At 36.7% G+C, this 144,179-nt stretch overlaps 5 protein-coding genes and 1 long non-coding RNA gene across 12 annotated transcripts in view; 3 read left to right on the top strand and 3 right to left on the bottom strand.

The window, feature by feature from the left end:
* Positions 1–33,489, bottom strand: part of LOC110460799 (ATP-binding cassette sub-family A member 2-like) — a 92,132-nt gene extending 58,643 nt beyond the window's left edge. For 4 of the 5 annotated variants that reach the window (XR_002464061.1, XR_002464060.1, XR_002464062.1 and 1 more), the window contains exons 1-2: positions 32,969–33,489; positions 31,017–31,112 (exon numbers count right to left, since the gene is read on the bottom strand). Coding sequence is in view for 2 of the 5 variants with exons in the window: in XM_021513954.1 (XP_021369629.1) it covers positions 31,017–31,112; positions 32,969–32,977 (105 nt within the window). In the remaining 3 variants the exon portion in view is untranslated. Of the gene's footprint in view, positions 1–31,016; positions 31,113–31,408; positions 31,471–32,968 lie in introns of those variants that run through there. The other variant, XM_021513955.1, reaches the window with a different exon arrangement.
* Positions 33,490–55,625: 22,136 nt separating this feature from the next.
* On the bottom strand, positions 55,626–114,102 carry LOC110460814 (valine--tRNA ligase-like). Its single transcript, XM_021513973.1, has 27 exons — positions 113,768–114,102; positions 93,121–93,193; positions 92,508–92,608; positions 91,814–91,941; positions 91,034–91,198; positions 90,494–90,575; positions 89,534–89,653; positions 87,507–87,615; positions 86,521–86,700; positions 86,045–86,169; positions 85,586–85,689; positions 84,668–84,749; positions 84,160–84,236; positions 83,797–83,887; positions 83,439–83,544; positions 82,890–82,960; positions 81,984–82,109; positions 80,641–80,745; positions 79,786–79,854; positions 79,359–79,437; positions 78,313–78,440; positions 77,864–78,019; positions 77,109–77,315; positions 76,565–76,679; positions 64,647–64,819; positions 63,791–63,940; positions 55,626–57,495 (listed from the first exon to the last, which is right to left on the bottom strand). Exons 1-27 carry the CDS (start codon positions 113,954–113,956, stop codon positions 57,430–57,432), a joined length of 3,177 nt encoding a protein of 1,058 aa, XP_021369648.1. The 5' UTR covers positions 113,957–114,102; the 3' UTR covers positions 55,626–57,429.
* Positions 98,549–109,590, top strand: LOC110460813. Its single transcript, XM_021513972.1, has 2 exons — positions 98,549–98,594; positions 105,135–109,590. The coding sequence occupies exon 2, from the start codon at positions 105,138–105,140 to the stop codon at positions 108,648–108,650; it is 3,513 nt and encodes a 1,170-aa protein (XP_021369647.1). The 5' UTR covers positions 98,549–98,594; positions 105,135–105,137; the 3' UTR covers positions 108,651–109,590.
* A 669-nt stretch (positions 114,103–114,771) lies between the features above and the next one.
* Positions 114,772–118,360, top strand: LOC110460786 (probable palmitoyltransferase ZDHHC24). Its single transcript, XM_021513934.1, has 2 exons — positions 114,772–115,108; positions 116,006–118,360. Exons 1-2 carry the CDS (start codon positions 114,835–114,837, stop codon positions 116,587–116,589), a joined length of 858 nt encoding a protein of 285 aa, XP_021369609.1. The 5' UTR covers positions 114,772–114,834; the 3' UTR covers positions 116,590–118,360.
* A 6,866-nt stretch (positions 118,361–125,226) lies between these two features.
* LOC110460782 lies at positions 125,227–126,925 on the top strand. Its single transcript, XR_002464059.1, has 2 exons — positions 125,227–125,334; positions 125,391–126,925. It is a non-coding gene; the product is annotated as an uncharacterized LOC110460782 (long non-coding RNA).
* Positions 126,926–133,075: 6,150 nt separating this feature from the next.
* LOC110460808 (aspartate, glycine, lysine and serine-rich protein-like) overlaps positions 133,076–144,179 on the bottom strand; it is a 26,996-nt gene continuing 15,892 nt past the window's right edge. For 2 of the 3 annotated variants that reach the window (XM_021513967.1, XM_021513965.1), the window contains exons 4-13: positions 142,471–142,547; positions 141,553–141,759; positions 141,230–141,307; positions 140,644–140,783; positions 139,888–139,957; positions 138,833–138,949; positions 136,262–136,381; positions 135,391–135,508; positions 135,020–135,141; positions 133,076–133,657 (exon numbers count right to left, since the gene is read on the bottom strand). In XM_021513967.1, coding sequence (XP_021369642.1) covers positions 133,154–133,657; positions 135,020–135,141; positions 135,391–135,508; positions 136,262–136,381; positions 138,833–138,949; positions 139,888–139,957; positions 140,644–140,783; positions 141,230–141,307; positions 141,553–141,759; positions 142,471–142,547 — 1,553 coding nt within the window. In that variant the 3' untranslated portion in view covers positions 133,076–133,153. The remainder of the gene's footprint in view (positions 133,658–135,019; positions 135,142–135,390; positions 135,509–136,261; positions 136,382–138,832; positions 138,950–139,887; positions 139,958–140,643; positions 140,784–141,229; positions 141,308–141,552; positions 141,760–142,470; positions 142,548–144,179) is intronic. The other variant, XM_021513966.1, reaches the window with a different exon arrangement.

Below are 144,179 nucleotides of genomic sequence, written 5' to 3'. Positions count from 1 at the left end.
GTGGAGTTTTTTTCAAAGTTTTCCTCCTTTTGCTAAAATAGATACTCGCCAATAAACCAAAAATCTTTTCTCTTTGGATTGCCATCTTTTAATCATCCTCCTGTCAACAGGGTTGATAATGAAATCATCAAGCAGTACACATACAGAATGAGGTGTTTACACAATTCTTTACATATAAATTCATTAATTAACACAATTAAAGACAATTAGAGAGTTCAAAAATATATTGAAACTGATAATGGTGACTCTGCGAAGGAAAAATTTGATATAGAATGGCAAAAATGGAAAAAGCTAATTGATTTATAATATAGAGTACTCTTGTTGGTTTTTACTTGTAAATTACTATTATTAGTACCAGTGTTACTGTTATGTATATATCAAGTAGGCTTCTCCCGGCCCTTGGCAAAGCTGAAAATATTATGCCAACTTCTTCTATTTTGTTTCTATTTTGTTTTCTATTTTTTTTTTCTTTTCTTTAAACATCTATAATTCTTTCTACATTTTCTTGTCTGTCCAGCCAATCAAGTGCAATATACATTCATGTTAATCTGACCTTATTCATCACTGCAGGTATACAATAGACATGTAAATCTGACCCTACTTATCACTACAGGTATACACTAGACATGTACATCTGACCTTACTTATCACGACAGGTATACAATAGACATGTAAACCTGACCTTACTTATCACTGCAGGAATACAATAGACATGTAAATCTGACATTTCTTATCACTGCAGGTATATACAATAGACATGTAAATCTGACCTTATTTATCACTGCAGGAATACAATAGACATGTTAATCTGACCTTATTCATCACTGCATGTATACAATAGACATGTACATCCGACCTTACTTATCACTGCAGGAATACAATAGACATGTTAATCTGTCCTTATTCATCACTGCAGGTATACAATAGACATATAAATCTGACCTTACTTATCACGGCAGGGATACAAAAGACATGGAAATCTGACCTTACTTATCACTAGAGGTATACAATAGACAATTAATTGTTTATTTGTTTTGTTACTGCTCTCTCAACTTTATGTGTATGATGTCAGGACGTGGACGTCATGTGACATGTGAAAGGTGATCAAAATGTAATGTGTAGGAATGATGAGATATAGGGTATGGAATATGACATGCAGTAATGAATGATGCTGATGAGGATGTAATGAAATACTTCCTTGTATGCTTTTTTGTTCTTGTTTGATGAGAATGATGATGAGGACCTTATTTATCACTGCAGGTATAAAATAGACATGTAAATCTGACCTTATTTATTACTGCAGGTATACAATAGACATGTTAATCTGACCTTATTCATCACTGCAGGTATACAATAGACATGAAAATCTGACCTTATTTATCACCGCAGGTATACAATAGACATGTAAACCTGACCTTACTTATCACTGCAGGGATACAATAGACATGAACATCTGACTTTATTTATCACTGCAGGTATACAATAGACATGTAAGTCTGACCTTACTTATCACTACAGGGATACAATAGACATGTAAATCTGACCTTATTTATCATTGCAGGTATACAATAGACATGAAAATCTGACCTTACTTATCACGGCAGGGATACAAAAGACATGGAAATCTGACCTTACTTATCACGGCAGGGATACAAAAGACATGGAAATCTGACCTTACTTATCACGGCAGGTATACAATATACATGTTAATCTGACCTTACTTATCACTGAAGGTATACAATAGACATGTAAGTCTGACCTTACTTATCACTACAGGAATACAATAGACATGTAAATCTGACCCTACTTATCACTACAGGTATACATTAGACATGTACATCTGACCTTACTTATCACTACAGGAATACAATAGACATGTAAATCTGACCTTGCTTATCACGGCAGGTATACAATAGACATGTAAACCTGACCTTACTTATCACTGCAGGGATACAATAGACATGAACATCTGACTTTATTTATCACTGCAGGTATACAGTAGACATGTACATCTGACCTTACTTATGTCTACATGTATTCAATAGACATGTACATCTGACCTTATTCATCACTGCATGTATACAATAGACATGTACATCCGACCTTACTTATCACTGCAGGTATACAATAGACATGAACATCTGACCTTACTTATCACTACAGGTATACAATAGACAATTAATTGTTTATTTGTTTTGTTACTGCTCTCTCAACTTTATGTGTATGATGTCAGGACGTGGACGTCATGTGACATGTGAAAGGTGATCAAAATGTAATGTGTAGGAATGATGAGATATAGGGTATGGAATATGACATGCAGTAATGAATGATGCTGATGAGGATGTAATGAAATACTGCCTTGTATACTTTTTTGTTCTTGTTTGATGAGAATGATGATGAGGATGATGCGTGTCTGTGAGATGTGTTGGTAATGAGGCTATTGTTTATGATGATTGAGGTTGAGGATTGATGAATGATGATTATGATATCTGCTAATTTGATGACGATGTATATTGTACATGAAAATGGAAATTACAAAAAAGAAACACAAAACCTGACTAGGGTAATTTAATTCAGAGCAAATCTTCTGCTATTTTAATGCCATTACAGACCAAGGAATAATTTGTGGCTTGTGCTGGTGGTAGTCTGGTGTACACAGACTAATTCAAACTGGCTAGTAAATTTTCCATCTGGCTTCAAAATTGAAAAGTCTGTTCCTGCATACCATAAACATTTTCTTCCCTCAATACGGCCTATAATTACATCAATTCTGAGGGACAATAATCTAGTTTCTGGGCTCTAGCTGATCACCGACACTTGGCCAAACCACTGATCAGTACAGCCAAATCAATTATGCCCGAGAGGTATATGAATTATAGGGACAGTGTACATACAATGCTGTGGCTACATCCTCAGTCGGGTTACTACATATATAGTTCTGGTTGATAAGATAATAAAAAATGCACATATTAATGATAAAACTCTTATCAGTGCCGAGTGGAGTGAGGTAACTAACCGATAAGAAGTGAAAAGCAAACAAGATTGTTGGGCTGAATAACAAGATAAACCTAAAATGATGATTTAGTTCATAGATTAGGAGTCAGTATGCCTGCCTTACATAGCAACAAAAGTCATCCTAACGTCAATGATACTGACATAGCAACAAAAGTCATCCTAACATCAGTGATACTTACATAGCAACAAAAGTCACATAGCAACAAAAGTCATCCTAACGTCAGTGATACTTACATAGCAACAAAAGTCATCCTAACGTCAGTGATACTTACATAGCAACAAAAGTCATCCTAACGTCAGTGATACTTACATAGCAACAAAAGTCATCCTAACGTCAGTGATACTTACATAGCAACAAAAGTCATCCTAACGTCAGTGATACTTACATAGCAACAAAAGTCATCCTAACGTCAGTGATACTTACATAGCAACAAAAGTCATCCTAACGTCAGTGATACTTACATAGCAACAAAAGTCATCCTAACGTCAGTGATACTTACATAGCAACAAAAGTCATCCTAACGTCAGTGATACTTACATAGCAACAAAAGTCATCCTAACGTCAGTGATACTTACATAGCAACAAAAGTCATCCTAACGTCAGTGATACTTACATAGCAACAAAAGTCATCCTAACGTCAGTGATACTTACATAGCAACAAAAGTCATCCTAACGTCAGTGATACTTACATAGCAACAAAAGTCATCCTAACGTCAGTGATACTTACATAGCAACAAAAGTCATCCTAACGTCAGTGATACTTACATAGCAACAAAAGTCATCCTAACGTCAGTGATACTTACATAGCAACAAAAGTCATCCTAACGTCAGTGATACTTACATAGCAACAAAAGTCATCCTAACGTCAGTGATACTTACATAGCAACAAAAGTCATCCTAACGTCAGTGATACTTACATAGCAACAAAAGTCATCCTAACGTCAGTGATACTTACATAGCAACAAAAGTCATCCTAACGTCAGTGATACTTACATAGCAACAAAAGTCATCCTAACGTCAGTGATACTTACATAGCAACAAAAGTCATCCTAACGTCAGTGATACTTACATAGCAACAAAAGTCATCCTAACGTCAGTGATACTTACATAGCAACAAAAGTCATCCTAACGTCAGTGATACTTACATAGCAACAAAAGTCATCCTAACGTCAGTGATACTTACATAGCAACAAAAGTCATCCTAACGTCAGTGATACTTACATAGCAACAAAAGTCATCCTAACGTCAGTGATACTTACATAGCAACAAAAGTCATCCTAACGTCAGTGATACTTACATAGCAACAAAAGTCATCCTAACGTCAGTGATACTTACATAGCAACAAAAGTCATCCTAACGTCAGTGATACTTACATAGCAACAAAAGTCATCCTAACGTCAGTGATACTTACATAGCAACAAAAGTCATCCTAACGTCAGTGATACTTACATAGCAACAAAAGTCATCCTAACGTCAGTGATACTTACATAGCAACAAAAGTCATCCTAACGTCAGTGATACTTACATAGCAACAAAAGTCATCCTAACGTCAGTGATACTTACATAGCAACAAAAGTCATCCTAACGTCAGTGATACTTACATAGCAACAAAAGTCATCCTAACGTCAGTGATACTTACATAGCAACAAAAGTCATCCTAACGTCAGTGATACTTACATAGCAACAAAAGTCATCCTAACGTCAGTGATACTTACATAGCAACAAAAGTCATCCTAACGTCAGTGATACTTACATAGCAACAAAAGTCATCCTAACGTCAGTGATACTTACATAGCAACAAAAGTCATCCTAACGTCAGTGATACTTACATAGCAACAAAAGTCATCCTAACGTCAGTGATACTTACATAGCAACAAAAGTCATCCTAACGTCAGTGATACTTACATAGCAACAAAAGTCATCCTAACGTCAGTGATACTTACATAGCAACAAAAGTCATCCTAACGTCAGTGATACTTACATAGCAACAAAAGTCATCCTAACGTCAGTGATACTTACATAGCAACAAAAGTCATCCTAACGTCAGTGATACTTACATAGCAACAAAAGTCATCCTAACGTCAGTGATACTTACATAGCAACAAAAGTCATCCTAACGTCAGTGATACTTACATAGCAACAAAAGTCATCCTAACGTCAGTGATACTTACATAGCAACAAAAGTCATCCTAACGTCAGTGATACTTACATAGCAACAAAAGTCATCCTAACGTCAGTGATACTTACATAGCAACAAAAGTCATCCTAACGTCAGTGATACTTACATAGCAACAAAAGTCATCCTAACGTCAGTGATACTTACATAGCAACAAAAGTCATCCTAACGTCAGTGATACTTACATAGCAACAAAAGTCATCCTAACGTCAGTGATACTTACATAGCAACAAAAGTCATCCTAACGTCAGTGATACTTACATAGCAACAAAAGTCATCCTAACGTCAGTGATACTTACATAGCAACAAAAGTCATCCTAACGTCAGTGATACTTACATAGCAACAAAAGTCATCCTAACGTCAGTGATACTGACATAGCAACAAAAGTCATCCTAACGTCAGTGATAACCTTAAAACTTATTCTTTAAAATGTGACACGTTAGCATATAACAGCAGTCACTGTTCTACCAATCAACATCACCTGTTTTATCGCAAACTGTATTGTACAACAGAACCTTGTTAATCTAGACACATTGGTTTGAGTATAGCAGAAAATCAGTAGTCTGGACACTTTTGTTTGAGTATAGCAGAAAATCAGTAGTCTGGACACTTTGGTTTGAGTATAGTAGAACCTTGTTAGTCTGGACACTTTGGTTTGAATACAGCAGAAAATCAGCAGTCTGGACACTTTGGTTTGAATATTAAGCAGAACCTTCTTAGTCTGGACATTTTGGTTTGAATACAGCAGAAAACCAGTAGTCTGGACACTTTGGTTTTAATACAGCAGAAAATCAGCAGTCTGGACACTTTGGTTTGAACATTAAGCAGAACCTTCTTCGTCTGGACACTTTGGTTTGAACATTAAGCAGAACCTTCTTCGTCTGGACACTTTGGTTTGAATATTAAGCAGAACCTTCTTAGTCTGGACACTTTGGTTTGAGTATAGCAAAACCTTGTTAATCTAGACACATTGGTTTGAGAAAAGCAGATCCTTGTTAGTCTGGACACCTTGGTTTGAGTATAGTAGAACTTTGTTAGTCTGGAAATTTTGGTTTGTGTATAGTAGAACCTTGTTAGTCTGGACACTTTGGTTTGAATACAGCAGAAAATCAGTAGTCTGGACACTTTGGTTTGAGTATAGCAGAACCTTGTTAGTCTGGACACTTTGGTTTGAGTACAGTAGAACCTTGTTAGTCTGGACACTTTGGTTTGAGAATAGCAGAACCGTGTTAGTCTCGACACCGCGGTTTGAGTATAGTAGAACTTTGTTAGACTGGGCACTTAAGTTTGAGTATAGCAGAACCTTGTTCGTCTGGACAATTCGGTTTGAACAAGTAGAACCTTGTTAGTCTGGACACTTTAGTTTGTATATAGTAGAACCTTGTTAGTCTGGACACTTTGGTTTGAGTATAGCAGAACCTTGTAACAATTAAATATTTGTCAAGGTCATTAATTTGATCACACTTGGTAGTCCTTCATCCTAGCATGCAACAGGCCCAATATCAGTGCCCTGGGCCTTTTGATTATTGAGAAGAAGTCGTTTGAAGATTTTAAGACATCTGACCCCTGTGACCTTGAAAGTGGGTCAAGTTCTTTCATTTGAACAAACTTGGTAGCCCTTCATCTAAACATGTTACAGGCCCAATATCAGTACCATAGGCCTTTTGGTTATTGAGAAGAAGTTGATTGAATGGAAAAGTTGATGCCGGACAGACACCGGATGCCACGCCACGTGCACAGCATAAGCTCACATTCACTTCGGTAGGTACGGTGAGCTAACAAACTTGGTAGCCCTTCATCCCAGCATGCTACAGGCCCAATGTCAGTGCCCTGGGCCTTTTGATTATTGAGAAGAAGTCGTTTGGAGATTTTAAGACATCTGACCCCAGTGACTTTGAAAGTGGGTCAAGGTCATTCATTTGAACAACTTGGTAGCCCTTTATCCCATCATGCTACAGGCCCAATATCAGTACCCTGGGCCTTTTGTTTGTTGAGGAGAAGTAGTTTTAATGGAAAAGTTGAAGCCAGAAGGACGGACGCTGGCCGGATGACGGACGCCGCACCACGGCAAAAGCTGACTTGCCCGTTGGGCAGGTGAGCTAATACATATTGTATGACTCTTGCTCAGGAGACAGCATGGTTCTGTTGACAAAATCATTTATAGATTTTAACACATTTGAGCTTGTTTCAGGCAATTCTTTTTACTAATAGCTCTCCATGATTACACCAACAAACTACAAACTAGTATCAAGTTTCTAGTGCCACAGAAGACGTTTTTTAACCCTGTTATCACATAATATTGGATCTTGGAAAAGAGTCCAGGTCCGATGATCCATAGCATTTGAACAAAAATCATATCCCTTTATCCTGGAAATGCACCTGCCATGAGTAATGACTTTAAGGTCTACAATTCTCAAGAAGAAGTTTCTGACAAAGTCATTTGGTACTCAACTTCAGGTGAAATTTCATGAATTAACACATTTGCCGACACATGAAGACTAGTCCAAGAAACCCCCGGAAGTATTGAGGAACTTCTTGTAAAGTGAACTAAACACGGAGCAGATCAGGAGATGACATAGATTACTGTAAATGTGGTTATTTACGCTGGGTGAAAATTAGGCGATTTGAAGGTCAAAACTATACGCGCAGGGGTAATTTACAGGGTCGCGGTAGACCGACGTTTACTCTGCATAGTTATCTCCCTTACTTTACAAAATATGTACAGGTAAAAATACTAGTAGCTACTGAGTACATGTTATGTATGCGTACCGACTGGTCATTGGATAGATAAAAATAAAGGTGAACTGTATTAATGTGTATGTGTGTCTTATACCAGCTGATCTTGTAATCAGTTAATGTCGCTAGCATGATGACAGGGGTATTTACCTGTGTAGGGATCGTTGCACACAACTGCTTGCTGTTTGTGTCCCGTAGACACGATGTGTACCGGACATCGATGCACCCGGATTTATTCACGACTTTCTCTGTGCCTTTAATATATATTTTCAAATTTGTTGTTCATCAAAAACTTCAATTAATCAAGTAGTTTATTTCAGTTGTTATTGTTTTTATTTTATAACATTACAAGACAATGTACATTAATTAGTAATACGTTAACAAAGCAATATTATTTAAGATTGTGGTGACCATAACGTTCAGAATTTGATTTACCAAACCTGTTAGTTTTCACCTTAAACTTAACTCCATTGATCTATTTTGATAAAAAAAAATACTGCTGAGAGCAAATTTGTGTTTCCTCCTTGTTGAAATATGACAAAACAAGAGATTTACTGTGTCTAGAAAATGCACAATATTTGTCAAAGCAGCTATGACACATGAAATATTGATTGTTTTAACACCCATTACTGCCTGCGGAAATTGAATTATTTTATAACACACTGCTTAATGGATATTTATGAGCTAGACATATGGCACCAACAACCACTCACAACACATAACGACCTTGACCATGACCTTGAAAGTTACCTTAGCAAAGAATCTTCATAAATTGACCCAGATCAATAAAGAAAGAATCATGGCTTCCTCTTATAGCATTTGACTGACCACTCACTCCGGTCCTACTGGTCAGAAATAACCTGGAATTTGTCCCTAGAAAATGGATGACCATCGCCAACTGACCTTTGGACTGTCCAAAACAAAGAGCCTTTTGCGAATGTTCACCTGACCAGGGTACCACTTAACTGAGTGAAACGGTCTATTATCTTGATCTATAACCCAGAGTTAGGGTTAACAGATGATCACCCTCGCGTGTACATATATCAACTTGTGATGTCACAACCAAGAATCTACACTCACACTGACGTCAGAAACTTGAAGACCATTTGTTAGATGAAAAACTCAAGGATTCAAAGATTTTATATGAAATTGGACAAGTTCAACTGAATTAAATGGAAATACCGAAAAATTCAATAACTTCACATCAGGAAATATCTGCATTTTAATTATCACTCTTGGTAATACTGTTGAACCCATCATGCTAGCCAGTACCGCATGTACACAGCTTATTAATTCTACAAATTTCCAATCAAGGCAAGATGTGAAGAAAAAATTAAAACCGGTTGAATATGGATTTTACTAGTGAATGGGAATATTTCACAGCCAAGATATTTGTACAGTACATCAGTTGATTAACAGAAGGAATACCATGGTAATGAAAAACATCTAAAAACTGACCCCCTCAAAATTCTGATTACCAAACCGATATTCCGGACCAAAATGTGTTCAGTTTTAATTCCGAATACCAGCCTTACATCTATGGCAAGTACAGCGAGCTCTGATCACCAGACCGTACCAACAGCATATCTGCAGACGCGTGACAACAGCCTGGTGTAAATTACACTACAATGCCAGTACAAAGAGAAGCGAAATACTCTACCTACCCATTTTATAAGGAACAAGTCATTTAAAACCGAGACATATTCTGTAATTTGTTGCTTGAAAATAAGTACAGACAATGTTTTTCAAACTTGTTTTCCTCAAATGAAGAAAAGAATCTTCCTTAGTTGATTGTTGTCACTGTAGACATATATTATGAATATCAAAGTCTTATATTTTAAATGATTACAAATAGCTATAGGTGTATGACGTGTTGTCAGACAGTAGAATACTTACAGTAAAAGGGGATTCACTTAGCATTTTCCTATAGAAACTTATACATTTCTTAAGCTTCAAACAAGGCTTCTGTGATTCACTGTTTGTTTTCAGGAGTTATTCAATGCAATACACATAATTAAAGGCACAAAACACCTGGTGAAGCAAAACATGGTTCTTTCTACATACAATACAGGGTAACATGACGAGAACTAATTTGGACGCATTGATCTGGATTGACCAACAAAGTTAGTCATCGATTTCTGAAAACTAGCCCCTTGGAAACCCAGCTAAAACATTTTGTCGCATGGTGTTGGAAAGTTCCACTGTATACATTGATCCTTGTTTCACCTTTCCTGGTACAATGTCAGCACTAAATACTTGTCAATTCAGTTTTCAATATTGATTTCTTTTTATTGTCTACGAAAGTAATAAAACAGTGATTAAGGATAGACATTGCCATTTCTTAGGCAGAGTCTGACAAATTAACACCTACTTTGTGCTTCTTCTCATCAATATTTATACTTATATCAATAGGGACACACAGATGACACGCTCTACCACAAAGCTTGCAGGCCCTAGGCACTTCATGCTACAGGAGGTAAAACACTATTTCTATAGAACAATGTTGCAGATCCAGGTATAGTTTGGATAACTAACACAGGTCCTGGTCATGTTATACCTAGGTATAGTTAATTGGATCACTAACACGGGGTCCTGGTCATGCTATACCCAGGTATAGTTAATTGGATCACTAACACAGGGTCCTGGTCATGTTATACCGAGGTATAGTTAATTGGATAACTAACACAGGGTCCTGGTCATGCTATACCTATGTATAGTTAATTGGATAACTAACACAGGGTTCTGGTCATGTTATACCTAGGTATAGTTAATTGGATAACTAACACGAGGTCCTTGTCATGTTATACTTTGATATAACTGCCTCTCAATCACTTTATTTGCCATATTTTTTTATTTTTCTTTAAAATTCCTTTACTTTTCTCCCTAAATCATATAGGTGTCAATCTCTGAAACCTCCAATGAAGAAGATCTCCCTCATTTCACATTTCTAATGATGGAGAAAGTGTGTGAAATGCAACTGAAACTGCTTTGCTCAATTTATCTCTCCCTCATTCACTTGATTCAGACACACCTGTTATGATCATTACACACACCCTTCAAAAACTAGGAGATCATTTGACCACAGGAATTGAGTTTGTGTGAGTTTGGACTTGAACGAGGGAGTCCGAGGGAGTCCGAGGGAGTCCGAGGTTAATAGTGAGTTAACTGTGATAGGTTTGACGTATGTCATATATATATACAATATTTAAGAGATTAAAAGGATTTCATTTCATATTGAACTACATGTATCCTGAAATTCTATTATAAAAAATAAATAAAAAAAATTTATACCAATTTTGTATAATTGACCGAAAACTACTTTTTTTCTTACATATTATACCCAATAAGGCAATTTTCCCCGAGGTCTGCCATAGAATGGTAAAAGTTGTAGTTAACATAATAAATTTTCCATTACATTTAATCAATAGACATCAAAGACCTCACATGCAAATAAACCTGGAAATGGCTTTTAAAACACACAATTTACCCACTGCATTCATGTCTGGTTTACGACATGCTGTATTACGGTAATGTTCTGATAATATTATTGGCTGGTGGTGACCAGTTAAGTGGCAGAATGACCTAATGATCACCTTAAATGACAACCAATCACTCATTTCAAGCAGATTATAACTACCAAATGGTTTTTAATGGTCATTTTGTACAAAAGATCAATACAAATGTCGGTGAATTACTGCTATTTGAAATAATATTACATATATTTTATGTTTCTATAATAAAGAGTTTATTTAGATTCAGTTTAAAAGCCGTTTCTCATAGACTTTTATCCTCAAGAACATGAATGTGAATTGAAGGCCAGATGAGCTATTTTAATTAATATATTGAAATATTTTAGCTGACCTATGATTGTAGCTCCATATATATTTATGGACTGATCGATATTGCGGTTCAGAGAAAATGTGCATGATCAGATATCCAGTTGTAAAAGGTAGGACAAAAACACCCACATCAGCAATGGACAGGTAAACCTCCGGTGGAAATTAAATGTTATACAAGCTAGGAATGAGAAACAATATACCATATATACCCTCAAATAAGCCCAGGGGGCCAACACATTATCTCAGACTCAAAGTGGGTGGGGGCTTATTATAGGGCAATGAAAAAGCATTTGTTGGCAATTATACAAACTACAATTATTCAACATGGGCTTATTATAATTACCAGGCACGGGTTTAGGGTTATTAACAAATAATGAAATATTGTTTCTTCGCAAAACAGCTGAAATTTGATAATTAGAAATGGGCTTATTATAATCACCAGACATGGACTTAGCAGGGTGTACTTATTACAGAATAATAAAATAGCATTTGTTGGCAATGCAACTGAGCTGCCATAATTAGGAGTGGGCTTATCACCAGGCATGGGCTTATATTGCCAGGCATGGGCTTATTGCCAGGCATGGGCTTATCACCGGGTATGGTCTTATCACAAGGCATGGGCTTATATTGCCAGGCATGGGCTTATTGCCAGGCATGGGCTTATCACCGGGCATGGACTTATTGTCAGGCATGGGCTTATCACCAGGCATGGTCTTAGTGCCAGGCATGGGCTTATCACCGGGCATGGTCTTATTGCCAGGCATGGTCTTATTGCCAGGCATGAGCTTATCACCGGGCATGGTCTTATTGCCAGGCATGGGCTTATCACCAGGCATGGGCTTATCACCAGGCATGGGCTTATTGCCAGGCATGGGCTTATCACCGGGCATGGTCTTATCGCCAGACATGGGCTGATCACCAGGCATGGGCTTATTGCCAGGCATGGGCTTATCACCGGGCATGGTCTTATCACCAGGCATGGGCTTATCACCAGGCATGGTCTTATTGCCAGGCATGGGCTTATCACCGGGCATGGTCTTATTGCCAGGCATGGGCTTATCACCGGGCATGGTCTTATTGCCAGGCATGGGATTATCACCGGGCATGGGATTATCACCGGGCATGGGATTATCACCAGGCATGGGCTTATTACCAGGCATGGGATTATCACCAGGCATGGGATTATCACCAGATAACTATGGTGTATACATGTACGGTACTCTATGTCCAGACAGGTAATAATGTACACAGGAATTGAAAACCAGAAGCTTTGTCCAAGCGTGTGAATCCTGCATGTTGTCTATATCTTAGGTGCATCAGTCACCTCAGTACATGTACTATATAGTACAATGTATATTGTTTATCAGTAAACAAAGTATATAAAAATTGCCAGTATAAAGTATTCACCTGAGCTTCTGAACTGTCCTGATCAGTATCTATGATACAGAAATATTACATGTACTATAGTACAATGTATATTGTTTATCAGTAAACAAAGTATATAAAAATCTCCAGTATAAAGTATTCACCCGAGCTTCTGAACTGTCCTGATCAGTATCTATGATACAGAAATATTACATGTACTATAGTACAATGTATATTGTTTATCAGTAAACAAAGTATATAAAAATCGCCAGTATAAAGTATTCACCCGAGCTTCTGAACTGTCCTGATCAGTATCTATGATACAAAAATTTTACATGTACTATATAGTACAATGTATATTGTTTATCAGTAAACAATATACATTGTACTATATAGTACAATGTATATTGTTTATTAGTAAACAAAGTATATAAAAATAGCCAGTATAAAGTATCTATGATATAGAAATATTACATGTACTATATAGTAAAATGTATATTGTTTATCAGTAAACAAAGTAAATAAAAATCGCCAGTATAAAGTATTCACCCTAGCTTCTGAACTGTCCTGATAAGTATCTATGATACAAAAATTTTACATGTACTATAGTACAATGTATATGGTTTATCAGTAAACAAAGTATATAAAAATCGCCAGTATAAAGTATCTATGATATAGAAATATTACATGTACTCTACAAGAATAAAGATGGGGTACCCTTAGGGGCAAAATCACTCCACATGAATTAAGATGGGATATATCTTTGGGGTGAAATCCGTCTACTCAAGTTAAGATGGGATACTCTTAGGTGCCAAATCACACTAGTTAGGATAACCCTTGGAGATTTTAAGGGCCATAACCATTTCTAATACAAACAATTTAATATTATAGACATAAATACATGAAATAAGCACATACCTACATGAAAAGTAATTATAAATGAAAAGTCTATTTATGATCAAAACCATAAAAAAAAATGCTAATTAAAGCAATTAAAAAAAGCATAAAGTAATCTTAAGAAAACTGATCTTACGTTTTAAGGTGTATGTGTTTGATGTTGAATTCTACCAAAACTGTTTGTAACTTAACTTGCAACCTTGCAATATCATCAATTATACAATACTTTTTCTCCTCAATTGAACATAATATTTTTTCCTGGTCTTGGTTACATCCTGGAGGGTGTCCGTGTACCCATCGATTCATATTCCTCTGGTGATGCGTCTGTGCTGATATAATTAGCGATGGGTGCTCAGCTGACTTTACCTCGCTTAATTGTTCGATGGCCCTCATGGCGAAATAAATGAAGAGACAGTGGGCAGACAATAGAACTGCCGACACAGAAATACCTCAGAGCTGACAATTGAGCGAGGTGAAAGCAGCAAAAAGCATTCACAGAGATAAAATAATTTCTTGCAAAGCTGTGTTCAGTCAATATCATTGCTATATTTGATGCCACACACAATGCAGCTGTTTACGGAATAACAACATCCGGCAACGTCTTTTGAATGGAAAATTATACGTCTTCACCAGACAGACGATCTAATTATAAGTGCCCGTCAATTCCGTTCTCACATTTGACACCTGACCATCAACAGGAGAGCAATAGGCAAAAAAGCAAGAGACAAGTTTTCTTCCGAGTGTTGTTTCTTTTAGCAAGGGATTTCTTCCTACGCTATGTAAATCAAACAATTATGTCCAGTAAAGCAATTACTTTTTTTGTCTTTATTTCTGCAAAAAATCAATTTGTTGAATCACTTTCCATAATTCATGACAGAAGTATATTTCTGCATCAAAATTTAAAACAAGAAAAGCATTTATCAGCTTCAATTTCAATCATTTGTAAAAAAAAACAAAAAAAACTCAGCAGTTTTGAGGTAAACAGTACTACCCTTTTGTAATCTCCTTAAAAACAATCAGTAGATCTACTTGAACTTTTGATTAAACTTCACCCTTTCATTTTCAATGGAAATTGATTGGGCTATCCCTGAACAAAGTTTCAATTTGAAATTTTCCCAAACTTGTTATTCTTTTTCATACCTCAAAACATCAATAGACTCGTCCAAGACAAGAGAAAACTGAGTCAAGTGTGTAATTTTGGGGAGTAAGTTACACTTACAGGTATACAATGGTTAACCAGTGTTGACCTTTCATCCCTCACAATGACAGTTAGGACGGTCCAGATCAATAGGAAAGGCAACTTTACTGTTGGAATCCAGGGGTGTGACAATTGGTTAACCAAATGCTTCTTGACATTTTACTGTCCCAGATCAATACGATACCATCCCCAGTACTATCAGCCCAGGTCCCCTATAACAATAGGTCTCTGACGCATAATTAACACCGAGTTTCAAACAATCTTTTTAATTTTACAAATAAAAAGTTTTACCACAGCACAGCCATGTTTCAGAGACTTTGAATCTTGTGGAGTGATATTCAATATATTACCACAATGGTTTTATCCTTTTAACTCATCTCCCTTGTTTTTCAGTAAAATTGTGGTGAAAGCTATCAACTGAAAGAACACTACCTCCAATGCAGGACTTTCTGAAATGCTTCAATGATCTACAATCCACTGAAAATGGCAAGTATCCTATGCCAATGCAAAAATTTGTATTGACAAATTTGGAAATTCTAATTCATAACAACTGTTGTCGAGACGAAATACTTTCAATTTAGGAATCTTTAGGAATCTCTTGAAATCAAAAAGTATCATCAATGCCAATTCAAAGAATGCAAAAAATTTACACCAATAAATTTCAAAATTCCAATTCATAACAACTGTTGTCGAGACAGGATACTTTCAATTTAGGAATTTCTATTCCACCGACTTTAACAAAAATTCAAAAGTTTTGAAATGCTACAATATGGTCTACAATCTCTTGAAAATCAAAAGTCTCATAAATGCCAATTCAAAGAATGTGCCAAAAAATTTATGTCGACAAATTTCAAAATTCCACTTCATAACAATTATTGTCAGGAACACGAATCAGACATTTGAGATCCTCCTCTGCTGCTGATGATGCTGAGAACCTGTCACATGCATGCTTTCAATGAATCTTGACACAAGTGTTGTAAACAAAACCTTCATGTCATATTTTCAAACTGATAAACTAGCAAACCACATGCAAAGGCATATATCCCAAAGCTGTGGGATATATAAATTGCCGGCTGTATCCCATGTCATACTGATAACACACCAAATCAATGGTGTCTATACGCTAACCAAGTTGCCATTTTGCCCTCCAGTAGTGATGCATGTGTTGTTTTGTGCTACGCTGAATTACGAGTTTTAAATTATTTATCCCCGCAAATTCTGTCTGAGAACTAGGTACATGTGTTACGTTCTGTCCATTGTCTCACTACTGCAACAAACAGGCTTCCTTATCAATTACACTTCCTAGTATGAATTTATGCACCCACTTGGGTTACTCACTGGAGTTGCTAAGTGAATGCTGACGTTGTTCTAAGTGAAGATATTTCTAACTTATTATGGCATATTTTGGCTGCACTTTAAAAATCTTCTTCACAAAATTTTAAAACTAACTTTCCTACCAAGCTGCAAAATGATGGCAAGGAAGAGCTGTAGCGCTGCAAACAGTATGCAATTTGTATGTGTAATGAACTAGTAACACAGAGTACAGTCGCTGACACTGCAGTGATCGGGATTGTAGGTATCTATGAATTCAGTTGCCTTAATAAATTACTCAGGAATGACTCAATTCAGGTATGACTTCATCCTTTAAACATTTTCTACAATATCCATTCAACCAGAGATTTTTTGTTTATATGAAACATTGAATCGCTGAGCAAGGCAATTTACCTTTACAATACAGTATATATATATATATTGTCCAGCCATCTTTTTACTTAATATTACTATATATATGTATATGTACACAATATATATAACGGTATATATATAGCAGATCCTGTGCCCATGTTGGATTACACTGTTGCTATTACTTACGAGACCTATATATAGCTTATATACAATTAGCACAAACATCTAAGGCATGTAGAACATTACAACATTCTACTTAAAAATTAATTGATTCTAATGCAGAACTACTTAAAAATTAATTGATTCTAATGCAGAACACAAAGGAAATAATACAAGAATGTTTGGAATTTGAGCATGCAAGAAAGAAGACTGAATATCTTAATGGATTGAAAAGATGAAAATAACACAGGTATTTTGTATGAAGGTGTGAAGAGCTCCATCTATTATTTAAGACCCTGTAGGTCACTCGGAGATCAATCATACATCCGATACACTGTCTCTGTCCTTACATTAGACGCCTAATGGCGAGTTTTGTGTCGCAAATCAAATCTAGTGAATTATTTACAATGCCACAACACTAGATTAAAAGTGCTTCTAGCTATATTTAGCCTGTCTTTGTCGGTGGGCATGATTCAGGGTACTGTTACACACAGTATCCACAACCATACAGGAGCCAAAGTGTCGCATATCAAAATGCAACAGAATTTCTATATATACAGATCACACTGCAGAGCTTACTGTAATAGCTTTATTCAGGGTGGGACTTTACTGGTCCTGCTTGTTTATAAAGTCCCATTCTACAAATGGAAGCTGAATTGCTGCTTTAGAAACTGGATGTAACAAAAATATTCTAGTACATATTACCAGATCCATGAACAACTCTACCCAAAGCTCCTTCCATATTTGCGAAGTATATTTTTGTCTTTAGAATTCACTCTACCCAAACAACTCCTGCCATACCTATGAACTATGTCTTTAGAATCCACTCTACCCATACAGCTCTGGCCATATCTATGAACTGTGTCTTAGAATCCACTCTACCCAAACAACTCCAGCCATTCCTATTAATTACTCTTCGAATACAGCTCCAGCAATACCTATAGACTATGCCTTCAGAATTCACTCTACCCATACAGCTCCGCCCTTATCTATGAACTGTGTCTTAGAATCCCCTCTCCCCAAACAACTCCAGACATACCTATTAATTACTCTTCGAATACAGCACCAGCAATACCTATAGACTATGTCTTCAGAATTCTCTCTACCCATACAGCTCTGACCTTATCTATGAACTGTGTCTTAGAAGCCACTCTACCCAAACAACTCCAGCCATTCCTATTAATTACTCTTCGAATACAGCTCCGGCAATACCTATAGACTATGTCTTCAGAATTCACTCTACCCATACAGCTCTGACCATATCTTTGAACTTTGTCTTTAGAATCCACTCTACCAACACACCTCTCGCCTTTTATGAACTACGTCTTTAAAATTACCTCTTCAATGTTCAAAGATAAATTTAGCTGTGTACATAAACTACCTCTTCAGAACCCCACACTATGAACACAGCCCTAGCTATACCTATGAACTACCTGCAGATGATACCCTGACTGTTATGCAATAAGAACAGGTCCCTTTATAGGCAATTCTGTCACTTTGATGCCAATAGGGTACGGAGGACCAATAGGTCTTTAGAATCAACTCTACCAATAGTGAATACAGCTCTGGCCCTAATTACCATGATGTCAAAAGAACAAGATTCACAGATGTTTAGAAACATCTGGTGCAGCATTGTGAATTGGTCCTTAAATGGCAACATCATACTGGATAATTAAAGCTTACAATGGTCAGCTGATCAGAGCACGGCTTCTTTTGACTTTCAGGCCTCCTTCTGTTTGTTAGGATTACCTAGAAACAAAGCTTTAGCTATGGTTATCTGCAGACAGCTTACTGATTGTAGAATTAAGTTAGCCGTCAACCTCCTGGCCGGATGTCAAGTGTATGACAGCTGTACCCTAGCTGTTCTGGATGAGAGACAACCACAATTGTTCAACTTTAAGAAAATGATTCAATCAAGGGAAAAATTTGTTGTTAAAGACCTAACATTTTCACAAATGTCAACCTATTGATGACCCAAGGAGATTATTCTTTTATCACTAGAATATGCAATTTAGTATTTACTATTATTGTATACTGGTTATTTAAGTTATTATAAAGTTATTCATTTTAAAACGATGATCCTATGGTAAGATTATTACGATCTTCAACATTTTTTAATTTCGTACAAGATGTTTAGAAAGGAAAACAAATCCTTCTGACGTAAGAGAGATTAATGCATGTCACTGTATGATTATACCTAGAGGAATAACACAAGAGGCCCAATGGGCCTGCATCGCTCACCTGGTATTAATCTCACACTTGTAATCTTAAAAGTGGACTAAAATACAGCTACAGGCAGAATATCAGTGTTTGATTCATAAGAACCTATTAAAAGATTTAAAGATATGACGCCTGTGACCTTGAATGTCGAACAAGGACATCAGGTTGAAAGTGGATCAAGGTCATTCATTTGAACAAACTTGGTAGTCCTTCATCCCAGCATACTACAGGCCTAATTTCAGTACCCTGGGCATTTTGGTTATTGAGAAGTTGTTTGAAGATTTTAAAACATTTGACCCCAGTGACCTTGAAAGTTGGTCAAGGTCAAACATTTTAACAAACTTGGTAGCCCTTCCTCCCAGCATGCTACAGGCCCAATATCAGTACCCTAGACCATTAGGTTATTGAGAAGAAGTTGTTTGAAGATTTTAAGACATTTGACCCCTTGGCCTTGAAAGTTGGTCAAGATCGTTCATTTTAACAAACTTGGTAACCCTTCATCCCAGCATGCTACAGGTTCAATATCAGTACCATGGGCCTTTTGGTTATTGAGAAGTTGTTTGAAGATTTTAAGGCATCTGACCCCAATGACCTTGAAAGTGGGTCAAGGTCATTCATTTATTTGAACCAACTTGGTAGCCCTTGATCCCAGCATGCTACTGGCCAAATATCATCATCCTAGGCCTTTTGGTTACTAAAAAGAAGTTGTTCAAAGTAAAAAGTTGACGCCAGACAGACGGACGACGGACGACGGACGAGGTTCTTTTATACCTCTTTATCATAACCTAGTTTGTAGGTCGTCTCAAAGCGGTTCACAAATTATTATCCATGGTTATAGGGCCTTTGCAATGCAACCAGCCAATACCTTTCTCAACTCCCTGGGGAGCACACGGCCGGAGCTGCTATTTCGGCGCTAACAGCTAGCATTCAACAATTCTAGCACTCCCAACCATGTACTCATTTACAGCTGAGTAGACTGGAACAAGTGGAGTAAATAAAGTATCTTGCTCAAACATACAACAAAGTGCCGTGCCGTGACTCGAACCCGCAACCCTTCGGTCACGAGCCCGGCATCCTACCACTAGACTACCATGCCTCCAACGTCACATGTATCATATACTGTCATCACCAGAGATTATCAATGTAATACTATACATTGTCATCTCGACATAATGTAATATATTATACATAATAACATCACTGTCGTCCACAGCAGAAGTTTTTATCATTATTATTATTTTGTACACTGCCTGCATTGGAGATTGAAACACAATATATTTTGACGAGTAGCATGGCAACATCTGTGGGACAGCTTACCTGTAATCAATACTCGACTACATGTCTGCACATGGCTTACCTGATGTAAGCAGTTGTTGTTACTTTTATTTAGAATCAGGTGGGAAATCTAGTGCATTGTATTCACTGTCGCGTCACATCAAATATCTGCTGTACTCTGATATTCTGAATCAAACATTACCATATTAAACTTTAAATAGAAAAATAATCGATCTGACTTGCTAAATAATGTTCAAAAATGTTCAAACATGTCAAGAAGCTCTATACAAGATATTGAAAAAAAATGGAAAATTTTCTTGACATTTCTACGACGAGCACTGAAGCTCATCTGAAATACCACGACAGTAGTATATTCTCAGCCGTGTAATTATAAATTGCTTTACATACACAATTACAAGGTAATTCATTTAAATTTAATCCTACAAAAAAAGGTTTTTTGGATAGCTTCATTATTAATGAAATTGTACTGATGTTTTATTAGAAGCATGCCATTAAACCTACAGCATTGATATTACATGTACATAATTTTTTTTGGATAACGTATTACAGTGCTTGGGGCTATTTAAAATACAACTCACTTTTCAGAGATACATATAATCACTTCAGACCAGCCAGATTGTCAGTATATATATACATATATACCGCTAGATTGGGAGTAACTCATTCTTTACACCGTGACGGATTGACGACCTTTTGGAATTACAAATATAGCAAGATTCTGACTGTGAGATTCAATATAATTTCCTCTACCACGAATTATATCATATTGATCAAATGAATTTTGTATGATATCCAGACAAATGCTCAGCAGGAAGAAAACTTGAGGTAAATCATTCCTTAATGCTATTCTATGACAATGTAATCAAAACTAAAAATAACACAGTATCATATTTTAATCGTAAACGTTGACAGTGATATACTGTCAAAAAAACCTTGAAGACATGCAGGCTCAGCGGAAAGGTGTGTTGCTAACTTATCATTAGTGCATGTTATATATATTGTTGAGACAGACACAAATACATACTTTATGATTGAGACAGATACAAAATGTCAAGACAGACACAAGTCATAAATTGTATTCTCCATTTTGATTTTTCATTTTAGATGAAATGGTCGCTATACGTATAATAACAGCATCAGCAGGACACGGCTCACCTGAATCTGATGTATACGATGTATCAAGTGGATTGATAAATACAGCTAAAACTAAGGATGTATAATAACAGCATCAGCAGGACACGGCTCACCTGAATCTGATATATACGATGTATCAAGTGGATTGATAAATACAGCTAGAACTAAGGACGTATAATAACAGCATCGGCAGGACACGGCTCACCTGAATCTGATATATACGATGTATCAAGTGGATTGATAAATACAGCTAGAACTAAGGATGTATAATAACAGCATCGGCAGGACACACCTCACCTGAATCTGATATATATGATGTATCAAGTGGATTGATAAATACAGCTAGAACTAAGGACGTATAATAACAGCATCGGCAGGACACAGCTCACCTGAACCTGATATATACGATGTATCAAGTGGATTGATAAATACAGCTAGAACTAAGGACATATAATAACAGCATCGGCAGGACACGGCTCACCTGAATCTGATATGTAAGATTTATCAATACAGCTAGAACTAAGGCAGAACACAAAATCAATGACCAAGACATGTACAATAACTGTAATAAACTTAAACTCCCAATTAACCTTATATTTGTTTGTTTACAACCCAACATCAACAATACAGTCATATATCAGGCCACTCAATCAACCTGAGCCTCTTTTAGGAAACGGTGCGGAATAAAATCTGTCCTCAAAATAAAGGTACTCTACGCCTACTTAATTTACAAAAGTCAGAGCCTCCACAAATAGTCACCCCTGGCTATCTAAGTAAACACCTCTGATTACCTATATGTGGGCTACAACTGTACACAATTGTAAATTAAACATAACAGGAGATAATAACCTCTTATTTTCAATACCCCAAAACTATAGCAAGGTTGAGGGGTCACTCTATATCTGGCAAAGTGTACAACATACATGTACACTGTTATAACACAGGAAATATCTACATTGTATATCATAGCATAGGGTTACATGACCTTCAAATTCAAAATATGCAATATACATGTACTAGCATCAATTGCACTCACTGGAACAAATTTGTTTTGAGCAAATCAGAAAATAAACAAAAAAGTAGAATAATAAACACTAAAGGGAAGTAACTATGGCATGCAGCAATTAATGAGACAAACCCATACTCTGATTACTTTTAACTCTAAAACATAAGGCTGAAAAGTCTATATATATTGCTCACCTTGATTATAAGCAATTCATGTAATGGCAAAATATTTTCCTTAAAGGTAATATTTCAAACATTTCCCCATTTTGGGATCTGCTTCTCAGTATCAAGGATGACAAAAACCCTTTTTTATATAACATTTCATTTCCTGTTTCAAAAGATAGTTCAAAAACAATTTAGTCGAAATGCAATCAGCTCCTCAAGAAGAATAGACTTGTAAATATTTTAACATCTAATTCCCCCTTAAAGGAATTACACAGCAACCCCTAGAACAGCTACTCTTAATGAATACTAAATTATTTCAAGATCCTAAGAACCAAGTATCCTTCAAGAGCAAGTTTGTTTTAGATGTATAATGTGCATTTGATCCAGGGTTATGACACTAGGACAAAGTACCCAGGACCCTTGGACCAATCCTGATAGCATGACTATATTTGCTTTTTTTATGACTAGTAATTGTATACGGTGATTGGTGTTGTGGGGAAGTCAACTGTTTCCATGTCATTACTTAGGGACTAAGTCAGCAGAGGCGGGGCTGGACCTTATACCAATCCCAGTAGCATGATTGTGTTAATCTCTTAATGCAAAACAAATTTACATATGGTTACAGATTGGAGATCTCAGTCCTCAAGTTGGGGCTGGAAGCTATGATTAGCATGAATGTTTCTTTATGCCTATTGTGTATAGCTATATAGGTTATCAGATTGGGATCTGGATTGTTTTTATGTACAAGAGTTACACAATCTCCTATTACACTTCACTGTTTCTATGGTAAAGGATGCTCCAGACCAAATCTAGTCAAATTCCACGGTGTTAGGTGTTTTATATACATATTGTTCAGAAGTGTTTGAAAATTGTATGCAAATTGGTTGTGTTTGTGTGTGAATCAATAAGGTGTTTGGCAAAATGTGTGTAAAATGTTAGGAGTGATCTCAGAGAGGTTGCAATTGGGTGATTAACGTTTTCACACAATGGTGTGTTGTTAAGTTTTGTAAAAGATTTTGTGTAAGATGTAGATAAAGTTAGGTATGAGAATGTACATCCAAGATCAATGGTGTGTTGTCAACTTGTTGGTGAAAATTGGTGTTCACGATGTTGTGAACATTGTCCATGTGCTGTTTGTTAAGTGTCACTGGAAGTGTGTCAGAAGTCATGTGTGAAATAAAAACATGTGAAATTGATCAAGATGTCATGAGCATCATATTCGATCCATGTGCGACATGTGTTTGAAAGTGACGATTTGTTTCTAAAATATCAGTTTGAAGTGCGCTTCGGGCGCGGGTCGCATATTTCCCGCATATTAAAGAGGGCCGGAGTTCCGACGTTAATCGATGACAGACCGATATGAAAAAAGTCGATAAAACGTCAGAATAATTCGGATTACATATTGGGAAGCAGTGGTGAAGACACTGCCCTTGAAAATGTATGCCTGGTCAAATATTCAGCATGCATTTCTGACATCACTTAGTAGATTGAATTTCATTGATCACCATTGCAAATCAATATGCATGTATGCTTAAATAAAAGGTATCGCAAATATATCAAGGGAACGTAGCCCTGTCAGTCATGCCAAATGCTTCCCAAGATATCAGGACCCAGCAAGGCATTGGCAGATGACGCAGAACCTTGGTATAGATTTTGTATGGCATGGTTTTAAACCTGTAAACAGGAGACTGGCACTGTTCAGAAGCATGGTGCATGGATATGTTCTGTATTCCAGAGCTAACTGCAGAACCAATCCTTTGTACTTTGTTAATAAAACTAACACAAAGGAGAACAAAAAGTATGTCCTGCTGCAACAAAACTGTAAACATTTCATTTACTCGGTCAGTATTCAAGCATCAGAGACTTTATATTCAAGCATCAGAGACTTTTGATAAGTCCCATAAATTTTTCTCAGAGTAAATTCATGCAAGTCCATCAACATTTTCAATGCAATTACAGAAGGTGATAAAAAAATCATAAGTGGTGTTTCTACTCTTGTTGCCAACTGTTGATACCTGTACGACTAAAGCTTCTAAACGAATCTTTGGAATTAAAACTTCAGAATATACCTTGGACTGCAGCCAAATGTTACACTCTTAGTCTGAGCCAACCCCAGACAACCGCATCTTACACAACTAAAACTTCTAAATCATCCTGTATGGTCAACTGCTAATACAGCAGGTCTAAAACCTCTGAACAACCCCAGACAACCGCATCTTACACAACTAAAACTTCTAAATCATCTTGTATGATCAACTGTTAACAACCCCAGACAACCGAATCTTACACAACGAAAACTTCTAAGTCATCCTGTATGATCAACTGCTAATACAACAGGTCTAAAACCTCTGAACAACCCCAGACAACCGAATCTCACACAACTAAAACTTCTAAATCATCCTGTATGATCAACTGCTAATACAGCAGGTCTAAAACCCCTAATCAACTGTTAACAACCCCAGACAACCAAATCTTACACAACTAAAACTTCTAAATCATCTTGTATGATCAACTGTTAACAACCCCAGACAACCGAATCTCACACAACTAGAACTTCTAAATAATCCTGTATGATCAACTGCTAATACAACAGGTCTAAAACCTCTGAACAACCCCAGACAACTGAATCTCACACAACTAAAACTTCTAAATCATTCTGTATGATCAACTGCTAATACAGCAGGTCTAAAACCCCTGATCAACTGTTAACAACCCAGACATCCAAATCTTACACAACTTAATTAATTTAAAAAGCTTCTAAATCATACCTTAATGACAACCTGTTCATACAACTGAATTGTATAAACTATCCTAGAATGACCAACTGTTGATACATGTACAAATGAAGCCTCCAAACTAAATATCTAAGCACTATTAGAACTGGTAATACAACTTATAGTTTATATGAGTTGATAGACATGACATAATGAGGGATCACCATTTTACTTTCTAGGGGTCATTGACAACTAGCTATATCACTAAAAATTTACCTACAAGACAGTTACCCTCCAATTTCATCTTGTCTCTTATATATGTCTTATACAAATATAGCTAGCTACATGACATTCAACTTTACGCCCTGTCAGGTTCCTCGTTTACTAGCTACAACAAGGCAGTTATCAGATCCTTCAACAGCAACATATAGCTACAACATTCATCGTTCCCCCCTGTCAGGTTCCTCGTTTACTAGCTACAACAAGGCAGTTATCCGATCCTTTAACAGCAACATACAGCTACAAGATTCATCATTCCGTCCTGTCAAGTTCCTCATTTACTAACTACAACAAGCCAGGTATCAGATCCTTCAACAGCAACATATAGCTACAAGACTCATCATTCCACCCTGTCAGGTTCCTTGTTAACTAGCTACAACAAGCCAGTTATCCAATCCTTCAACAGCAACATATAGCTACAAGACATTCATCATTCCAACCTGTCAGGTTCCTTGTTTACTAGCTACAACAAGCCAGTTTTCCCATCCTTCAACAGCAACATATAGCTACAAGACATTCATCATTCCACCCTGTCAGGTTCCTTGCTTACTAGCTACAACAAGCCAGTTATCCCATCCTTCAACAGCAACATTTAGCTACAAGATTTATCATTCCGCCCTGTCAGGTTCCTCGTTTACTAGCTACAATAAGGCAGTTATCAGATCCTTCAACAGCAACATAAAGCTACAAGACATTCATCATTCCGCCCTGTCAGGTCCCTCGTTTACTAGCTACAACAAGGCAGTTATCAGATCATTCAACAGCAACATATAGCTACAAGATTCATCGTTCCGCCCTGTCAGGTTCCTCGTTTACTAGCTACAACAAGGCAGTTATCCGATCCTTTAACAGCAACATATAGCTACAAGATTCATCATTCCGTCCTGTCAAGTTCCTCATTTACTAACTACAACAAGCCAGTTATCAGATCCTTCAACAGCAACATATAGCTACACGATTCATCATTCCGCCCTGTCAGGTTCCTCGTTTACTAGCTACAACAAGCCAGTTATCAGATCCTTCAACAGCAACATATAGCTACAAGATTCATCATTCCAACCTGTCACGTTCCTCATTGACTAGCTACAACAAGGCAGTTATCAGATCATTCAACAGCAACATATAGCTACAAGATTCATCATTCCGCCCACCCTGTCAGGTTCCTCGTTTACTAGCTACAACAAGCCAGTTATCAGATCCTTCAACAGCGACATATAGCTACAAGACATTTATCGTTCCACCCTGTCAGGTTCCTTGTTTACTAGCTACAACAAGCCAGTTATCACATCCTTCAACAGCAACATTTAGCTACAAGATTCATCATTCCGCCCTGTCAGGTTCCTTGTTTACTAGCTACAACAAGGCAGTTATCAGATCCTTCAACAGCAACATATAGCTACAAGATTCATCATTCTGTCCTGTCAGGTTCCTCATTTACTAGCTACAACAAGCCAGTTGTCAGATCCTTCAACAGCAATGTATAGCTACAAGACATTTATATTTCCACCCTGTAAGTTTTCTCATTTCAATTAATAGCTACAAAAACACAGTTGCCAGATCCTTTAACACCTAACTACAAGCTAAAGGGAATCACCCCATCCTATCAGTTCCTTAACTCATTCACCCCTGAAATTTCATAATGAACTATTCCAACCTTTGAATGGGAAAAGTTCAATTGTGTTTTCAAGGTTGAATGAGTTAAACTTCTAGCTACAAGACAGTTGATATTCATCCGTATTACCTTTAAAGGACTTGCTGATCATAAGGTTGTTTTTATCCTGATTTGCTATTAATGGCTATATAATTAAATGACAATTGTCTTACTATCCTTTGTTGACAATCCTTTCATTAATATTTACAAGTCATAAATGGTGATTCATTATATTTATAATTATTGAAACATTGTAATACAATCCCAGATCTAGAGTTCTGTAGATTAATTGTTTGCTTTAATTTTCTTATATTTGTTTACAGGGAATGACCTCTGTTTGACCTTGCATTAAAAATGTAGATAAACAACTTCCCTTCTAGTCTACCACAGGTCGATGTCTACAGAGATAATTTCACTTGTTTTTTTCACTTTTAGAATGAAGACTCTGGTACAATTTGTCAATGATTGAAAGACATTCACAGTCTATACTTGATATGCCTTATGTATATGTTGGATGCAACCAAGGAAACATCACCTTGAATAAACAACGTACTTCATATAATCCAGTAAAAATACATACATAAATATGTAATAAAATGTCATTGAACCAAAAGGGGACTTAGAAATAAAAGTGGGCTTTTCAGGACGAGACATGTCAGAATTTGCATAAGCTCAAAGGCACTCTTTGTGCTAGGTGAGATGAAAATAAGATATAAGGTATTTAAACTGGTTATGATGTACCAGGTATACAAAACTTAAATGTATAGAAGCATTAGTAAACAAAGTATCTCCAGTATTTCAGTTTATATTTAGACAAAAAAAACAAGGGGCCTGATGAGCCAGTATCATTTATGCTATTTTAGCTTGAATGCTGTTTGCAAAAATATCTCACATCTGTGACCTTCAACATGGGTCAAGGTCAAATGTATTTAAAGAACATTAATAACAAGCAAAGTAACACTACAGGCTAAATATATCATTACTTATAGCTATACCTTTGTCTAAGGAAGATTTAAACTTATTTTACTCAAAGATGGTCAAGGTTGTATATTTGCACAAACTTGATAGTGTGAAATCCAATTATTTAAACAAACTTGACAGTGTGCTTTCCTTAAGCAAGCTAGCTGCAGGATAAATATCTTTACATTTCACCGTCTCCTTCTGCAGAAAAAAACTTGTTAAATAATTCCAACACAAGTGACATCTATGATATAGAAAGTGGGCCAAGGTCATTTTTTTGAATACAAGCAGGAATAGCCCTTTATCCCAGCATACCACTTACAAAATACCATCGTCCAAGGCTTCTTGGTTGCATTCAGAAAAGGTTGCTGAAAGATTCTAACACATTTGATCCCTCCTGTGACCTTGACAATAAGTCAAGGTTATTCATTTGTAAAAAAAAAAAAATCTTTGCCAGCCAATATATAATCAACCTTTATTGGTCTATTGGTTATTCAGAAGAAATGTTTGACCCCAGGTGAAAGTATGAGATTTTCCTTAAGTTGGTCAATGTCATTTAATTGAAAAAAAAACTTGATAGCCCTACACCTAATCATACAACATGCCAAATGTCAAGACCCTTAGTCTTCCAAATGATTTAGAAGCGGTGGTTTAAATTTTTCAGCACATCTAACCTCTGTGACCTTGAGAGTGGCTGGTCTTAAAGTAGGCTAAGGTCATTCATATGAAGATGATTGAATGCCCTTCATCCCAGTATATTAATGGCCAAATATTATAACTTTAAGGTCTTCATTTTGGATATTTAATAAAGGTTGTTCAAAGAAAGGGGTTGACACCTTAACGGTCACATGGACAATTAACTGATATCGCAACACTGCATGAGCTCACTTGCAGGAACTTTGTATCAGGTGAGCTCTTAAGTTAACTGATTTTCATGAACAAATGAACATCTATTTTCACTTTTATTACGGATATATTTGTACCAGAACTTAAATGTGTACATTTCCAGCAAGCTCAAATGGTGAGAGCAAGTGTCTGTCTAGAGTTTGTAGGTCCTGGGTTCAAGTCCTTGTCTGGTTAGCATTTCGCCTCTCCTGTTGCAGTGATGCCTGGTGAATACTTGTGTAGCGGAACTAGACTGGGTCGGTCGTCCGCGACCAGATAGCTCAATTGGTAGAGCGATTGTCTAGAGTTCGGAGGGTCCCAGGTTCGATCAACCCCGGTCTGGCTGTGCATTTTTCTTCTCCTCCTGTTACAGTGGTGCCTTTGACCAACCCTTGTTTCAAGCATTTGGTGTATGCATGCTTGGCAAGGGGACACCCGAACCTGTGTAGTAAATAGTTGTATCTTCGGGGGCGAAGACTTAGAAAAAGAATGGAGGAATGTAGCGGAACTGGACTGGGTTGATTGTCAACTTGACCCAGATAGCTCAATTGGTAGAGCGTCCATCTAGAGTTAAGTGGGTCCCGGGTTCAAACCCCCGTCTGGCTGTGCATTTTTTCTCTCCTGTTATACTTGGAAAGGGAATACCCAAACCAAGGTATGTAAACAGCATTGTCTTTAGTGGCATAAACTTAGAAAAAGAGGGAGGATATTGTAAGGGACTAGACTGGGTTATTCGCCGACATAAACCAGCTAGGGAATCTCATTTGGATAGAGCATCCATCTAGAGTTTGGAGGTCCTGGATTCAAACCCCGATCAAGCCACACTGCATTTTTCTTCTCATTTTACATGATTATTATGTAAATTATGAGGTATTTTTATAAAAATAAGAAGAGTTAAAAAAATGTTTTGGTTCCTGTAAATTGTTTGAATACATTTTGTGTGACGAAATTAATAAGCTAATTATTAAGCTAGCTAGAAGTATTAAGGTAGGGAGACATATTTTGTGTCAATCAATGCTTATCAATACTAAGTGTAGCCTCATTTTGAAGAAAATTAAAGAACAGAGAAATATCAATAAAATGTACTGGTTGGCTAGAGATTATCTAATAAAAAGCATTGTGACTGAAATGTTGATTATTTTTTGCATTATTGTCGTCACTAAAACGTGTATACATAATATGTGTGTGTGTGCATATTTTAGCACAATAAATGTAATTCCTTCACATTATTCTCTTGCCAACCAATTATAATATCATACTGCGATACAATACGCATATTTTGAATGTTTTATATTTAGCTGACAATCTCTGTCTTTTATAACGGCAAGTTAGTCTATATAAACAGTATATTGATACTTTTTCTTTGAATGAAAGCGCATGGCAACTGTTTATTAGACAATAATGGTGACAATAACAAAGGCATGGCACCCATGCAGTACACAAAATGTCATCATACACACGAAATGAAAAATATCTATCAATATTTGTGTAAGAAATATACACACATATACATGCTACAACAACTAATGCCAAGTTACCACGTTTTGACGTGGCTATTGAGAATTCAGTGCAGTATGTACGAGTGTGCGTATATGTAGCAAGACACATGCTACAAATGAGAATAAAGAACTTACAGGTGTCCGTTTTTTGAGCGTAAAATTCTTCCACAACAGCAGACGAAACTGGTGAAAAAATCCCATACTGTCTCGGTCATTGGCGAGGTAGGGTACCTGTCGAATCAAAGGGGAAAACAAGCATGATTTTAGACAAGTTTATTATTCAAAATTCACCATATTGCCTGCTATGTTGTTATCACGGATGTTGCGCCGATAGCACGTAGTATACGTACTTCTTGTCAAGGTCCTTTATATACGTGTGCTACTGATAAGAATATTTCAGACAAATTTGCCAGTGACATTGAGATACACGCGCTTAGTTTAAGTTATGTTATCATCTTTGAGTCCCTATGTGCAATTTCTCCGTCTTTGTCGAATGCTAATATCTCGATAAGCCATTATTTACTTACAATTTATGCTCGCTTCATCCTCCGAGCACCATGATGAATATTTTACCACGTGATTAGCAATAGAGTTATTGATTGGTAGTGACGTCACTTTTCGGCTAAATATAGACCTCACACAACGTGAGTTTGTTTACATCTGTCAGCTGATCGTCAGAAAAGATCCTTTGTTCAGGAGTGAAGTATAACAGTACTGCACTCGCTGACGGACCAGACAAAGGGGAATCAATCACGCAAAGAATATTTACGAATGAAAATGAAATCCTGGTGACAGCTGCAAGTTACATATGTCATGTGTGTTTATTATTGTTTGTGTAACAAAGAAGTTATATACGTCTCTGTTTTTACCAGTGACCACTGACTTATATTTTCCCATTCGTGAGCTGCCAATCTAGATATTTGGCTTTACAGTACACATCCATGTGTACACAAACTCTTAAAATATATGTCTTTTAAATACATTATTCGTGTTTTTAATGCATTCAGATTTTTGTATGCGTTTCGGGAGGGGACAATCGTACGAAATTGTGCATACACTGATGGCATGAGCATATACATCATTTATGTATCAAAACCATATCTACTTTTATCTATCTATCTATCTATATGTTATACTCCACAGAGATCAAATGGCTTTAATGTGCACTTGTTAAAGTGCATATCCGCACTGAGCTCAAGACCGATTGTATATATATATATATATGACAAAGTAGAAATATCATCAATTTGTATTGTATATATATCTGGATTATAATATAAATATTAGACCATGCATTTAAAGTAATTATTTCTCGGTCTAAATTATTATGGACTAAAACAATAATGTTTTAAAAAAAAGTATTTTCAACCAAAATACCCCTTTGATTCAAGACATTTGTTCAAAAAGAGATGTAAATATGTGTCTGTGGTTCACAGTATTTTTTTGCTTGTAAAAGTCCTTAATATGTTTTTGTTTGTTGAATTGTTTGGTTATTTTAAAGTGGTTGTACGTCGGCTTCTCAACCGCGTATAAGTATAGTATACCAAGTCATACGTGGTCATACACATATAGGCTTATTGACACAAAGAACTTCGAACTGATTGACGTGACCAACTTTGATAGTCATTTAAGTTGACACATCAAGTGAGGATCAAGAGGTCTAGGTATATATCTACATGTATTGGGGTCGAGTAGAAATGGTACTTATGGATGAGGGGACAGGAATTGGAGAAACATCTCCTATGAGAGTAGGGGTTGATGTTAAAGTCCAGAAAATTCCTATATAAATCTGCCAATGCATATTGAAAATAACATTAAATTGTCAATGCACGTTTGTTTATACAAAGGTATCAAAATACTACGATGACTTGACCTCCATCCTTATTTTATCTCTAGTTTATATACTCCCAAAGTACGTACAAGTATATTAAATTTCATAATGTCTAAATAAGATATAACACTTGTTTTAAGCTTCCAAATAATCATCGCTTAAGTTTCACCATTTGATCATCGAGCACAAAGCAGTTTCGTGTATGCTATAAAGATAAAACAAAATGAAATGAAATAAAACATACATTTTGACTTACCCCCATCATTGTGTGTGGCGAGTACGGTACCTTATCCTTGGTTTTTATACTCCGGAAATTTCATACTGTCTACATACGATAACACTTGTGTAAGTTTTCAAATTATCTCCTTATAGTTTCATCATTTGCTCAATCGAGCACAAAGCAGTTTCGTTTATGCTGACGATGTCTCATAGCTGAGAGCACAGTTAAACTGTCGACGGATCATATAGTTTCGATAGATTGACAAAAAAGTCCTTTGTTAGTACTCCGAACTTTAAACAATCGACTCGAGTTTGCATCAGCTGATCGCAGACTGCTGGTAACACAGAGAATAATAAACTTTCTCTGTACTTATAGCGACAGCGAGCATCACCACGCGATAACAACACTGAATCAATGATAGCGTACTAATTGTTCCACGTACCAGTGTATTACTTATAAACAAATCTGGCTTGTTATCTAATAACATACTTATTATTACTGCGAACTATACATTGCCACGTTTTCCCATGTCTGTCCCGTCACAGCGCGTGAGTAAATGCCAGCCTCCACAGCTATTGGCGGGTTTCTGTGTTGATAGTTTTTTAGTCGGAGAGGTAATACACACGCGCATTGGCGATGAAACTATAAGTCGACAACCACACACGCGCGCACGTTTTCACTGTAATTATAGCTACACACACAAGGCATACTGTACTGGTAAACCTAAACAAGTCTCTGATCGCTATACCATCATTCAAAGTCCGTATACTTTACATAATTAACCAGGTTTTATTCTATTATACTTGTTTTTATGTTATATATTATATATTAATATTTTATTCCATAATAACGCAATAATACGTTTGAAGTATACCACGAGATTGCTGATATGCATATTCAATCAGTACCCTCATCAACGCTGATTGAAAAAATAATCTTTTGCATCTTCATTCATATAGTTTACTATAACCGCGCGCGTTCGTACACATATATCAATAGAAAATGCAGACACGTGACTAACTAACAAAAAGCGAGTTACGGTGATGTCTGACCCTTGTGGTTCGGTAAGTGGTACGAATCTGGCGTAACGCTGACTAGATGATTAATTGGATGTCTGCCAAAATAGTATATATTCCCCGGTTTATATGGTATCAAATAATGAACAGTTTCATGGATTTATCCTTTTAAATAGCCAATTCATGTGTTCATTAACGGCAATTAGCTTGCATGGCCCCATACACAGGGGTCAAACGCGACGTCACTGGGCCGATAGACTTCACTGAATATAGAAACATTTATAGGACAGCTATGTCACTTTGTATTCCATAAAAGATGCTTTGTTTCATCAGTGAACATATTGCTCTTGGTCATTTCATTTGACCAATGATTGCAATATCTTGACCAATGAGCGCAATACCATGAAAAAGAGATAATCAAAATTTCTAAATATGAACTTAATTGGTATATATGGCAATACTTCGTACACATATTGGATCGCGAGGTGGCGGTATCAGTCGTGCTACTAGTCTTGTGATCGCAGATACTGGTCGCATGTTTAGACCAACGACTTGCCCTGCGGTCACTTAAAACTAACCATATGACTGCTAAGAGTTGTGGGTCGTAACTGTTGAAGGACGACTAATCTCAATACTAATCTTACGATCTCTCACGACTTGCCTCATTTTCTGGTCGTATGTGGGTCTTGCATCGGTCGGAGCGGTAGTGTATTGGGGTCCATGGACCCATTGTATGATCACACGGGACAACTCTGTGTGGGAGATATTGAAGAAACCTAAGTCGAGCCGCTGCCTCTATTGCAAAGTGTGTGATCTTGGATTTTATGAGTGCTTATTCGTACCTATATACTCTTTGTGTTTAGCATGGTCTTCCTAGACAACCCTTGTAAGTCCACTGTCAAAGCAATGTGATCGGGTGGGTGGAGAGTCAGACTACTTTATCCTGGTTAGGACATTTCAGTATGATCCATGAGCTGCTGCCGGCGTCTGTGGATACCATTTTCATATGACCTATTGCAAAATCCTGAACAAATAAACAGATTTACCGTTAAGGGCCTTCAAAACCTTCACAAGAATGTTTTAAATGTAAGGACCCCAGGATGGATGAAGTGTGTACGCATGAAAAAGGCAGGAATCTTGACGTTTCAAAAGAGTACCAGCGATTCACTACCATAGTGCATTTCCATATTCTAGTCTAGATGCCACCAAAGCACTTACCAATGCCTTACAGGAGTGCCAGAAACTGACGGACGCAGCCAAAATTCCTGACTTGGAAGACTTTGTTGCTGATATCACTTGTTTTTCAATAGTCAGAGAACCATCGAAGATGACACCCAAGTTCGCCAAATACAGCAGGACCTATATAACACCAGTTCCAACTCCACGCTGGAATAGAGGCAAACCATTTTCTGGTGTTTGGGAGTAAACACAATGAGTGCTGTCTGTATTGTCTCGTTTCAATTTTTACATCTTGGAGCTCATTCAGACTCATTTCCTGGTCCAAAAATAGATCAATGTGGAAATCTAAAGCCATCTTTAGTAAGAGTTCTGTTTTCGGATATAGCGTTGTCTACTACCATTCGTTTCTTCCTGTCTATCAAATACGACTAGACCCACCAGGAAAGTGCCATATATGATATATGGAATACATACTGCAGAGCCTTCAACAATATGTCATGAATGACAACCGATACCGTAGGTATATGTCAATGTGTACCCTTAGAAGAACAGTTTCTATTAAGTAGCAAGAACGGTAAGCAGAATGAAGATTGACGTCGATAACATTTTCATCGAGATGTTTCTCAAATCGCATGGCAATAACCTTTTTCCAGTATTTTGACAAAAAGATAAGGTCGTTCGAGGTCGTCAGGCGAACTATGGCTGTTTGAATACAAGGCGAAGCACTGAACGCAACTAGAGATTTGTAAGTGGCGGAGGTTTTCAGAGGTAGCAGAAATTGTACACACTGTTTCAAAAGATACGCTAGGATAGGATATAGTTCACAAGATTGCCTTTGAATGTTGAACGTTCGCCAAGATGAGGAAAGCAACGGACTCTGTCCCCAGGCCGGGACATACCAAAGCCCTTGAAAATGGTAGTTGTTATTCCGGGCTTAACACTTAGCTTTTAGGGTAATGGCAACAACTGGTTCACTCGTTGTGGGTATATTGTGACCGGAATGCTGTGCTGGGTGCCTTCGGCATGGTATTTCATTGAGGTAGCACTATAAAATCGGCATCAGATCCACGTTATCACAAGGAGGCAAGCACACCAACATTCTCTGCCTCCAGCACACAACCACACGTGCACGCATTTAGAAAACACATGGAGGCACACATTTAAATTACCTTAGCTGTTGATATGACGTCACACCCTATTACAACCAACCAATCAACTAATCGTGTTGGAACCTTGGCAATGTTACTGAATGACTCTAAATTATATTTTTGTCAAGTTGTGTCAGGTGCTCAATTTCAGTCAGTTTTCTGATTGCCCCTAACCCACTTTTCATTTGAATAAAACAAATAAGTACTATGATAAGTAGGAAGTATAATGAGCTACCATTGTAATTAAAATACAATGAATAGGTACAAATCATCCTTGATACCCTGGGTTACACTGAGAGCGAAAGTGAGCGTTACCCCTGGATATCGAGGATGGGTACAATTAAACGTCAGTTGAAATCTTTAAGTTACAGAAGAATAAACGTTGACGAGTAAATAAATCATTAATAACATCATTGAAATACGTGAAGGGATATCTAAGAATAAGATACAATATCGACCGATCTCTGGAAAATTGACGAGGAATTGTTTGCATCGCACTAGACGTGTCACGGCCACCATCTGTTCGTGAATTTACCTACAGACTTTATTATTTATGGACCACGGAACGTGTACTATTTGATGCCAGTATACGTAATGTTTTAGATAAGCATCTCAACACATACTAATTCTGATTCCGAGAAAACTAACGTCTGTTGCAATATCCGGATTTTTTTAGTCATATTTCAATTCGATTCCCTTTGGTACTCGTCCTCTTGTAAATTTCATTTGATGCTTAGAAATCTTTTGCCGTGTAAAAGGTCAAATTACTTGTATCTTTTGTTTAGCGTTCAGAAAGGCAAAGATGGCGTGCGGTTGCAAATTTTTCTGTTCCCCTATGAAACAGGGGTCAGCTATATATCACGTGGTTTAGACTTGACCAATGAAATTGTATTCCAAAATTTAACACCGGGAAATTCAAATAGTATATTGCACATGAATATATACGTTTGTGAAAAAAGATGTCTATTGCTAGACTTTTATTTTTGTTATTTACAATAGGTTCAGTATATCTCAATGGCATATTTAAATAGTTGACAAATTTTTCGTTCTCTATTACCTCGAATCTTTTCGCATATCGTTTCAAAAGTGCAATAGGCACAATGCAACCCAAAACAACACAGGAAATTACTAATTACTGGAAAACGACAACTGGTTACTTTTGTTGGTGTACTTTCAAGTCACATCGAAGTGACTGTCGCTCACGTCGACCATAAGTTTGGATTGGTTTGGTTGTACCTTACGTCTTATAAACTTCTATAGTCATTAAATGGACGAGCCAGGTTTTGTTGTTGGAGGAGGAAAACCGGAGTACCCACCAAAAAATCACCGACCTGCGGGAGGGTACCAATCGACTGCCCCGCATAGGCCTGGAACCCACGACCCAGTGGTGGAGGGCTATTGTGATCATCATAGATGGATCAGACGCCTTAAACCTATCCACCACCGCGGCCCGGACTTGACCACCAGAGACAGACGCATTCTTACATAAAACTGACTTTATCTATATTACCCTGACGTTTGAATTGGGACATTATCGAATTTAAATATCGGTAAAAATACGTAAACTTATATATATGTTAATAGTGCACGTGATATGAATATGGAAGACTAGTTTCCTTTTTTACTGAAATGTCCAATTTTTTTTTATTGTATTAGGTGTGATATTTTACGAACTGAAGTATTTTTTAAAACACGTACATATATATATAAGATAAAATTCAAGTGAAAGGCACAATTTACTGAAAACTAATATTCAGGTAAAAGACACCATTTAATTAAAAAGGTAATAGGATTGTGTCACCATTTCTCAGTAGAATTTCTTCAAATTTTGTAGTTATATTGCTTTGAAGTAAATGTCAATAAAAATGATACTGCCATAGATTAGCATTGCATTAATGTATATCAATTTAAAATATGCTGAAATTATGTCAAATAATTTATCTGTAAAGGATTAAAAATTGACATTTTATAATAAAACCATATACACAACATAATTGCAGGTAAGAGTTATCTTTCTTGAAAAACTTCACAGTAATGAAATAGGTAGCCGGTTTCCTGAAGTACAGAAAAAGGGACACATGTGGCTCATTGATTAAAACAACCTGAATTAATGCCTGGATCGCTTTGAAATACTTATTATTGAGAGAACACACTGTTCTGTCAATAATAAACATACAATATTCATCAGTTTAATATTAAACATTAGAATATGCGGAAATTGTGATACTGTTTCCCTACATTGGATTTTCAACTAGGGATGTACTTCCTATTTCCGTTTATCAATACTATGACTTTAAAGTAAATCCTCTCCTGTGTGACGTCACTAACCGCATATTAGTTTATATGGACAGGTATCATTTTTCGCTTGTTATTTCATTTATTGTTCATTAATGTATAAATGTACTTTGCAAATAATCAAGCTTGTATACATATCATTATAATATATTTTTTTTTTTAATTTGACTCATAATATTTAAAGATTAATAACAGGGTTTATTGTCTGGAAAATCTTCAATAAACACAAATAACATGATATTTTTTTCAATGAATCTAATTATATCATATCTAACTGAAATATGAATAATGTATGTCATCTCTTCAAAATTATCGTAATGCAACGTTTGATGAAGTTGATTTTTTTAATACGTTCGTATTTCAGGGTTACTATCTTTTGAAAATGTCAAACAATGAAGCCTATTTTACATAACCGACCGATAAGCACTCACAGCTTATAGGAAATTTCTAATTATCTTAACTGTTAGGCAAGGCTTTCAGGATGAACACGCAGTATTGATCTGATGCTGCATATATGCAGAGCAGGGTGTTTTTTCAGACCGTACAGACTGGTTTTCTGGATAACTTTGCTAACAATTCAATCACCAGCTAACAATTAATTAAAGAGGACGTCAATCTATTCACTGTAACATATATATTTGACAAACTTAAGTTTCCTCTGAGAGGGTTTTCTGTTGACCCCTAGTTTTTGTGACTGCTCGTACTAACAAAACGGCTGCTGGGCGGGTCGTTTTTGACCTTTTGATTGAAACATCTACCTTGATACCGCTGTAGTTATCGCTGCTCTACTGTCGGTATCATCAGCCAGGTCCATGGTCACAGAGGGTTTCTACCGCTATCCTGCACCTCTCTCGGAAAGGTAAGTTAGAAGGGTTGATCAATCACCGAAACTCCGACGGTTGGTTTCTAGCTACTCTCCCCAAGCCGCATCCGAAATCATCAGAATGCCCTATCTGCGTCATTCTAAAACTCCTACACAGCTTATTTCCTAGGCCATTCCACGATTCGCTTCCCATGGTTCCAAACGTTATTCAATAGGAGTGCACCGGAAATCCCTCTAAAGACCATTTCTACTGGAACTTTCCGTGCCTGCAACGCTTCCCTTCAATCGTATTTCTCACCCTTGTTAACATTTGCTCACTTCACACCTTGTCTCCCAGGGCACAATCAGATCCCGAATCGTTATTTTCTTCATGTTGCTTGACCACTTCCCTAGATCAGACCTTGGTGTCCACAACATCTACAATCAAATACCATTAACCGGTACATCTAAGAATATATAGATTGCCAGCCTTTATTTTCCCCACTTACGCCTGCTCCTTATTCAGAAACGGAATGAACTCTTAGTGTGCTTTCAAATTTTCCAAGGCGCGTGTATTTTGCTTGGTACCTGGCCGTGTTTCCATGTCCCCGTGTCTGCGCTACTTGACATAAAGACAGGATCTCCTACTGTGTAAATTTGCTGGTCTCAAATGCAGCTGCCACGGTACATGTGTGTGCTTCCATATCTCTGAACATGTAAGAATTGTACCTGCTGCTCCCATTGCATTGTCAAAAGAGGCGACTAAATTTGGGATCTTATTTTTTCTCTTCTTTCTAAACAATTTTCTTCTTCCTAATGTCTCCATTGACAATGCCTCACTTTTGGCCTTTAGTTGAACGTTCACCCCTGTGAGGAAGGCTTTGGGTTCATACATGCCAGAGACATACCAGAGTCTGTAAAAATGGTAGTTTCTACTCCTGCTTAACGCTCAGCAATTCAGGAGTTGGACGACTGGTTCGCCCGTTGTCAGTATAATGTGACCGGATGGGGTGTCCTGCTGGGTGTTTTCGACAGTATGTTTCAGTGAAGTAGCACTATGAAGTCGCCATCAGTTCCGCGCTATCACAAGGAGACAAACACGAACATATCGCAGCCTCTCAAAACACACACGCATACATTTCACGCAAGCATCTTGCACATAGGGGAGGCCGTCCTTGAATGACCATAGCTGTTGATAGGACGTTAAACAATAATAAACCAAACCAAACTGAACATGTAATGTTCCTTAGCTTTGTTGCCCCTTCTAGTTCGCATCTCTTGACGTCCAATCTCTACTGCATTTACCTTCATAGCTCCTCTAGAACATTCCTTTTCTCTGTTGCATCAGCCGTTATATGTGTTCTCACCGTTCACAATTCCAAATCTTCAAATTCACCCCGTCCCAACTACATCCTTATGTCTCAGTCGACTTTTTGCGTCAGGTATTGTCTAACTCGCCGATCAATTCCTTCCTGATTTGACTCTTACTAATTATGCATGCCATACTCAATCATCTCTGGGGTATTTTAATACCAGGATTAGCATTGCCTTTACAGCCTTAATCTCTTCAACATTTTATACCAATGGACCAACAGACGAAACTGTCCTGCTGCATGACCTTTCCCCAGACATTTGGATTTCACTGTCTTGAACTTCCCTCTTGCATATAGGTTATTTTATCGTCCAATGTCGACACTATCCATCTTGCTTGGACATTCGTTATTTTGATGTATTATTGGCGAATCCTGTGATTGGTGGCTGCCTGATGCTGGTTCCAGATGGGGGCCCCTCGTCTCCATTTCCCTTGTCTCAATGATCACATGTTCGTCCTCATCATGAAAACAGCACAACTGAAATTGTACTATTCCCTGTCACAATTACTTTCTCAAGTTTCTAACCACGTGGTCATATAATCGGTACCACGAATCGCCTTCCAAAGTTGTCTTTTGGTTATGGACTAAAAGTGCTGTGTGTAAAGAAATAAAAGCATATATTTCCTTTCTGATTTATCTGTAGAGCATCCATTTTCATTTTTTTTCAAACATTATAATTATTTCTAAGGAACATAAAAAGTCAATAAAATTCATGTCCACTCAAGATAATTTTCAACCTCCAAGATATCTATAACATACATGTATAGACCCTCAGAATCAACATTTTAGAAGATATTATCATCAGCTTAGATGAATATGATACATTCGTCATTAATTATTCGAAAGTTCTTTCAGGATAGAAAGGGCACTCACAATAAATGTTCAGTGGAATTTAAACAATACTTACCTTAACCTTAATTCTCTCCGCGCCAGAAGGCGAACAAGGCCTCGACGGAGTTTAAGCAATTAAGGTGAAACAATTTAACCTGTGTGCATTGACGATTTCCAGGACAAAATTAAAATATTATTTTTTCTTTCTGTATACCCCAATGGTATGCGTGACACGTTCATTGTTAAAATACTGTACAATGAATATGCAATGTATAGAAATGGCTTTCCGGGCTACTTTTCGAAATATGGAATGAAGAACAAAATGAACATCAAGGGCTAAATTACATGTGAGCAGAAATGACGTTGCCCTTTATGCCTGATACAAAGCCTTCTCTGAAAATGTATTATAAAAGCATTTTAGCACACAAAAGGCAATCGCCATTCACACCTTACTTTAAAATATGTTTGAATTAAGATGTCTTTGTATAGCAGTATAATTTGCGTAATTTTTTCCGGGAATGAACATTTCTTTAACTGATCACGAGTTTTGATTATTTGCAGATTTTATATTATTCATTGCATAATGAACTATAAAACACGAAAATGATAACTATGCACGGTTGTATAAAAAAAAAAAGATACGGTAAGATATTTACATGGCGGCCATCTTGGAAATCCAAGATGGCCATCAATCAATACAATGACAGAATAAAATGGCTCCTTTATAAACTATATGATCTATATTAAGAAGATGAGTTACATGTGAACAAAATTAAGTGTACTGTCGGGAATGTCTACATCATTTTGCTAAGCTATTTTGCTTTATAATTAGCAAACAGTGTTAATTAAGAGCTTGCTCGTTACTGCTGCAAGCTGCTGTATTGTACCTTAACGTATCAGTACTGGATTGATTTAGCAGAGGAGTCAAAATACTCAAGGTAATAAACAACTGGCAATTATGTTGACATTCGTTGCTAATTGTAACTGCCAAACGCATTATTACTGCCAAAAGGAACTTACCCGTGACCCGGGAGCCATAATGAATGGTTGCTGCTCTCGTGCTAAACCTTGCACTGTTATGAAGGGGTCGTCAATCCTTATGCATCCAAGACGTTAATAAGGAAACTGGTCGCCTTTCCTGCATAAATATCATAACCATTACAGCTATATTGAATTGGAAAAGAGGTGTTCGAAGTCAGGTAAAGCTTAAAAGAGTGATACCAAGGTATGACGACAGTTGTCTCTGACTACGTATGTGTTTCTCACCTACCATATCTGCGGTTTCAAGAGCGATAATTTGTCTTTCTATTATCGAGACAGCACAGAAGAGTGACAAACAAAGTGTGTGGGGAACGGGAGCTAAACATGTTAACCATAATAAGAAAGATTCAGTGAAAATGTTTAAAAAATTAACACCTTTAAATACACAGAAAGGGTGTTTTCAAACGCGTTTTAGCAACACACTTCCTTATTGACGTAATATTTACATTTAGAATAAAATTTGGTCTCGTAGATGCTTTTTGTGATATAGAACCAACAAAATAAATGTTCTGCGTGCATTCTATTAATATCTTCATTTAAAACGGGAAAATATTGACCTGTATGATTTGGTCGTAGTCTCTATTTTTCAAACCGATATCTATACGTACACATATTGAGCTTGACATAACACTTGCATGTCCTGTTGTTGTCGAATAATATTCGTGGACACATTGGTGCCAGGCTTGAGTCATAATCAATTGAATTTTGATTATGAAAAAATTGTATTCTTAGGATAAGCCGTGTACGATGTGAATAAAGAACTTAATTTTTCTGTCGGTTCGCAATTTACTCGTGGTGTACGCCAAATAAAGGTGAACTGGTGATGTACGCCAGAGAAAGGTGAACTGGTGAGGTACGCCAGAGAAAGGTGAACTCGTGGTGTTCGCCAGAGAAAGGTGAACTGGTGAGGTACGCCGGAGAAAGGTGAACTGGTGAGGTACGCCAAAGAATTGTGAACTGGTAAGTTACGCCAGAGAAAGGTGGTGGTGATGTACGCCAAAGAATTGTGAACTTGTGAGGTACGCCAGAGAAAGGTGAACTGGTGATGTACGCCGGAGAAAGGTGAACTCGTGGTGTACGTCAGATAAAGATGAACTGGTGAGATACGCGAGAGAAAGGTGAACTGGTGAGGTACGCCAAAGAATTGTGAACTGGTTAGTTACGCCAGAGAAAGGTGAACTGGTGATGTACGCCAAAGAATTGTGAACTTGTGAGGTACACCAGAGAAAGGTGAACTGGTGATGTACGCCGGAGAAAGGTGAACTCGTAATGTACACCAGAGAAAGGTGAACTGGTGAGGTACGCCAGAGAAATGTGAACCCGTAATATACGCCAGAGAAAGGTAAACTTACACCAGAGAATGATGTACGCTACCGAATGGTACTTCAATAGAATGTTGAGTTCGTGTGTACTTCTTAAGAATGGTGATATTGTCTTATACTTCAAATAAAAGGGTGAGACTGAAGGATTTTTCTGAAGAGTTTGTAGTGTAATTCCCTAGAATAGTTGGTTTATTATATGCTTCTGTAAAAAGAGTTCGTCATGTACTTAACTTCAAGGTTAAATCTGTCAACGATATTTAAATGTCATAAGGATGTTATACGTTTCTTAACTTATGCCTTATCATTGTTTGTACATATAAAAATACACATGTACGATTGGTACGAAACATCACTAGTAATTGACAGAGTACATGGATTCGTGGATTTACCAGCTCTAGGAACAATGACCAAAATCGGAATCACGAGCATTACCTCGCTGAAGTATGGATGGATAAAATGAATAATATCAATACGGATCACCTTTACAGCATTGATAACGGTTTTCTGTATATTTGAGCGACGTAAATGTTTTGTAAATCAGATATTCGGAGTCCCATGTCAAGGCACGATAAGGCGCCCTTCAGTTTTAGAGATATTTCGTCTAACATTTTCTAGACATGTTTATCGACAGCATATTGCGCCTTGTGTGTGGTAATCCAAACCGTGAGCGCAAACAAATCATTACGTGTCATAGGCATCAGCAAATATCAGGATCGTCATATCGGATAATTTCCAAACAGTTCTCTTTTTTATCTGCCATTTTTATAAAAAAAATAATTGCGGCATAGTAATATATCTTGCGGATTAGTAACATATCTTGCGGTATAGTAATATATCTTGCGCATTAGTAACATATCTTGCGGAGTAGTGTAATATATCTTGCGGAGTAGTAATATATCTTGCGGAGTAGTACTATATCTTGCGGTATAGTAATATATCTTGCGCAGTAGTAATATATCTTGCGGAGTAGTAACATTTTTTGCGGAGTAGTAATATATCTTGCGGTATAGTAATATATCTTGCGCATTAGTAACATATCTTGCGGAGTAGTGTAATATATCTTGCGGAGTAGTAATATATCTCGCGGAGTAGTAACATATCTTGCGGAGTAGTAATATATCTTGCGGAGTAATAACATATTTTGCGGAGTAGTAATATATCTTGCGGAGTAGTAACATATCTTGCGGAGTAGTAATATATCTTGCGGAGTAGTAACATATTTTGCGGAGTAGTAATATATCTTGCGGAGTAGTAATATATCTTGCGGAATAGTAATATATCTTGCGGAGTAGTACTATATCTTGCGGTATAGTAATATATCTTGCGGAGTAGTAATATATCTTGCGGAGTAGTAACATATCTTGTGGAGTAGTATTATATCTTGCGGAGTAGTAACATATTTTGCGGAGTAGAAATATATCTTGCGGAGTAGTAATATATCTTGCGGAGTAGTAATATATGTTGCGGAGTAGTAATATATCTTGTGGAGTAGTAATATATCTTGCGGTGTAGTAATATATCTTGCGGAGTAGTAATATATGTTGCGGAGTAGTAATATATCTTGCGGTATAGCAACCATGTGTTGCAGCTAAAACACCACGTCAGCAGGTGAGCGTACATGCTATTGTTAGCCCCTATTTTTTGCATACTTTAAGATAAAACACTCTTAAGATATATTGTGAAAATCAAAGTCGTTCGGCTAATATTAAATATACAACAAGGGAACGTGTATGTTTGCTATACATTGTTGACGTTTTGCTGGTTTTTTCTTCTATTTAAAAAAGTTAAACGAAGCAGAGAAAACAATGATGATATCCTTCAAACTATAGATTGCTGTACAAAAAAAGAAATATATATCTAAAGTGGCATATAACTACCATATTGACAGTCGTTTAGTATGTATTAGAGATCTACAGTAATATTAAATGCGGTGTTATCGGTCTTTTGAGTAATGTTACTAGCGGTGTTCTAAGTAGTATATTTGGTTTGAATCTATGGGAATTATCATTCTATTAACATCTTAGTAGTAAACAACAATAACTGATTAACCTCAATATCAAATGGGCAACACAAAACACATGAAATTAGGAAACTTCACCAGTAGGTGTCTGTCGTGTATGAATTATGACACAGGTAAATCAGGTAGCGCCTATTCTACTACAGGTATGAAAACGCAAACTTTCGACACAGCGAAATTAGATCACTTTTCTGTAACAAAGTATACATGACATTCAAATTTGATCTTAAATTGTAACCTTAAGTGGAGCCGGTAGATTGGGGTAGGTGATTTCGTAAATGTGCAACCTCCACATAGCAGAACCAATATTTATATGTCTTCTTTCTTTCCTACAGCCATCCGTGAATGGAATTTGATACCTGAACATGTTAGGAACAACCCAATTAAATCTTTTCTCCGTTACCTTAATAGGAATAAGTCTAAGATACCCGATTACTATTACTCTGGCAAATGGCGTGCTCAGGTACTTCGACTCGAATGCAGCTCATTAAACAATCAATAATATAATAATCATGTTTCAGAAACCAGCCTGTGTTCCTGTGGTTGCATTGAAACCACTTCTCACTTTCTCATTGAATGTAGGAACTATAACACAATTCTAGCCGAAACCATAGCAAAGTTAGGGGACATCAGAAAGTTATTACATGGTGATCCAAACTTGTATTGCAATGATTATACAGAAATTTTTAATCAGATGCATAGGTATATCATTGCAACAGGTAGATTTGGATGACTGCATGGGTTTTCATTCCATTTTCAATTCATCATCATCAAATCCCCCCCCCCCCCCCCCCTTCCAACTCTTACCCTACATCTGTAGTCTTTATACGCTAAAGTCAATATTAACATTATTCTCTACTGCTAATCCTATTACCTATTATTTCAAATGGCTGGCATTGGTTGTTAAATAAGCTATATCAGTTGAATTTATGTAATTATTGATGTTATTTAACCTGTTTGTGTTATACTGCAATCTTCTCATTGTTGGGAGATGGCTTAATATAAAAGCCTACTCTTGTTGCCAGATCCCTAATATTACATTATGTAAAATTATATATTATGTACAGCATATTTGTAAATAAAATATTGTTTAAACCAAAGTATACATGACAGGATAAACATTAACCCCTACAAAAATGGAGATGAAATCAGATATACTATATATATTATGTATATACGTATGTTCTGTTCCTCGTATGGTACACTATACATGTCGAAGAGGACAGTGATAATTTGGTAAAATTTGTGTCCGATTCGTTTGCAAAATCTGTTTACTGCAATAAAATATGTTTAAATCAATACAGTACCTGTTGTGAGAACAAGGAATTCGGAGAATATGCCGTTTTGGGAAACGCTTGCTAAGCTATGACCGATGGAAAACATCGACAAACTGAGTGACCGATTTACTTTATTTTCATTTTCAAGTGATACATCCCTGAACTAAGACCATTCCGGTGTTATCACTCGATGAATTAAAGGAAGTTTTAGAGCATGTAACCACACATCATCCGGACATTGCTGTTCGATACAGATCTTTGGTATCGGACGAAACAACAGGGAAGTTACAGTAGCAATCAAAACTTCTTCCTGGTGTAAATAAATTTGTATTTGATGTAGATAGAACTATAATGTAGTGTAAATCAATTGAAACACGTGCAAATAGTCAAATAGTGGAGCATTTTTTCTCCCGGCCCCAAGGAATTTAAACTTCATACATTTTTGTATGGAACTCTTTAAGTCACAATATATTGATATTGTAACACAGCACAGAGACGTATAATCTCTGTGCAGCATAATTCTGTAGTTTTATGGTTATGTAAGTGTCAGTTTCTGGTCAAGTTATCAGCCCTGAATGTATTACTCAAAACTGCACATGACATTACGAGTTTAATATTTCAACTGCACGATACATTACAGAAATGTGATACCACACAAGCACAGGTGGTCATGCTAGGGTTATGGAATATATGATATATATTATCGCACCCACTAGATATCGCACAGTATAAAGGGGTGCGATATCTAGTGAGTGCGATAATATATCACATATATTCCAGAACCCGAGCACCTGTGCACACGAGTTATTAAACAAGATTTTAACCCATTTACATGTTGTTGACAATTTCCAGCGTTTAAAAATAAATAACCGAATGTTGTAATAAGCATGTATGTCGTCTGACATCTACATCTATGTGACAATAGACGAAGAAACTGACGAAAGCAGGACACAATACACGAAACTGAACCAACGTGTAAACTACTACACGTGCATACATTGCAAATACTGTATGGTTGGACTTCAGATTATGTAAACGCATAGAGAAGTATTCGAGAAAGATACTTATGCAAGTTTGTAAGAAAGTATCAAGATATGTAAGAAGAAATCAAACGAGTATACATCATCTCACTATCGCCCCGCTCTACAAGTTTAAGTCGCAAGATATATTATCACACTGCAAGTTTGTTACTCGTATGACCAGCGTGATAAACGCATGAATGTCGTGACGGTCGGCAACCGTTCAAGCAGCAGAAATGTAGACTGGGCAAACGTTTTACGTTACTGAAGCTACGTTTGTCAAAAAATATAATCAATGTCTTGGATAGATAAAATATATTATGATTTCTGTTCAATATGTAAGGTTTTCACTAAAAGACACAAAAAAGGGAAATGCTTGGCATGCCCAATACTCCTATACTCGTTCCGTTACTATAGAAGAACATTTCATTTTATGTCTTATATAAGATAAAATAAAACAATACACGCCAGGTAGAATATCACAAACGTGTTTTAGTACTGAGACAGTAAAAATAGGAGGGACAATTTTTGGCTTTCTTGTCTCCTGTTTGATGATAACTAATCAGTTTCATCGCAGGGTCTTACTGTGGGAGGAAATCGGAGTACTGGGAGAAAACCCACGTGGTCGGGCAGGTGACCCCAAACCATTTCACGTCCGATCGGGAAATCGAACACCAGCCGCCTTGGTGAAAGGAAATGTGCCTTCCTTTGACCTTGAGTGTGGGTCAATGTCATTAAGTCTAAGTAATGTTGGTTTGGTTTGGTTTAGTATTGTTTAACGTCCTATCAACATCTATGGTCATTTAAGGACGGCCTCCCCTGTGTGCAAGATGCATGCGTGTAGTGTATGCGTGTGTTTTGGGAGACTGCGATATGTTCGTGTTCGTCTCCTTGTGATAGCGCGGAACTGATGCAAACTTTATAGTGCTACCTCGCTGAAACATTCTGCCGAAGACAAGCAGCAGGACCCCATCCGGTCACATTATACTGACAACGGTCGAACCAGTCGTCCCACTCCTAAATTGCTGAGCGTTAAGCAGGAGTAGAAACTACCATTTTACAGACTCTGGTAGGACACAACCCAAAGCCTTCCTGACAAGGGCGAACGCTCAACTAAAGGCCAAAAGTGTGGCATTGTCAAGGGAGACATCATGAAGAAGAAAGTTGTTTAGAAAGAAGAGAATAAATAGGATCCCAAATTCATTCGCCTCTTACGATCATGCAATGGGGGCATGCGCAGCAGGAACAATTCTTACTCCCTACCTGCAGGGACTCGAAGTAATGTAACGTTAACTGACCCTGGTCCCGGTAAGCCAAATGCGAGTTCTCCAGGCCTCGTGGTTCTTTAGAAATCAGTTCATGAATTTAATCAATGAAAGCAATGACCCTTAAATGTAGCCGTAATTAGTTTGGACAGTTTTAACAGTTCTATCATTTAGCGAGCTGTATGCTGAATGCATTGACGCTAGAGGGTTAGAAGAAATGGTAATAGAACAAGACCTTGGCGAAGTCACGATATCATAAGTGTATTTGTTTCTTCATGTACAGCAACTTTTAATATCGTTACGGAGTTAAGATCTCAACCATTTCCAAGTCATCAAGGGAGTACATCTTCAGGGCAGGATTTATCCCGGAGGCAAATCCTGGTAGGATGAGTATATAATTTTCTCCACATATCTAGCAATGCTATTTATATGGTTATTGGTCATACAGGAACACTCCCTTCCCACTCCCTTGGGGCGGGGCAGTCCTTTAAAAGAGTATGATTATTTCCGCCAATCCTTATGCTTATGCCCCATCTCTCTGCCCCGGGGTCATTCCAACTTCATTTATACAAAAATTATCTTCTTGCCCCAATGATGCTTAAGACCAAATATGGTAAAAACATGTGCAGTTCATGGTTAAAATCCATCATGTTCTTCAGGAAATGTAGTCTTTTGAAGGCTATTGGACTCTTGCCCAACAGCTCTCAGAGGGGAATACCCTTCATTTATACTAGCAAATCGTAGGAGTAAAGTTTTCAAGGTAAACGTGCACTGATGACAGATGCTGCACCACGACATACCTTCATTGGTCCTATAGACTTGGCAAGCTAAAAGGGAATGGTTGTTTCTTAAGTTGTAACAATGCTCAGTTGTTTTCATGACTAATTTGAAGATTGAAATTGACTAAGATGTATAATAATGGTACGAAGTTCTATTTAGGGTCTGTCTATAAACTGTTTGTTAACTGATGTCTTGTAAGCACCATTTTAAAAATTGTGATAATTTTCCTTTCATGAATGATCATCTATAGCAAACTGCTTTGACCACGTTTCATGCCTAAGGACGCTCCATGAGGAACTTAAATATGTCTTGATTGTTTTCTCCGATGGACAATGTAACAATATAAACCAATGGGTCTCTGGTCTGAAATTCCTAATCAGCCATAGTTCACGTGTAGAATGATACAAGACAAACAAACAGCATTGGACAGCTAAACCTGTTTACAGTGTTGCATAAATATAGCAACTTTAAACGAATAGTCAGCAGATTGTTCCAATAATTTCTGGATCAGGGCCACATGTAATACACAGTTCCCTCTTATAACTGATCTGACCCAACAAATCCCTCTTGTAACTGATTTGACCCTACATTTCTCTATCTTGCAACTGATTTAACCCCACAGTTCCCTCTAGTCACTGATTTGACCCTACAGTTCCCTCTTGTAACTGATTCGAGCCTACATTTCCCTCTTGTAACTGATTCGAGCCTAGTTCCCTCTTGAAACTGATTCGAGCCTACAGTTCCCGCTTGTAACTGATTTGACCCTACAGTTCCCTATTGAAATCGATTTGAGCCTACAGTTCCCTTTTGTAACTGATTTGATCCCACAGTCCCTCTTGTAACTGATTTGAGCCTACAGTTCCCTCTTGTAACTAATTTGAGCCTACAGTTCCCTCTTGTAACTGATTTGACCCTACATTTCCCTCTTGTAACTGATTTTACCCTACAGTTCCTTTTTGTAGCTGATTTGAGCCTACAGTTCCCTCTTGCAACTGCTTTTACCCAACAGTTCCCTTTTGTAACTGATTTGACCCTTTCGTTAACTCTTGTACCTGTAATGACCCTTCATTTCCCTCTTGTTACTGTTTTGACCCTACATTTCCCTCTTGTAACTGATTTGACCCCACAGTTCCCTCTAATCACTGATTTTACCCTACATTTCCCTCTTGTAATTTATTTTACCTTACAGTTCCTTCTTGTAGCTGATTTGAGCCTACAGTCACTGATTTGACTCTAGTTCCCATTTGTAACTGATTTGATCCTTCCGTTAACTCTTGTACCTGTAATGACCCTTCATTTCCCTCTTGTTACTGTTTTTGACTCTACATTTCCCTCTTGTAACTGATTTGACCCCACAGTTACCTCTAATCACTGATTTGACCCTACATTTCCCTCTTGTAACTGATTTTACCCTACATTTCCCTCTTGTAATTTATTTAACCCTATAGTTCCTTCTTGTAGCTGATTTGAGGCCTACAGTTCCCTCTTATAACTGTTATGACCCTACATTTCCCTCTTGTTACTGTTTTGACTCAATATTTCCCTCTTGTGACTGAATTTACCCCATAGTACCCTCTTGTAACTGATTTTACCCTAAAGTTCTTTCTTGTAACTGATTTGATCCCACAGTCCCTCTTGTAACTGATTTGAGCCTACAGTTCCCTCTTGTAACTAATTTGAGCCTACAGTTCCCTATTGTAACTGATTTGACCCTACAGTTCCCTATTGTAACTGATTTGAGCATACAGTACCCTATTGTAACTTATTTGATCCCACAGTTTCCTCTTGTAGCTGATTTGAGCCTACAGTTCCCTATTGTAACTGATTTGAGCCTACAGTTCCCTATTGTAACTGATTTGACCCTAGAGTTCCCTATTGTAACTGATTTGAGCCTACAGTACCCTATTGTAACTGATTTGATTCCACAGTTCCCTCTTGTATCTGATTTGATCCTACAGTTCCCTCTTGTAACTGATTTGAGCCTTCAGTTACCTCTTGTAACTGATTTGACCCTACACTTCCCTCTTGTAACTGATTTGACCCTACAGTTCCCTCTTGTAACTAATTTGAGCTTACAGTTCCCTATTGTAACTGATTTGATCCCACAGTTCCCTCCTGTAACTGATTTGACCCAACAACTCTCTCTTGTAACTGATTTGACCCTACAGCTCCCTCTTGTAACTGATTTGAGCCTAGTTCCTTCTTGTAACTGATTTGACCCTACATTCACTGATTTGACTCTAGTTCCCTTTTGTAATTGATTTAACCTTACAGTTCCCTCTAGTCACTGATTTGACCCTACAGTTCCCTCTAGTCACTGAATTGACCCTACAGTTCCGTCTTGTAACTGATTTGACCCTTCAGTTACCTCCTGTAACTGATTTGACCCTACATTTCCCCTCTTGCAACTGATTTTTCCCAACAGTTCCCTTTTGTAATTGATTTGAGCTTACAGTTCTCTCTTGTAACTGATTTGAGCCTACATTCACTGATTTGACTCTAGTTCCCATTTGTAACTGATTTGACCCTTTCGTTAACTCTTGTACCAGTAATGACCCTTCATTTCCCTCTTGTTACTGTTTTGACCCTACATTTCCCTCTTGTAACTGATTTGACCCTACATTTTCCTCTTGTAACTGATTTGACCCTACATTTCCCTCTTGTAACTTATTTTACCCTACAGTTCCTTTTTGTAGCTGATTTGAGCCTACAGTTCCCTCTTGCAACTGCTTTTACCCAACAGTTCCCTTTTGTAACTGATTTGACCCTTTCGTTAACTCTTGTAATTTATTTTACCCTATAGTTCCTTCTTGTAGCTGATTTGAGGCCTACAGTTCCCTCTTGTAACTGATTTGGCCCTAGAGTTCCCTATTGTAACTGATTTGAGAATAAAGTACCCTATTGTAACTTATTTGATACCACAGTTGCCTCTTGTAGCTGATTTGACGCCTACAGTTCCCTCTTGCAACTGATTTTTCCCAACGGTTCCCTTGTGTAATTGATTTGAGCTTACAGTTCTCTCTTGTAACTGTTTTGAGCCTACAGTCACTGATTCGACTCTAGTTCCCATTTGTAACTGATTTGACTCTTTCGTTAACTCTTGTAATTTATTTTACCTTACAGTTCCTTCTTGTAGCTGATTTGAACCTACAGTCCCTGATTTGACTCTAGTTCCCATCTGTAACTGATTTGATCCTTCCGTTAACTCTTGTACCTGTAATGATCCTACATTTCCCTCTTGTTACTGTTTTTGACTCTACATTTCCCTCTTGTCACTGATTTGACCCTACAGTTCCGTCTTGTAACTGATTTGAGCCTTCAGTTACCTCTTGTAACTGATTTGGCCCTAGAGTTCCCTATTGTAACTGATTTCTACAGTTCCCTATTGTAACTAATTTGAGCTTACAGTTCTCTATTGTAACTGATTTGACCCCACAGTTCCCTCTAATCACTGATTTTACCAAACATTTCCCTATTGTAATTTATTTTACCTTACAGTTCATTCTTGTAGCTGATTTGTGGCCTACAGTTCCCTCTTGCAACTGCTTTTACCCAACAGTTCCCTTTTGTAACTTATTTGACCCTTTCGTTAACTCTTGTACCAGTAATGACCCTTCATTTCACTCTTGTTACTGTTTTGACTCACTACAGTTCCCTCTTGTAACTGATCTGACCCCACAGTTCCCTCTAATCACTGATTTTACCCTACAGTTCCCTCTAGTCACTGATTTGACCCTACAGCTCCCTCTTGTAACTGATCTGACCCCACAGTTCCCTCTAATCACTGATTTTACCAAACATTTCCCTATTGTAAATGATTTGACCCCACAGTTCCCTCTAATCACTGATTTTACCCTACAGTTCCCTCTTGCAACTGATTTTACCCAACAGTTCCCTTTCGTAACTGATTTGACCCTACATTTTCCTCTTGTAACTGATTTTACCCTACAGTTCCCTCTTGCAACTGATTTTACCCAACAGTTCCCTTTCGTAACTGATTTGACCCTACATTTCCCCTCTTGCAACTGATTTTTCCCAACGGTTCCCTTGTGTAATTGATTTGAGCTTACAGTTCCCTATAGTAACTGATTTTATCCCACAGTTCCCTCCTGTAACTGATTTGACCCTACAGTTCCCTCTTGCAACTGCTTTTACCCAACAGTTCCCTTTCGTAACTGATTTGACCCTACAGCTCCCTCTTGTAACTGATATGACCCTACAGCTCCCTCTGGTAACTGATTTGACTCTTTCGTTAACTCTTGTAATTTATTTTACCTTACAGTTCCTTCTTGTAGCTGATTTGAGCCTACAGTACCCTATTGTAACCGATTTGATCTCAAACTTAACTCTTGTATCTGATTTGATCCTACAGTTCCCTCTAGTCACTGATTTGATCCTACAGTTCCCTCTTGTAACTAATTTGAGCTTACAGTTCTCTCTTGTAACTGATTTAACCCTACATTTCCCTCTTGTAACTTATTTTACCCTACAGTTCCCTCTTGCAACTGATTTTTCCCAACGGTTCCCTTGTGTAATTGATTTGAGCTTACAGTTCTCTCTTGTAACTGATTTAACCCTACATTTCCCTCTTGTAATTTATTTTACCTTACAGTTCCTTCTTGTAGCTGATTTGAACCTACAGTCACTGATTTGACTCTAGTTCCCATTTGTAACTGATTTGATCCTTCCGTTAACTCTTGTACCTGTAATGACCCTTCATTTCCCTCTTGTTACTGTTTTTGACTCTACATTTCCCTCTTGTAACTGATTTGACCCCACAGTTACCTTTAATCACTGATTTGACCCTACATTTCCCTCTTGTAACTGATTTTCCCCTACATTTCCCTCTTGTAATTTATTTAACCCTATAGTTCCTTCTTGTAGCTGATTTGAGCCTACATTTCCCTCTTATAACTGTTATGACCCTACATTTCCCTCTTGTTACTGTTTTGACTCAATATTTCCCTCTTGTGACTGAATTTACCCCACAGTACCCTCTTGTAACTGATTTTACCCTAAAGTTCTTTCTTGTAACTGATTTGACCCCACAGTTCCCTCTTGTCACTGATTTGAGCCTACAGTTCCCTCTTGTAACTGTTTTGACCCCACAGTTCTCTCTTGTAACTGATTTGACCCCACAGTTCCCTCTTGTAACTGATTTGACCCTACAATTCCCTCTTGTAACTGCTTTGACCCCACAGTTCCCTCTTGTAATCGATTTGACCCCACAGTTCCCTCTTGGTTAAGAAAGTTTTATGAAAGTGTTGATGATGTGGTATGTTTGTCTGTGTTGACACTTACAAAAGACTTTACAAATAAATATTTGTACAAGTTCATTATTTTATTGCATACTCACATGATTCAGCAAACCATTTTTATTCATGGAGATTACATGTACTTTGCAGTTCACTTTAAAATTAACAAAACGCTTTGAAAGAATAATTCTTCTGTAGAACTTTACATAATGGACAATAATAACAACAATTAGTATGATTTCTATAGCCCCCACACATCTGTAAGTCTTGTACATGTATATCTGTAATGTTCATGTATGCCAAGTTGATTCCAAATTAAGATTGCTGGCAGACTTAAGCTGTATAAACTTACAATCAACATTGAAGAAGTACAAGGGATGTTCCAGGTGAGAGACCTTATTGGCTCCAGTAATAAGATAGATATTGACAGAGAAGTGTAAAATTGTTTTATGTTTACAGTACCAGTCTCAAGTTGGCTTAAACAAACTCAGGCAGGGAAAACCTTAATTGCTTTTTTTTATTCATTTTTTTTCTTTTTTTTTTCTAACTAAATTAGAATAGGATTATGGAAAAAGACACCTGTGTATACAGTGTCTACAGTCGTTGAATATTTACATTTGTGATTTTATTACATAAAATGGACCTGATTGTATAACTTTGTGTTAGTAGAGAATTTCATCGTGAATCAGTGTTAAATCAGACTTTTGTTTACTGACTAGTGTTAAGTGTGTCATATCTCACAGTTCAGGAAAGAAACATTATCAATACTAAAACAGTTATAAGCACTAACATGTAGATACCGACCTCAGACCATGGCTTCCCACTAATTTGACCATAATACCTGTGTGGCTGATCCAGCCATTTTTATTTAAGATTTAGGATTTTTCTCATTTTACTCTCAGATTCCCCCCTGCTGTTTGGTACATTTGGAACCCTTCTACCCCCACCACCATAATCAGTCTCTGGGTCTGCCATTAAATACCACTACTTAGCACTTCTCTGAAGACACAAACATGGCTGCAAGTAAAGTTAGTACAAAATCATGTATCGAATCCAAAACGCATAATGATCGGCTAAATTTTTATGGCCTCAAATATTAAGTATTTTGGTCTTCCCCAAACATTAGTGCTTGAAAGGATTAATTAGAATTCTGTCACTAACAGCACAATAAAAGGCATTGTACATGATCATACGCCATATTGGGTGAGAAGCAAGCTGTATGAAGACCAGAAATGCTTTAAATTCTTTAAATACTGCAATGAATTATGGTTCAATAAATAAATAACATGTTACCATGAATTCCTCATGGTGTAACCCATACACAGGAACCAAGCACAACCCTCAGGTGGTATTTTCCGATTTTCCTGATGAAAACTTTCTGTTGATCCTTTAAAGGTATAATTTACCACTGTGGTTGAAAATCGTCATCGTAACTTTAGATTTTAAAAGACAATTCATCGTAAATTCACCTTTATTGTGGAAGGCAATTAAATGGCAAAAGTCAAGCTGCAGCGAAAAAATGTCTTGGTATACCGTATCACTAGTTCTCATCGCATTAACTCATTCACCCCTGAAGACGAATTTGAACTCTCCCAATTCAAAGGTTGGAATAGTTCATTATGAATTTTCAGACACTTTTCCATTTTTGTACAAGGAATCCCGTAAAATTCTTTCCGCAAACAGCTGTTACTGCACTATTCCGATGTGACATCCTTATAAAATGTAGTCAATGCATACATTTTCCATAAAGTTTATTACAAATATGGGATTTATTATTGTGCCCTTCAACATTAACAGTCTCTATAAAATACCTAATCACCTGATTTTAATAAATTTTTGAATTAAAAAATAATTGCTTAAATAGATGTTAAAGTTGCTTAAAGTTTTCCCAGTGTTTCCATGGCTTTTGTCAGTTTCTCTACTTCCATAGAAATCTCCGTCATCTGAAATGAGACAAGTAACAAATGTTTAAGAGAACTGTGTGCAATCTTCACTTCAGACTTTAGTATTAGTATCCCGGTGTGGTACCACTGCCAAAAACTGTAATAAAGTATTGGAAACTATTTATTCCAGCATGAATTCCGTCTTTGGGTATTGCAGAGTTATCTTCTCTTGTGAACAGGTATTGATTGTTACGTGAGAAAACTACGTCGTTTTCTCATAAATTGATGACGTTACCCTCACAAACCAATGACGTAACAATCAATACCTGCTCACAACAGCAGATAACTCTGCAATACGAAAAGACGGAATATAGCCTTGATAAATCATTTCTGAAAATAGAACTATACCTCGTGGGATTTTAATGAAAAAATAATGAAGTTGAAATCAACGAAATATACTCCAAAATAGCGTTCTGATTGTAAGAAAATTTAGCAGGGCTAGACCAGGATTTGAACCCTTGACTTCAGACTGTTATACTATCACACTAACCGACTGTTATACTATCACACTAGCCGACTGTTATACGATCACTCTAACCGACTGTTATACTATCACACAAACAGACTGTTATACTATCACACTAACCGACTGTTATACTATCACAATAACAGACTGTTATACTATCACACTAACCGACTGTTATACTATCACACTAACAGACTGTTATACTATCACACTAAGACACTGTTATACTATCACACTAACAGACTGTTATACTATCACACTAACAGACTGTTATACTATCGCAGACTAAGCTACCTAGTCAACAGAAGTGACCGGGCCCAACTGTGCTACAGTTATATCTAAACAGAAGTTAAGGGGAGGTTACTGTATATGTGTGAACAACTACAGTGCAGTGAGACGGGGATCTTTAATTCAAATCATTTTTTTTTTTTAATTTTGATTCAATTGATAGTGAGACTTAATACATACTGATACTGTTTAAATTGTAAAAAATAGTTAATTCATAATGTCGGCCCATTTTTTCCAACATGTGTAAAGTTTTACTCCTTTGTACATAGAAATGTAACCAAGAAATACACTGCATATTTGTGGCATTTATTTGTGTAAAACGACAATTTTTTTGTACAACCAATCACATGGCTGATAGGTCATATTACATGGGTTAATACGCCAAAATATATGACATGGGTATATTCACTGGATAACACAGTACATCATGACTGTGATAAATATATATAGTCTTACATGCAAACATAATACAAACAAGAGGCCCAGAGGGCCTGTATCGCTCACCAGAATATGTTTAAAATTATTGGTATGAAGTAAAGATATAGCACTCCATGGTAGGTGCTGTAAGTACATATGAAATTTCAGAAAGAACCATCCAGTACATGAGATATAACAAACTTCAAACAGAGCCCCATCCCTATGCCCCTAGGGGGTCATACCCTCCGTTTATACAAAATTGAGACCCCTTGGCCTAAGGATGCTCCAGACTTAATCCTGATGGTCGAAGAAGGATTTTAAAGGTTTTACCTCTATTTCCTATTGGGCCCCGCCCTTCTGCCCCCTGGGAGACCACACCCACTGTATATACAAATTGAGTCCCCTTGGCCCAAGGATGCTCCAGACTAAATTAGGATATAATCCCTTAATCCCTTGGTAGAAGAAGGATTTTAAAGGTTTTACTTCTATTTCCCCTATTGGGCCCCGCCCCTCAGGCACCAGGGTGGGGCACATCCATCGTTTATACAAAATTGGTTTCCCTTTACCCAAGGATGCTCCACACCAAATATGGACCAACTCCTTTCATTCCTACAGAAGAAGAAGGATTTTAAAGAAAAATTTGCTCCGTTTCCCCTGTTGGGCCCCGCCCCTCAGGCCCCTGGGGGCTCAGACCCATGGTTTATACAAAATTGGTACACTTTTACCCAAGGATGCTTCAGACTAAATATGGAGTAAATCCTGTCATTCCTACAGAAGAAGAAGGATTTTAAAGAATTTGCTATATTTCCTATATAGGGCCCCGCCCCTCAGCCCCCAAGGGGGCCAGACCCACCGTTTATACAAAATTGGTTTCCCTTAACCCAAGGATGCTCAACACCAAATATGGACCAAATCCTGTCATTCCTACAGAAGTAGAAGGATTTTAAGGAATAATTTGCTATGTTCCCCTATTGGGCCCAGCCCCTCAGGCCCTTGGGGGCCAAACCCACGGTTTATACAAAACTGAGTCCCCTTGGCCCAAGGATGCTCCAGACTTAATAAGGATAAAATTCCTTAATCCCTAGGGTAGGAGAAGGATTTTGAAGGTTTTACCTCTATTTCCCCTATTCGACCCCGGCCCTCTGCCCCAAGGGGGGCCACACCCACCATTTATACAAAATTGAGTCCCTTCGGCCCAAGAATGCTCCAGACTAAATTAGGATAAAATCCCTTAATCCCTACGGTAGGGGATGGATTTTGAAGGTTTTACTTATTTCCCCTATTCGGCCCCGCCCATCTGCCCCAAGGGGCGCCACACCCACCATTTATACAAAATTGAGTCCTCTTGGCCCAAGGATGCTCCAGATTAAGTTAGGATAAAATCCCTTAATCCCTACGGTAGAAGAAGGATTTTGAAGGTTTTACCTCTATTTCCCCTATTCGGCCCCGGCCCTCTGCCCCAAGGGGGGGCACACCCACCATTTATACAAAATTGAGTCCTTTTGGCCCAAGGATGCTCCAGACTAAATTAAGATAAAATCCCTTAATCCCTACGGTAGGTGATGGATTTTGAAGGTTTTACTTATTTCCCCTAGTCGGCCCCGCCCATCTGCCCCAAGGGGGGCCACACCCACCATTTATACAAAATTGAGTCCTTTCGGCCCAAGGATGCTCCAGACTAAATTAAGATAAAATCCCTTAATCCCTACGGTAGGGGATGGATTTTGAAGGTTTTACTTATTTCCCTATTCGGCGCCGCCCATCTGCCCCAAGGGGCGCCACACCCACCATTTATACAAAATTGAGTCCCATTGGCCTAAGGATGCTCCAGACTAAATTCATTCAAAATCTACTTGGCCGTTCAGGACTAGTAGCGTTCTAAAGGAAAAGTTGACGGACGGACGGACGAACGGACGATGTACGACGGACGTTGCGGTACCGAAGGACCATGGTGAGCTAAAAAGTGCATAATACGTCAATGTATACATTTTAAATTAATTATAGATATTCAAATGAAAACAAAATACAAATAAAAATACACGACGTCGACAAGTCTATTGGGCCTCTCTACAAATGTGGGCCATTCAGATCGTCCCATCCAAAACAAAAAAAGTGTGGACCATTCAGAATTATATAATTTATTTGTTGAGGATAAAATAATGTTTGGCCAATTAGAGGCTTTAAATCTACCACATGGTCAAGGCCCACAAAAACACCCTGTAATGTTAACAATTTTGGACAATTTCAGGACCACCCACTAAACGCCACGTTATGTCTACAAGCGTGGGTCATTTCTTGGTCACCTACTAAAATCCATGTAATGTCTAAAAGTGTGAAACACCCATTCGCAAGGGTAGCCCTTGTTCACCTGCCTAATCAGCAGGTGTGACAGGTAAGTTTTGTAATACAGGTACCGGTGACAAACAGTGATCATCGACAGGTAAGGCCAGGTGTTAATTAAGTATCAAATTATCAATAGCCAACCACTGGCTTTTCTCTGTACCTGACCACAAAGTCACAGTTACCTATTATATGTATTACACAATGTGTACACTGGTAATCTTTTATGATTATGGTCTTTATTCCTAGCATGGAATGGTAGCAATTCACCAGACAGATGTTTGCTTGTATTAGACTCTAAATAAAACTGTAAACGCCTTGTCTATGTTGCTTAAGGCTGCAGTACTATATATACCAAACTTGATCATGCTTTTGCAAAAGACATGATATGGGGCCTGTTCTTGATGTGTAACAACCGGTCCTTCTGTTTATAAATGTACTTTTTTAGTATAAATCCTGGTCGACCTGTTAAGGCCGGGTTATGCATTGCACAAGGCTCGCCTGAAAAAAAATTCAGATTTCTTTACCTTATTTCACAAACGAACAACTCTGGTCAAACTGATTCAACCATTTGGATCACGATAAATGAAAGCGGCATGGAATTACTAACTGCAAAATTTTTCAATTTGATTGTTTCCAGGAAGACAGGTTCCCATAATGGAAGCCTGAGTTAGTACATTGTACTTCCTTTTTTCCCAGAAACCCACCAATATAGATACCTCACAATCGGGATATTCAAGGTTTTTTTTCATTGTTTCTGAATTAATCAAAGATACAACGTAGACCTAATACCTAGTATAATAAAAAAAAATCGAGGTAAATGTGGTAGTGTAAAGAATGACAAGGTAATGTGGGCCATTTTGTTGTGTGCCAGCTGTACGTCCATTGATGGTTCCTGACATTGATTAGAGGAATTTTCATATGAAATAAAAAAGGTAAACAAGAGGACAACACAGTGGCGCATTACATGCCCGCAATATATTGGTGAAACAAGTGTAATTCGGAAAGGCAAATATTTGTCAGTTATGGTCATAATGTCAGCCCTTCAAGTTACTGGTGGACAAATTTAAGTCATAAATAGCCTTAGCTCTAGAAAAACACTAATGCAGCATCCCCAGTTTACGACATATGCACTTCTTCATATGATTCCCAAAACATACGCCACATTATCAAAAACTGTGGAGCTAGTTGATAATTTAATTAACAGATGAATGAACAAGCTGACAGCATATTATAATGCATTTTTCACAGGCATAAAAATACATGATTTCTTTTTGTTTAAGAAATACTAGCAGTTTACAGGGATCGAGAGGGGAGGCGGTGTTAGCAGTTTACAGGGATCGAGAGAGGAGGGGGTGTTAGCAGTTAACCGGGATCGAGAGAGGAGGGGGTGTTACCAGTTTACAGGGATCGAGAGAGGAGGGGGTGTTAGCAGTTTAAAGGGATCGAGAGAGGAGGGGGGGTTAGCAGTTTACAGGGATCGAGAGGGGAGGTGGTGTTAGCAGTTTACAGGGATCGAGAGGGGAGGGGGTGTTAGAAGTTTACAGGGATCGAGAGAGGAGGCGGTGTTAGTAGTTTACAGGGATCGAGAGAGGAGGGGGTGTTAGCAGTTTAAAGGGATCGAGAGAGGAGGGGGGGTTAGCAGTTTACAGGGATCGAGAGGGGAGGGGGGGTTAGCAGTTTACAGGGATCGAGAGGGGAGGCGGTGTTAGCAGTTTACAGGGATCGAGAGGGGAGGCGGGGTTAGCAGTTTACAGGGATCGAGAGAGGAGTGGGTGTTAGCAGTTTACAGGGATCGAGAGGGGAGGCGGTGTTAGCAGTTTACAGGTATCGAGAGGGGAGGCGGTGTTAGCAGTTTCCAGGGATCGAGAGAGGAGGGGGTGTTAGCAGTTTAAAGGGATCGAGAGAGGAGGGGGGGTTAGCAGTTTACAGGGATCGAGAGGGGAGGGGGTGTTAGCAGTTTACCGGGATCGAGAGGGGAGGCGGTGTTAGCAGTTTCCAGGGATCGAGAGAGGAGGGGGTGTTAGCAGTTTAAAGGGATCGAGAGAGGAGGGGGGGTTAGCAGTTTACAGGGATCGAGAGGGGAGGGGGTGTTAGCAGTTTACCGGGATCGAGAGAGGAGGGGGTGTTAGCAGTTTACGGGGATCGAGAGAGGAGGGGGTGTTAGCAGTTAACCGGGATCGAGAGAGGAGGGGGTGTTAGCAGTTAACGGGGATCGAGAGGGGAGGGGGTGTTAGCAGTTTACCGGGATCGAGAGAGGAGGGGGTGTTAGCAGTTAACGGGGATCGAGAGGGGAGGGGGTGTTAGCAGTTTACCGGGATCGAGAGAGGAGGGGGTGTTAGCAGTTTAAAGGGATCGAGAGAGGAGGGGGGGTTAGCAGTTTACAGGGATCGAGAGGGGAGGCGGTGTTAGCAGTTTACAGGGATCGAGAGAGGAGGGGGTGTTAAGTTTCAGACATGTCCGAGACAATTGGTGATATTCTGTAACAAATCTAATTGCACTTTTCAAAATTTGACAGAGATACCTAAAAATACATGTAAGTATTTTAATTGTACTATTCCCTCCTAAGCTGTTGTTAGTATAAAGTTTGACCCCCTGAACATTTCAGAGTCACGTGGGCTTGCATATTAAACAAGAGGCCCTTTGTCGGCTATCCATATATTTACATATTTTTTTACCGCATTACAAAAGAAACTGAAGTAATTTCCACTACACACCTCTCCTGTCTGTTTCATTTTTCATTGCTTTATTAGAAATGAGAACCCTAGAATTGCCTCCCTTTACCTTTTCTGAGTTCTGGTCCCTGATTGTCTGTGGGACTTTGCTAGTGTAGTCTGACTTTTGGGAAGCCTCTGTCAACTTCTGAAGCTGTGAGCTGAGCTTGACCTTCTTTCCGTCCAACTTGCTGCGCTCCTTACTGGGGTCAATGAGTCCCTGAGGAGGTGAAATAAATGACAACAAAATAACTTTCATCTTACGAATCCTCAAGAAAAAACTTCTTCTCTGAAAGACTTAAAACAAATTTACCATATTAAACCTATGCACATATAAAAACACGAAATAATGTGTGCTTATAAATCTCAATACAATGTACACAGAAATATACTGTAAAACCATGCATTTCCATCCCTATTTTATTGAAGCCCTTTTCGCCAAAGAACAAAAGAAAGTGAATTTAATACTGGTGTCCTATAAAATTGGCATCCCAATATCAAGATGAAAGTTTAATGCAGGGACCAAAAAAAAAGAAAAAAAAAAAAAGCTCTTATACAGGCTGAAAATTGATAAATTTGTATAAGGTAATACACTGTATGACTTGAATTTAATTCCTGGTAGAATATTACAATGTAATGTATCAAAAACAAATTACAATGTAATGTATCCAAGACTAATTACAATGTAATGTATCCAAGACAAATTAAAATGTAATGTATCCAAGACTAATTACAATGTAATGTATCCAAGACTAATTACAATGCAATGTATCAAAAACAAATTACAATGTTATGTATCCAAGACTAATTACAATGTAATGTATCCAAGACCAATTACAATGTAATGTATCAAAGACCAAATTACAATAATATATATTCTATCATACAGTGTATAATGGACAAATTATTCTACAGGCCATCCTCACCTTGAGCATCAGGTGACTTTCACACTTCACAGAGACCGTTTGTACACAGCAGCCGTCTGGGGGATCATCACCCACCAGTACGGTAATGGAGGAAGAGTTGGTCATCGTCTGAATCAGACTGTTATAGCGACCCAGCATCGCTGCATCCTCCTGCTCCATACACTTCAGGTAAACTGAAACAAAAGCATCAGATGGTGAAAAACTGCTATATTTATTCAAAAAATAAATTTCTTAACACAAATGCTTATGATAAATAAGACTGTTATTAGTTTGCTAGTATTGACCTAGTGTCATTACTATCTTACCTGTACTAATTTAAATTTTAGTTGTCATGAAAATGAGGGAATATATCCCGTCTTCATTTATTCTTAGCTGTTGCAAGGAGATTTCACCCCATACAAACAAGATAATGGAATATAAGTATGATATCAACTGTTATATTCTATGTAAGAAGTACTCTATAGTTTTTTTATTGAGTGCTTGCTGTAGATTTAGGTCCACAGGTAGAGAATTGCTTGTGTGAACAAAAAAAAATCACAGCAAAAAAACTTGATTGATGGTTTGCCTCCCCTAATTAGTCACGTTTGTTAGCTTTGAGCTTTTTTAAGCTGGCTCGTCCGTAAATGACCATAGCTGTTCAAAGGACGTAAAGCACTAACCAAACCAATTTAAACTTGACCAAGAGCTGAACTAAATATGGTATACTGCACACCCTCAGTGGGTGATGCAGGCACACTTAAAAAGCTTTATCGAGATATCTTCAACAGTTTAAAACTTACAGCCCAGACAAGATTTCCCAAACATTTGCATTTATTTGACCTTTGACAGAGATGTGAAGGTCACCATGACCTAGTTAAATTGCACACCACACCTTCTGTGGATGATGCAGGTATGCTTCCAATTTCAAAGATATCTTCAATAGTCTGAAGAATCTTTTGTCTTAGCTGATTACTTACCTAAGGGTTCAGGTCACAGTGACCTAATTACAGTGTTATGTACACTTTCTGTTGGGGTTGGTGATGCAGGTAGACATCTTTTTCATTGAAAATTTACAATTATATGACATATGACCTAGAGGTCAAGGTCACAATAATTAAATTACAGTACAATGCACATGTTCCGTGGGTGTTGCAAATATACTTCAAGTTACATCAAGACAGTATATACCTATACGTTTTATGACAGTGTAATTTTCTTTTTATTTATGGAAGGATACATTCCGCCAATACAACCGCTAATTCAACAAAAGATCGAAATTTAAGACAAACGTTTATGCAAAGTACATCCTATAGTTCACCTTATTGACAAATATCCTTATGACTTGAGTGATTCCAGATAAGGGCTATTCCAGATATAAATGTATGGGTGGGGTGGGGGTGGGGGGCTCTATCCCAGGAAGCTACCAGCCAAATATGAAGATTATATACCGTTCAGTTCTCCTTCAGAAGTCAGTTGAAGTGTTTGACATAATTGACCCCTGTGACCTTTAAAGAAGGTCAAGGTCATTTTCGTTCTCAAACTTTGTCAGGCTCTTTCAAATGAAGCTTTCAGCTAAATATCATGACTCTAGGCCTTTCCGTTCTTCAGAAGAAGTTGTTTAAAGGAAAAGTTGACGGACAACGGACGCCACACCATGACATAAGCTTACTTGCCCAGGTGACCTAAAAAATAACGCCGACAAAATACAACAATTTCACATAATATTTAAATAAAATCATGATCATTTTATCCATTTAAATTTAGGTAATAAACAATTAACACAATCATATATATACGTACACTATATGTTTGTCTTGTTACCTAATACACATATACATGTAACTATCACTACACTCCAGGTAAACTGTAGGTATGTAAATACCACAGTCTGTAAACATGACCTACATTGACCTACTCTACAATCTACCCTAATGAGTTCTCTGTAGGCCAATCGGCACCTCGCACAACAAGGAAGTAATATTTTCCGAATAGTTACACGTCTGCACAGGTAGATCTTTAAATGGTGGCCAAGGAGCATATCGAGTTTGGACTTGTATAAACAATGAGGAACAAACATTAACCAGAAATGTTTCTAAAGAACAAAACTGAATTCTGAGCCAGACAACATGTGATTTATGAATGCAGTAAGATAATGTAAGTTTACCTGGACAAGGACCTACATTGACCTACTACTACACAATCGATCCCTCTGTTGTCACTGTGTGTATGTTGACAACCACATCAAACAGGGAAGTAGAATTGTCTGTATAGTTACAAGTCTGAACAGAATTATCTATAAATGGTGGCCAGCAAGGTGTGTTCAGTTTGGACGTTGTATTAACAATGAGAAACAGACATTAACCAGAAATGTCTCGTTGGTCTGTCAGCCAGAAAACAAGTGATTTATCAAAACAACCAGATGGAATTTCATTCATATAGACAACAACAATATGTACCCGTTTCCTTGACGTTTACGTTGTGAGGCTTGGAATGGAAATGATCATCAGGTAGCTATAATGCTTTAGTGTCTTTACAATTATGTTTTATGAACACATGTACCTGGATTGGAGCTCGGTGCAAAGTCAAGATTTAGAGACATAAAATAAAGTCTATTTTGTGACTTTTATTCAATAGCAGTTATAATAGATAATTTGTTTGGGTCTATTTATAGACTTCCATTTCTCTTCCTCAACTTTCTCATCAACATGGCAACACCCATAGGTCAAATCCCTCTCCATACCTGTACTGAACACAAGGGGAGACATCTGGAACTTTACTGTGAGAAATGTGATACACTTGTATGTCTTAAGTGTTTGTCAACATCTCACAAAGGTCATGATATGTGTGAACTCAGTGATATTACTCCTACAAAGAAACAAGACATTCATAACTTTATTGACAGAACTGAACAAATTCACCTAGTACAGGTTAGAAAATACATCACATCTACTGATACACTTCTTAAAGACAATACCAGCAATTTTGAGAAACTTTCGCACAAGTTGAAAATGCAAACAGAAAAATTAAAGAAAGACCTCGACTTGCTTACAACACAGACACTCTCTGTTTATCACAAAATGGAGGAGGATAATACCAAGCTGATACAGAAATACAAACAGGACCTTGAAATGTACGACAAGCAACTCAGACAACAAATTCGAGAATGCAAAGCAGCACTTCAGCATGGTTCTCACATAGAAATCTACGACACAGGATGTGAAATTAATTCCCAAATAAGTCTCCCTGTAACACCTGTCCTGGGTACTGCCAGTTTCACTCCAAACAAAACCCCTCAAAATCACCTAGAACTGGCCTTAGGGGAAACTGCCACCTTAGATCAAGGTCAAGCTTCAACTGACCAGGATGGGTCAGTCAGGACATCTGGTGGTAAGGATCCATCCTCTACATCAAAACAGTCAGAACCGAAAGATAAGAAGGCAGTGACTATGTACAAACTACTGCCACAGACCAAAGTGCTGGAGGAGTGGGTGTCTCCTGTTGGTATTGAGTCTATATGCCCCACCACTGATGGTCAGGTGTGGACCAATGACAGTGACAGTTACAGTTACAGCAGTAACACATTAACTCTCCTGGACAGGAAGGGGAAAGTAATACAGAAGGTCAAACACAAAGTTAACATCAACAACATAAGTCTGTCACCAACAACACACACACTGTGGGTCTGTGATACAGAAAACAACATCATGGAGCTGGTATCAGGACGACTAACAAACAGATTCAGCACCAAGGAGAGACCCATGTACATCTGTGTTACTGCTAGTAACCACGTCATTGTGGGGATGACCAAAAATATCTCCAAATATACCACACAAGGTCAAATGGTACTCACTACAAGTGCTACAGGAACTGGGAAGCCATTAGTGTGGTCACCACATAGGATCTCAGAGTGTCCTGTCACTCACAATGTCGCAGTGGTTGATAGGAATAATAACAGTGATGGTGGTGATGGGATACCACATGTTACTGTCATGGACACTGATTTCAAGGAACTGTTTGTATATAGAGGTGACATCCCCAGTACATACAAACAATCATCACATAAAGGAGCTGCACCATTTCACCCCTGTGGTGTGGTGTATGACAGTGTGGGGAACATTATCATAGGGGACGGTAACAACAACAGAGTCCTACTCATCAGTGGACGTGGTGAGTTCCTCAGGATCATACACACGGGCACATACTGGACATGTGATGTAGGTGTAGACAGGGAGGATGTCCTGTGGGCAGTGTTTAGTGGGTTGAATGTTAAACTACTACAGTACAGCAGTGTGTGATTCCTGTGACATAACTAGTAGGTATAGTTACCACGACAACACAGAACCAGACCAACAAAACTGACCACAATAAACAACCAGTCAACATTCTACCCTGATTGTACATCATCATAATCACTGGAGAGAATCTATTCAACATTCTAGTGATTTTCTTTTGTTATTATGATCATCAGAGAAAAATCGGTCAACATTCTAGTGTGATTAATAATTCATTCTCACAAAAGTCTGCGTGGGTAATAATTTTGTTAAAGCAAACTCAATGTGTTATTAAACCACTAGAACTGAACTCATGTATCTATGATCTACAGTCTTTAGTGTGAGACATCCAGATTACTGCAACACTTTTATATAGAAATGACTGGAATTCGAGACAACTGGAGTAATTGTGGTTCGAATGTAGGACAACTGGTCTACTGGTGGCTGGAATGTGAGACAACTGGACTAATGGTGGATAGAATGTGGGACAACTGGACTAATGGTGGCTGGAATGTAGGACAACTGGTCTACTGGTGGCTGGAAAGTAAGTAAACTGGTCTTATGGTGACTGGAATGTGGGACAACTGGTCTAATTGTGGCTGGAATGTAGGACAACTGGTCTACTGGTGGCTGGAATGTGGGGCAACTGGACTAATTGTGGCTGGAATGTAGGACAACTGGTCTACTGGTGGCTGGAATTTGGGGCAGCTGGACTAATGGTGGCTGGAATGTAGGACAACTGGTCTACTGGTGGCTCGAATGTGGGACAACTGGTCTTATGGTGACTGGAATGTGGGACAACGTACTAGACTAATGGTGGCTTGAATGTTGGACAACTGGATTAATGGTGACTGAAATGTGGGACAACTTGACTAATGGTGGCTAGAATGTGGGACAACTGGACTAATGGTAACTAGAATGTGGGACAACTTGACTAATGGTGGCTAGAATGTAGGACAACTGGACTAATGGTGGCTGGAATGTGGGACAACTGAACTAATGGTGGCTATTATGTGAGACAACTTGTCTAATGTTGGCGGGATAATATGACAACTATATTAGTGGTTGCTGGATAGAGGGACAATGGTGGTAAGATAGAAGATGGTATGCACAGTAGAACTGTTATGCGTATAGGGTTTAATTATTTTCTCCTTTGTATTTTTTGGTGTACTTGAAAAAATGATATTTTTTTTCAGAATAATGATTCAATTCTATTTATGATAAGACTGTAAGAATGAATAAAGCTGGTACCAGATAGTTGATGACTATCAAACTTGATTCAACTTACAACAGTTGAAGGATGGAGACAAAGTCAGATATACTCCACAGCCCCCAATCAGGAAATAGTTGAGATACTATACTATGGTGTCAATATAAACAAAATCTGTAATGAAGGGTTCATGAGATATCCCAAACTTTTACTTTAGATGTGTTCAAATGTGACCTTTGACCTTGATAATATCCAAAAATCTAATCAAGTCTAGAAGTTGACGTCACTCTATAGTGTATGATATATCTTCTTACAACAACCTCGGTTGTGTCCTCTGATAAATAGATAGCTTTAAAACCGTGTAATTAAATGTTTATCTGAACGAACACTTGTCTATATTTATGATCTATCCTTTAATGTTTAGATAATTGGCTCTCTTCTGTAGTAGATAACCAACTTAAGTTTTTGTGAGCTTACATTGTACTTATCAGGGAATATACACATTTGCTTTGTACTTATTTGACAAATCAGTTTGCTGTAATTGTTTTTATTGAATATGAGGACATATGTTTGAAAGTTGACATTGGGGAAAAATTATTACAAAAAAATAGATACTCTTAGGAGGCACGGTAGTCCGGTGGTAGCTAGACGCCAGGCTCGTGACCGAAGGGTTGCGGGTTCGCGCCACGGCACGGCAATGTGTTGTATCTTTGAGCAAGATACTTTACTCTGCAGGGAGTTGAGAAAGGTATTGGCTTGTTGGAAAGGCCCTATAACCACGGATAATAGTTTGTGGACCGCTTTGAGACGACCTACGAACTAGGTTGTGATAAAGCGGTATATAAGAACCTCGAATTATTATTATCATTATTATAATAATCTCTTGTTAGCTTAATTTTCATCCATGTAAATTTCATGTGAAAATTAAGAACCATGAAAATAACTGGATACATGGTATATTTGTACAATTTCTTTTTAACATTTTCCCTGAAATAATGTAAAAGTAATATTTTGAATTAGTGTATAACATTTAACGTACACACAAACATGTTTTATATAAATATGACATTCATTAGCAGGTGACAGTGAATATTGTCAACCCGAGAAAACCATTGTCACCCGAGGCGAAGCCAAGGGTGACAATCGGTTTTTGAGGGTTGACAATATTCACTGTGATAATCTGCTAATGAATGTCATATCTATTTTGTTACACCAAAAGTCTTTGTAGCTCAGAAATGGCAGCAAACCTCGATAATGACATCTTGTTTGTTGATAGTCAGCCGTTTACAATCGCTATCGCACCGGCGCTTGATAAAATTGGCTGTTGCCGTCAAACGTTCTTGTGATCATCACGGTGAGGAAACGAAGCGGTGAACGCACATTTTTCGCGCATGTCATTTTTTTCACTGTCTCATGGCAATATCACCCGCGCCCCTTAAAACCAATGTATTTTTGGAGGGCGACAGTGATTTTTGTTTAATTTTCTCCCAACCAATCAAATAGCTAGAAATTCACTTGAGGTGTAACAAATATATATATCATATTGTAGTAGTAGCAATGTTGTATTATAATGTTGTAATGTATTTTTTGAGATTTTTTGTAAAAATACTTTATCACTAAGTGTATCACACTGTCACAGTAAATATACTATATTTATAAGTGTATTACACTGTCACAGTAAATATACTACAGTTATAAGTGTATTACACTGTCACAGTAAATATACTGCATTTAAAAGTGTATTACACTGTTACAGTAAATATACTAAATTTATAAGTGTATTATACTGTCACAGTAAATATACTACATTTATAAGTGTATTACACTGTCACAGTAAATACACTACATTTATAAGTGCATTACACTGTCACAGTAAATACACTACATTTATAAGTGTATTACACTGTCACAGTAAATACACTACATTTACAATGTACTCAATGTATTGACAGATTTGTATGTTAACAGACTTAAAGTCCCTTTACCTGTATTGTCAGTGATTCACAGTTGATTGTATTGCCTTGTGTACAGCCCTATAATAAAGTTTGATGTGTGTGTAATAAAAAGTCATTTATATCTTAACTGTCCTCTTTGTTATTTGTTATATTTATATATGTTAGATTACACATATAGGATCTTACATGAGTTTCCATTTCATATGAGATTGATGAAACGACTCTTAAGAATTGAGTTTCATAAATATTATCTGAAATGAAAACGAGTGTAAGATCCTTTTTATCACATAATCAAGATTTGTGGCATTTTTTCAAGTAAAATGGCAATTTTCATGCAACCTTGAAATGTAAAAGCTGCCATTTTGAGGTCAGTGATTTGTGATATTGACTCTTAAGTATGATTATTAGAAACAGCAGGTTAATATTCCTTTTTTGTCTCTTCCAATTGTAATGCTATAATGCTCTCTGCAATGTGCAGTACTTTTTTCTTAACAATTGTATTATGTTCCATCTGATATACTTATAAAAACAGCATAATTTCATTTCTTATAATAATACAAGTTCCATCTGATATACTTATAACAAGGTTACCGCGAGTGGTATATAATACGCCCGTCACACATTGAATGAGCAGTTGTTTGTATGATTGAAATATATGAAGTATTTGTGAGTAATTGATATTAAAAGAGAAATCATTCAACATAACTGGTAGATCAATGAGTGCAATACAAAAACATGGAACGCATGCATCGCATTAATGAAACCAAGGGAATAACTCCAATAATTACGGTCGGATGATAATGGTTATCAAACTTGTCCAAGCTTCTACGGTAATTAACCTTGTTGTGAAGTTTGAAGTTAATCCGTTAATAATTACTCGAGATATCGAGCGGACACTGTTTCGGCAAGTCCATAAAGGGGCATAACTCCACAAATTATGGTCGGATAATTGCGGTTATCGAACTTGTCCGAGCTTTCATGGTAATTAACGTTGTTGTGAAGTTTGAAGTTAATCCGTTAATAATTACTCGAGATATCGAGCAGACATCGTTCGCCCGCCCACCCGCCCGCTCACGTGATAACATAATACGTCCCCGTCTTCGACGGGTGTATAAAAACAGCATAATTTCATATCTTATAATAATACAATACAAGAGGCCCAATGGGCCTGCATCGCTCACCTAGTATTAATCTCACACTTGTAACCTTAAAAGTTATCTAAACTAAAGCTAGTCAAAATATCAGTATTATAACTATAAGTCATTCAAAAGAACCTGATAAAAGACTTAAAAACATTTGACCTATGTGACCTTGAAAGTCGAACAAGGTCATTAACTTGAACAAACATTATAGCCCTTCATCTCAGCATGCAACTTGTAAAATATCACCACCCCAGACCTTTTGTTAACTGAAATTAGGTTATTTAGATGTTTATACATATTTGACTAAGTGTGACCTTTAATGTGGGTTGTAATGTGACAGGTGAGCATGACTTTCTCTGTGTGCTATTTAAAGCCTCTCTATATCACACCATAAACAATGGAGGTGATACAGTTTGTCATTTACACAGTGTAAACAACTGAATCAACATGCATTGAGAACAAATGTACCTAATTGTATTATTCATTAGATTATGTTGAAAGAATGAAATCATGAATAGTTAAGTGTTTTACAAAATATATAAAAAAAATCATGGGCGGTAGGGTGTGTAAGAAAAACAAGAAGCCCAAGAGGGCCTGTATCGCTCACCTGAATATTTAAGCAGTCATAGCAAAATATTCTCATTAAATATTATATTGCATTAAAAATATTTCCCTCGCAAACTTTGTTGGCTCCATCTGTTGAAACTACCAGCAAAATATTATTATAAGATTCTATGCTTTTTGATTCTTCTTCAGAAGTTGCTTGACATATTTTTCCCTGTGATCTTGTAAGTAGGTCAATGTCATTTTCCTTCTCAAATTGGTTAGCTCTATTCCAAAAAGCTACCAGCCAAATCTTATGAATCCATTCCTTTTAGTTCTCAAGAACAAATCCATTAAAATGTTGTTGACCTCTGTGACCTCTAAAGTAGGTTGAGGTCATTTTCATTTGCAAACTTTGGTGAGCTCTATCCCGGGAAGTCACCAGCCAAATATTATAATTTTATGCCTTTTAATTCTTCAGAAGAAGCTGTTTGAACTGTTTGACATATTTGAACGCTGTGACCTTGAAAGTAGGTCAAGGTCATTTTCATTCGCAAACTTTGTTTGGCTCTTTCCCAGGAAGCCACCTGCCAAATATTAAGATTTTATAACTACCAGTTCTTCAGAAGAAGTCGTTTAAAGTGTTTGACATATCTGCCTCATGTGACCTTAAAAGAAGGTCAAGGTCATTTTCATTCTCAAACTTTGTTCGGCTCTTTCCTAGGAAGCTACAAGCCAAATATAGAGATTATATACCTTTCAGTTCTTCAGAAGAAGTCGTTTGAAGTGTCTGACACATTTGACTCCTGTGACCTTGAAAGAAGGTCAAGGTCATTTTCATTCTCAAACTTTGTCGGGCTCTATCCAAGGAAGCCATCAATCAAAAATAAAGATTCTATACCTTTCAGTTCTTCAGAAGAAGTCATTTGAAGCTTTTGACATATATGACCCCTGTGACCTTGAAAGTAGGTCAAACTAGTTTTCATTCTCAAACTTTGTTGGGCTCTATCCCAGGAAGCCACCAGCCAAATATAAAGATTATATACCTTTCAGTTCTTCAGAAGAAGTCGTTTGAAGTGTTTGACACATTTGACCCCTGTGACCTTGAAAGAAGGTCAAGGTAATTTTCATTCTCAAACTTTGTTGGGCTCCATCCAAGGAAGCCATCAGCCAAATATGAAGATTCTATACCTTTTAATTCTTCAGAAGAAGTCGTTTGAAGTTTTTGACATATTTGACCCCTGTGACCTTGAAAACAGGTCAAGGTCATTTTCGTTCTCAAACTTTGTAGGGCTCCTACCAACGAAGCTTTCAGCCAAATATCATGACTCTAGGCCTGTCCGTTCTTCAGAAGAAGTTGTTTAAAGGAAAAGTTGACGGACAAGGACGGACGGACGGACGACGGACGCCGCGCCACGGCATAAGCTCACTTGGCACTTCGTGCCAGGTGAGCTAATAAAAACATGGGAGATGGGGTTGAAGGATAAAATAAAATTGTGGGTGGTTGGGTAAAAATAAAAGTGCCTCCTAGCCCCCACCCCATACATTTATTTCTGGAATAGCCCTAACTAAAACTACATTCCATTCACATGATAATCAGTATCTCAAAGTATTAACAAATACCATGAGATAACAACAGGAATAAGAGCACAATAAAAAGGTTAACCATTTCACTGTGTTAAAACATCATGGACTGACCTCGTTTCCATGTGAATTCTACCGGCTGTGAATATTGATTTCCTGATGAAAATGTGAAAATATCCCAGTGTGAATTTATAGGTGTATACAGTATCTTAAACAATTTAAAAGTTACTGCCTGAGCCAGAGGCTTCTTGAATAAGTACCAGAAGAAGAACCAACGCTAATGTTCTAAATCTGTCTTCCCTCATTTTAAGGGGAGACATGACTAAGTTTAAAGTACAGCAGAAAAGCTTTGTGGCATCATTTACCTACGGGGATACACATGGAGTTGTATACATGGGGATACACATGGAGTTGTCTACATGGGGATACACATGTAGTTGTATACATGGGGATACACATAGAGTTGTTTACATGGGGATACACATAGAGTTGTATACATGGTGATACACTTGGAGTTGTATACATGGAGATACACATGGAGTTGTATACATGGTGATATACATGGAGTTGTATACATGGGGGTACACATGGAGTTGTTTACATGGGGACACACATGGAGTTGTATACATGGGGAGACACATGGAGTTGTATACATGGGATACACATGGAGTTGTTTACTTGGGGATACACATGGAGTTGTATACATGTTGATGCACATGGAGTTGTATACATGGGGGTACACATGGAGTTGTTTACATGGTGATACTCATGGAGTTGTATACATGGTGATACACATGGAGTTGTTTACATGGTGATACACATGGAGTTGTATACATGGTGATGCACATGGAGTTGTATACATGGGGATACACATGGAGTTGTATACATGGGGATACACATGCAGTTGTATATATTTTGGTACACATACAGACATGTACAGAAAGGGTGGTCGGATGGCACAGTGGATAATGCACATGCCTTTCACCAAGACAACAGGGGTTCAACGTGAAAAGGTATAGGAATAGAGTCACCTGCCTGACCATGTGGGTTTTCTTTGGGTACTCTGGTTTCCTCCTACAGGAGTACCCCCTGTGCACTTGTATCCGAGCAAACAAGAGTTATTAATATATACAAATTGATATGCTGTTTCATGATTGTTGTAAAAGAAATAAAGTGTTTATATATATACGTACAGGAGGACATGTTTTACACATTTACCCATGGAGGTACGTACCATCTGCCTTGTTTTTGTTGGTCAGGTTGTAGTCTGACCTCATGGAGCGGACACTCTTGATGACATTCTGGACAAAGTCCACTTCCTTCTCTAGGCCGCTGTTTCTGTCCTGGTACTGCAATATAGTATATGTCTGGCTGTGATCTCTCATATATCACTCTACTATAATAATTGTGTTTACATTTTCTATTCAATTTACCCAAAAATTGGAGAATAAAGGCAGTACAATAATATTGACAATAGTGTTATCATTGGCTACTCTATCTTTTTACTAGTTCAAAGGGTGAAATTAAGTTTTAAATTATTTTTTTTGTTACCAGATTTGGGCAGATTGTCAAGAAAGGCAGCTTGTGCCCGTGTGAATTACTTTATTCCAGAATTTGTGATATGCATTGAGGGGAACAAATATTGATGGAGTTGGTGTTGTCTAAAACATATCTTAAGAAATGTCTTGCATATTGTAATTTCAAAGCCCAATGGCATGCTATTTTTTTGTAACCGAACATTTCAAATTACAAAATCATTATTTACACAACTGACTTACATTTGCAGACTTTGGATACGGTGTTACACATATACTCGGCGCTTCGGAAGAAGTTCGTCGTGGTAACCGTTGGTAGAGTTCCTCGGAGATGAACGGCATGAGGGGGTGGAGCAGGAGTAAACCTGCCTCCAGACAATTATACAGAACCTGGCGCGTACATTCCTTCGCCTCCACATCCGTACCATAGATCACTGGCTTGGAGTTTTCCTTAAAATTACAAAAAATCACCTTTAATTACAGTTCTTTATTTTGCCTTACACCAACATATATCAACAAAAAGATAATTGATAATTTACCAAGGGTTGTCTTAAGATATATATATATACAATCATTTTAAGACCCTTTATAACATAACAACACAGGGTTCCCATGACAAAAGGAATCAAATCAGCACCTAAAAGCAACCAGGGCAGGTCAAAATTTACTTACAAGACAGAACAGTCGACCGAGGTCCATTGATATCTACTTTCCATATTTATCCTCCATTAACCTACGGGGTCAACACATCATCTCAGATTCAAAATAGGGAAGTGAGCATATTGCAGGACAATGAAGTAGCATTTAGCAATAAGGCGGGCTTATTTCCAGGCATGGGCTTATTACCAGATAAAACGGCACTAACCCTCATGGCCAATCGGAAATGGTCATAGTTTACTAACTANCGGGGTTGGGGTTTGGGTTTAGGTTCGGGGTTGGAGGTTGGGGTTGGGGGTCGGGAGTTTGGGGTCGGGGTTGGGGGATCATATTATACTTACTAAGTACCAATCACAGAGTTCATACAACCAAAAGTTGTAACAGCAAGTAGTGACAGCGGGGAAGTCGTAGCTACGGAATCCATTACCACACTGATCTACAGCGTAGGACAGTCGACTGAGGATCCACCGGTCCATCTCCTTCTCTCTACCCGACAACTGACAAATAATAGCAAGGTCGTCAGTAACAGAGTGAACATTCAATCTTAAAGCCAAGGTGAAGGTACCTTGAAACTGCACTTTTCTTTTATGATTTTTTATTTTACATGTATGAAGATATTTATATTGTTTTATTTTACAAGTACACTGTATGCACATAAATAGTTTTCAATGTTACAACAAAGCTATGAATATCTATACAACATTACTGACTAAAGCTGAGATGCACTTTGTAGTATTTTTTCTTGTTCTGTATGGAGCTAGATTCACAGTTTCTACAATTCTGTTCTTACCTGTCGTGTGGGGTTTGGCTTGAAGCTTTCCCCGAGGGCTCCTAGAGCGAATTTGGTAGCATTCCATAACTTGTTACAGAAGAATCTGTATCCCTGGACACGGAGAACGTCCAGGTTTATATCTCGACCTGTAAACAGACACATGACACTTCACTCTTACATTGATTGATTTCCAAATATATAACATTAAGATACTAGAAATGTGATCTTGAGGCTAACTTACACCCCCACATCATACTATTTGTCACTCACAAGGTCTTTTCACTATATTTAAATTGAATGAATTTAAAATTGTAATCAGAGCATATTGGTGCAGGAAATGATGTCAATTACGTATACGACTGCATGAAATGAATTGACATCAATTTGAAATGAAGGAGAATGTGCATTCATATATAAAATAATTACATCAAGGGTCATAACTCCGTCAAAACTGGACAGTAAAAGTATTGTAGTTACACATGTGAAGAGGTTCATTTGATAGGTAAGCTTTTACAGTATGAAATCCATACTCAAGGGTCAGCAGAATAAAGGGACATAACTCTCTAAATATCAATGGAAACAACATGCTGGTCACACATGTACCATTTGATGTGCTGGAGAAGATGTGTACAAAGTTTGATTAGAATAGATAGAGTACTTCGGGAAGAGTATACTGGACAAATTCTTGTCTACAGATTTAAGGTTATTGCATCAAGGGCCATAACTCTTTAGAAAAGGGGTAGGAACAAATTGTGGTAATGCATGCTCAGGTTCATATGTTATGTCATTTTACAAAATTTTGTTAAAATTATTCTTGTGCATTTGGAGAAGTAGACTTCACAACTCTTCGTGTTAAGAGGCAAACCGAGGAACAGGCAACCTGATTCCAGTATACTCATCCCCGATTTTTGTTGTGGAGGGTATAAAAATCCAAAACAAACACAGATGTATCCAGGATAAACAAGAGATGGCTTTTTGAACCAAAAACATATTCTTAAACAAAAGACCCCTGTACAACAAAGACCAATATGTACTACAGAGATGGTATAACTACCAGAACTGACCTTGAGCTGTGTAGGTTAAAAGTGCAAATCTGAGGGCATCTGTACCACACTCTGGGATACCATTGGGGTAGTCTGCTTTCTGTGTAGAAAAAACATGCTATAATAAACAGAAGTATGCGAAGAAATCTAAAATAACTATATTTATCTTAATTCCTACCACTTCATGTTTCTTTAGGTAGTTAAATAGTATGAAGGTAACTATATAGAAAACATTTAATGATTAATATTACGAAGATAAGAAAATGTGATGCTTTTCAATGAAAGCTTCACGTTATAGTAAGACAGTCGAGTACTGGTCATGTAAACAGTTTTAACTTTTTAAAAGTTTCAGTGAATATTACTTAAGATTTATTTGCAAAACAGTTCCCATGCCACAATAAAATATTTGCTGCGATTGTAAGAAACTTGATTGTTGAGAATGCGTTACCTGACCCTCCTGTGCCTTGACTATCTCCTTCTTGTCCAAGTTTCCGTCCTCCAGTCGCATGTGTAGTTCCTGTTAATAATGAAACAATTTCAACATTAATGAATATTCTCACTATCTTCCCCAAACAAATATACAATGATCACATCCCCAAATTTGGTGTCTTAAATGGAGACACGGTAGTCTAGTGGTAGGATGCCGGGCTCGTGACCAAAGGGTTGCGGGTTCGAGTCACGGCACGACACTGTGTTGTATCTTTGAGCAAGAGACTTTACTCAGCTTGTTCCAGTCTACTCAGCTGTAAATGAGTACATGGTTGGGCAGTGCTAGAAATGTAGAATGCTAGCTGTGAGCGCCAAAATGGCAGCACCGGCTGTATGCTCCCCAGGGAGTTGAGAACGATATTGACTGGTTGCAAAGGCCCTATGACCATGGATAATAATTTGTGAACCGCTTTGAGACGACCTTCAAACTAGGTTGTGATAAAGCGGTATATAAGAACCTTGAATTGTTATTGTTATTATTATTAAATGTTTTTAGGACTGGTAAGAAATTGCTGGTTTGGGGGTCTTAAATTTGAAAACTCCTATTGACTATATTTTTATCGATGTTAAACATGGCTCCTTTTATCAGCCTAGAGATAACAATCTGAACACCATCTTAGTATGAAATATTAAATCTTGGATGATATTTTTTGTCAAATTTAATTCCCCCTCAATATTACTTGTGTTGACCGGGCTCTGCCTGTGTGCTACCCCAGACCAGGTCAGGTATTACTGTAACACCAGGCCAAGTCAGGGCTCCAGGCAGGATTAACAACTAAGCTGAATCAAGAAAGTATTGTTATTTTGTCCTTACTGCCAATGAGACTCCATTGATGACATCAATAGGGTCAATGACGTTTCCTAGTGATTTGGACATTTTCCTTCCATGGGCATCCCTCACCATTGCATGAAGATACACCTGTAAAACAATTAATATTATGTATACATAATTTGGTAAATCATCATATTGGGTGAATAATTTAAGTCTGGAAATGTTAAAAAAATAAGGTTTTCATATGTACCTATCAATATTTTTTGCAAGTCAGGTGGCGCAGTAGATAACGCACTCGCCTTTCACCTAGGTGGTCAGGGTTCACTTCCCTGATAAATATCTCCGAGTTTTACTTGTATAGAGTTAATCATCTCCAACAAGTTGTGTAGAAAGATATGAGGTAAATTGTCTGTGTTGTGTACAATGAACTATCATATAACAAATTTCATCTTTATAATATTCCTTGAAGAATTGTTTCAATACTCCAGGGGTTACGCATAATTATGCTCTCTGGAACCCTGGAATATGTCATAGTATACAGTTAGAGTATGGCGTTGAGGGATATAGCAAGTTTCTGGTGTCCCGAGACCAGGTCTATTTCCCGAGGCGAAGCCGAGGGAAATAGGCATGGTCAAGGGACACCAGAAACTTGCTATATATGCCTCAACCCCATACTTTAACCGTTTTATTATACCGATACACACTGGAGAGATAGTTTTAACTAGAAAATATTTGTAAACCATAAGCTGTATAGCTTCACGTCCCAAATACCCTTTTGATGGCAATGGAGCCAAATGCTTACGAGTTCGGCAGCAAGCTCCGCCCACCTCGCGCGTCACTGCCGAGTTCGGTAACAAGCTCCGCCCACCTCTCGCCTGATTGGCTCGGTGGAAACACCCGAGTGTAGGTGTGTTTTAGTTCACAGACTAACACACAGGACTAAAACACACTCAGGCAAAAGTGGGGATATATTCGATTTAACCAATTACTTTTATATAGAGTAAATAAAGTAGAGGTGTAATAACAAAACTAAAGGCACACATCAAGCTATTTGATTAGTCTCAGGTACAAAAACCTGACAATCGTTAGACTGATACCTGTCCTGTGAAGATTACAGAGGAGTGACACCAAACTTAAAAGTCAGTCAATGTTTACCGTTATGTGGCTGGGAGTTTTTTTTTATGTACATCAAAGGATCAAAGTACTCTTCTTGTCTCACTGACAAGGTGGTGCACACTGAGCCTTTGATTTTGTTATGACATAGTCCAGGAGTGATGAGAACGTAAGTGAGCATAACCCCTGGAGAATTGATGATGCCCTGCTTTAAATCCAATGCTTTAAGAAACGATCTTGTAATGGTGACAGTCTATATATCTAAAACAAACCTCTTTGAACGGGAGCTTGCCCATCAACTCGAGACCCATCGTCACCATACGGGCGACCCAGAAGAAGATGATATCGTGGCCAGTTTCCAGCAGGGTGCCGGGGTAAAACGCTTCCAGTTCATTTGTCTGTAAAAAGGAAAGTCACTTGTACTTACACATCACAGACCATAACTAACAAATCTAACAGTGAGCTTCCAAAAATATTTCAGTAACAACTCCAGACCAGTTATCTATACCAGGGTGAGAAAATAAACTAGTTTTGCATGAGAGTGGTAGTCAAGAGGACTAGTTGAGTAGAACTTCTACTAGTCATACCACCATGTTACTGATCAGATATCTGGGCCTGTATTCATGAAACCATTTTCTTGCTCAAGCTAGGATTCTGTGCTCTAACATACTTTCTTGTAACTGGCTTAAAATCATGTCACATGGTCAAAAAGTCAGGTTTCAATGTTGTAAATGTTTTTCCGCCCCAACTCTCTCCAAAATGATGATCAATGTATAATTAGAATGTCTGAGTTTGAGCATGAGAATGATAAGGGCCCTAGTTGCATGGTTAAAGTAATATCGCGAGCATTTGGCATAAAACTGAAGTGATTGCTGTATAGCAGCCATGAAAGTTTCCTATTGAAATGGAAGAACTGATAGTTGATATGGTCATGTTCTAGAAGATTTGGCGAACAACAAATGATACTTTCGTATTTTAAGCATTTGGAAAGGAATCTGATTAGTTAATTTCTTATTCAAATGTAATTCTGAATATATAATGTTTTACTAGTCAGGCAATGTGATTCACAGAGCAATTGAACAATTATTGAGCATTATTATGACTGCTATATACAAACTCCGAGCGCTGATTACCGTATTACTCTCCACAGATCTGATTATATTGTTAAATGGTTGTACCTTTTCTGGCCACCCAAAGATGGAGAAAGGAAATATCCCCGACGAGAACCACGTGTCCAACACATCCTCATCTAAAACAAAAACAATCACCATTATAGGTGCAACATTATGAAATTAAACAAAATACAAAATCATCAACCCTTGTCTTGTAACCATCTGTTTTTTTGATAATGACCAATGTACTGAAAACTTAAGGATACTCGACACCACAAAGATGTTTTGTGATCGTAACTTTGTCTAAATGTTTGGCCATCATCATCAAGAATGCCGAATTGTTTAACATAAGGAGTGTCGGATCACCTGTAATGACCAACGTTTACTAGTCACCTGACCCATCACTATGTGCACTGCAGGGTTGACTGCTCAAACAAATATATCTTAACTAGTTCTAAGAGGAAATATTTTTGTAAATATCTTTTTAGTAGAACCTTTTTCCAGCATTTCCAGCCCGAAAAAAATACCTGCCCAAATTAGACCGTTTTTTAATTTTATTGACATACTGTATCTACTATCAGTACCCGACTTTCTGTTATATGACCTTGAACTGACCTTGTCTGAGAGAGATTTTGTCCCCGCTGACTTTGAAACGTTCGGCAGCTTTCTGTCTGACTTCCTCTTCTGTCCGTCCACTCACCCAGTACTTCTCATCAGTGTCCTATGCACAGGTAATTATATAGTTTGATATAGGTTTGACTGTAAAACTGCACTGAAGTGTCACACATGCCGTTCAAACTGACATATTACTGATTTAAAATACATCAATGTCAAATTAAAGTTTTATTTATAACGCATTGGAAATTATTACTTTGATCAGAATAATTCTGTATTATTTCATGCTTTACTTAGTAGAGGATTTCAGACAATTCATATCCGCAGTGATGCAGTTCCCTATAGGTGACACACTTACCTCCCCTGGAGGAATAGATGGGTCGTCAACGGTTACAAAGTATGCTGGGATACGATGCCCCCACCACAGCTGTCTCGATATGCACCAATCTCTTCAGGAGGCAGAAAAAAAGGTTGTATATCAATTAAAAGGATTTGTTGAATTGCGAACAATCAGAGGTTGCCGATTCTGTGACATAAGCTTGTTTTTTTAGTTTTTATATCAGATCAATATTCTCTCCAGTTTTAATTCATTTTTCCCATTTATTTACCAAAATAAGGATATGATGTAAAATGTCTAATTGTCTGATCAGGTATTGTAAGTAAAACCATACAGACACTGTCTATATTAGACAGGAATGTGATTCTGATTGGCCCTGTTTACCTGGAGTCCTCGAGCCAGTTGTACCATGTCTTCTCGTGCATGTCAGGGATCAGTTTCAGCTCCCCTTCTCTCACAGCCTGTCAAAGTCATCACAAACATGGTAATACTGTTCAATGATTTCACTACACTGTAAATGGTCAATATATCTACATGACAAGGAAGTTGACATTATGATAAATTCTGAAGTCATCTTGCTCAGGGATGCTCCATACCAAATTAGGTCAAAAGTTCTTCATCTATACTTACAGAGTAGTAAATTTAACAACTATTTCACTTTTGGAACATGCTCTTCTGCATGTCTTTTGGAGGGCCATGCTGTTCATCTATACAACATTTAATTCTATTTGTCCATGCAAAATTTAGTCAACATCTCTTCAGCTCTTTTGGACTAGTAGTTTTCTGAATGAAAAGCTGACAAAGGATAGATGCCAGAACATAACATAAGCTCCATGATTTGCCCTTTGGGTCTTGTGAGCTAAAATTGAAACATGTTTGTTATTTTGCATACCTTTACCGCCTTATCAGCCATGGACTGCATACTGACATACCACTGGGGCTTCAGCAGGGGCTCAATCACATCTTTGGAGCGACTGTAACACACAGGATGGACAATTTACCTATACCTCTGTATAGCAAGATCAGAACTTCAATTCATCTAAATTGTGACCAACATAACAAGAAAATTTTGAAATCAAAATGTTTAGCATCACATCGACTGACATTATATATGTCACCTCAATGTTTTCCATTATGTCATTTACTTTTTTATTTTGATAAATGGGAAAACATCTGGTCCAAAAATAGTCACCAGATGATGTTGCCTTACGGAAATCAACTTTACCCTAGGTATTATAGAACCTTGCTCTAAAACTTTGCCATAATATATACTATTTCGGTTCAGTCAAATATGTATTAAGAGACCACAAAGTAAGAGGCTCTTGATATATTTCAACATAGATAGGCTCCTAAAAGAATATTAATACATTTCACTTGTCTGTATAAAATAAACTGCTCCATCGGGATGGGAAAAGGACTGTCTCTTAATTAAGAGAGATGATTAATTAATAGGGATGGTTTTTTGAGCATAATCAACTGTATACATTTGGTTAGCCATAATATTTTAAACTCTTTCCAAACATGTTCTTGGATAATGTGTATATTATCTAGAAAACTTCACAGCATCAATTAATGCTACCTGTTCAGAAAATGTCCAATGCTGGTAGAAAGAATTTACTTACAAATATAAATTTAAATGTCATGCTCCATAATATCTCTATTTACTTAACCCTTTCACCTCTATATAACTTTAGTAGACTCTACCATGCATTGATATGGATGAGCCCATTATGGTCTACAGTGGTGAACAAAAACCTAAAAAATCAAACTGTATACCCTCTGATGGATTTCAAGTTAAAGGAATGCCTACCTGCAGATAGGCACAACCATGGGGTTTTCTTTGGTCTCCTTATATAGACCCTTCTTCTTGAGAGCTTCCAGGACGGCTTTGCGGGCCTCAAACCTCCTCATACCCTGGAAAGCATTCATACTTTTATACTTACACCTACGTATTATCTGGGTGGTAATGATGTCATCAATACTGTTTTAACATGAACAAATAGACCAAGAATGTAAGAAACGAGTAATTAAGGAAATAATACAGATCTTAAATTTCTTATCAAGTCATAAATCTCTTCATAACCATGACTGTTTCAAATGTATTGAATGACAAATTCCTCAATCAGCATGTTGAATTGATTTTGTTGATCTTCAAGTGAGATACTTAGAACAAAGTTTGATCTTTAAGCGTGTGACTTGAAGCAAAGGTTGACCTTTATATTAGTGATTTTAATTACAGCAAACTTTGACCTTTGAACTAGTGACTTACAGCAAATTCTCCACAGTCAGGTGTCATGTTACCCTTGTCGTCTATAATGGTGAGGAATGGCATATTGTGGCGTACGCCAACCTCGTAATCGTTCTGGTCGTGGGCTGGCGTGATCTTCACAGCACCTACACGGGACATACAAGTGCACTCAGTCGCTATCATCTTACCTATTATCTACTTAAAGCAACACACCAAAACTATCATTAATTTTAATCTCTAGTATAACTTGATATTTCTATTTTTGAACATTCTATTTTCATTAAACTAACCGGTGGAAACATACCACTTGCAAAAATCTTTTATCAGCATTATCAGTGGTCAATAAATGTACAAGTTTGATCAGTGTAACTCCACCCCCCCCCCCCCCCCCCCCCCCCCCCCCCCCCCCTCCTTTAATCTTAGTTAATTTGGATTCCATCTTCCAACTATTAGTAATTCCAAGCTCAATATTATCAATTTAAACATAGAAATTGTACCTGTTCCAAAGTTCCTGTCTACGAAGTCGTCCAGGACGATGGGCATACGCCGGTCGACGAAGGGATGGGTCACAAACCTGCCATGGAGATGTTTGTATCGGTCATCCTCAGGGTGGACAGCCACTCCGGTGTCGCCCAGCATTGTCTCAATACGAGTGGTCGCCACAACAATCTCCTCATCTGTCAACGCAAAAGTCTTCAATATATGACTTTTGATTTCACAACAACAATCAGCGATACAGATTTACTTAGTTCTCAGGCTTGTGTGCGTATATATTGCTTACCTGTGTTAAATTTCACCCGTTGGTGTAAACCCCATTAAAAATTAAACAACAATCACGAAACAAGTTCTTTCAGCTTATATAAATTGCTCTTGTTGGCCGGGATGTGGAGGGGGGAGGGGGGGGTGTCTTAACATGGGAGGAAACCGGAGTACTTGGAAAAAATCCAATGTGGTCGGGCAGTTAACCCCATGCCTGTACATGTCTGGTTAGGCAATCAAACCACCGCTGTCATGGTGAATGGCGAGTACGCTATCCACTGCATCGTCCGACCACCCAATATGCCTCAAACCACATTAGAGCTTATGAGGAAATTTTATTCATTCACCTTTGTTCTTCCTACCCCTCGTAGGGACCAAGGGGTAGAACCCAAAAGGGTTTAATATGGACAATTTTATACTGAAATACATGCAGTTTACCTCTATTTCTTGATCTGTTGTGAGAATGTTAGAAAATTGTCCCATTTGGGGTGATACTCCTTGGTCCCTATTAAGAGTAGGGACACAAAATAAGAAAACGTTGATTTCCTTATCATAATGATGCTTTTTATACATTTGGTTGAAATCTGTTCAATCTTTCAAAGAAAATGATGAAAATACTGTTTACTTGGGGTATACACAATGGTTGCTAGTAAGAATTTTGAATAGGATGCAAATTTATTAAGAAAATCTGGTCTTAAAAATTAGCACAATGTATGATGGTTACCTGAGCCTTCCACAGGGTAGGCAAAGGACACGATGACACCAAACTCTATCTTTTCTGTGTAGCCGGCTACAGGTAACATGGTCCGACCAGGCAGCTCCTTCTTGTCTACCTGTAGAGATTATCTCAACACTGTAATAATTGTTTTATATTAATTCTTCACATATTTTCAATTCCCATTAAATGTTCCTTGACAATGATTTTGAATTACCGTAATTTCAATTTTAAAATTTACCTTGAAAACTTTTGGGAAAATGTATTTTTAACTCATTGTTTCCACAGGTACCAGAAAGCTATGCGGAATTTGAACCATATAAGCCACATGGACCAAGGGAGTTAATTCAGTTTTAATCAGCAAAAAGGGACTGACTCCAGCATTCTAAAGTCATTTGATTAATTGAGTGAAAAGGAAAACAATAACATGTCTTGGAATGTTATTTGGCATGCAAAGTTTTCAGTTTTTATCACTTTAATTACTAAGGAATTTGAACTGATATCCTTGAATGGCAAATAAAACAAATTTCACATCAGATTAATTCTTGATAAATTAAAATAATTAATGTCATACATAAGAATTAAGGTCAAAACGTTAGTTTCGGGCATCAGAGAATATTCACACCTAAAAGAAACATAAATGCCAATTGGATTTTTTTACCCAAATACTCTCAAGATAGAACTGCTTTGGTATCTCTTACATTAAATCACACCATCTTTTTTTTTGGGACGAGGAGAGAAACACTGTGTGTCGGCCACTTAACCGGAGGCTGAATGAGTAGATACTATATCAATACAGCAGCCAGTTGTGATGGACCCATCTAACGACGAGTAACCTTTACAGTTACAAAGACGGTAACACTGTGTGTCGGCCACTTAACCGGAGGCTGAATGAGTAGATACTATATCAATACAGCAGCCAGTTGTGATGGACCCATCTAACGATGAGTGACGTTTAAGGTTACAAAGACAGAAACACTGTGTGTCGGCCACTTAACCAGAGACTGAATGAGTAGATACTATATCAGTACAGCAGCCAGTTGTGATGGACCCATGTAACGATGAGTAACCTTTACAGTTACAAAGACTCAAACACTGTGTGTCGGCCACTTAACCAGAGGCTGAATGAGTAGATACTATATCAGTACAGCAGCCAGTTGTGATGGACCCATGTAACGATGAGTAACCTTTACAGTTACAAAGACTCAAACACTGTGGGTCGGCCACTTAACCAGAGGCTGAATGAGTAGATACTATATCCATACAGCAGCCAGTTGTGATGGACCCATGTAACGATGAGTAACCTTTACAGTTACAAAGACAGTAACACTGTGTGTCGGCCACTTAACCAGAGGCTGAAGGAGTAGATACTATATCAGTACAGCAGCCAGTTGTGACGGACCCATGTAACGATGAGTAACCTTTACAGTTACAAAGACAGTAACACTGTGTGTCGGCCACTTAACCAGAGGCTGAAGGAGTAGATACTATATCAGTACAGCAGCCAGTTGTGACGGACCCATGTAACGATGAGTAACCTTTACAGTTACAAAGACTCAAACACTGGGTGTCGGCCACTTAACCAGAGGCTGAATGAGGAGGTACTATATCAATACAGCAGCCAGTTGTGATGGACCCATCTAACGATGACTGACCTTTAAGGTTACAAAGACAGAAACACTGTGTGTCGGCGACTTAACCGGAGGCTGAATGAGTAGATACTATATCAGTACAGCAGCCAATTGAGATGGACCCATGTAACGATGAGTAACCTTTACAGTTACAAAGACAGTAACACTGTGTGTCGGCCACTTAACCAGAGACTGAATGAGTAGATACTATATCAATACAGCAGCCGGTTGTGATGGACCCATGTAACGACGAGTAATCTTTACAGTTACAAAGACAGAAACACTGTGTGTCGGCCACTTAACCAGAGGCTGAATGAGTAGATACTATATCAATACAGCAGCCAGTTGTGATGGACCCATGTAACGACGAGTGACCTTTACAGTTACAAAGACAGTAACACTGACCTCAATTTCCGAGATGGCCGAGTTGAGGGTACAGGACCAGTTGACCAGGCGTACACTACGGTAGATCAGTCCCTTCTCGTGTAATTGTATAAACGCTTCTGTAACTGCCCGCACCAATTTCTGTCAAATAAAATGATAATGTAGATATGAACTGATACAGTTTTGGATGTTAGATCATCCAATGAATTTCTACTGAACCTTTCAACTTTGTGAAACTACCAGTTCACAAATTTCAAATAAAAGTGTGGAAGTTGAAAAGTTTATGCCAAGGCTAGCCAGAAAACAATATCAGAAAACCTGTGAGGTCCAAGTAAAACCTGTGAGGTCCAGGTAAACTTTTGGTCAACTGTTTGGTATGTGATCAAGGAAATCAGCCTCAGTCCTTTTTGTTAATAATGATAAAAAGTTAGCGTAGATCTTGTTTGTTATCCATAAATCCATACAATAAGGATGTTTATCATTTAAGAGATTTCTAAATCTTAACACAAATAAGAAATTAAATGCTTCTCCAATTTAGAGAAAGCAACAAAACAAGACAATTGAATTGATATGTCTTGCCTGTGCCCCACTTTGACCATCAATGCACATGTCAAGTTTGGTTGGTCTAGTACACCTATAGTTTCAGAGAAACTAACTTAAACACGAAAACTTAATGTTGATTGAGATGCTGACCAAGTCAATGGACCATGAAAGGTAGGCCACATCCAGCATTTGATGCATGGGTTGAGATGAGCTACCTAAGATGCATCTATGGTCAAGTTTGGTTGGTATATCACTTAACTTTCAGTGAAACTAACTGAAACGCAAAAACTTAATGTTGACAATACCGTTGCTGGAAAAGCAACACCTTAGTATTACTTCCGTTACTTTGTGGCGGCGAGACAAAACTAAAATACTGGTTTAATTACCAAAGGACGTAATAATTCTAGATGTTGACATATTTTGTTCAAAGGGACTTACAGGGTCCATGGTGAAGCATGCTCTATCCCAGTCGTAGGAGCCTCCAAGCCTCTTCAGCTGGTGGTAGATACGGTCCCCCTTCCTGCAGACGAAAAACATAATATTTAACGAAGTTCCACAAATAATCTATCTCTTCAAACAAAAAAGTTCTTTCTCCAGAAAATGTTTTATTACAAGCAATATTATGCACCCCCTTCTTTTTATACAATGGTGTGTTTTTGCAATATTCATATTTTTTTCAATTTATAAACAATGTTGTATCTTTCACAAATTTCACCAACTTATAATGCTTTTTTCAACTCATTCACCTCTGAAATTTCATAATGGACTATTCCAACCTTTGAATTGGAAGAGTTCAAATGTGTCTTCAGGGGTGAATGAGTTAAGTTGGATGTTTCTAGAGAAACAAATTGTGCTCTTAACCCTTTCAACCCCAGGTAACTTTAGTGGACTCTTCCATGCATTTATTGGGATGAGTCCATTATGGTCTACAGTATTGAAAGGGTTAAGATCATATTTTTAAGATCAACAATATCTTACTCATTTTTCCATTTCCACACTTCGTCTACAAACTTCTCCCTGCCCATATCATGGCGGGTCAGATTCCTCTCTCTCTTGATTTTCTTTTCTACAACAACCTGTGTGGCAATTCCTGCGTGATCGCAGCCAGGGTTCCATAGAGTCATCTTCCCATTCATCCTATGCCTGTGTTAATACAATGGAAAGTAAAAGTAGGGCACACATACTAGACCTATGCCTGCATTAATACAATGGAAAGTGAAAGTATCAGCACATACTAGACCTATTCCTGCATTAATACAATGGAAAGTGAAAGTAGGTTACACATATTTGACAATGACTTAAACTGAGGGTTTTTACAACGTTAACATTTACAAGTCATATTGGGTCAAGTGGTGGTAAAACTACATGTCATATTGGGTCGAATGGGGATAAAACTTTAACAGTAAGTTGAGAATATTTTACTTTAAAGAAAATGGTATTTTACTGAAAGTTTTGTTACGTTCAATGCTACATTATATTTTACATTGAAGAAAATGGTATTTAAAATGGAAATTTTGTTATGGTCAGTGCTACATAAACGTCCTTAATACCTGGCCTACATCATAAAGGCTTACCGTAAATGAAAGCAACTTTAATAAGGTTGAGGTGTCCTCAGACTTAAACCATAAAAATACCAGCCTTTACCAAAAGAACCAACTTAAGATTTACCACAACTAAAGTTCTTTTCAATTTTCTTTTAAGATTACATCAAAGGCATATGTTAAACTTATATCAGAGAGAGTAGAAAATCATATTCACCATCTTACAATACAGTCCTCCACTGCTGTGGTCAGAGCATGTCCCAGATGTAAGCTACCTGTTACATTGGGGGGAGGAATGACAATCACAAACTTATCCTCATACGGCACATTTTTGATGTCACGACCCTGGAAATTAGACCAAAGACAAGATATGGTGTTATATACAGTCAAACCGGTATAAAGAGTCCACCCATTGGAAGTCCAAAAAGTAGTCTCTTAACACAGATGGTCTCATAACACAGGTGGTCTCTTAAAAGAGGTGGTTACATGAGCAGGTTTGACTGTACTTACATAATGGTACATATAGATAATTATCGATAATTCTGTTGAAAATAATTGTTTGTGTCAAATTAACTAGGTGAATGTATTTAGGTCAGATAACAACATAATTTCTGATTTTTTTTACAAAATAATGAGGATCGTTTTGGTAGTTGGATGTCATTTCATAAATAGAAATATACACACAAACATGGAAAATTTATTGAATAGGAAGCTTATAAGTAAGAACAATATCAGTTTCCTATTTAAAGAAAATAACTTCAAACTGAAAACCATATGAAAGTTTGAATTAAAACTAGCTGTTCATGAATATGCGAGACATAAATGGCCTCAACGGAAATCACGGCAGAAGATCACTGACCCCTTAATGTACGGTAATGGAGAAAACGACCAATTTAGCCGGTCTGACCTACCCCATACTCCGGCGTGAAGAAGCCACTTTCATTCCACCAGTCATACCACGCCGCCTCTACATAGTGAGGATTGTAGGCGTCTGGCATGGCACCAGATATATCTGAAGAAACACAAAGCACGTTTCTGTAAATAATGCCCTTTTATAAGGTATAACAAATGTTAGGCCCAATAAATATCATAGAATGTCCATTTGGTTAAAATAGTTTCTCTGTCCTGACCTCTCGCAGGACAATGTCAACTCATAGAATCTTCGTTACCAAATATGGAAGTGTGGAATTTGCATCAATGAGAATGGGGAAAAGGAAAGCAATGTGCAGTTAATTGCTCTCACTGAAGGCAAAATGCTTAATACTTTCTGTTAAAGACAATATGTAACTTTCTCTATATGTCTGTAAAACACTATGTAATATATATATATATATCAATATTACCTTAATCCCCGAGAAGATATGTATGCAAATTTCATGTTTAGTTTTCAAAAGTTGACTTTCCATAATATGAAATTGTAATTTAATTTAATATCATTTTGAAACTTTCAGTGAAGTCAAACCGGTAAATCGGTTTTTGGAAAAGTGCCACTTAATGGCAAATTGAAAGCATTAGAACCCTTACCTTTTTTCTCGCCTGGCTTAGTTGGTTTGTCATATATAATCGTAGCTTTCTCCTTCTTCGGTTCTTTTTTCTTCTGTAAATACACATAAAAATTCTTTTAAATTGTTTTCTTGTACTTTTCAAGATTATGTAGAATAGTTCTTAAATCTGAAAAATGCTAAGTTAAAATTAATTTAGACTTATTATATATAAAGTATAATTCTGCGTGTTGAACACTTTCACACAGAGCACGAAATCAAGCAAAAAGCTTAACATATCCAATAATCTTGATTTATCATTTTTTGATGTGCCCAAACCTGACAAATTCAATTCAAGAACAATTTACAGAGTTTGGTACAGTTATTTATCTGCTTTATATCACTTTTCATTTGTTAGATGGAAACATGATATTACGGGAAATGTGATATTAACAGATGATGTCTTTTGTAACAAAATAGGCTGATAATTAGGCAATTTAAAGATTGGAACCATCTTATAACATGTCAGACAGTGGATATCAATAGAGAGCAGCACTGTGGTCAAAAGTACATTAGAGGTCAAATCTTTAGAATTTGGTAACACTGTGCATTGATTGACGGGACTGTTGAATTGTAGATAGTGCTATAGGGCTATCCATCTAGTGGCGACAAGGTCGGTCATGGATGACGTAGAGATAGGAACGAGAGTGTGAACTCCCTGAAACAGACAGGGTATAACTGTCATTGCCTTATGGTACATCTAGTATTGTTGTTTTGGTAGGGGAAAGTTAGCTTAGAAGTTAAGATTATAAGTTAGATTAAATTGTTGAAGGTGCCTTATTATATATGTACATAGGGGTGGTACCGGATCAGGAATAGTTAATCAGGTATAAATTTTGATAAAACGGACTTGCAGGAGAACTGTGGAAGATGATCCAAAGACTTGACAGGGAGTCTGCTCCAGTAGGGGGCAGGAAAAGACTGACACGGCCACAATGCGAAGTGAATACAATTCTAAGTCCACATGTGTTGTTCTTTATTGTGTTGTGTATTACTTTATCCACCACATGTGTTGTTCCGTGTGTTGTGTATTACTTTATCTACCGCATGTGTTGTTCCGTGTGTTGTGTAATACTTTATCTACCACATGTGTTGTTCTGTGTGTTGTGAAATACTATATCCACCACATGTGTTGTTCCATGTGTTGTGTAACACTTTATCCACCACATGTGTTGTTCCACATGTTGTGTAACACTTTATCAACCACATGTGTTGTTCTGTGTGTTGTGTAATACTTTAGCAACCACATGTGTTGTTTCATGTTTTGTGTAACACATTATCCACCACATGTGTTGTTCTGTGTGTTGTGTAAAACTTTATCCACCACATGTGTTGTTCCATGTGTTGTGTAACACTTTATCAATCACAAGTGTTGTAACACTTTATCCCATGTTTTTTAGCTGTTGAATACCCGTAAGTGTCCTTAATTATCAGATACAAAACCAAATGCATCTAGTGTAATTTGGATCAAGAAGAATTATATTTATCAACCAGGTCCTGAGAGAATGTGTTCAGAAAGTACACCAATTATAGTGTCACAGGAATGAAAAATTATCATATACAGGAAATGCCAGTTTGTGATGACAAATAAACACTACATGTTACCTGAGTGTAACTCTATCAATAGCCTGTTCTCAGTTTACATAGACAGAGGTGGGCCGGGGCAGACTGGAGGGAAAGGGATAAAAGGACTACAGTGACAGGTCTAATAAATAACCCCTCTATTCCACTCTCCTCCTCAACAAAATCAACATTCCACTAACTGATGTCTGCTGTAACAATCAACCGGGGGGGGGCCTGTAACATAACAAGGCCTGTTGACTGAGTGACTGGGTCAAGCCGATAGACTGGGGCCCATTAATTGTTGCAAAAATTTGATTATATTTCACAATTCTTGATTTTTTAAACTTTCATAACTATACATTTTTTCTCCCATTATTTTACAGTGATGAGTTTGTATAATTAGTTATAACTTTAAAGAGTGTGGAACACTTGTTGGTTTTGATTAGCTACGACAAGTGTCATCAGGCAAGGTTAATTTTTGTGTGATAAATGTACAGGACATAGGAGTGGAAAAATCAAACCATGGTAACGTTCCTATAGCAAGATTTATTTATTGCAGGTGGATATATGAGAATTGGGACATTTTGACTATTATATTGACCCTCAGTGTTATATTGCCCTTCACAGTGACCACTAGTATACTGACCTTCATCTGACCATCAGTATTAGGTAACATATATGCCAGTTTTCACACATTCTGAATCACTGCCCTATTTACAAAAGGGGCACCTGTTCCCTGGTCTGGGAGCTCCAGGTCATCACTGACCTGACCTACAGGGGAAATGGACAACCTCACTGGACATATAAGTAACAAGTAAAACATGGACTGGACATTGAAAGCTTCCATACTGAATATTATTTAACAGAGTTGTACAATGAAAACCTTTTGACAAAAAGTACTCTCAACATGAAGTCACCAGTCTGCCAAATTTGCAGAAAGGAATATAAATCTAATGGTACTGGCTCAGTGAGTCTAACATTGTCGTAGTGGGAGTCGATGATCTTATGAGAGCTGCATTCGGTAAAAGAATTTGCAGTTTTGTTATTTTAAAAGTGATTGAAATGAAACTATAACAAAAGAGTTTGCATTTTTTATTTGATCATTATAATTCATAGTTATACACTATCGTAATTAATGTTCACACATTTTAAGTTAATTTCATTGTAGACGATTATTAATTGATCATCGGTTGATTTTGATGAACCGATGATGAATCATGAAATTTCTACCGATTCCCATCCCTAATATCCACAAATTCCTTACAGATATGACTGGGCCAATCAGGAAATTGGTGGGTGGAGCTTCTACGAACTTGACCCCATCCAGTTGTTGTCAATCATCAGACAACAGCACCGTCAGTATTGAAAGAGTGTACAATGTATGGGTCTCTTGATTTTCAATAATCAAATAGTTAAAGTATGGGATTTCAGCCCAAAATAAACTTCAGATCTCGGGGAACCAGAAACTTGCTATATCCCTGGAGACCATACTTCAACTGTATATTGTATATGAAGACTTGGAAAAATAGACAAACAAATAAAGAAATGGAATGTACTGGGCAGGTCACCAGTGACAAATTAGTTGGTGAAGTCTAGAGTTGGGAGGTACTGGATTTGAATCCCGGTGTCATATAAAATGTTCATCCCCCATTAAATACTCATCCAGATGAATATTTTATGCATAAAATACTCCCCCCCCCCCCCCCCCCATAAAATATTTATCCCCCTAAGTTATATCAAAACTTTTTACATAAATACAGAATTTACAACACTATTACATCATATGTTACCTGTAGTACATAATTACTATATATCTGTCCAGGTAATACACACTAGGGTGTCACCTGTGTGGGGACTGGGGCCCTGCAGGGGGATACTGTTGCCTGGTGACAGCACACAGGTGTGGTCAAGAGCTGTCTTTAAGTTCTCTAACGGACACCAAATCTCACCTTGCATACACCCAACACCTTACCTGTACATAGGAACATACCAAATGTATGCCATGTGAGATGACTGATTGATTGATAGGTTTTATGTCCACTTTGCTACAGAGTAGTTCGGTTATCCAGCAGATTGGTTCATCGTGAGATGTCGACACCTCTATAAGTGCTATATACTGATAACTCATTCTTTTTCAATTATTTCTATTTTATGAATTAATTTTAACAATGCAATCCAAACATATAATGTAAAGCAGTAAATTATATGTTATGGTTACAGCTAAAATAGATTTTTTCAATTAATCATTAAATATGTCCATTTATATATGACAGAAAATCTGCTTTAACCAGTTGATATTTTTTTTATAGTATTGTGTTACAGAGAAAATTTATGAATTTTCATATTTTAGGAATAAATTTATTTTATGTTTAGGTGGTGCATTGTGTATATGCTTCTCAAGTAAGTTGAGCATATGTTAATTGAATCAAGCTATATGGTAGAGGGTAAACAGGTCTTTTATGGGATGAAAACATATTTTAATATATGACTAGAGAAAACATAGGTACATTATAGGGGTAGATAGGTATTTTTGGGAGTAAATAGGTATCATATGGGGGTGGACAGATTTATATGGTGGTAGATACATGTATGTATTTTATGACTACAGTATACAGAGACGGATCCAAGGGGGGTGTTACCAGCACACATGACCCCCCCCCCTCCCCCCCCCCTACACTGCATCTATCGTGTGACATCCCCTAGCTATGTTTTGTGTGCGTACTGTAACCTTAGGCCCTATGGTGCACATCAACATTTTATGTTTTATAAAATCTTAACAAGCTTACCTGAATTAAGTATGTTTTGACTGGTGATTCTAGTTGTGTATTACACTGCCAAAGCAATCACCCCTTCCCCCTTCAACAGGTTGACACTAATTGATATCGCACCCCAGCATTAATTAAATGGGTGAGCAAACCATGATAAAGACTTTTGTACATGTATGGTCAGTGGTCCGTAGTAGCCACAGCAGGCACATGTGTTGCAGTTTTTTGACTATCACAAAAGTTAAAAAAAAACAAAAAACATTAAACATTTGCAGGTAGGACAATGAACATCACATTTTTTTTTAGAAAAATTGAAATGGATAAATAACCAAAATCATAGTTATATATTGATTTTTCATTTCACTAGGACATTTTACTAATAGTACAGCGGATAAGAGCCAAAATCAGAAGAATTCTGCACTTTATGATAAAGCATGAAATTTGGTACATAGGTTCCCTAATTTACACTGGTCATTTTAAAATATGGAGGAATCCGAAAAAATACTTACTTCTTGTAAAATCCAAGATGGCCGCCACAAGTTTAAAAAAATTCTAAATATGAGGTTATATATCGAACATTTAGACAGAAGTCAAATAATGAGATGGTATATTTTTGTGTTACCATTTGCGTGAACATTATCCATGATGTACACTGGTCACTTTAAGATATGCGAGATACAAAAAAGAAACCCTAACTTCAGGTAAAATTCAAGATGGCCACCTGAAGTTAATTAATCAGTTTACAAGACATCTATATTAAATACATAGACACAAATCTAGTTTTATAGCTTATTTTTCTGTTACCATTACACTAAAAAGACAAGATGCCTCCCTTACTTTTATACTTTTAATGAAAATGCACATAAATAAATAAAAAATGTGGCATGTAAGCAATTTTGGAGGTTTAATTTACATATTTTTGTTAAAAATAGAAGAAGACAGTACATTATATCGGTAATCAGTTGTCTTAGACAGCATTGAAGAAAAAGAGAGGAATTTCGAACTTGGTAAGTATTTTGGTAAGAAATTCCTGTTTTCCAATTTAAGGAACTTTTAAATAGGGGACAATTTTCACATGACACATTTTACCAAACAATGGAGAAGGTCATTGCTCTGACAAGGACAAAATGTGAGTAAACCAAATTTTTTCTCAAGTCATATATTTAAATTATGATATTTTGAGATCTATTTTCAATCTTTGTCTTGCATGTTTGCAAATATTTCCTAGAAAAACTAGTGAAGACTGCATGCAAGTTGATCTAGGATTTCTGAATGTGTTGATCAAGGCATATCAATGTTTTTGTAACTTCTTGTTTAAATATAGGTTATATTGCCCGAAACATTTGTTAAAATATCCTTTTATATTTTTTTTTATGAAACAGAAAGAAATTCTATCTAAAGTAACTAAAAAATAGTATGCATTTTTGTAATTACCTCCTTTCAAACTTATTCGGTGAAAGGGAAAATTGTTACCCCCATTTAAAAGTTCCGTTTAAAGAAAATGATTGTGTTGCTTATAATCTGGAATGGTGACAACCCATGAAAAAATTCTGGATCTGCCCCTGGTAATAATTAGGGTTAAGATAGGTATTTTATGACTACAGTATAGGGTAGATGGTTATTTCAATGGGGGTGGATAGGTATTTTATGACTATAGTATAGGGTATACTATGGTCTTACAATACATATCCTACCCCTAAAAATAACCATCTACCCTATACTATAGTCATAAAATATCTATCCACCCCCATAACCATCTACCCTATACTATAGTCATATACTATAGGACAAATGTAAGAAATCAACTGTACCACAATATCAAAAAATACAAATAACACTCTCTTTCCAAATACATTTTAAATACGGTATACATGCAAGTACCTAAATTTACACTTCATTTGTACTGTAATTCAGATTTTTTTTATCAACTTTGTTGTTTGGGGAAGGAGTGATATAATATAGTCGGAAATTTAAATCAACTGTAAGATCAAGAAAAATAAAACAAAACATCTCTTTTCAGAATACAGAATAGAAATACCAATGCCAAATGCATTATTCTCACATTTTGACTTTGTTTATAATCAAAAAGATGAATTTAAATGGTTTTAAAACTTCAGTACAGTATAAGTATATTTATTTGTTTTCATCATCCTACATGACTTCAATAGTAATTATAAGGCTGTTTTTTTCTGGGTAAAAGGCCACACCTGTGTGCTGCTCAGTTGTCACCTCTAGCTCTCACCTGTATTGATTAGCCCCCAGGGCCCCAGTCCCCACGCAGGTGACACCCTAGTGTGTATTACCTAGACAGACATATAGTAATCATGTATTATAGGTAACATGATGTCAAAATGCTATAAATTTTGTATTTATGTAAGAAGTTTTGATAAATTTTAGGGGGGGATGAATATTTTATGGGGGCGGGGGGGAGTATTTTATGCATAAACTATTCATCCGGATAGGTATCTTAAGGGGATGAATATTTTATAGGACATGAATTTTAAATTGTAGTGCTGGTGCACTATACCAGTAAGCAACATTTAAGTACCTTGCCCCAACACTTGGTGCTGATGTTAACACTCAAAATTACACTATTATTGGTAACGATTTCTATGTCGAAAAGAGATGAAGTAAAACAAGGAAACTCATTAAATCGCGAATTCTCTAGTGAAGGCTTTTCTAATCCTGCAGCTACAGATCCTTGAAAGCGAAGATATTGGGATGACCCCTCCTTCCAATATCTTAAACTTTCTGAATATCAAGAGCTGCATGCACAATGTCTGACTGCTATAAGCCAGACCAGATTTTAGATACTGTTTAATAGGAAGGCATGAGCCCCAGCCAGTAAAGTATCTATATAAACAGCAGGTGCTAGCTCCCTGGGGAGCCCCAGTGTGTAGGGATGGTAGATAGGGAGAACAGCCTCATTACACCAGGGACACTGGCAGGACCTCCCTTGATGGAGAACAGAGGCTGATAACACAACTTTGTCAGGCAATTCACATGTACAAGAATACTGTAAGGACATTTGACATGTGATAAAGAACAGGTGTTCTTTTATAAAACAATACTCTGGACAATTCCATACACAAATGTCTTCTTGAATTAAACTTGTGACATAGACCATGCAATGAGTAATATTTAGGATAAGTGTGGTGTGTGCAGATCTCAAAAGACTTGGTATAGACTTTAAAAAGTGTGAAAAAAAGGAGTGGACATTTATGACCAGTGTTCATCAGCCTGTAGTGAGCTTGCTAATTCTCAGCAGTCACAATCTGATATCGCAGAGATTCCAATAAAATTTCTGCTTGAAAGTCATGATTCTCTTGACCTCTCACACAAAGGCAGACATCTAAAAGTGTAGGATATTCAAGGCCAACTGACCAGGTGCCTAAACGTTGTAAGTATATATAGATATATAGGTTAAACCTTTACTTTTAGTACAGATATATTTTTAGGTCATTTTTTTTTAAGGATGCCGTACCACTGCTAAAAAATGTAACTAAATTGTAAGTAAAGGAAACTGTTTTTCAGGTATGTCTATAGCAGTGATAATAAAAATTCTGAAAAGAAAACCATACCTGCAAGAACTTTACGAGAAATAGACAAAATACAATCAACAACTTATGAGTGTAAAAATTAAGCGGGGTAGACCAGGATTTGAACCCTGGACTTCAGATTCTTATAATATATCTCTCATCGAATGAACTAGCTGCCAGCTAGGTCAACCAGGATTCAAACCCTGGACTTCAGATTCTTATAATATATCTCTCATCCAATGAACTACCTGCCAGGTCAACCAGGATTCGAACCCTGGACTTTAGATTCTTATAATATATCTCTCATCGAATGAACTAGCTGCCAGGTCAACCAGGATTCGAACCCTGGACTTCAAATTCTTATAATATATCTCTCATCGAATGATCTAGCTGTCAGGTCTACCAGGATTCGAACCCTGGACTTCAGATTCTTATGATATATCTCTCATCGAATGAACTAGCTGCCAGCTAGGTCAACCAGGATTCGAACCCTGGACTTCAAATTCTTATAATATATCTCTCGTCGAATGATCTAGCTGTCAGGTCTACAAGGATTCGAACCCTGGACTTCAGATTCTTATAATATATCTCTCATCGAATGAACTCGCTGCCAGGTCAACAAAAGTGTCCTGGCCCATCTGTGCTACAGCAATATCCTAATGGAAGTTAAGGGGAGGCTACTGTATACACGGAAAACCAGTGCAGTGGGTCAGAGATCCTTAAGTAATACCCTGTTGTGAGTACAGGTATATATTATTTAGTTTAACTAATTCACCCCTGAAATTTCATTATGAACTATTCCAACCTTTGAATTGGAAGAGTTCAAATGTGTCTTCAGGGGTGAATGAGTTAAACCTTTATTCCGAGTACAGCTGTATACTCGATGAATAAGCTAAACCTTGTGTGAGAACCAGTAAATCAATCTGTCTGTCTGTACTGTAGCACCCCTCTCTTAAGTAAATTATTGTTTTGAGTACAGCTATAGATAAGTTAAACCTTTAAATCTTGGTTTTGAGTACAGTTATATATAAAATTCAACCTTTTTTTGAGTACAGGTAATAAAGGTCTAATCTTGGTTTTGAGTACAGAAAATGTACGCTTATATTTAGTTATTTCAGCAACAGGTATGTACATGTATGTTGAGTACATTTGTTTTGAATACAAGTATAAATATAGATTCCGTATTTGTTTTGCATACAGATACATATATTTATATCAAACTTCGGTTTAGAGCACAGGTGTATTTGTAGTTTAAACCTCAGTTTTGAGCAAAGGTTTATATTAACGTATCCGAGTAAGCTGGTTAAAACTAGGTTTTAAGTACAGGTATATAGGTAAATTAGACCTTTGTTTGGAATATACTTGAATACACATAACCATTATATATATACTGACAACATCAAAAACTATTTGTCCTGTAATACATTGAAAATACAAAATTAAAGTGTCCTTGACAATTTAAACCACAAAACAGACAGAAATCAATGCCACGTGCAGGGATATTGTGTCTGATTAAGTTTCAAAAGATTGCGTAAACAAGGTTGCATGCAGTCAATCAGTTAATAATTACTGTCGCCATTCAGCAGCCACAATGTTTTACTGAGAACCAGAGACCCATAATGCCATTCATTACAGTCAGATATTGGTAGAAACATGTATATTAAACTTGTCCCAGATTGCATGGTAATAACCTTGTAATAAAGAGTTGAGTTGGTCTGTTTATAATTACTGGAGATATTGATAGGAAACTGTCTGTGTGTCTACCCAGCCCCCTGTCAAAGTGACAGGTTAGACAAATTGCATCGTGATCATGTAGTAGTGTGTCTGTGACGTTTCACAAGTGTGAAATTGAAGCTACACAAATTAAGGCCAATTTAACATGATGAACACCCCTACATTTCCAGGTCTTAAACTGTTTATCAGGTATAAAAAGTTAATCATTTTTACCCCCAAAATCAGATTTTTACAATTGAGCTATGGATTTCTGGATAATTAACATGTACATTTTGTGATTGTTACATAGTTTGCCTCATGATTTACAATAATTAAAATGTAAATGCTTCCTTCTATTTAAGCACCTGAAAAACATTTGCAAACGGAAGGAATTGGGTGGTGGGGATGGGGTGCGGGTGTCTTATACATTTCCTCTCAGCCAATATAACATGGTAATGACAATGCTTCTGCTTTTGTACTTATTCCTCATCAGCCAATTGAATTTGTATTACAACACTTAACCTTCATGACTTCTCTCACTCACTCAATCAAATACAATTTGTATGTGTAAATTTCCTCTCAGCAAAATCCAATATGTATCACATCACTGAAGCAACCATTTGATGAACCAAAATAAAAACTTCAGGGTTTGTGATAATTTTAAAGCATTCAGACAAAATTGAACAACTTGCAAACAACTGAATCTCCTAGCTGGTATGAATATATGAGCTTAAGTTTAAATATCCAATTATTAAGATACTTTTAAAATTTTGATACAATTTACATTTGAGAGTTTGTATAATTTTATGGGCACATTTTTATGCAAAGACTTAATTCAAGCAAAATCAGTATTTTCAAAAATACACATATGAATAATGTTAGATAAAATTGAAACCAGGAAAGCTAATTTCTTACTCTTTCAACCTCAATTTCATTTCTGGCTAAACAACTGCCACATATAGCTATGAGTTAGACATAAACCTGGCAGAGAGGTATGCACAAACCGGTATGCAAACCAGTACAAATTTAATTGTTATCAAAAAGGGCCAGGTAACTCCATCTATCATTGATAAGGGTTATTCGTTCTGACAAGGTACATGATGCTATGCAGCCTCTTGTCCCCTTCAAGTCTACAAATACACGGTATGTGGCCTCCTGTCTCGTACATGCAGTGTGCACAAATACAAGGTGTGTGGCCTGCTCTAAAACTGTCCCCTACAAATACACGGTATGTGGCCTCCTGTCTCGTACATGCAGTGTGCACAAATACAAGGTGTGTGGCCTGCTCTAAAACTGTCCCCTACAAATACATGGTATTTGGCCCCCTGTCCCCTACTAGTCTACAAATACCACAAATACCAGGTACATAGAGTGTGGACCCCTGTCCCCTACAAGTAAATGGAATGAGGCCCCCTAAAAGTCTTAAAATAAATGGTATGTGTCCTCTGTCTCATACAGTCTCATATAGTCTACAAATTCTTTGTTTGTAGCCTCTCATCCTCTACAAGCCCCTAATTCCCCAGTTGTTTAGCCCCTCATGTGTAGTTTTAATTCCCCACCTCCTAAGAATGCTTTCAACTATAAATATGATTGATCCATTTAATAGGCCTTGAGGGGAAACTGCTTAAAGCAATATGCCCCCCCCCCCCCCCCCTTTCATATTTTCGTTTTAATAACTTTTAATCCCTATGTCCTATTAAGAGTGTTTCCAACCACAATATGATTACCATCCAACTCACAGTGCTTAAGAAGTCATTTAAAAGCAATATGGCCAAATCACCCGTTTTTTGCCCCTTCCCTTTAGCTACGTAACGGCGTCAGTCCCAAAATTTTGAGTCCCCACCACTTTGGGATGCTTCCAGTCAAATTTGGTAAATACAAATCAGCGATTCAGAAGAAGAAGTCATTTAAAGAAATTGTTGACAGTATGGCATGAGTTCACCTTGGTCCTTGGACCAAGTGAGTAAATAAACTTGTTCCTGTATATATGTGTATGCGTATGTGCCAAGCCATTTCACTGATAAAATACTAGTTCATAAACTCATTTGTACCCCATTCCTAGTTTAGAAACAGCAAAATATGTCTCCTATTCCTATTTTAGAAGCACTACAAACAATGTGTCAAGTCTCTTTTTCCTATCTGAAAAACAATACAAAGTCCAGTAGCCAATATCTTGAGCCTTAGTGATAAACAAAATTACAACATGAAAAAGTGAACTTCTAATTGCTTGAAACTCTTTTTCGATTAAGATAACTGCAATAGCAACATTAAAGTTAGCGAATGTATAATGAGTTGAATTACAATGTAATGATAATACGGTAACAGACTTCGCATGTGGTCCCCAATATTTTACATTAAGTTAAATTTTATCAATTTAGTATCAATATTAGCTATAACGTTATCCTATTTTCCCCCAGGAGATGGACGACCACCACTCAAAGGCGACTCCCGGTGTTCCAAAGAGCTGGCCAATATACAGAGGGTGGGCTGTCAATGCTTGGAACAAATGGACAAAAACGGCAAACCAGGGGAGACAACTTGGAGAGTCACCGATACCTACCGTCGACAACCTGAGGCTTGTATCACCAAAAGAACTGGACGTTTATCTGAAAGACTTTGTTAATAATGTGAGACGTGACGACGGTGCTAGGTTTAAAATAAATTCAGCCTATAATATCTACCGTGGCCTGGCTGCCCATCTGGTCATCAACTTAAAATGTCCACATTTGAATTTTTTGGATCATGACAATGACAGTTTTGTTGAATTTCGAAAGGCGGCTTACAAAACAACCAAGATTTTCAGAAAAAGAAAACAAATGAAGGATCATACTGATCAACTTGACCATGAGAAATGCCTATGGAACAAACGTTTTCTGGATATGGATTGTCCGAAAAGTCTCCTACGTGCAGTTTATGCCTTTAATTACTCTGTGTTTGGTATAGAGACAATAGAAGCACACCACCTGATGTTGGCTAATCAGTACGTACTGGGGGAAGATAAAGACGGAAATTTTGTTGTGTTCTATGGAAATCTGCAGGAAAGTGAGCATTTGTCTGAGGTAAACAATCCCATCGTCTCTGTAGAAGAGATAAAACTGTACGACACAGGAGAATACGATTCGGTATACAACATATTCAAGAAATATTTGAATGGCATACCACGCCATGGGAAATTTTATATTCTTCCTTGTCTTTCCAATTGCACAGGTGGGACAAAAAGGAAAATGACGGGATTTTCAACAACTCCCATGAATTACAGTCAGATTTATGAATTGCATGAGGATCTGATTACTTCCCAAACCTACAGAAAACTGTTTCTCCTAAAGGACTTCGATGCTCAAAAGGGACGACTCGTCGTTCATCCGTCACAAATGTTCAACCTAACCCACACTTCCCCAACCTCTGTGGATCCAAAAGCAGATTTCTTTACACAAGCATACAACAATATTCCCCTAACACAAGGAATGGAGAATTGTGCTGAGAGCTTGTTAAATGAAGAAAATGAGGTTGTTGTCATTTTAGATACATCAGATGAAGTTATACGAGAAACTCCTTCACAAAAGTCGCCATCTCAAGGTCAAGTACAACAAGCATTGTGGGCTGGGGTGTCAAATTATGACCCAGCTTCATGTAGTTCTTTCGGAAACATGATGCCAGGTACACCAAACATGATGATGGATAAACCAAACTTTGTGACAGGTACACAAAATTTGATGACAAGTACACCAAATCTGATGAGAGGTACTACTGATGTAGGCATACAAACTCCAAACCATCATTGTATCCCTGCTATGCGTCCACTGAACATATATATTTCACCAGAGACATCTCAGTTCGAAAACAAATTGCCACAGGACAGACAAACCTTACTTCTGAGACCAAATGTAGACCGAAGTCAGGACGTATCACTGGGCGATGGTAGAAGATTATTATCTCCTGCTCCTTATCAGACAGAACAGATTGTTTTAGAATGTGCTGACGAGACCTCTGCAAGCCTGCCATCCCAGCGGAGCTCCATTCAACAACATGAAACAGCCATCATTGCTGAAAGACACAGGGATATCTCCAGTGTGTTGTCTTGCCTAGATCAACCTAGAATGGAACGCATGTACCCAAATACTAATGACATCACACCAATTTACACAGGCACCACCCATCTGAGGTCGCGAACTCTGCAATGTCATTCCAGAAGTGCAGAAGAGAATAAATTGAATAGAACACCATCAGATTCAGAAAAGCCAAGTTATTACAAAACATTCAGAACAGCACCGCCTCAGATGCAGATGAATTTGCCACCACCACCAACAGCACAACCACTGAACACCACAGAATACCAACATACACCTCCATTATACCTAATGGACAATGCTACCAGTGTACATCCAATGCATCAGCTCCGTTCAAACGCTGGCAAATTTCACCATTCAACCCCAGAACGGTTATATCCCTACCAACATTCAAGACAGACCAGACCAATGACATCACTTCCAAATCAAAATCGGGACCAGTTTCCGTCTCTGAGAACAAAGTTATCAAGGACAGCTTTGACCAATCATTGTCCACCTCTGAACAGCAAGAACCAGCCTATTTCACCTGAGGGAGTCTCACCTTTATCAAGGATGAAAGCGATCAAAGAATACCACAAACAACTTCTCATTAGACAAGGAATGTGTGGAATATCACCATCATCATTCTTACTTCAGCAGCATATGGCAATGCAACCTAGAGAAAGCCAGAGTGTCAATCACAATCAAGAGCAACAGAGATCAAGGAAAAAGCACTTTTCTGAACATGATTCACAGGAAATCCCTAATATAGAAAAGCTTATGAGACAAAGCAACACAAAGAGAAGAAATCCAGAAAATACGGGGACACCTGACAGCATGGAGAAAGGAATTCAAGGACAGATTGACGATGGGAAAGGAGCTACATTCTCTGCGCAATCGATAGCAGTACCACCCCAAACTTTACAAGCAATAGATCCATCCCCATTTTCTCCAGCTGCTAGGATTACAGATCAAGATAGACCTCCATCAAATATCATTCAATCACATCAAGATTGTCAAGGAAATCCCCCGGATCTCGTCAACAATAGAAATGGTAATGATTACCAGAGCAGCACAGGTAAAAAAAGACTTACAGGAGAAGATACCGCAGAACCTGCCAAAGACAAAGTCGAGATAAACCATACAGGTAGACATTTAGGTGTAAGGACCGGACAAAACCAAACTGAGGCAAATTTACTTGAGGATGAAAGGGAGATAACCATTATTGATAGTGCTGAGGGTAAAATACCATGGGAGGTGAAGGTCTCGCCAAGCATCATAGACAAAGGGAATCAAGATACTCAACTGAAACAGACCAATCATTCTGCTAGAAATAGTAACCCAGACAGTAAAACCCTCGACCAGGACATCAGAGAACTTTTGGACTTTGACCCTTCATTACGGAAATCCTTTCACAAGAAGTGTGCTGATTGGTGGATTCGACACAAGAGTAACTTTGAGATGAACAATTTATCACAATGCAAATCCAACTTAAACAGTCAAAACATGTCTACAAATTCAAACAAAAATGATGGAAAATCGGAAAACACAGTTCCTGAAAATCAACAGGAAATTTCAAACCAAAACAACGACAAGGTTCTACAAGGGAATGCTACAACAGGTGATATGGCTGAATGTGAAAAGAGACGTACACCCTTGTCTCCATCAGGAGCAGACGTCTGCTCCAATTCCAAACAAAGCAGTCCAAAACTTGGTGATTTCAATTACAAATGTCTGAACATGAACACTTGTAGTGCTAGTGTACTTAACAATGATCTTTCAGAACAGCATAGTGCAGGAAGCCATGAAACAAAACCATGGGATGGTGTTGGAGGTCATTGTGTAGCTGATGATGTGAAATGCATGTCTGCATTTTATGTGGATTAGGATCTCCTGTATATCCTAGATCTTTAGGATTGATAGTTCAGGCATGTAGCTCTCAGTCGTTAAGGAGATATTTCTTTATAAGTCATGAAACTTTTCATCGATAAACTAGCAAAATATTGAAAAACATGAAATCTTCGAAACAATTACAGTTAACAATCTCTCCCATTATAATGTACATCATGTATTCTGTAAAGATTGATTTTTTTTCACATTCCCAATTTTTGTGGTAACATTTCTGTGTGAAAAATACAATCCATGAAAATAGTAGAAAATGAATCCATTGTCACTGTAGCATTATACTATGTGCCATGGCCATTAGGTCGAGTCAGCAGTGTACCAAGTGATATCTGTAGATGAAATAGAGAATAATACATGCCTTTTTCCATATCTCACCCAATATCAACCCTTGACCAATATACTGATATTGGAGTCTCGGGTTGATACTGGGTGTGATATGGAAAAAAAGCATATTTTATTCTGTGTATTACCTACTTACTAATAAAATACGGATAGATCTACTATCTTATGATCTGTTTTTCGTTTGAAATATTAAAAAATGAAAAATTTCCAAAAGGGGTGTGATACAGGTTTTGTGGGCTGATACAGGCTTTGGGGTGTGATATGGCGAGGGCCGATATGGGTTAGAGCATTTGTGTCGTATCGCATACAAAAAATCTGTATTTAAATATTAGTAAGTATGTAATAAATACTAATATCTGTTTAACACATCAATATGGTCCATTTTATAAAAAGCTTACAAACGGTTATTACCCATATGAAAAACAAAAATTCACCTGAAATAGATCTGCAAAAAATAGTTCACCCAAAATTTACCATTTTGGTAAATCCATGAAAATTGGTGACAAAAGAAAATAACTGTTTTGTGATCAAACTAATATCACCTTCAAATCTTACTTATTGTCGTACATTGTGTATTAAAGTTTATACCACTTTTACTCTTCTGTTATCTTCTTTATTGTACAAGGAATCGAGGATACTAACGGATACATTTCCTGAAAATGTTGACACTTTGTGACATCTACAAGCTAAATAATGAGCATTAATAACAATTTCTCAAAAGGTTAAAATTTCTAAAATAGTTTTTAATACATGGTCAGTAGAATCAGTACTTCAGCGGAAGGTGGCATGGCATTACCAGTACATCAGTATATTGCGGTACCATAATCCTGGACTGTGCACCACACTACGAAATTGTGTCAATTCATCAACACAAAATGTAGACACAAATTCCTTATGCTGATTTGTATGGGTTTGTTTAAATGTTCAGAGCGATAAAAATTAATATCAAAATACATCCTAGTAACATGTAGGATTTCTTTGGTCCTACAATGGAACTTGTAATTTGTATATGGTAAAATAACATATGACACTGTAAAACAAGAGATCTCAGATGGATCCTTGTGCCCGTCGACGTAAGATCTTCATTATATCATTTCTCTTCTTTTTTCTTATCAGCTGGATTTATAATAAGTCTTGTCAAAAGTAAATGGATCTTGTAATAAAAGTTGAAAAAAAAAATAATGCAAACTGCAGATTTTGAAAGCTTTTCAAAGTAAGATCATTGTTTATTTCTAGAGAAATAGCAATAACAAACTTGAACTGTCAACATCCAAGATAGCTAATTATATAACTGGTGGCCATTTCGTTTTCTCCAATCAGTCTCAAAATGAAACATGCTCAACTTTTGACTATGGGGAACCTACATTGGAAATTTGAGGAGGCCATGTACTTCTTGACGATACATGTAGTGATAACAAACTTGAACTCTCAAAATCCAAGTTGACGACGAACCACCGACGAAGGGTGATTTGAAAAGTGTCTGCGGTACTCAACACTAGCACTACTTCAAATAATCATGACAGAAAGCTGACACCTTAAAGGACTTGGGTCGTTATGGGTCATTTTTGGCCTCATGAAAAGTAAAAAAATAAAATTGAATATATTTACTATTTTCTGTTTTTAACCTCATATTGGTAGGGTAATAGGGGCAATCTTTCTTGGTGAAGATTTTTTCCAATGTGCATGCGTTGATGCCTTACCATAGCAATAAAATTGCATTGCTATATGCAGAAATAGACAAAATATGGTGTTTTTGGACAGTTATGAAAGAAATGCAGAAACGAAAGCCTCCGCACATGACAAACATTTATTTGTTTGTTGCATGTGGAGGCTTTCGAAAATTGAAAAGTGTTTAATTATATTTTCCTTCAAAATGGCCAATTTTCAACCAAAAAGCACACAACAGCCGATATTCATGCATTATATTATGAAAATGCGGGTTTATGTCTAATTTTGTAATGCCATATCTCCTAAACCAGTTGTCGAATGAATTTGAAACTTCATATATTTGCGTACTTCATTTATTCCAGATTACGAACATAACCGCTAATTCAAAATCCCTGATGAGGCCAGAAATTACCCTTAACGCCCCTAGGTCTTTCAAAGTAACCACACAGATCAACATTTATTCAACTGACCAACCAAATGAAATTTTAAGAAAATATAGCATGACACTAATTCCAGAAACAAGAATAGCCGTCCAGTCACACATTTGGAAAAAAATAAAAAAATCTTTCAGATATCTAACATTTATAAGCTTATATATATTCCAACATTCAGACAGATTAAGCAGGTTTTTATGTTGATATATTTGGCAACATAATTTAATTGAGAAGATATATAAGTGTTATATTATATTTCACTAATGAATGAAGGTAAGTTGAAACAATTTTGGAGTTTAGAAAAATTCCAACCTTCATTTAGTATTACATTTATCTAGTTTTTAACACTAAGGTTTGTCTTTATCTAGAGCAACTTGTCATGTTTTTCCAAGCACGTATAATTTCTGTCAAACTTGATCAACATATGTAGTACAATCAATATACTTCACATATATAACATCAGGAAAACGAAATACCTGAACATTTTTAATTTATCAGATTTTTTTCTGAATCAATTTAACCATTTATGTATAACAATGCAGTTTGACGTGAAAAATTAATATTGTTCATTTTGAATATGAAGTACTCTGAACCAAGAAATTGCTTTTAAAATATAACATTTAGGTAACAAGCCTATGGTGATATATAAGGTAGAATCACTTGCGAGTATATATGCATGTTGATTTCATTCACATGTGGGTACGTTCATTTCATTCACTTGTGAATATGTTGAAACTTCATTCACATGTAATTCAGCCTAAAATTGTCGTCAACTAATACAAGGACATGATAATTATGTATCTTCTTTAAAGTGATGTGTAAATTATACACCTTTTAAAGTTGATTTGTACAATCGTTTAATTTTGGGTCCAGTGTAGAGGAGCTCCATAGGCTCCTGTGTTGGATATTAACTTGAACTTTATAATCTTGTTAAGTCAATTGTTCTTTCTAAAAAAAAAATACTAGCAGTAACCATGCCTGGCAGACATGAACGTGTAGCAATATTCATGAAAATATGGCATTGAATTAAATATCCGTAAATTATCCTGTATGTACCAATTAAATCATGTGAATTGTGAAGCTGAATTGCATATTTTCCAAGTAAATTGAATTTTTGTGTGGCAGCAGGAGTATATATTCCAGTTATCATTTATGCGTGAAGCTAACAAGGCTTTGTAAACAACAGTCAATGTGCCAATCAGGATCATTACAAACATGGTTTGCCTCTTTTGAAATCAGTCAAGTGATAAAGTTATTCTGGCAGTCATCTCCCACAAACACAGTAATGTACAAAGTCTACCCAAGCATATACACATTTTCAATTATCAGAACACCTGAAAATTTCCAGGAATTCATTTCCTAACATGTGACCTCAAAAAAGAACTGCTTATTTGAGCATAAACGTTTTGTTTGGTATAGTGATTTAGAATTCTATGGCCAAGGCCAGACAAAAAAATATATGTTTCTTGCAACATGTTGGAAGAATTTAGGGTAGGTAGCTAGGTAAGTAACAAATTCTATTTCTTACAGATAATTTTATGTAGTTTATATAGGACAACGATCTTGACTTTAACAGTGCTTCTTTTAAAATTGCTTTAAAAAGTCCAGGGGAGGCAGATGAAATTAGGGTTGGTAGGGTTACAGGAAAGACCAAATATTTTTTGTTTGGCCAAATTAAAAACAAAACATATATATAAATGTATCTGAGAAATGGTGTAACTGAAGAGTTATTAATATTTTCCTACCTTTTGAAAACGTAAAGGAAGTTTTGAACAAGTAACTGGTCAGGATTCACAGACCCGTTTCCTGGGGCGACATTTCGGTAAATTTAAACTTTTACATTCGACCTGGGTCACGAAGTATATATTTTCTGACTCCCCGTTTTAAGTTTAGCCTGGGAACTGGCAGCGGGTCAACAGATACCGCTATGTTAATGGTTCTAAATTCTGTATGTGGATGAGTGTGTACATGTAACTTGTACTTTTTTGTTGTTTATTTCATAATATTACTGTTGTGAATTATGCTGGGGTCATCTTGATGGGTTAATAAATTGTCTTTATAAATATTTTCTAGTGTTTGTTCATTTTGTCACGTTATTCTAAGCCATATTACAATCTATATATTGCATCATAAATCATTAAGTGAAAGTGACCTTATTGTAATTACAATATCCAGTTGTTTCAAACAATTTCAAAATTTGTAGAGACTTTAGATATACTCTTTTTGCATCTCTTTTTTATTCTTTATATAATATATTGTAACATGAAAGAGAGTAGTTCTTAGTTGGACACTCTAACACTGAGCTAAAGGAAAATTCCCTAAAGCCCGAAACTAGAAGGAGACCTAATCCTACATAAAAAGTCTACCATAAAAATTATAATCTACATTGTACCTCATTATTATTTCATTTTTATAAATAAAAAATCCAATTGTTATAGAGTGATTGACTGACTCTCGCCTATATTTTTTTATGAGGTGGAGATGTATATAGCCCAACCACAGGTACTAGCCTCGTCTGCCAATACACCTATAATAAAATCTTATAGGTGTATTGACAGACGAGGCTAGTCCCTGTGCCACACCATTTTTTAAAAGGTAAATAGTATATTTTTCATAAAAATAAACTGTTGCAGTTTTTGTTTTTATTTTTCATACCTCGTCCTCTTTCGGTTTGTCTTTCTCCTTTTCTTGCTGTTGTTTGAGCTTTTCTTGTTTGGCTTTGAACTTCTCCAACTTTTCCTGTTTAGCCCTTTCCTTCTTCAGTTCCTTTTCAGTCTTTACTTTCGGCACGCCATCTGTGGTGCTGTCTCCACCGGCCTGGGGTGGCGCCGAAGGTTCTGACATATTGATGAAATACCTTAAATCTACAGTAGTCAGTCCTGTTCAATTCTGAACTTGATCAATTGAATGCTTCTATTTATACTCCTTATTCTTCCCACACAGATAATTATTACTAGCCACACGATGCCGGTTGCAACAGATTCCCCCGGAAACACATGTGCTTGACCCGGAAGTACTTTTTGACGTGATAGCCTGCGAGATATTTTGATTAAAGGTCTACTATTTCTGCTAAAAATAACTAATTTATGTTGAAAATATACCAAATTATGTGACATATTACCACTACATTCAGTTATGAAAGTAGTTAAATGCCGTCAATAAGTTCATCGACTTGTTATGTCTTTTATTAATCATATCCGGCTAATATAAAGCCTGGTTAGCTTACAGTAGTAAAAAATATCGAATGTATTAGTCTTACAGTATCTAAGAAGTATGATAATGTTTCTCATTAAAATCCCCCAAAATATCATCAGTTATTGAGTCACCATTTTCAAACAACTGAACAATTTTGCGTTGGTGAATTGATATCACATTCGACGAAATAGATGGATCAGTGTTAAGCTTGCTGTCAATGTAAAATTTACTGTAAGCACGACTTACTCACGGAAAGAGAATCATTCCTGCATATATGTATTTACCAAACAAATTAGATTTTGCCACTGCCTTAATTCTGTACTCCAATTTATGCAGTACAGTTTATAGTTGCGATACGAATGCGCCCAAGATTCTGAAAACAAAAACAGCGTCTTCAAAATGTTTTAGACAACGACCAAACAGAACCGTGTCTCTATGTATATTTCTTACCAAGATCAGGGAAAAAAACAAAGTTAGACCTCACACCCCTTTCGTTAATGTGAACTTCAATAAGGAAGAAAATCAAGATGGGATTTATTTGGCGAAAAATCAAACCAAATTCTTGGTTTGATGCTGTATCTGTAATATACGCACAGATTATGATTCATGCTGGCCTTTTGTATGGAGAATTTATAGTTCTCCCTTGGCTGATAGAGACGTACAATGTCGGGTTGGTAAAGATTTGCATGTATCATATTTATGCAATTTTCATTTACTTCAACGTTATCGGTCGAATGTGGAAAATATGCTCTACAAACACATCGACTGTTGGAAAGATCTTGCCTACATTACTAAAACCAGGTAATTATTTTTACTCGTTCCCATAAACAGATCAAGATTAATGAACCCATAATTAGTTAGCTGACTATCTCCTTTAAATAACGGATGGGGTGGGTATTCGTCAGAACGTTCCATAGAAGTTTTGTTTTTTCGTTTGGTTCAATTGATGTTTTATATTACTGGAGCATGTCAGCATATTTTCCACATACAGATGGAAAGATAATTCATTTCATCGTTGCCATGGAGTTGTTAAGTCAGTTCAATAATTATCATATCAGGGGTTTGCCAGAAACAGTACTGATTAGCCTGAGTTTACTATGGCCCTAACACCAGACTTAGACATTTTGCCATATAGATGTCTGGTATGGGGCCAGAGGGCACTGCTATATGAAAACATGGAATTCTCCGACACCGTTTAGTATCGGACAGTTATTACAGTAGGTGCTAACGACAAAAATCTACTATGACACAATAAATACCTCACATATATCGATAAATGGTTTAATTATTTATCCAAATCAGCTCTTTATCATCAACAGCTGCTATATTCGTCGGTAGCATCCTCAATTTTCAATTCTTCAAAATTTCCCACTTGAGCGAATGCCATTTATGTAGGTCATGTGGTGACTAATCAACAAACCGTACTGATCCGGAGCAAAAACGGAATATAATATTCTTGTTTAGAAGATTTCTGGACCGCAACATTTTGTCGATTAGTCACTCCCCGATACCAAATGGTGTCGGAGAATTCCACGTTTTCATATAGCATTGCGCTCTGGCTCCACACCAGACATCTATATATGTCAAAATGTCTAAGTCTGGTGTTAGGGCCAGAGGAAACTCGGGCGAAGTACTGATATGAAATTGAATGTAATTAATATGTATGTTTAAAAAGATTTCCTTTTGTATTTTCAACAGGTTGGTTCTATTGTACAATATGTGAGGCCAATTCTCCCCCTCGAGCATTCCACTGCAAAACATGCAACAAATGCATTCTCAAGCGTGACCATCACTGCATGTTCACCGGCAAGTGTATCGGCTACTATACCTACGGTCAATACCTTCTCCTCGTCTTCTACGTCTGGCTCGGCACAATGTTTGCCGTCATCATGGGTTTCGAGTTCACCTGGAGTTATGTCCTTGGAGGATTTTCATTCTGGAGTGTAATCTACTTCATTTTCCCTCTGATATGCTTTGTCACGGGGCAGTTGAGCTTCTACACTACGGCAGCGTCATTCCTTTGTTTGCTGGCATCTGTGTTTTTCGTGTTACTAACATTCCTGATGATCTACCATGCTAAGCATGTGTATTACGGACAGGTCACTTACGAAAGAACTCATAACGTTTATGCATATGATCTTGGCTGGAAAATCAACTTTCTCTCTGTGTTTGGATCAAAATGGCATCTTTCTTGGATATTTCCCATGATTGAGTCTCCTTTACCAGGAGATGGAATAGAATTTGTTAAAAAAGAAAATTATGAAAATCCAAAGAATGTATGATCATCCTTGACGGCATCTGAACTGTTACATTACCATCCGCCCAACAAACATATTCCAGATGTTATAAGAGTTTCACCATAGTAATTATAGTACAGTATATAGCAAAACAGATATTTCATAGTTTTTGTTTTAGTAAATATAACAAAATTGAAAATAACCTGGTTTTTATTTCAGTTTGAATTTCTGGAAGGCACAGGCCTTGATCACATAATCTGAGCTCGATAATAATAGTAATTTGAGGTTCTTATATACTGCTTTATCACAACCTAGATCGTAGGTTGTCTCAAACCGGTTCACAAATAATTATTCGTGGTTATAGGGCCTTTTCAACTAGCCAATATCTTTCTCAACTGCCTGGGGAGCATACAGCTTGTGCTGCCATTCCGGCACTCACAGCTAGCATTCAACAATTCTAGCACTGCCCTACCACATACTCATTTACAGCTGAGTAGACTGGAATAAGCGGAGTAAAGTATCTTGCTCAAAGATACAACACAGTGCCAGCCGTGACTCAAATCTGCAACCCTTCGGTCACAAGCCCCGCGTCCTACCACTAGACTACTGTGCCTCCAATTGGTGTACAAGAACTGTTTTAGGTACACAGACCCTGGAATTTCATATGTAATATACGTATACAAAATAAATTAATTAGGTGTTTTGTTGCCATTTCATCATTTTTAAATCAAAAGTGTCATTGTTTTGAAGGAAATGCTTTTGAAATTTAAATCTGAAACTTACTATGTATATTGTATTGGCTGGTACACAATACAGTTATTTTACTTATGTTTCGTTTTGTTTAAGAATAGTTGATATATTTTATTGATCATTTATGCCCCCAGTTTTAGTAAATGATAGATTAATGTGCCATTAATAAGTTAATAGTATCACAATTTTTTTTACAATTTACAATTTACATTGAATCAAGTGTATATTTGAATTGATAAACTTCTGAAAACATTTTGTAGAGTCAAATCTGTATTTAGAAACAACCCAATGGAAGATTCAAAAGTGCATGGTCTTTTGTCAGAGGATGTTTCTTAATACAGTGGTAATACTGTATAGAGTAAACTACTATAGGAATGTCTCTATAATTAAGGTAAAAAGTACCACTGCAACAGTTGCAAACACAAAGAAGAGTTCCGCTTCTTTATACATGTATATAGAAGATGAAGCAGCAAAAACAAGCTTTTCAGACTTAGAGTAACTTCCCTTGTCTACGCATTTGTTATTAGTATCAATTTATAATTTCTGAATATTACCATTGGAGAAGTGTACATGTAGGATTGAAAGCGTGTAAACTCCCAATATGTTACCCAGGTTTTGTATCACATGACTAGATATTGCTTTATTACCATTTTATGTTATTTGCCTTATTGACCGAACTAAGTGTCAGCCTGGTAAAATACTAGCCGACTTGGCTAGGGAGAATATCTTTTTAGATCATTCGATACAGTGATAGACTAGTAAACCTGAGGTCACAGGTTTGACTCCTAGCTGAGGCATTGAAAAAATAATGACCTCTGTTACATTGACGCCCACGTAGGGACTCCGGAGATATGACAAAAATACTCGACGATACTTGCAAGAATCGCTTTGACCCCTGGAAAACTTGTGACAAGTTCTTTCCTGGAGGGGGAGTATGTCACCCTGGTAAAATACTAGCTGCTTCCTACTGTATTGAACCACATGTGCATGTGAGCAATTTTAAGCTCAAAGTTCAAAACAAAACAAAATCATTATTTCATTTCATTTATTATTTGAAACTGCTTGGACAATCTAATTTTTTTAAAGATATTTCTTGTTTTTTTACTATTTTATTTTTATTTTTTTTACCCAAATTTTGAACAACTCTGTTTCAATATAATTTATCACAAGATATATTATATGGGAGATTTCTGTAGAAAATGACTAAACATTTCAATAAAATAAAAATGGTAATGATGTTTATTTTTACTTAATGTGACTCTTAACCTTTAAGATGCTTCCTTCAGGATTCCTTAGGCCTGTCCAACTGCATTTTATTTTTTCATGTATACAGTGAATGAAAAATCAGTTAAGGATCCCTGTCCCACTGCACTGGGTTTTTTTTATATTAAGAGTAACCTCCCCTTAATTTTGTTTTGGATATAACTAGCTAAGTTGGGACAGAATACTACTGCTGACTAGGTTGCTCAATTGGTTAGAGGCACAGTATAATAATTTGAGGTTTAGGGTTTGAATACTGGTGTAGCCATGCTGATATTTTTATGCTCAGAACACGGCCGTCGATTATATATATATATATGTATTTCATCTTTATTATTTTTGCATAAAAGTCCTGCAAGGAATGGTTTTCTTTTCGAAAATGATTATCAGAGTAGTCTTGCCGGAAAAAACAGTTTCCAGTGTGTAGTTACAGTTTTGTCATTGGTACGAGGATCCTTAACTCATTAACCCCTAGTGACACATTTGAACTCTTCCAATTCAAAAGTTGGAATAGTTCATTATGAAATTTCAGGGGTGAATGAGTTATTAGGGTAAGTCTCCAGAGCAGAATTTGTTCTACAAACATGTCTATATGCAATTCTAATATTTGGAATTTTAATTGTACATAATCTATATGTTATTTTGATCTCAAAATTGTACATAAATGTATGTAAATAAAACATTGAGCATATAAATCACGTGTGCACTTCACTCTTGTAGGTTTAAAAATGTATGTAAATTTAGTAACTATCCATATGCACATTTAAAATAACATTAGGTGTTTATTGATATACATAAATCCATTTACATTGTATATAAAACAATATATACAGATATTCAATGGTTGCCATAAAGTTTCATATATATCAGCTGTGTTCAATTAAAAATTAATAGTAAAAAAATAAAAATTAAATATATATATATCTGATGTAAAATGGTAAAAGATGATATAATTTTTTCTGTAATGCATAACCATTGACCCCTCAAAATAACATTGTCGGAACTTTTGATTGGACGTCACAATGACATGTTGCCTTGTATTGTCATGTCACAAACAGGTTAGCCACATTATTTTATATTTTCACAGTGGTGAAGATTTTATTCTATAATACTGATAATTCCCCATATTTCAGTGGATTTTTTTTTTATTAAAGTAATTTAAAACGTTTGCTATATTTTTGTGTGCCGGTGGTATATTTGTATATAACCAATGTATAACTGTATTGTATAATTGTGTATTAGTTGTTTGTTTGATAAATTGTTGTTTGACCGAGTGTTGTATATCCAGGTGAGTGATATATTTGTATGAACATAATGTATTACTGAATAGTGTTGGTAGGTGGTTTATTTGTACACAATGTATTACTGTATAACTGTTTGTGGTTTATTTGTACACAATGTATAACTGTGAAACTGTTTGTGTGGTTTATTTGTACACAATGTATTACTGTATAACTGTTTGTGTGGTTTATTTGTACACAATGTATTTTTGTACACAATGTATAACTGTGTAACTGTTTGTGGTTTATTTGTACACAATATATTACTGTATAACTGTTTGTGTGGTTTATTTGTACACAATGTATTACTGTATAACTGTTTGTGTGGTTTATTTGTACACAGTGTATTACTGTATAACTGTGTGTGGTTTATTTGTACACAATGTATAACTGTGTAGCTGTTTGTGTGATTTATTTGTACACAATGTATTATTGTGTAACTGTGTGTGAGGTTTATTTGTACACAATGTATTACTGTGTAACTGTTTGTGTGATTTATTTGTACACAATGTATTATTGTGTAACTGTGTGTGTGGTTTATTTGTACACATTGTATTATTGTGTAACTGTGTGTGTGGTTTATTTGTACACAATTTATTACTGTGTAACTGTTTGTGTGGTTTATTTGTACACAATGTATTACTGCATAACTGTTTGTGTGGTTTATTTGTACACAGTGTATTACTGTATAACTGTGTGTGGTTTATTTGTACACAATGTATTACTGTGTAACTGTTTGTGTGGTTTATTTGTACACAATGTATTACTGTGTAACTGTTTGTGTGGTTTATTTGTACACAATATATTACTGTATAACTGTGTGTGTGGTTTATTTGTACACAATATATTACTGTATAACTGTTTGTGTGATTTATTTGTACACAATGTATTATTGTGTAACTGTTTGTGTGGTTTATTTGTACACAATGTATTACTGTATAACTGATTGTGTGGTTTATTTGAACGCAATGTATTATTGTGTAACTGTTTGTGTGGTTTATTTGTACACAATGTATTCCTGTATAACTGTGTGTGTTGTTTATTTGTACACAATGTATTACTGTGTAACTGTTGGTGTGGTTTATTTGTACACAATGTATTACTGTGTAACTGTTGGTGTGGTTGATTTGTACACAATGTATTACTGTGTAACTGTTGGTGTGGTTGATTTGTACACAATGTATTACTGTGTAACTGTTGGTGTGGTTTATTTGTACACAATGTATTATCGTGTAACTGTGTGTGTGGTTTATTTCTACCCAATATATTACTGTATAACTGTGTGTGTGGTTTATTTCTACCCAATATATTACTGTATAACTGTGTGTGTGGTTTATTTCTACCCAATATATTACTGTATAACTGTTTGTGTGATTTATTTGTACACAATGTATTACTGTGTAACTGTTGGTGTGGTTGATTTGTACACAATGTATTACTGTATATCTGTTTGTGTGGTTTATTTGTACACGATGTATTACTGTATAACTGATTGTGGGGTTTATTTGAACACAATGTATAATTGTGTAACTGTTTGTGTGGTTTATTTTTACACAATGTATTACTGTATATCTGTTTGTGTGGTTTATTTGTACAAAATGTATTACTGTATAACTGTGTGTGTGGTTTATTTGTACACAATATATTACTATATAACTGTTTGTGTGGTTTATTTGTACACAATGTATTATTGTGTAACTGTGTGTGTGGTTTATTTGTACACATTGTATTATTGTGTAACTGTGTGTGTGGTTTATTTGTACACAATGTATTACTGCATAACTGTTTGTGTGGTTTATTTGTACACAATTTATTACTGTATAACTGTTTGTGTGGTTTATTTGCCTAATGTATTACTGTATAACTGGTTGTGTGGTTTATTTGAACACAATGTATTATTGTGTAACTGTTCTGTATAACTGTTTGTGTGGTTTATTTGTACACAATGTATTATTGTGTAACTGTGTGTGTGGTTTATTTGTACACTATGTATTACTGCATAACTGTTTGTGTGGTTTATTTGCACACAATTTATTACTGTATAACTGTTTGTGTGGTTTATTTGTACACAATTTATTACTGTATAAATGTTTGTGTGGTTTATTTGTACACAATGTATTACTGTATAACTGTTTGTGTGGTTTATTTGTACACAATGTATTACTGTATAACTGTTTGTGTGGTTTATTTGTACACAATGTATTACTGTATAACTGTTTGTGTGGTTTATTTGTACACAATGTATTACTGTATAACTGTTTGTGTGGTTTATTTGTACACAATGTATTACTGTATAACTGTTTGTGTGGTTTATTTGTACACAATGTATTACTGTATAACTGTTTGTGTGGTTTATTTGTACACAATGTATTACTGTATAACTGTTTGTGTGGTTTATTTGTACACAATGTATTACTGTATAACTGTTTGTGTGGTTTATTTGTACACAATGTATTACTGTATAACTGTTTGTGTGGTTTATTTGTACACAATGTATTACTGTATAACTGTTTGTGTGGTTTATTTGTACACAATGTATTACTGTATAACTGTTTGTGTGGTTTATTTGTACACAATGTATTACTGTATAACTGTTTGTGTGGTTTATTTGTACACAATGTATTACTGTATAACTGTTTGTGTGGTTTATTTGTACACAATGTATTACTGTATAACTGTTTGTGTGGTTTATTTGTACACAATGTATTACTGTATAACTGTTTGTGTGGTTTATTTGTACACAATGTATTACTGTATAACTGTTTGTGTGGTTTATTTGTACACAATGTATTACTGTATAACTGTTTGTGTGGTTTATTTGTACACAATGTATTACTGTATAACTGTTTGTGTGGTTTATTTGTACACAATGTATTACTGTATAACTGTTTGTGTGGTTTATTTGTACACAATGTATTACTGTATAACTGTTTGTGTGGTTTATTTGTACACAATGTATTACTGTATAACTGTTTGTGTGGTTTATTTGTACACAATGTATTACTGTATAACTGTTTGTGTGGTTTATTTGTACACAATGTATTACTGTATAACTGTTTGTGTGGTTTATTTGTACACAATGTATTACTGTATAACTGTTTGTGTGGTTTATTTGTACACAATGTATTACTGTATAACTGTTTGTGTGGTTTATTTGTACACAATGTATTACTGTATAACTGTTTGTGTGGTTTATTTGTACACAATGTATTACTGTATAACTGTTTGTGTGGTTTATTTGTACACAATGTATTACTGTATAACTGTTTGTGTGGTTTATTTGTACACAATGTATTACTGTATAACTGTTTGTGTGGTTTATTTGTACACAATGTATTACTGTATAACTGTTTGTGTGGTTTATTTGTACACAATGTATTACTGTATAACTGTTTGTGTGGTTTATTTGTACACAATGTATTACTGTATAACTGTTTGTGTGGTTTATTTGTACACAATGTATTACTGTATAACTGTTTGTGTGGTTTATTTGTACACAATGTATTACTGTATAACTGTTTGTGTGGTTTATTTGTACACAATGTATTACTGTATAACTGTTTGTGTGGTTTATTTGTACACAATGTATTACTGTATAACTGTTTGTGTGGTTTATTTGTACACAATGTATTACTGTATAACTGTTTGTGTGGTTTATTTGTACACAATGTATTACTGTATAACTGTTTGTGTGGTTTATTTGTACACAATGTATTACTGTATAACTGTTTGTGTGGTTTATTTGTACACAATGTATTACTGTATAACTGTTTGTGTGGTTTATTTGTACACAATGTATTACTGTATAACTGTTTGTGTGGTTTATTTGTACACAATGTATTACTGTATAACTGTTTGTGTGGTTTATTTGTACACAATGTATTACTGTATAACTGTTTGTGTGGTTTATTTGTACACAATGTATTACTGTATAACTGTTTGTGTGGTTTATTTGTACACAATGTATTACTGTATAACTGTTTGTGTGGTTTATTTGTACACAATGTATTACTGTATAACTGTTTGTGTGGTTTATTTGTACACAATGTATTACTGTATAACTGTTTGTGTGGTTTATTTGTACACAATGTATTACTGTATAACTGTTTGTGTGGTTTATTTGTACACAATGTATTACTGTATAACTGTTTGTGTGGTTTATTTGTACACAATGTATTACTGTATAACTGTTTGTGTGGTTTATTTGTACACAATGTATTACTGTATAACTGTTTGTGTGGTTTATTTGTACACAATGTATTACTGTATAACTGTTTGTGTGGTTTATTTGTACACAATGTATTACTGTATAACTGTTTGTGTGGTTTATTTGTACACAATGTATTACTGTATAACTGTTTGTGTGGTTTATTTGTACACAATGTATTACTGTATAACTGTTTGTGTGGTTTATTTGTACACAATGTATTACTGTATAACTGTTTGTGTGGTTTATTTGTACACAATGTATTACTGTATAACTGTTTGTGTGGTTTATTTGTACACAATGTATTACTGTATAACTGTTTGTGTGGTTTATTTGTACACAATGTATTACTGTATAACTGTTTGTGTGGTTTATTTGTACACAATGTATTACTGTATAACTGTTTGTGTGGTTTATTTGTACACAATGTATTACTGTATAACTGTTTGTGTGATTTTTTGTACACAATGTATTACTGTGTAACTGTTTTTGTGGTTTATTTGTACACAATGTATTACTGTATAACTGTGTGTGTGGTTTATTTGTACACAATGTATTACTGTATAACTGTTTGTGGTTTATTTGTACACAATGTATTACTGTACAACTGTTTGTGTGATTTTTTTGTACACAATGTTTTACTGTATAACTGTTTGTGTGGTTTATTTGTACACAATGTATTACTGTATAACTGTGTGTGGTGTATTTGTACACAATAGGTTACTGTTTCATTGATTGTGATTTAATGATTGTGTGGTTTATTTGTACACATTGTATTACTGTGAAACTGTTTGTGTTGTTTATTTGTACACAATGTATTACTGTATAACTGTTTGTGTGATTTTTTTGTACACAATGTATTACTGTGAAACTGTTTGTGTGGTTTATTTGTACACAATAGGTTACTGTTTAATTGATTGTGTGGTTTATTTGTACACAATAGGTTACTGTTTACTTGATTGTGGTTTAATGATTGTGTGGTTTATTTGTACACAATAGGTTGCTGTTTCATTGATTGTGATTTAATGATTGTATGGTTTATTTGTACACAATGCATTACTGTATAACTGTGTGTGTGGTTTATTTGTCCACAATGTATTACTGTATAACTGTTTGTGTGATTTTTTTTTACACAATGTATTACTGTGAAACTGTTTGGGTGGTTTATTTGTACACAAGAGGTTACTGTTTAATTGATTGCGGTTTAATGATTGTGTGGTATATTTGTCCACAATAGGTTACTGTTTAATTGATTGTGGTTTAATGATTGTGTGGTGTATTTGTACACAATAGGTTACTGTTTATTTGATTGTTGTAAAATGACTGTGTGGTTTATTTGTACACAATAGGTTACTGTTTCATTGATTGTGATTTAATGATTGTGTGGTTTATTTGTACACAATAGGTTACTGGTTAATTGATTGTGGTTTAATGATTGTGTGGTGTATTTGTACACAATAGGTTACTGTTTCATTGATTGTGGTTTAATGATTGTGTGGTGTATTTGTATACAATAGGTTACTGTTTATTTGATTGTGGTATAATGACTGTGTGGTTTATTTGTACACAATAGGTTATTGTGTATAGTTGTTTGTGATTTGTATATTATCACTTTACGGTTACTTGTAATATGAAAATATTAATCAATAAACTTGACCTTAATATACATTGTAGATGTAGGTTTAACACTCAATGTCAATGGAAACAGATGTATGTATGGACAAACTTCATTTCGAATACCTCATCTTCTGAGCTGCTCGCTGTTTTGAAACAGCCAGTCACTGTGATAGCCAATAAAATCAAGTAATAATAGCGCACAAACTACCCATTCCCACCGTTTTATATATATACACTCACCATCAGTCCTGTTGTACACTTTTCTGGCAAATGTAGTACATGTGTACTGATGATGTTTAATTACTAGACAATTGTTGTGTCATTTTTAAATATTTGTGTGTAAATCGGATAACTGTTTTACATTTAGAAATCTTTTTACTGATTGATGTATATTTGTATTTTTTTATCATTTCGATACTGTTATCAAACTTATTTGGGATTGTGTATTAAATAATACCACTTCTTGGGTTTATTACGGCTTTTTGTCAATAGATTTTACATCTGGAATTACTTTAAAATAATTTACAGATACACAAAATTGTTTCGAAACACTAGCATTGCGAGAAAGCAACAAAGCAACAAAAAACCTGTCACCATGATATTGGACAATTCATTTCATTTCCATAGTATTTGGCTGTACAGGTCTATGGAAATTAAAATAACTTATGTAAAAATATCAACAAGCTCATTAACTTTTTATATGACAATTTATTTTCAAAATGTGATTTAATTGAATGATATAATTAACCTAGTTTGTTTTGTCAAACTGTCTGGATTGAACTTTAAAAGCTTATACGGTCTCTCGTCCAAGCTGTACAACGCCACTAAATGAACATTGAAGCTTTTAGTTTCCTGTGTCACTGCTTTACATGTCATTGAAATTTCAAGCAGATAACGTCCCCAGTTTCGGCTTTACTTTTTTCATGTTTAGGAAGAATTACAAAAAAATAGTAAATGAGAATATATGCTATTTTAACAAATCATAAATGTGATCTGTGTTGATTAAATTGATTAATTGTAATTGAAAATTAAACCTGGGTATTACCAAAGCATACACTCTTGTGTAGCTGTCACTATGCCAGCAGTTGAATAACCAAAACATATATTTGGTATTTTGCGAGTTCATGTCTGCGTCGAGTTCTTCTGGATAGGGTGTCCATTGTCACTGTTGGATGTCCATAGCTGTGTAATATTCTAACAGTTGTTTCCAGGTGGCATATAAACAAATTAATTGTTGACATTCTATAATAAATTTTGATGTCACGTATTTGAATTTGAGTTGAATTATGTTTAACTAGCATCACATGTTCATTTGAATTGGAAAACATAAATAAAGTTTAGTGAGTAATGTTATACTACATACACCCACTTCATGTGTCTGAGAATACTACTACATTTATACTACATACACCCACTTCAGGTGTCCGAGAATACTACATTTATACTACATACAACCACTTCAGGTGTCCGAGAATACTACTACATTTGTACTTCATACACCCACTTCAGGTGTCTGAGAATACTACTACATTTGTACTTCATACACCCACTTCAGGTGTCCGAGAATACTACATTTATACTACATACACCCACTTCAGGTGTCCGAGAATACTACTACTTTTGTACTACATACACCCACTTCAGGTGTCTGAGAAAACAACCTAGTAATTTCCTGTAAATGAATCCTGGGACAACACAATTCAGTGTAGTTACTACTGGAGGCTGATGTAAAAGGTATAAAATATAGGGAAGCTGGATAGGTAAATCTTTAAGGAAACCCAGGGGAATTAATTGGCCTGCTCCTCCTTGGGGAGAGGGGCAGGGTAACACATGGGCCAAGACATTTTCAACTTCTTCCATTCCACCAAATCAATTTTAACCAAACATTCCGGATTTAATTAGTATCGTCTAGTAATGTTGTATTTCAGACGAACTAAAATCTATGATGGTCACTCTGGACTCTGTTTGGCCAGGACATTTTGTTATACTTTTTGTTAAGTTCCAACTGCCCAAACATTGTACAAACCCCAGGTAATTATGATCCAGTCATAGCTGTGATCATGGTTAAAGTTTGTAATCACCATTTCTCAGAAAGTACCAGACATATTTTTTCTCAAATTTTGTATGCAGGTTCCACTGAGTTCTAGCTAGTTACGCACCTTGGGTTTCGGGTTCAGAGTTTGTTATTGCTATTTCTCAGAAACTACTGGATAGATCTTTCTTAGATTTTATACACAGGTTCCGCTTGAGCGTAATAGTTGTGCAACTTCATTTTTATACGACCGTCAAATTTGACGGTAGTATTATGGTATGGCAATCTCCTCCTACATTTTTTGACCGATCTATTTGAAACTTGGTATACATTATAATCATGATATGAAATTGTGTCTCCCTTGAAAGAATTTTGATTCGACAATTTTTCCAAAAGTTATTGCCCTTTGTTCATTTCAGTATTTGAATTTTGTCCGGAGATCTCCTCCTTCATTTTTCGACCGATCTCTTTGAAACTTGGTATACTTTATAATCATGATATGAAGTTGTGTCTCCCTTAAAAGAATTTTGACTCAACAATATTTCCAAAATTTGTTGCCTTTTGTTTATTTCAGTATTTAATTTTTTGTCTGAAGATTTTCTCCTACATTTTTTTATAGCATATCAGCTAACCACTCTTAGAATGATGCAGATCTTATTTCAATGCAAGAAAGTACACTATATGGCATTCGACGGGCGTATTTTGTTCCGCCCCGCAGTACTCTTGGGTTTTTTTGTAAGGAAGACAAATATTGTATTTCAGGGTCAAAGTTCAAAATTCAATATAGTAAGTGAGGTTGGTGCAAAGTGGACTGTTGGTGTATGGTTACAGATACTTTAGTAAAAGGTTAAGAACTTTAGGTCCAGAAGGTCCAAGTTAATGTCTTCTGAATGGCAAACAATGAATAGCAACACTATGAAGCAGTGTTGTAGGGATTGGCCCAGGTGTCCCATTGCTCCAAGTAAAAGGTCCAAGTCAAGGAAGTCAGTTTCTAGAAGGTATTCATTGCCAGTAATGCAATGCAGGGATTTACCTAAAGTGTCAACAGATGCAGGCCAATGGTCAATTTCTTAAGAGGTAAAAATCTACATTCCTTTCCAATGAAATGGGTTTGATTCATCACGTCTCAGGATAAAATAAGCAAATTGGTCCTTTTTTATGGTTTATTCCTGCGACATCCCTTTTCGTGGGGGCCAAGCTCACTCTGGGATCTCTCATGGTGGGACACCATGATCAAGCAATCTTGTTCAGAAAATTTGCATATTAATAAACAACAACAAAACACATTTCATTTGTATCTTTATTGAAAATAATATAGATATATTTTCCAAATATGAAATATGTTTTTGGATTATTCGCTGTCAGAATGAATATTTGTACACCTTGATAAGACAGGGCACTCTCCTATTGTGTTAGTATGACTATGTGAATGTAGGAAGATACGCCTGAATGCATTTAATTCTGTGTCGATGATTGCAATGATTTACAAAGATCATGCAACAGCCTGGCTTAATATTACACCACAGCATTTACATCATGATGTACACCATTTAGTTTTTTCTGAATAATTGAAAAATATAAATTCTTTCAAATGTAATTAAATCAAATATGACAACCTATTTCAGCTTCTCCATGCTGAATATTCTAATACATTAAATATTACCAATTTCACCAGACCGTAGACGTTTTTCAGAACATCCATACCCATACAAAGAGAGAATCATTCCTCAGATTGATATCGGTGAGAAATATTTATACACATTAACATTAAATCTGATTTCCAACACGGTCTACAACAGACCGCCAATGTTTGACCACCTCACTTGGTCATGAATAAGTTTTATGATATGTTTCCATATGTGAAAACGTCCTGTTTATGATCATAATCTACAAACAATCATTCTGGATTTCTTTTGTTTAATATCATTATATAAAGAAAGACTTTTTTGTCAGCTACACATTTTCACTTAAGTTCCTGTACAAGAGTTGCGAAGGAAAACAAAGTCACCCATAAGTGTTGTTGTTTCAAGTTTCCTAGATATACAGTAAAACCTCAAAGTCAAATGCCCCTTTTGATGTGAACAGGCCATCTGGTCGTGGCCATTTCGCTATACCATTATGAACTTATGATAAGTTATTTGGATGATTTAAATGCCCATTTTCAAGTGAACATGATAGCGGGTCCTGGCTGTAGACCCCATTTGTCAAACACAGGTGTCAGATATCCCTCTTTAATAACCAATAGATGAGTTGAAAAAAACAAAGTTCTTACATGTCCTTTCCTACACACAGAATTCCACATGCCATTCTTTTGCTAAAAAGCCAATCATTTCTACCTATATATTTATCTTCAGTATTATATGGCTGTTCTCAAACAATTATGTCTGACTTTGTTTTACTTCCTAAGTAAAGCAGTTGTCTTTCCTGTTAAGCATTAAACTAAATAATACAAATGGTATATGTCATTTAATGTACACAGTCTAAGTGCACTACAAGGTGAAAGAGTAGACAATGTGACGACAGGGATAGGAACCAGTTATAAACTAAACCATCGTTACTTATCTCGTCAAAACAGTTTTGAGACATAAACATGCAAGTCACGACATAACATAACTCATACCAAATGACCTAAATACCGGTATAAAGTATAAGATTAAGACGTTTATACTTTTTTTCTGGGAATTACCTTCTTAGAATTAAGTTATATCATTTAATTTGTTCACTTCAATTAATTTAAGAACAGGTTGGCTGTTTTACATCAATTAAAATAGCAATTTTATCTGTCAATACAATATCATGGTTTTACTAATACATGTATGATACTAATTTTACTAAATTGATAAATGCAAGAAAGAAAATATAACCCATCAATTTGAGTATGGCAAACTGTTCAAGGAATTTTTCTTTTTAGATATTTCAAAACATGCATGTAGAAAAATAGACAATGTGAAGTGATAAGGTGCAAAAGTAACCTCAAAACAAGGGTCAAAGGTAAGCTAATTAAACAGTTCCGTTAGTCTGGGCAAGTTTCATTGTTTCTGAAAACATCACATATCAGATCCACCTTCCTACCGGACTGAAGTTTTCCGACATATATAATCATACAGAAATTATTTATGACAAGGAATACAAAGTAAGGTGTAAAGTCAAAAGAGACGGAACATTTCAATCTATGAAAAAAAATCAAAAATAAAATAAAATCTGTACTTGTGGAAAAAAAGCCCAGCACTAGTTTCAGCACATAAATACACATTTATAGGAAGTTAAGATTTTGATTCGATGTCCTGTACTGTACATTACACTAGTACACATTAATGCTATTTTGAGTTTAGGTAGCACAGGGAACAGTATAAATGTACTGTATAAGTTCACAGCTAATTAAATAACTCTCCAGTTATCATATAACTTTCCAAGTAAATAATACTATCAATCACAACTTCATATCAACACTAATCTAATGTAAAAATACAAATCAAATAAATACAATCATTCAATGTAACCATCACTCAACCAATGAAAGTGTTACAAAATCTAATCTACCATCAATTAAGTGATTCCGATGTACAATGATTTTAATACATGCACACCTAAAAGTATAGAGGGAAACGCTCCCCTAAATCGTTAAATTTTCCACTGCCTCCAATGCAAGTATTTCACCAAATACTTAGAGGACTCAAAATGAAATTATAATCACAACATGCTTTATAAATCATAAACGGTGACGGACGACTAACCTATAAATCATTTCAATGTATTTGTCCTTTTGTTTAAAATGTTTAAGGAAATTTTACATTTTTTCTCAATCTTGGTAATAATTGATAAATAAAATGTGCTCGACTTAAAAAACAGGCAAATATTTACACAATTAAAACAACTATCAATTTTTTTTACGACAAGACTTGGTTGATGATATGATTGACATTTACTGAAGCACATTTAAAGCAAATTTAGGAATGATAGAATTATTTCAAAATTCACCGGTAATGACAATAACTGTGTGCACACCGCTACAAAACTACCATAATTCATTCTAAAGGATTCCAAACAAAAGTAAGTCAACAGAGGCCTGTTCGGTTATGCGGAACAACTGGTTTGATCGTTTTTAAATGTAACAATTTCGGGTATAAATCCTGGCAGACTTGCAAATTATTATGCAGGCCTTGCAGGACTTTGCCACGGCACGCCTGGAAGCAGCATCAGATTACTAGGTCCGACCTTATTTCATATTAAAACAATTACCGTACGGCTCTGGATTTTTAAGATTTGGTCCAAAAGATTCATAGAAGATGCAATCAGTGGGCACTTCCCATTTTAAAGCAGACAAAAAATTGAACATAATATTATCACTTAATAAAGGAACACACCTTATACATTGTATACAAATAGAGGGCATTTCATGCGTTTGATTTATCAAAAATGGTACAACATGTTTGACAGTGGCAAAAGCTTCATATTGGCAAGAGTAAGTAATAAACAACACTACAGATATGTATACTGGCAGTATCTATAACAAAGCTTATCTCAATCTATGGCACCTTGGTCAGTCATTCCAGTCACCGTTGTTCTTTCACACAGAACAGGTATCTGTACACTCCATTGTTCACTATAAATTATCCAGGAAGCAAATTACCACAAGAAACATCATTTTTGAGAACCAGTTCTTCATTTTAACATTTATGAACGTATAAACTTATCATCAAAATACTATAAAGCAATATAATTTTCATCAAATTAAACAAGTCTTCACATAACAAACATTCAGTTTTTACTCTGGTATATATGGTAATATCAGCCAGAATATTTATAACATGAAAGTTAAATATGTAACTATGCAAAATTTAGTGATGGTTCAATGAAGTAAATTGTAGTTTGAGTTACCAAAAGTTACTGGCCTTAAGTACCTCACAGTCGGAACAAAAAGTAGAAATACCTTGTGCCATTTGACACCCACAACTTATAGGGATGATCAGTAACAAATGATCTTGTATCACCTTTCCTTATCTGAGTTCAGAAGTCCACACATCAATAAAGAAATCTTTTGAGATCAGAAGTACTTTCATCTAGGAAAAAGAAGTTCAAAACGTACTTCATCGTGCAGTAATATGTAGTCCAAAGTCAAACATGGCTGCGTGGTAGTCCCTCAACAGAGTACTGATGACCAGGTGACAAATATCTCGCCCAATCACTGTGTTATTATGGCTGCCATATACAACAACAAGCACCATGACAAAAGTCACAGTACACGACATCATACAAATATCCATTACCAAAGATTCAATCACAAACACCCACCGTCATAGAGTTCCACTCCCCTATCAAAACCAACCCTAGGCCTTTGGATAGGCCATTCTCCAGAGACAAAGTATACTTTTACACTTGTATCTGAATGTCCGACATTCAAAAAATTTGTCATCAAATGTGACTGTCAATGAAATGTAAAAATTATATAAATAGGCTTAATCCTCAGTTTTTTCCTCGCCTGCCACGCCTTGCCCTACCCCTAGCCCCACCCCTTCCTCTTTGACCAAGTTTAGTATTCACAGGTTCTGGTTTAGGATCCTCCGATTCTGCCTCCATGTCCTCAACTTCCTCCTCCTCTCCCTCCAGTAAACTATCCTCGTCCGGTTCCTCGGGACTTCCCGCCTCGCTTGAGCCCTCCAACAATTTGACCTCAGTATCCATGTCAATCTCTATTACATCAGGAGTCTCTGTCTTTGGTTTCATTACAGAGTCACCTGACTGGCTAACAACCTCCTTACTGATATCACCATTACTTTGTGTGGTCTCTGATTGGTCAATGTCCTCTTTGTTTTCCTGTTGGTTGTTTTCTTGGTTATTTTTTGATTGGCTCTTCTCTTCCTTAATTTCTCCAGATTCGTTTTGATTTAGCGGAGGACTTTGCTTTGCTTGATCCTTTTCTGGTGCCTTCCTATTTTTCTTGTTGAGTATTTTGTTTAACATAGCTTTCTACAAAGATAGAATGAAAACATTTAAATCAATGTAAAACAGTTCACAATCCATCATATCAACTCTCAAAATATTGTGATATAATTTATGTTAAATCACATATAACTCTCATATCAATGTAAAATAACATATACATCATGTCATACTTCAGTTCATGCATTTCAAATTTGTTTTTATAATGGCAGTAAATTATCTTACTTGACTTACTTGATGAAAAAAATGTATTTTGATTTTCCTTGATATGACTGACCTACAATCTGGCTAGACAACGTTTACCTGGCTTGACAACAGTTTACCTTGCCAAGTTGCCAGAAAATAGTTACCTGACCTAATAATTAGTTACCTGGCAAGACAACAGTTCACAAGGTCAGAAAATAGTTACCTGACCTAATAATTAGTTACCTGGTTTGACAATAGTTTACCTGGCCAGAAAAAAGTTACCTGGCTCGACAATAGTTTAAGTTTACCTGGCTTGACAATAGATTACCTGGCCAAAAAATAGTTACCTGGCTCGACAATAGTTTATCTGGCTTGAAAATAGTTTACCTGGCCAGAAAATAGTTACCTGGCTCGACAATAGTTTACCTGGCTCGACAATAGTTTTAGTTTACCTGGCCCGACAATAGTTTACCTTGCTCGACAATAGTTTTAGTTTACCTGGCTCGACAATAGTTTATCTGGCTCGACAATAGTTTTAGTTTACCTGGCCCGACAATAGTTTATCTGGCTCGACAATAGTTTACCTGGCCTGAAAATAGTTACTTAGCTTGACAATAGTTTACCTGGCCAGAAAATAGTTACCTGGCTCGACAATAGTTTACCTGGCTCGACAATAGTTTTAGTTTACCTTGCTCGACAATATTTCACCTGGCTCACCAATAGTTTACCTGATCAGATAATAGTTACCTGGCTCGACAATAGTTTACTTGGCAAGAAAATAGTTTACCTAGCTCGACAATAGTTTACCTGGCCAGAAAATAGTTACCTGGCTCGACAATAGTTTACCTGGCTCGACAATAGTTTACCTGGCCAGAAAATAGTTACCTGGCTTGACAATAGTTTACCTGGCCAGAAAACAGTTACCCGACTTGACAATAGTTTACCTGGCTCGACAATAGTATAGTTACCTAGCTTGATAATAGTTTACCTGGCCAGAAAATAGTTACCTGACTCGACAATAGTTTACTTTGCTTGACAATAGTTTACCTGGCCAGAAAAAAGTTACTTAGCTTGACAATAGTTTACCTGGCCAGAAAATAGTTACCTGACTCGACAATAGTTTACCTTGCCAGAAAATAGTTACGCGACTTGACAATTAGTGACCTGGCTAGACAACAGTTACCTGGCCAGAAAATTAGTTACCTGGTAATTGTTGAAGTGTGACTCTGTTTGACAATGGCTGATTTTGGCAGCTGATTCACTGTTGTAGAATCGATGACAGAGTTTACAGAAGAATCCAGAAACTGGCACAATATACTTCTGGCCTGCAAACAGATGGACAGATAGTATTTAATAATCTGAAACACATTTTACTGAAACTAACAGAAATCCGAAACATTGTTCATTATGTAGCTATTTTCCCCCCTGAAATCATTGTATATCAATTTTTTAACTACTTTTGTTTTTTAACCGTTGTGTAATTTAGAATTGATTTGATAATTCCCATTTCCCATAATTGTCTCCAATCACATGTACTGTTCAAACAGGAGTAAGAAATCACTGGTTGAACATACCAACAGCATTGTCTGGGTCATACACCTTTTGACTGTGGGCAATGTCCACCTTATCATCCTTGTCAGGGCACTCACTCCGAGTCTGTTCAGACCCATCCTGGTCATCATCGGACCTATCCTGTAAACACACGTTATAACCATATACATTTGGAAGCTTCTTGGATCAAATGAATGCCTAACGATTGTCATCCCTAGTTGTGTCTGGACTAAAAAGGACCTTCTGCACTACAAGTGTGACGAATTTCATGTAATCAGGATTGTCGATTAAATATGCTTACTCTGATGGGATCAGCTGAAACTAATCTACTCTAGTTTCCTGTTTTTTGGACAACATTGCTGGCCACGAGACAGGCATACAAGACATTGGTATTATCACGAGTCAACAAGTGTTTTTTTCTTTTGTAGTGATAGTGGGTTTTTAAAGTACATCAAAGTCAAGACCCATTTTATCACAAAAACTATTTCTTAATTTAAACATACCAGTACTAGATGATTTTTGTATGTTATTACACTGTAGTCTAAATACACATACACAGATTTTATTCTGACTGTAGGACTTGTACAAACCTCTGCTGTCAGCTCAGAACGGTTTGAACAAATTCTGACAAGAGCATGGACATACATAGTATTATGTAGTGGTTGTGTTAAACTATATGGTTTTCTATCCGATCTCAGCAAGTCTCATAGAATTCTGACTTTTCTCATTGAAGCACCATTTATGCACTTTTTTGCCGACTAAATAGACTTTCCAATTCATCAATATCTGACTATTAACATCTTTGATTTACTCCACGACAACTTAATAAATAATTGTCATGGCATCAATTATTAGTTTGACAATGCAGTCTTGTAATATCTGCTTGACTAGTACCTGGGATAAATAATCATCTTCAAATCCAATGGTATCTACAGTGACCATGTCACCAAAATCTGGAAATCCGTTGTCCTCGTCATCTTCTCGGCTGGACTTCCTTGCACGATCTCGGAGATTCTGACGAAACAAAATACAGTGAATGTTATATTTCTGCAACGGTATACCTGCTATATAATCCCATAGATGTTTTTATCTCCTGTTAAGTTATCAATGTTGTATAATAACTTCCATAAAGAGCTTATACCTGTTTGTACAAATGCTACATACAAACTGGCATACATAGTTTAATTTCCACCCAAAAAATATGAACTTGAAGCATTGTTGAATTAGTGGTCCTTCTGACACCTTTAATCAGTGCAAAAGGGCAGGAACTCATTAGGCTGCTTTTAAGCCCCTTGATTTCCATATTTTCTTTGAATCCTGTTAAAATGATTCATCAGTATTTTGGCTCACCTAGTGTCTGAATAGCTTAAGTTGAGTTTCGGTCAAAAGTTCTTTTTGTGGGTCCAACGGACATTTTTCATATGTATAATCAAAGGAAAGATAAACTTAGCTTTGATTTCACAAAATATCTTAAGACTGAAATCAAAATTAATTTCATCAACGTGCCTTATTGTGCTCCAACAAGGAAAATCCTTCCAATAGTTGAATGGTTGTTATATATAGAATGGGGCTATATCAAGCTTGGTAAAATTTTCTACCCAACAGTTTTGATGATTTGTATATTAATTAAAATTTGTACATGAAACTGAGATAATCTGTTAACGATAGGTATATTACAATGTCACATAAAGTCTAACGCACCTCCATGTGATGTGGCGTTTTGAGATGCCTGATAAATTTCTCGGGAGACTTGAACATTTGGCTACAAACATTACACCTGGGCCATAAATCATGTCGTGACGTCTGTCAAAACACAAGAATTGCCCAGTCAGGTGATAAATTATGCCAAGTGTGTGCAGCAATGTAACACCTGACTGTAAACATTAGAACTTCATTTATGCATATATGAATAGCCCAGAATGTTGATGCTGCCCTTATATTACCTTGAAAATAAACATACTGGTAATTAAGTAACACTTACAATGCTAGTAACGTAGGCATTCTCAAAACAGTTAATATACAAACGTGTCATACAAACGAATGAATTAATATGGAGCCTTATATACCACCTGTTCATATCTCAATCCTTATTCAGTATATATAATTCTAAACGAAATGTTATATTTTCATGCTTCAGTGATATAGATAGGTCACATGGTCTGGTCGTCTTATATTGTATGGTTGAGTGATGTAATTTCTCAAAATAAATACACTTTTGTCCGGGTTGTTTCTTCGATGATGTCTTATTTAATCAAGCCATGGTAACCAGTTATTATGCATTTTGACAGTGTACTGGTGAAGTAAGTGGCTTGTGACCATTGTACACAAACTAAGATATATGGTGTGTTACTGTCAGAATCCTCAGCCCAGTTATGAAAACAGCAGCACAAGTCCCATTTTGTTTTCTTCTGATCAGTTATCTATTTCTGTCAGCACAGTAACTAGGGGGAAAGGCAAAGCTTAAGATAATGTTTGATATACACAGGTCTGCAATAATTTGAAGCAGTGAATTTATTTTTCTAGCTCATTTCCACAGGGGCCTGTGCCTTGTGACTTTTGGAAAATATCACCCACATAAAAAACAATTTCTTTTGGAAAATAAAGTGATGTTTTTATTGATTTTGGGAAAATAAGCAGAAATTATCTCGAGGAAGTGACCTTTATAAGGCCCGAAATTCACCCTAAAAGTCACTGTTGGAAGTTAAATGAGGGTTTAGATAATTGAAAGCTCTGAGATATGATTACATCCCGGAGATTAACTGGTAAAAAGCATTGTTATGATCAGACAAAGAGAGAGTGAAATGAAATGACTTGTGCTGGTATTAGATACTATTTTTGCTTGACCTACAAATTCTAAAACAGTTCAAATTCAGATGGATTTATGACAAGTGTTACAAACCTCATTCTTATTTAAAACAAAAGTTCAACATAGAAAAAATATTAAAGCAAACTGGCTCAAAACGAGATAAACAGAAAACAACAAAGACAGGTGAAAACAAAAGCTGTAAGTGAAAAGCGAAAGATTTAAAAGCAAACCAACTTTGTTGAAATTTCAACAAAACCTGATTTTCAAAGTGCCAAGCTAAACACTTACTAGTTTTCCCAATAAGTATCAAAACTAATGGTACTGATTTGTAACAGGATGGGCAAAACGCAACACATCAGACATTGGTTCAACCCCTGGACCTCCCTACACTTGGCAGACACTCAACCAACTAAACTAGTGTTAAAATGACGCAAAACAAGGAAACAAAAGGAAAATAAATATCAAAACAAAAGCCGACAGTAAAATCTAGCTTCCTTCTAGAAGTGACAGCGTTTGTTAACAAACACTGCTACAATGAGCTAGCAGGACACAGAAACAAAAACTAAAGCACATCTAGCAGTGAGTTAAGTTTAGCAGCAGTAAGCGGATGACCTAAGCAGCAAGTAAATGAAGCAGTAGTCAGCCAATCTGGTGGGTACCTTTCTCAACCACGCCCCACCCGAATTTCCTTGGTTGCCACGTCGTTGACCTGAAGGGGTCATGTGGGTGGGTCCTGGGTGACGGAAGCGACCAGAAGGTGGAGTGTTACCAAAGTTCTTCAGAGACAGAGAGAAAAGTTCAAGAAGAAAAATAACTAGGCATATATTTACAGAAATACAGTAATAATTTTTGATGTATTTAGTAAGTGGAAATAAGCATTCAGAAAAGATTTTCAAGTTGACAATATATGAAAGCAGAAAACAGTAATGATAAAAGCATAAAAGAATTAGTTATAATATTCTTCAGGTGGTATTGTATTTTGTTTTTGTGCTTTCTAGCATAAAATTCTAGGCATTCTGAAAATGTTAAAGTACTGAATTTTGCTTCTGAAATGGAAAAGTAAAGCTGATTTGTGACTGTCAGATACCAACAATGAGTAAACTAAATATTACTACACACAACACTGAAAACATGAAAAAAGATTGGCAGAATAGACAGACAGAAATTAAGATTCATCGATTCTATTTTAACATTTCTCACCTGCACAGATTTTCTCTACTTTAATCTAAATAAACTACCTTCATAAGCTAACAATCATATGAACTATTCAGGACTTTCCAAAATATATAATTTGTATGCTCTTCAGGTAGGTGAACTAAAAAAAATGGCATTTGAGGTAATGATCGATAAATAATTCTACCAGTCAGTGATTGTAGGCGATACGCACCGATGTACTTGTTATGCCAGTTACCGATATACCGATGCCAGTTAGCAAATGAAAATATCAGTAAACTAGTTTGTCTATGTATGAGTAGACATGACAGTACTTCCAAACTTCTGCACTGTAGTTCTATACACTACATGACGCTCTACCGAAAGCTTCGGACAAAATCCAGAATATAAGAAAGTTTGTATTTTTATACATGAAATGTCATACATTATACAACTTTGAATCATATTCAGCATTTCAAGATGGATCAAACCTGTCACTTGTACAGTAATGAATGTTGAAAGCTGTCTATATACAAGCCTGTACTGAAATGACAACACTTACCTCCCTTGAGTACCGTCCTGAGAACTGTTGATACCGACCACCATCCCCTGCACTACTGCGCCTCTCCTGCCTATAACATAAGTGTAATATGCTTAACATACAGCTATTGGATTTTTCTATAAGCAAATAAGGGTTTTCATAGAAAAAAATCTCGAGAAAATTTTACACTTCTGAACACTCTTTGGTACATTCATAAGTTATCTTATAATGAATGTTAAAGTAATTATACATATTTCATATTTATCAAAGCAATTTTTTATTTTAACCAAGTCTTCTTTGTGTCCCTCGAAATGATCTTATAAAAATTTCATATCAGATTATGCACCATACAGCTTGCTGACCTCTGAGGTTCCTTGGGTTTTGTTATAAACATTTTTTTTTTTATGTTTGTAAGAAGGTATCTAGAATTTTGTTGTGCTCAATGGGTTATTGTGGGTACGAAAATACAGTATTCCAACAGCAACTTTTTGGAAATACTGAAATCATTAATCACTTTTTTGTGCTTAACTCATTCACTACTGAAATTTCACAATAGACTATTCCAACCTTTGAATTGGAAGAGTTCAAATGTGTCTTCAGGGGTGAATGAGTTAATCAGGTCTTGCCTCCTAAGTTTTACGTCCTAGTAATAGCTTAAGTCATTTAAGGACGTGTGAATCTTAAGCACTTTCATAAATTATACTGTTGCATCGTTTTTCACGAAAATCAAACCTGTGCCCCAATATACAGTTGTACATGCTTGCAAAGTTACCCTACCTTGGTTTTCCTTCAATCTTCCTCAGGTGCTCCTCTGCTTTGATTCTGGCCTCAAACTGTTTTGATTTCTCTTGGTGTAGTGTGAGAAGACTCTCCATTCTCACCTTGTGCTTCTTGCCATTCATATGCTTCGCAAAACCCTGTCATACACAAACAGGAAATTAAACCCGGTCATATAGAGACATAAAATTATATCCAGACAGAGAATCAAACCCTGTCATACAAGGACAGAATGTAAAACCAAGGCAGAAAATTAAACCCTGTCATACAGAGACAGAATGTAAAACCCAGGCAGAGAATTTAACTCTCTCATACATGTAGGGACAGAATGTAAAACCTAGACAGAGAATTTAACTGTCATACAGGGACAGAATGTAAAACCTAGACAGAGAATTAAACTCTGTCATACAGGGACAGAATGTAAAACCCAGGCAGAGAATTAAACCCTGTCATACACAGGATGGCATACCTTGTGAGTGTTGTTCACCACCAGGATATATATTTCAACTATTTTACCGGCAATTTCGAAGTAGGTCAATCTTCTGGTTACTGCGAGTCATTTTATAATAATTGACATTCAACCCACCTCCTCTGTGCGACATTCCACCCCACAGGCGTGGCAGTAGTAGCTTGACTTTTTGGTTGGGGTGGTATCTTCCGTCTTCTACAACATAAAATGACAATTTGTAGGGATAGCAGTAGCCTTTTCAAAATTGGGGTCCTGGCAAGTGAGTAATTCAGGTACACACAGGAATATTTGGGAAATCTATAAAAAAATATTTGGGTCACTTTCAATATTTTGCTTGGTATTTTGATTTCCTGAGGAAGAAAAACTGGTGCAATCATTAAGTTTGCCTGTGAAGGAGATATTTGTTTGTGTATTACTTAACAGCCTTCTATGATGATTACCTCTGTGTTAGCATCATTGACGGAGCGACCAGACCCACTTAACGTGATGGTGAGGCTGGAGTCCCCTCCCTCGGCCAGGCCCGGAGACTTGTTCTCTTCCTCCATGGATTCGTCCACGTCATCCTCTTTGGTCTGTTTGTCATCATGGTTCAGCTGAACTGTCACCTCAGGAATCAGGATGACATCCTCTGGATCACTCTCCAGTGGCTGTACAACATGTATCAAGCCATGTAATCAGGGTACACAACAGTTTCACTTCGGGTCAGTACTATCATAGCAGTTGGGTTTTAGTAGCTAGTTACTTCTTTGACAAAGTCTGGTTTTGGTTTCCTGGCATTGATGTTCAGTAGCTTTTGTATATTGGATATCAACAACCCTATATAATATGTTTGCACTAAATGAGAGGTAAGTTATATCACACTTAAAACAATTTCTTCGAACATTTTCAAGTAGACAACGTGCCCAAAGTATACATTCCATGTGACCTCACCCAGGGTGTGATAGACTTGGGTTTTACCAAATATGAAAACCCCTCGGGTGGAATTTCCCTATCCTACACCCCTGGACATGAAAGAGTCTTATAATCCTTAAAATGAAGAGTGGGAGGCGTCTTATAACACATTCATGTCCACCACTGCAACAGTGGTACTGTCATTGAACAGTGGTTATACATTCTGAATACAGGTGGAAACAGCCCAGTCTACAGTATAGGGATATTAAACCTTTTATCAATAAAGTTGGTTGCAAGAAAACCTTGATTAGTTTTTGCCCGCAAAAACTGAATAATATTTATTCCATCCAGACATTGAGTAATATAGAGTAAAGAACCTGTGCATTTATTTGACAATGCATACAGCTGATTAAATAACATATATTTTAATAGCCATTATAAATCTTCAGAAAGAAAGTATAACATACCGGAACATCAAGCTCGTCATCCTCTTCTGTAGGCTGAGCAGGATCATACTCCTCGGACTCGTCTTTCCTTGATGACCCTATAATAGTCACATCACAGGCTAGCCACATTACAACAAAATAGACAGCTATGTTCAGACAGCTATGATGTACGTAAAATGTATTCAAGTTAGGAGAGGCCTAATTAAGTTGTAAGAACTTGTGCCTAATCCTTTTTTGTCATTTTCAAGGCAATAAAAATATGTTTAAACCAACGAAATAGATGCATGTCTGTTTAGTTAGTAGCTGACATTACAAACCAGTCACATCATAACATCACATGTAAGACTATGTAGCAGGTCACTAGTATCCGTAGAGCTGGGTTCCTGACAAGGTGGGTCTACAACCTACATGTGGAAATATTTACCTGAAGCATAACGTTGTTACAACCTATAAAGGAAAGAAGTTTGTATTTTCTGCTGTTAATTGTGATATTTCAGGACACAGATTTTGTGTTGGGGTTTGAACAGGAGCAAGGATGTCTGTATATTTCTGACTGTTTGGGTGATGACACAAGGTAGCATGTCTATTCCTGTTCAGTTTGATACCGCTTCTCCACATGAGATGATCATCTACACACTAGTATAGCACGGAGGCAGGTATTTCAGAGATATATGCAGATAAGGGCACAATATTCAGCATAAGTAGAGCAAGGAACAATTTGAGACTGGAGAGCTTGTAATTCAAGACATGGAGATACCCAGGGACCCTGCCATGTACAACTATGAAATATTGGAAAGGTCTGTTTTGTATGATATGAAGATATTGATGGAGGTCAGTTACAAAGTACAAGGAGATACTGGGGGAGGTTTGTCATGTAGGACAAGGGAAAACTGGCAGTCTGTAATGTAGGACTAGAAGGTACTTGGGGAGATCCATTATGTAGGACTAGAAGGTACTTGGGGAGATCCATTATGTAGGACTAGAAGATACTGGGGGAGATCCATTATGAAGGACTAGAAGATACTGGGGGCGATCCATTATGTAGGACTAGAATATATCGGGGGATGTCTGTTATGTAGGACCAGAAGATACTTGAGGAGATCCATTATGTAGGACTAGAGGATTCTGGGGGAGATCCATTATGTAGGACTAGAGGATACTGGGGGAGATCCATTATGTAGGACTAGAAGATACTGGGGGAGATCCATTATGTAGGACTAGAGGATACTGGGGGCGATCCATTATGTAGGACTAGAATATATCGGGGGATGTCTGTTATGTAGGACCAGAAGATACTTGAGGAGATCCATTATGTAGGACTAGAGGATACTGGGGGAGATCCATTATGTAGGACTAGATGGTACTTGGGGGGATCCATTATGTAGGACTAGAGGATACTGGAGGATATCCATTACGTAGGACTAGAAGGTACTTTGGAAGATCCATTATGTAGGACAAGAAGATACTGGGGAGAACCGTTATGTAGGACTAGAAGGTACTTTGGGAGATCCATTATGTAGGACCAGAAGATACTTGAGGAGATCCATTATGTAGGACTAGAGGATACTGGAGGATATCCATTATGTAGGACTAGAAGATACTTGGGATCTAGATCCGTTATGAAGGACTAGAAGATACTGGGGGAGATCCATTACGTAGGACTAGAAGGTACTTTGGGAGATCCATTATGTAGGACAAGAAGATACTGGGGAGAACCGTTATGTAGGACT

This window comes from Mizuhopecten yessoensis, unplaced genomic scaffold (assembly GCF_002113885.1).
Source record: "Mizuhopecten yessoensis strain PY_sf001 unplaced genomic scaffold, ASM211388v2 scaffold10479, whole genome shotgun sequence".
Classification (NCBI taxonomy): domain Eukaryota; kingdom Metazoa; phylum Mollusca; class Bivalvia; order Pectinida; family Pectinidae; genus Mizuhopecten; species Mizuhopecten yessoensis.
Note: the sequence above shows the minus strand (reverse complement) of the source record. Positions and strands in the feature narration are given on the sequence as shown.

Excerpts from the sequence above, each read along its gene's own strand:
- LOC110460813 (XM_021513972.1), top strand. The coding sequence starts at position 105,138 with ATGGACGACCACCACTCAAAGGCGACTCCCGGTGTTCCAAAGAGCTGG.
- LOC110460814 (XM_021513973.1), bottom strand. The coding sequence starts at position 113,956 with ATGTCAGAACCTTCGGCGCCACCCCAGGCCGGTGGAGACAGCACCACA. Across the intron at positions 85,690-86,044 it reads CTGACTGTGGAGAATTTGCT|GGTATGAGGAGGTTTGAGGC; the intron begins GTAAGTCACTAG and ends AATGCTTTCCAG. Across the intron at positions 77,316-77,863 it reads AACTCTGTGATTGGTACTTA|GAAAACTCCAAGCCAGTGAT; the intron begins GTAAGTATAATA and ends TGTAATTTTAAG.
- LOC110460786 (XM_021513934.1), top strand. The coding sequence starts at position 114,835 with ATGGGATTTATTTGGCGAAAAATCAAACCAAATTCTTGGTTTGATGCT. Across the intron at positions 115,109-116,005 it reads GCCTACATTACTAAAACCAG|GTTGGTTCTATTGTACAATA; the intron begins GTAATTATTTTT and ends TATTTTCAACAG.